Source organism: Hemitrygon akajei, unplaced genomic scaffold, assembly GCF_048418815.1.
Source record: "Hemitrygon akajei unplaced genomic scaffold, sHemAka1.3 Scf000062, whole genome shotgun sequence".
In the NCBI taxonomy this organism is placed as follows: domain Eukaryota; kingdom Metazoa; phylum Chordata; class Chondrichthyes; order Myliobatiformes; family Dasyatidae; genus Hemitrygon; species Hemitrygon akajei.
The window spans coordinates 2,784,693-2,928,871 of NW_027331948.1; the positions used below are offsets into that span (position 1 = coordinate 2,784,693).

General features: G+C 45.5%; 1 protein-coding gene and 1 non-coding gene across 6 annotated transcripts; one reads left to right on the forward strand and one right to left on the reverse strand.

The window, feature by feature from the left end:
* Positions 1-25,354: 25,354 nt before the first annotated feature.
* Positions 25,355-69,170, forward strand: LOC140721817 (uncharacterized). Of its 5 annotated transcripts, none has more exons than XM_073036626.1 (9): positions 25,355-25,583; positions 49,438-49,598; positions 53,030-53,095; positions 53,597-53,642; positions 57,686-57,797; positions 61,848-61,969; positions 62,574-62,722; positions 64,909-64,941; positions 68,355-69,170. In XM_073036626.1, exons 2-9 carry the CDS (start codon positions 49,486-49,488, stop codon positions 68,404-68,406), a joined length of 693 nt encoding a protein of 230 aa, XP_072892727.1. In that variant the 5' UTR covers positions 25,355-25,583; positions 49,438-49,485; the 3' UTR covers positions 68,407-69,170. The 5 variants fall into 5 exon arrangements, with proteins under 5 accessions (XP_072892727.1, XP_072892728.1, XP_072892729.1 ...); XM_073036627.1 differs by having other exon boundaries at positions 62,574-62,646; XM_073036629.1 differs by having other exon boundaries at positions 25,359-25,583; positions 49,524-49,598.
* Positions 69,171-73,147: 3,977 nt separating this feature from the next.
* On the reverse strand, positions 73,148-73,236 carry trnar-ucg (transfer RNA arginine (anticodon UCG)). The gene is given in 2 exon segments: positions 73,148-73,183; positions 73,200-73,236. It is a non-coding gene; the product is annotated as a tRNA-Arg (tRNA).
* Between the last annotated feature and the right edge of the window lie 70,943 nt (positions 73,237-144,179).

The window sequence follows — 144,179 nt, forward strand, 5'->3', positions numbered from 1 at the left end:
ACCAATGCAGCAACTCCAGACAAATGTGCCCTGAACCTGTACACTCCATAACCTCCCTGACTCACTGGAACGTACCAATGCAGAACTCCACACAAATATGCCCTGAACCGGTACCCTCCATAACCTCCCTGTCTCACTGGAACGCACCAATGCCGAACCCCACTCAAATATGCCCTGATCCTGTACCGTGCATAACCTCCCTGTCTCACTGGAACGTACCATTGCAGAACAACACACAAATATGCCCTGAACCTGTACCCCTCCATAACCTCCCTGTCTCACTGGAACGTACCAATGCAGAATTCCACACAAATATGCCCTTAACATGTACCCGCCCATAACCTCCTTGTCTCACTGGAACGCAACAATGCAGAACTCCACACAAATTTGCCCTGAACCCTCACCCCTCCATAACCTCCCTGTCTCACTGGAACGTACCAATGCAGAACTACGCACAAATATGCCCTGAACCTGTACCCGACCATAATCTCCCTGTCTCACTGGAATGTACCACTGCAGAACTCCACACAAATATGCCCTGAACCTGTACCCTCCATAACCTCCCTGTCTCACTGGAACGTACCAATGCAGAACTACACACAAATATGCCCTGAACCTGTACCCCTCCATAACCTCCCTATCTCACAGGAACGTACCAATGCAGAACTCCAGACAAATGTGCCCTAAACCTGTACACTCCATAACCTCCCTGACTCACTGGAACGTACAAATGCAGAACTACACTCAAATATGCCCTGAACCTGTACCCCTCCATAACCTCCCAGTCTCACTGGAACGTACCATTGCAGAACACCACACAAATATGCCCTGAATGTGTACCCGCCCATAAGCTCCTTGTCTCACTGGAACGTACCAACGCAGAACTCCACACAAATATGCCCTGAAACTGTACCCTCCATAACCTCCCTGTCTCACTGGAACGTACCAATGCAGAACTCCACACAAATATGCCCTGAACCGGTACCCTCCATAACCTCCCTGTCTCACTGGAACGCACCAATGCCGAACTCCACTCAAATATGCCCTGATCCTGTACCGTGCATAACCTCCCTGTCTCACTGGAACGTACCATTGCAGAACAACACACAAATATGCCCTGAACCTGTACCCCTCCATAACCTCACTGTCTCACTGGAACGTACCAATGCAGAACTCCACACAAATATGCCCTGAACCTGTAACCCTCCATAAACACCCTGTCTCACTGGAACGTACCAATGCAGAACTCCACACAAATATGCCCTGAACCGGTACCCTCCATAACCTACCTGTCTCACAGGAACGTAGCAATGCAGAATTCCACACAAATATGCCCTGAACGTGTACCCGCTCATAACCACCATGTCTCACTGGAACGCACCAATGCAGAACTCCACACAAATTTGCCCTGAACTTTACCCCTCCATAACCCTGTCTCACTGGAACGTACCAATGCAGAACTCCACACAAGTATGCCCTGAACCTGTACCCCTCCATAACCTCCCTGTCTCACTGGAACGCACCAATGCCGAACTCCACTCAAATACGCCCTGATCCTGTACCGTGCATAATCTCCCTGTATCACTGGAACGTACCATTGCAGAACACCACACAAATATGCTCTGAACCTATACCCCTCCATAACCTCCCAGTCTGACTGGAACGTACCAATGCAGAATTCCACACAAATATGCCCTGAACCTGTACCCTCCATAACCTCCCTGTCTCACTGGAACGTACCAATGCAGAACTACACACAAATATGCCCTGAACCTGTACCCCTCCATAACCTCCCTGTCTCACTGGAACGTACCAATGCAGAACTCCACACAAATATGCTCTGAACCTGTACCCCTCCATAACTTCCCTGTCTCACAGGAAAGTACTACCGCAGAACTCCACACAAATATGCCCTGAACCTGTACCTTCCATAACCACCCAGTCTCACTGGAACGTACCATTGCAGAACACCATATAAATATGCCCTGAACGTTTACCCGCCCATAAGATCCTTGTCTCACTGGAACGTACCAACGCAGAACTCCACACAAATATGCCCTGAACCTGTACCCAACATAACCTCCCTGTCTCACTGGAACGTACCAATGCAGAACTACACACAAATATGCCCTGAACCTGTACCCAACATAACCTCCCTGTCTCACTGGAACGTACCAATGCAGAACTACACACAAATATGCCCTGAACCTGTACCCCTCCATAACCTCCCTGTCTCACTGGAATGTACCAATGCAGAACACCACACAAATATGCCCTGAACCTGTACCCCTCCATAACTTCCCTGTCTCACTGGAAAGTACCAATGCAGAACTCCAGACAAATATGCCCTGAACCTGTACCCGACCATAACCTCCCTTTCTCACTGGAACGTACCACTGCAGAACTCCACACAAATGTGCCCTGAACCTGTACACCACCATAACCTCCCTGTCTTACTGGAACGTACCAATGCAGAACTCCGCACAAATATGCTCTGAACCTGTACCCTCTATAACCTCCCTGTCTCACTGGAACGTACCAATGCAGAACTCCAGACAAATGTGCCCTGAATCTGTACACCTCCATAACCTCCCTGTCTCACTGGAACGTACCAATGCAGAAATCCACACAAATATGCCCTGAACCTGTAACCCTCCATAACCTCCCTGTCTCACTGGAACGTACCAATGCAGAACTCCACACAAATATGCCCTGAACCGATACCCTCCATAACCTCCCTGTCTCACTGGAACGTACCAATGCAGAATTCCACACAAATATGCCCTTAACATGTACCCGCCCATAACCTCCTTGTCTCACTGGAACGCACCAATGCAGAACTCCACACAAATTTGCCCTGAACCTGTACCCCTCCATAACCTCCCTGTCTCACTGGAACGTACCAATGCAGAACTACGCACAAATATGCCCTGAACCTGTACCCGACCATAATCTCCCTGTCTCACTGGAATGTACCACTGCAGAACTCCACACAAATATGCCCTGAACCTGTACCCTCCATAACCTCCCTGTCTCACTGGAACGTACCAATGCAGAACTACACACAAATATGCCCTGAACCTGTACCCCTCCATAACCTCCCTATCTCACAGGAACGTACCAATGCAGAACTCCACACAAATATGCCCTGAACCTGTACCCCTCCATAACTTCCCTGTCTCACTGGAAAGTACCAATGCAGCAACTCCAGACAAATGTGCCCTGAACCTGTACACTCCATAACCTCCCTGACTCACTGGAACGTACAAATGCAGAACTACACTCAAATATGCCCTGAACCTGTACCCCTCCATAACCTCCCAGTCTCACTGGAACGTACCATTGCAGAACACCACACAAATATGCCCTGAATGTGTACCCGCCCATAAGCTCCTTGTCTCACTGGAACGTACCAACGCAGAACTCCACACAAATATGCCCTGAAACTGTACCCTCCATAACCTCCCTGTCTCACTGGAACGTACCAATGCAGAACTCCACACAAATATGCCCTGAACCGGTACCCTCCATAACCTCCCTGTCTCACTGGAACGCACCAATGCCGAACCCCACTCAAATATGCCCTGATCCTGTACCGTGCATAACCTCCCTGTCTCACTGGAACGTACCATTGCAGAACAACACACAAATATGCCCTGAACCTGTACCCCTCCATAACCTCACTGTCTCACTGGAACGTACCAATGCAGAACTCCACACAAATATGCCCTGAACCTGTAACCCTCCATAAACACCCTGTCTCACTGGAACGTACCAATGCAGAACTCCACACAAATATGCCCTGAACCGGTACCCTCCATAACCTACCTGTCTCACTGGAACGAGGCAATGAGAATTCCACACAAATATGCCCTGAACGTGTACACGCCCATAACCTCCTTGTCTCACTGGAACGCACCAATGCAGAACTCCACACAAATTTGCCCTGAACTTTACCCCTCCATAAGCCTGTCTCACTGGAACGTACCAATGCAGAACTCCACACAAGTATGCCCTGAACCTGTACCCCTCCATAACCTCCCTGTCTCACTGGAACGCACCAATGCCGAACTCCACTCAAATATGCCCTGATCCTGTACCGTGCATAATCTCCCTGTATCACTGGAACGTACCATTGCAGAACACCACACAAATATGCTCTGAACCTATACCCCTCCATAACCTCCCAGTCTCACTGGAACGTACCAATGCAGAATTCCACACAAATATGCCCTGAAACTGTACCGGTCCATAACCTCCCTGTCTCATTGGATCGTCCCACTGCAGAACTCCACACAAATATGCCATGAACCGGTACCCTCCATAAACTCCCTGTCTCACTGGAAAGTACCAATGCAGAACTCCACACAAATATGCCCTGAACCTGTACCCGACCATAACCTCCCTGTCTCACTGGAACGTACCACTGCAGAACTCCACACAAATATGCCCTGAACCTGTATCCCTCCATAACCTCCCTGTATCACTGGAACGCACTAATGCCGAACTCAACTCAAATATGCCCTGATCCTGTACCCGACCATAACCTCCCTGTCTCACTGGAACGTACCACTGCAGAACTCCACACAAATATGCCCTGAACCTGTCCCCTCCATAACCTCCCCGTCTCACTGGAACGTACCAATGCAGAACTACACACAAATATGCCCTGAACCTGTACCCCTCCATAACCTCCCTGTCTCACTGGAACGTACCAATGCAGAACTCCACACAAATATGCCCTGAACCTGTACCCCTCCATAACTTCCCTGTCTCACTGGAACGCACCAATGCCGAACTCCACTCAAATATGCCCTGAAAGTGTACCCGCCCATAACCTCCTTGTCTCACTGGAAAGCACCAATGCAGAACTCCACACAAATTTGCCCTGAACCTGTACCCCTCCATAACCTCCCTGTCTCACTGGAACGTACCAATGCAGAACTCCACACAAATATGTCCTGGACATGTACCCTCCATAACCTCCCTGACTCACTGGAACGTACAAATGCAGAACTACACACAAATATGCCCTGAACCTGTACCCTCCATAACCTGCCTGACTCACTGGATCGTACAACTGCAGAACTACACTCAAATTTGCCCTGAACCTGTACCCCTCCATAACCTCCCAGTCTCACTGGAACGTACCATTGCAGAACACCACACAAATATGCCCTGAACGTTTACCCGCCCATAAGATCCTTGTCTCACTGGAACGTACCAACGCAGAACTCCATACAAATATGCCCTGAACCTGTACCCTCCATAAGCTCCCTGTCTCACTGGAACGTACCAAAGCAGAACTACGCACAAATATGCCCTGAACCTTAACCCGACCATGACCTCCCTGACTCACTGGAACGTACCACTGCAGAACTCCACACAAATATGCCCTGAACCTGTACCCTCCATAACCTCCCTGTCTCACTGGAACGTACCAATGCAGAACTACACACAAATATGCCCTGAACCTGTACCCCTCCATAACCTCCCTGTCTCACTGGAACGTACCAATGCAGAACTCCACACAAATATGCCCTGAACCTGTACCCCTCCATAACTTCCCTGTCTCACAGGAAAGTACTACTGCAGAACTCCACACAAATATGCCCTGAACCTGTACCCTCCATAACCACCCAGTCTCACTGGAACGTACCATTGCAGAACACCACAGAAATATGCCCTGAACGTTTACCCGCCCATAAGATCCTTGTCTCACTGGAACGTACCAACGCAGAACTCCACACAAATATGCCCTGAACCTGTACCCAACATAACCTCCCTGTCTCACTGGAACGTACCAATGCAGAACTACACACAAATATGCCCTGAACCTGTACCCCTCCATAACCTCCCTGTCTCACTGGAATGTACCAATGCAGAACTCCACACAAACATGCCCTGAACCTGTACCCGACCATAACCTCCCTGTCTCACTGGAACGTACCACTGCAGAACTCCACACAAATGTGCCCTGAACCTGTACACCACCATAACCTCCCTGTCTTACTGGAACGTACCAATGCAGAACTCCGCACAAATATGCTCTGAACCTGTACCCTCTATAACCTCCCTGTCTCACTGGAACGTACCAATGCAGAACTCCAGACAAATGTGCCCTGAATCTGTACACCTCCATAACCTCCCTGTCTCACTGGAACGTACCAATGCAGAAATCCACACAAATATGCCCTGAACCTGTACCCAACATAACCTCCCTGTCTCACTGGAACGTACCAATGCAGAACTACACACAAATATGCCCTGAACCTGTACCCCTCCATAACCTCCCTGTCTCACTGGAATGTACCAATGCAGAACTCCACACAAACATGCCCTGAACCTGTACCCGACCATAACCTCCCTGTCTCACTGGAACGTACCACTGCAGAACTCCACACAAATGTGCCCTGAACCTGTACACCACCATAACCTCCCTGTCTTACTGGAACGTACCAATGCAGAACTCCGCACAAATATGCTCTGAACCTGTACCCTCTATAACCTCCCTGTCTCACTGGAACGTACCAATGCAGAACTCCAGACAAATGTGCCCTGAATCTGTACACCTCCATAACCTCCCTGTCTCACTGGAACGTACCAATGCAGAAATCCACACAAATATGCCCTGAACCTATAACCCTCCATAACCTCCCTGTCTCACTGGAACGTAGCAATGCAGAACTCCACACAAATATGCCCTGAACCGATACCCCCCATAACCTCCCTGTCTCACTGGAACGTACCAATGCAGAATTCCACACAAATATGCCCTTAACATGTACCCGCCCATAACCTCCTTGTCTCACTGGAACGCACCAATGCAGAACTCCACACAAATTTGCCCTGAACCTGTACCCCTCAATAACCTCCCTGTCTCACTGGAACGTACCAATGCAGAACTCCAGTCAAATATTCCCTGATCCTGTACCGTGCATAACCTCCCTGTCTCACTGGAACGTACCAATGCAGAACTCCACACAAATATGCCCTGAACCTGTACCCCTCCATAACCTTCTGTCTCACTGGAACGTACCATTGCAGAACACCACACAAATATGCCCTGAAAGTGTACCCGCCCATAACCTCCTTGTCTCACTGGATCGCACCAATGCAGAACTCCACACAAATTTGCCCTGAACCTGTACCCTTCCATAACCTCCCTGTCTCACTGGAACGTACCAATGCAGAACTACGCACAAATATGCCCTGAACCTGTAGACGACCATAATCTCCCTGTCTCACTGGAATGTACAACTGCAGAACTACACTCAAATATGCCCTGAACCTGTACCCCTCCATAACCTCCCTGTCTCACTGGAACGTACCACTGCAGAACTCCACACAAATATGCCCTGAACCTGTACGCTCCATAACCTCCCTGTCTCACTGGAACGTACCAATGCAGAACTACACACAAATATGCCCTGAACCTGTACCCCTCCATAATCTCCCTGTCTCACTGGAACGTACCACTGCAGAACTCCACACAAATATGCCCTGAACCTGTACCCCTCCATAACTTCCCTGTCTCACAGGAAAGTACCAATGCAGAACTCCACACAAATATGCCCTGAACCTGTACCCTCCATAACCTCCCAGTCTCACTGGAACGTACCATTGCAGAACACCACAGAAATATGCCCTGAACGTTTACCCGCCCATCAGATCCATGTCTCACTGGAACGTACCAACGCAGAACTCCACACAAATATGACCTGAACCTGTACCCTCCATAACCTCCCTGTCTCACTGGAACGTACCAATGCAGAACTCCACACAAATATGCCCTGAACCTGTACTCTCCATAACCTCCCTGTCTCACTGGAACGTACCAATGCAGAACTACACACAAATATGCCCTGAACCTGTACCCCTCCATAACCTCCCTGTCTCACTGGAACGTACCAATGCAGAACTCCACACAAATATGCCCTGAACCTGTTACCGACCATAACCTCCCTATCTCACTGGAACGTACCACTGCAGAACTCCACACAAATGTGCCCTGAACCTGTACACCACCATAACCTCCCTGTCTCACTGGAACGTACCAATGCAGAACTCCACACAAATATGCTCTGAACCTGTACCCTCTATAATCTCCCTGTCTCACTGGAACTTACCAATGCAGAACTCCAGACAAATGTGCCCTGAACCTGTACACCTCCATAACCTCCCTGTCTCACTGGAACGTACCAATGCAGAACTCCACACAAATATGCCCTGAACATGTAACCCTCCATAACCTCCCTGTCTCACTGGAACGTACCAATGCAGAATTCCACACAAATATGCCCTGAACGTGTACCCGCCCATAACCTCCTTGTCTCACTGGAACGCACTAATGCAGAACTCCACACAAATTTGCACTGAACCTGTACCCCTCAATAACCTCCCTGTCTCACTGGAACGTACCAATGCAGAACTCCACTCAAATATTCCCTGATCCTGTACCGTGCATAACCTCCCTGTCTCACTGGAACGTACCAATGCAGAATTCCACACAAATACGACCTGAACGTGTACCCGCCCATAACCTCCTTGTCTCACTGGAACGCACCAATGCAGAACGCCACACAAATTTGCCCCGAACCTGTACCCCTCCATAACCTCCCTGTCTCACTGGAACGTACCAATGCAGAACTCCACACAAGTATGCCCTGAACCTGTACCCCTCCATAACCTCCCTGTCTCACTGGAACCTACCAATGCAGAACTCCACACAAATATGCCCTGAACCTGTACCCCTCCATAACTTCCCTGTCTCACTGGACCGCACCAATGTCGAACTCCACTCAAATATGCCCTGAACCTGTACCCCTCCATAACCTTCTGTCTCACTGGAACGTACCATTGCAGAACACCACAGAAATATGCCCTGAACGTGTACCCGCCCATAAGCTCCTTGTCTCACTGGAACGCACCAATGCAGAACTCCACACAAATTTGCCCTGAACCTGTACCCCTCCATAACCTCCCTGTCTAACTGGAACGCACCAATGCCTAACTCCACTCAAATATGCCCTGATCCTGTACCGTGCATAATCTCCCTGTCTCACTGGAACGTACCATTGCAGAACACCACACAAATATGCCCTGAACCTGTACACCACCATAACCCTGCTGTCTCACTGGAACGTACCACTGCAGAACTCCACACAAATGTGCCCTGAACCTGTACACCACCATAACCTCCCTGTCTCACTGGAACGTACCAATGCAGAACTCCACACAAATATGCTCTGAACCTGTACCCTCTATAACCTCCCTGTCTCACTGGAACGTACCAATGCAGAACTCCAGACAAATGTGCCCTGAACCTGTACACCTCCATAACCTCCCTGTCTCACTGGAACGTACCAATGCAGAACTCCACACAAATATGCCCTGAACATGTAACCCTCCATAACCTCCCGGTCTCACTGGAACGTACCACTGCAGAACTCCACACAAATATGCCCTGAACCTGTACCCCTCCATAACTTCCCTGTCTCACAGGAAAGTACCAATGCAGAACTCCACACAAATATGCCCTGAACCTGTACCCTCCATAACCTCCCAGTCTCACTGGAACGTACCATTGCAGAACACCACAGAAATATGCCCTGAACGTTTACCCGCCCATCAGATCCATGTCTCACTGGAACGTACCAACGCTGAACTCCACACAAATATGACCTGATCCTGTACCCTCCATAACCTCCCTGTCTCACTGGAACGTACCAATGCAGAACTCCACACAAATATGCCCTGAACCTGTACTCTCCATAACCTCCCTGTCTCACTGGAACGTACCAATGCAGAACTACACACAAATATGCCCTGAACCTGTACCCCTCCATAACCTCCCTGTCTCACTGGAACGTACCAATGCAGAACTCCACACAAATATGCCCTGAACCTGTTACCGACCATAACCTCCCTGTCTCACTGGAACGTACCACTGCAGAACTCCACACAAATGTGCCCTGAACCTGTACGCCACCATAACCTCCCTGTCTCACTGGAACGTACCAATGCAGAACTCCACACAAATATGCTCTGAACCTGTACCCTCTATAATCTCCCTGTCTCACTGGAACTTACCAATGCAGAACTCCAGTCAAATGTGCCCTGAACCTGTACACCTCCATAACCTCCCTGTCTCACTGGAACGTACCAATGCAGAACTCCACACAAATATGCCCTGAACATGTAACCCTCCATAACCTCCCTGTCTCACTGGAACGTACCAATGCAGAATTCCACACAAATATGCCCTGAACGTGTAACCGCCCATAACCTCCTTGTCTCACTGGAACGCACTAATGCAGAACTCCACACAAATTTGCCCTGAACCTGTACCCCTCAATAACCTCCCTGTCTCACTGGAACGTACCAATGCAGAACTCCACTCAAATATTCCCTGATCCTGTACCGTGCATAACCTCCCTGTCTCACTGGAACGTACCAATGCAGAATTCCACACAAATACGACCTGAACGTGTACCCGCCCATAACCTCCTTGTCTCACTGGAACGCACCAATGCAGAACGCCACACAAATTTGCCCCGAACCTGTACCCCTCCATAACCTCCCTGTCTCACTGGAACGTACCAATGCAGAACTCCACACAAGTATGCCCTGAACCTGTACCCCTCCATAACCTCCCTGTCTCACTGGAACGTACCAATGCAGAACTCCACACAAATATGCCCTGAACCTGTACCCCTCCATAACTTCCCTGTCTCACTGGACCGCACCAATGTCGAACTCCACTCAAATATGCCCTGAACCTGTACCCCTCCATAACCTTCTGTCTCACTGGAACGTACCATTGCAGAACACCACAGAAATATGCCCTGAACGTGTACCCTCCCATAAGCTCCTTGTCTCACTGGAACGCACCAATGCAGAACTCCACACAAATTTGCCCTGAACCTGTACCCCTCCATAACCTCCCTGTCTCACTGGAACGCACCAATGCCGAACTCCACTCAAATATGCCCTGATCCTGTACCGTGCATAATCTCCCTGTCTCACTGGAACGTACCATTGCAGAACACCACACAAATATGCCCTGAACCTGTACACCACCATAAACCTACTGTCTCACTGGAACGTACCACTGCAGAACTCCACACAAATGTGCCCTGAACCTGTACACCACCATAACCTCCCTGTCTCACTGGAACGTACCAATGCAGAACTCCACACAAATATGCTCTGAACCTGTACCCTCTATAACCTCCCTGTCTCACTGGAACGTACCAATGCAGAACTCCAGACAAATGTGCCCTGAACCTGTACACCTCCATAACCTCCCTGTCTCACTGGAACGTACCAATGCAGAACTCCACACAAATATGCCCTGAACATGTAACCCTCCATAACCTCCCGGTCTCACTGGAACGTACCAATGCAGAACTCCACACAAATATGCCCTGAACCGGTACCCTCCATAACCTCCCTGTCTCACTGGAACGTACCAATGCAGAATTCCACACAAATATGCCCAGAACGTGTACCCGCCCATAACCTCCTTGTCTCACTGGAACGCACTAATGCAGAACTCCACACAAATTTGCCCTGAACCTGTACCCCTCAATAACCTCCCTGTCTCACTGGAACGTACCAATGCAGAATTCCACTCAAATATTCCCTGATCCTGTACCGTGCATAACCTCCCTGTCTCACTGGAACGTACCAATGCAGAATTCCACACAAATACGACCTGAACGTGTACCCGCCCATAACCTCCTTGTCTCACTGGAACGCACCAATGCAGAACGCCACACAAATTTGCCCCGAACCTGTACCCCTCCATAACCTCCCTGTCTCACTGGAACGTACCAATGCAGAACTCCACACAAGTATGCCCTGAACCTGTACCCCTCCATAACCTCCCTGTCTCACTGGAACGTACCAATGCAGAACTCCACACAAATATGCCCTGAACCTGTACCCCTCCATAACTTCCCTGTCTCACTGGAACGCACCAATGTCGAACTCCACTCAAATATGCCCTGAACCTGTACCCCTCCATAACCTCCCAGTCTCACTGGAACGTACCAATGCAGAACTCCACCCAAATATGCCCTGAACCTGTACCCCTCCATAACTTCCCTGTCTCACTGGAACGTACCATTGCAGAACTCCACACAAATTTGCCCTGAACCTGTACCCCTCCATAACCTCCCTGTCTCACTGGAACGCACCAATGCCGAACTCCACTCAAATATGCCCTGATCTTGTACCGTGCATAATCTCCCTGTCTCACTGGAACGTACCATTGCAGAACACCACACAAATATGCCCTGAACCTGTACCCCTCCATAACCTTCCTGTCTCACTGGAACGGACCAATGCAGAACTCCACACAAATATGCCCTGAAACTGTACCGGTCCATAACCTCCCTGTCTCACTGGAACGTACCAATGCAGAACTCCACACAAATATGCTCTGAACCTGTACCCTCTATAACCTCCCTGTCTCACTGGAACGTACCAATGCAGAACTCCAGACAAATCTGCCCTGAACCTGTACACCTCCATAACCTCCCTGTCTCACTGGAACGTACCAATGCAGAACTCCACACAAATATGCCCTGAACATGTAACCCTCCATAACCTCCCTGTCTCACTGGAACGCACCAATGCAGAACTCCACACAAATTTGCCATGAACCTGTACCCCTCAATAACCTCCCTGTCCATCTGGAACGTACCAATGCAGAACTCCACTCAAATATTCCCTGATCCTGTACCGTGCATAAACTCCCTGTCTCACTGGAACGTACCAATGCAGAATTCCACACAAATATGACCTGAACGTGTACCCGCCCATAACCTCCTTGTCTCCCTGGAACGCACCAATGCAGAACGCCACACAAATTTGCCCCGAACCTGTACCCCTCCATAACCTCCCTGTCTCACTGGAACGTACCAATGCAGAACTCCACACAAGTATGCCCTGAACCTGTACCCCTCCATAACCTCCCTGTCTCACTGGAACGCACCAATGTCGAACTCCACTCAGATATGCCCTGAACCTGTACCCCTCCATAACCTTCTGTCTCACTAGAACGTACCAATGCAGAACTACGCACAAATATGCCCTGAACCTGTAGCCGACCATAATCTCCCTGTCTCACTGGAATGTACAACTGCAGAACTACACTCAAATATGCCCTGAACCTGTACCCCTCCATAACCTCCCAGTCTCACTGGAACGTACCATTGCAGAACACCACACAAATATGCCCTGAACGTTTGCCCGCCCATAAGATCCTTGTCTCACTGGAACGTACCAACGCAGAACTCCATACAAATATGCCCTGAACCTGTACCCTCCATAACCTCCCTGTCTCACTGGAACGTAGCAAAGCAGAACTACGCACAAATATGCCCTGAACCTGTACCCGACCATAACCTCCCTGTCTCACTGGAACGTACCACTGCAGAACTCCACACAAATATGCCCTGAACCTGTACCCTCCATAACCTCCCTGTCTCACTGGAACGTACCAATGCAGAACTCCACACAAATATGCCCTGAACCTGTACCCCTCCATAATCTCCCTGTCTCACTGGAACGTACCACTGCAGAACTCCACACAAATATGCCCTGAACCTGTACCCCTCCATAACTTCCCTGTCTCACAGGAAAGTACCAATGCAGAACTCCACACAAATATGCCCTGAACCTGTACCCTCCATAACCTCCCAGTCTCCCTGGAACGTACCATTGCAGAACACCACAGAAATATGCCCTGAACGTTTACCCGCCCATCAGATCCATGTCTCACTGGAACGTACTAACGCAGAACTCCACACAAATATGACCTGAACCTGTACCCTCCATAACCTCCCTGTCTCACTGGAACGTACCAATGCAGAACTCCACACAAATATGCCCTGAACCTGTACTCTCCATAACCTCCCTGTCTCACTGGAACGTACCAATGCAGAACTACACACAAATATGCCCTGAACCTGTACCCCTCCATAACCTCCCTGTCTCACTGGAACGTACCAATGCAGAACTCCACACAAATATGCCCTGAACCTGTTACCGACCATAACCTCCCTGTCTCACTGGAACGTACCACTGCAGAACTCCACACAAATGTGCCCTGAACCTGTACACCACCATAACCTCCCTGTCTCACTGGAACGTACCAATGCAGAACTCCACACAAATATGCTCTGAACCTGTACCCTCTATAATCTCCCTGTCTCACTGGAACTTACCAATGCAGAACTCCAGACAAATGTGCCCTGAACCTGTACACCTCCATAACCTCACTGTCTCACTGGAACGTACCAATGCAGAACTCCACACAAATATGCCCTGAACATGTAACCCTCCATAACCTCCCTGTCTCACTGGAACGTATCAATGCAGAATTCCACACAAATATGCCCTGAACGTGTACCCGCCCATAACCTCCTTGTCTCACTGGAACGCACTAATGCAGAACTCCACACAAATTTGCCCTGAACCTGTACCCCTCAATAACCTCCCTGTCTCACTGGAACGTACCAATGCAGAACTCCACACAAGTATGCCCTGAACCTGTACCCCTCCATAACCTCCCTGTCTCACTGGAACGTACCAATGCAGAACTCCACACAAATATGCCCTGAACCTGTACCCCTCCATAACTTCCCTGTCTCACTGGACCGCACCAATGTCGAACTCCACTCAAATATGCCCTGAACCTGTACCCCTCCATAACCTTCTGTCTCACTGGAACGTACCATTGCAGAACACCACAGAAATATGCCCTGAACGTGTACCCGCCCATAAGCTCCTTGTCTCACTGGAACGCACCAATGCCGAACTCCACTCAAATATGCCCTGATCCTGTACCGTGCATAATCTCCCTGTCTCACTGGAACGTACCATTGCAGAACACCACACAAATATGCCCTGAACCTGTACACCACCATAACCCTGCTGTCTCACTGGAACGTACCACTGCAGAACTCCACACAAATGTGCCCTGAACCTGTACACCACCATAACCTCCCTGTCTCACTGGAACGTACCAATGCAGAACTCCACACAAATATGCTCTGAACCTGTACCCTCTATAACCTCCCTGTCTCACTGGAACGTACCAATGCAGAACTCCAGACAAATGTGCCCTGAACCTGTACACCTCCATAACCTCCCTGTCTCACTGGAACGTACCAATGCAGAACTCCACACAAATATGCCCTAAACCTGTACCCCTCCATAACTTCCCTGTCTCACTGGAACGCACCAATGTCGAACTCCACTCAAATATGCCCTGAACCTGTACCCCTCCATAACCTTCTGTCTCACTGGAACGTACCATTGCAGAACACCACAGAAATATGCCCTGAACGTGTACCCGCCCATAACCTCCCTGTCTCACTGGAACGCACCAATGCCGAGCTCCACTCAAATATGCCCTGATCCTGTACCGTGCATAATCTCCCTGTCTCACTGGAACGTACCATTGCAGAACACCACACAAATATGCTCTGAACCTGTACCCCTCCATAACCTTCCTGTCTCACTGGAACGTACCAATGCAGAACTCCACACAAATATGCCCTGAAACTGTACCGGTCCATAACCTCCCTGTCTCACTGGAACGTACCAATGCAGAACTCCACACAAATATGCTCTGAACCTGTACCCTCTATAACCTCCCTGTCTCACTGGATCGTACCAATGCAGAACTCCAGACAAATCTGCCCTGAACCTGTACACCTCCATAACCTCCCTGTCTCACTGGAACGTACCAATGCAGAACTCCACACAAATATGCCCTGAACATGTAACCCTCCATAACCTCCCTGTCTCACTGGAACGTATCAATGCAGACCTCCACACAAATATGCCCTGAACCGGTACCCTCCATAACCTCCCTGTCTCACTGGAACGTACCAATGCAGAATTCCACACAAATATGCCCTGAACGTGTACCCGCCCATAACCTCCTTGTCTCACTGGAACGCACCAATGCAGAACTCCACACAAATTTGCCCTGAACCTGTACCCCTCAATAACCTCCCTGTCCAACTGGAACGTACCAATGCAGAACTCCACTCAAATATTCCCTGATCCTGTACCGTGCATAAACTCCCTGTCTCACTGGAACGTACCAATGCAGAATTCCACACAAATATGACCTGAACGTGTACCCGCCCATAACCTCCTTGTCTCCCTGGAACGCACCAATGCAGAACGCCACACAAATTTGCCCCGAACCTGTACCCCTCCATAACCTCCCTGTCTCACTGGAACGTACCAATGCAGAACTCCACACAAGTATGCCCTGAACCTGTACCCCTCCATAACCTCCCTGTCTCACTGGAACGTACCAATGCAGAACTCCACACAAATATGCCCTGAACCTGTACCCCTCCATAACTTCCCTGTCTCACTGGAACGCACCAATGTCGAACTCCACTCAAATATGCCCAGAACCTGTACCCCTCCATAACCTTCTGTCTCACTGGAACGTACCATTGCAGAACACCACAGAAATATGCCCTGAACGTGTACCCGCCCATAAGCTCCTTGTCTCACTGGAACGCACCAATGCAGAACTCCACACAAATTTTCCCTGAACCTGTACCCCTCCATAACCTCCCTGTCTCACTGGAACGCTCCAATGCCGAACTCCACTCAAATATGCCCTGATCCTGTACCGTGCATAATCTCCCTGTCTCACTGGAACGTACCATTGCAGAACACCACACAAATATGCCCTGAAACTGTACCCCTCCATAACCTTCCTGTCTCACTGGAACGTACCAATGCAGAACTCCACACAAATATGCCCTGAAACTGTACCGGTCCATAACCTCCCTGTCTCATTGGATCGTCCCACTGCAGAACTCCACACAAATATGCCATGAACCGGTACCCTCCATAACCTCCCTGTCTCACTGGAACGCACCAATGCCGAACTCCACTCAAATATGCCCTGAACCTGTACCCCTCCATAACCTTCTGTCTCACTGGAACGTACCATTGCCGTACACCACACAAATATGCCCTGAAAGTGTACCCGCCCATAACCTCCTTGTCTCACTGGAACGCATCAATGCAGAACTCCACACAAATATGCCCTGAACATGTAACCCTCCATAACCTCCCTGTCTCACTGGAACGTATCAATGCAGACCTCCACACAAATATGCCCTGAACCGGTACGCTCCATAACCTCCCTGTCTCACTGGAACGTACCAATGCAGAATTCCACACAAATATGCCCTGAACGTGTACCCGCCCATAACCTCCTTGTCTCACTGGAACGCACCAATGCAGAACTCCACACAAATTTGCCCTGAACCTGTACCCCTCAATAACCTCCCTGTCCAACTGGAACGTACCAATGCAGAACTCCACTCAAATATTCCCTGATCCTGTACCGTGCATAAACTCCCTGTCTCACTGGAACGTACCAATGCAGAATTCCACACAAATATGACCTGAACGTGTACCCGCCCATAACCTCCTTGTCTCCCTGGAACGCACCAATGCAGAACGCCACACAAATTTGCCCCGAACCTGTACCCCTCCATAACCTCCCTGTCTCACTGGAACGTACCAATGCAGAACTCCACACAAGTATGCCCTGAACCTGTACCCCTCCATAACCTCCCTGTCTCACTGGAACGTACCAATGCAGAACTCCACACAAATATGCCCTGAACCTGTACCCCTCCATAACTTCCCTGTCTCACTGGAACGCACCAATGTCGAACTCCACTCAAATATGCCCTGAACCTGTACCGCTCCATAACCTTCTGTCTCACTGGAACGTACCATTGCAGAACACCACAGAAATATGCCCTGAACGTGTACCCGCCCATAAGCTCCTTGTCTCACTGGAACGCACCAATGCAGAACTCCACACAAATTTTCCCTGAACCTGTACCCCTCCATAACCTCCCTGTCTCACTGGAACGCACCAATGCCGAACTCCACTCAAATATGCCCTGATCCTGTACCGTGCATAATCTCCCTGTCTCACTGGAACGTACCATTGCAGAACACCACACAAATATGCCCTGAAACTGTACCCCTCCATAACCTTCCTGTCTCACTGGAACGTACCAATGCAGAACTCCACACAAATATGCCCTGAAACTGTACCGGTCCATAACCTCCCTGTCTCATTGGATCGTCCCACTGCAGAACTCCACACAAATATGCCATGAACCGGTACCCTCCATAACCTCCCTGTCTCACTGGAACGCACCAATGCCGAACTCCACTCAAATATGCCCTGAACCTGTACCCCTCCATAACCTTCTGTCTCACTGGAACGTACCATTGCCGTACACCACACAAATATGCCCTGAAAGTGTACCCGCCCATAACCTCCTTGTCTCACTGGAACGCACCAATGCCGAACTCCACACAAATTTGCCCTGAACCTGTACCCCTCCATAACCTCCCTGTCTCACTGGAACGTACCAATGCAGAACTCCACGCAAATGTGCCCTGAACCTGTACCCTCCATAACCTCCCTGTCTCACTGGAACGTACCAATGCAGAACTCCAAACAAATATGCCCTGAACCTGTACCCCTCCATAACCTCCCTGTCTCACTGGAAGGTACCAATGCAGAACTACACACAAATATGCCCTGAACCTGTAACCCTCCATAACCTCCCTGTCTCACTGGAACGTACCAATGCAGAACTCCACACAAGTATGCCCTGAACCTGTACCCCTCCATAACCTCCCTGTCTCACTGGAACGTACCAATGCAGAACTCCACACAAATATGCCCTGAACCTGTACCCCTCCATAACTTCCCTGTCTCACTGGAACGCACCAATGTCGAACTCCACTCAAATATGCCCTGAACCTGTACCCCTCCATAACCTTCTGTCTCACTGGAACGTACCATTGCAGAACACCACAGAAATATGCCCTGAACGTGTACCCGCCCATAAGCTCCTTGTCTCACTGGAACGCACCAATGCAGAACTCCACACAAATTTTCCCTGAACCTGTACCCCTCCATAACCTCCCTGTCTCACTGGAACGCTCCAATGCCGAACTCCACTCAAATATGCCCTGATCCTGTACCGTGCATAATCTCCCTGTCTCACTGGAACGTACCATTGCAGAACACCACACAAATATGCCCTGAAACTGTACCCCTCCATAACCTTCCTGTCTCACTGGAACGTACCAATGCAGAACTCCACACAAATATGCCCTGAAACTGTACCGGTCCATAACCTCCCTGTCTCATTGGATCGTCCCACTGCAGAACTCCACACAAATATGCCATGAACCGGTACCCTCCATAACCTCCCTGTCTCACTGGAACGCACCAATGCCGAACTCCACTCAAATATGCCCTGAACCTGTACCCCTCCATAACCTTCTGTCTCACTGGAACGTACCATTGCCGTACACCACACAAATATGCCCTGAAAGTGTACCCGCCCATAACCTCCTTGTCTCACTGGAACGCATCAATGCAGAACTCCACACAAATATGCCCTGAACATGTAACCCTCCATAACCTCCCTGTCTCACTGGAACGTATCAATGCAGACCTCCACACAAATATGCCCTGAACCGGTACGCTCCATAACCTCCCTGTCTCACTGGAACGTACCAATGCAGAATTCCACACAAATATGCCCTGAACGTGTACCCGCCCATAACCTCCTTGTCTCACTGGAACGCACCAATGCAGAACTCCACACAAATTTGCCCTGAACCTGTACCCCTCAATAACCTCCCTGTCCAACTGGAACGTACCAATGCAGAACTCCACTCAAATATTCCCTGATCCTGTACCGTGCATAAACTCCCTGTCTCACTGGAACGTACCAATGCAGAATTCCACACAAATATGACCTGAACGTGTACCCGCCCATAACCTCCTTGTCTCCCTGGAACGCACCAATGCAGAACGCCACACAAATTTGCCCCGAACCTGTACCCCTCCATAACCTCCCTGTCTCACTGGAACGTACCAATGCAGAACTCCACACAAGTATGCCCTGAACCTGTACCCCTCCATAACCTCCCTGTCTCACTGGAACGTACCAATGCAGAACTCCACACAAATATGCCCTGAACCTGTACCCCTCCATAACTTCCCTGTCTCACTGGAACGCACCAATGTCGAACTCCACTCAAATATGCCCTGAACCTGTACCGCTCCATAACCTTCTGTCTCACTGGAACGTACCATTGCAGAACACCACAGAAATATGCCCTGAACGTGTACCCGCCCATAAGCTCCTTGTCTCACTGGAACGCACCAATGCAGAACTCCACACAAATTTTCCCTGAACCTGTACCCCTCCATAACCTCCCTGTCTCACTGGAACGCACCAATGCCGAACTCCACTCAAATATGCCCTGATCCTGTACCGTGCATAATCTCCCTGTCTCACTGGAACGTACCATTGCAGAACACCACACAAATATGCCCTGAAACTGTACCCCTCCATAACCTTCCTGTCTCACTGGAACGTACCAATGCAGAACTCCACACAAATATGCCCTGAAACTGTACCGGTCCATAACCTCCCTGTCTCATTGGATCGTCCCACTGCAGAACTCCACACAAATATGCCATGAACCGGTACCCTCCATAACCTCCCTGTCTCACTGGAACGCACCAATGCCGAACTCCACTCAAATATGCCCTGAACCTGTACCCCTCCATAACCTTCTGTCTCACTGGAACGTACCATTGCCGTACACCACACAAATATGCCCTGAAAGTGTACCCGCCCATAACCTCCTTGTCTCACTGGAACGCACCAATGCCGAACTCCACACAAATTTGCCCTGAACCTGTACCCCTCCATAACCTCCCTGTCTCACTGGAACGTACCAATGCAGAACTCCACACAAATATGCCCTGAACCGGTACGCTCCATAACCTCCCTGTCTCACTGGAACGTACCAATGCAGAATTCCACACAAATATGCCCTGAACGTGTACCCGCCCATAACCTCCTTGTCTCACTGGAACGCACCAATGCAGAACTCCACACAAATTTGCCCTGAACCTGTACCCCTCAATAACCTCCCTGTCCAACTGGAACGTACCAATGCAGAACTCCACTCAAATATTCCCTGATCCTGTACCGTGCATAAACTCCCTGTCTCACTGGAACGTACCAATGCAGAATTCCACACAAATATGACCTGAACGTGTACCCGCCCATAACCTCCTTGTCTCCCTGGAACGCACCAATGCAGAACGCCACACAAATTTGCCCCGAACCTGTACCCCTCCATAACCTCCCTTTCTCACTGGAACGTACCAATGCAGAACTCCACACAAGTATGCCCTGAACCTGTACCCCTCCATAACCTCCCTGTCTCACTGGAACGTACCAATGCAGAACTCCACACAAATATGCCCTGAACCTGTACCCCTCCATAACTTCCCTGTCTCACTGGAACGCACCAATGTCGAACTCCACTCAAATATGCCCTGAACCTGTACCCCTCCATAACCTTCTGTCTCACTGGAACGTACCATTGCAGAACACCACAGAAATATGCCCTGAACGTGTACCCGCCCATAAGCTCCTTGTCTCACTGGAACGCACCAATGCCGAACTCCACTCAAATATGCCCTGATCCTGTACCGTGCATAATCTCCCTGTCTCACTGGAACGTACCATTGCAGAACACCACACAAATATGCCCTGAAACTGTACCCCTCCATAACCTTCCTGTCTCACTGGAACGTACCAATGCAGAACTCCACACAAATATGCCCTGAAACTGTACCGGTCCATAACCTCCCTGTCTCATTGGATCGTCCCACTGCAGAACTCCACACAAATATGCCATGAACCGGTACCCTCCATAACCTCCCTGTCTCACTGGAACGCACCAATGCCGAACTCCACTCAAATATGCCCTGAACCTGTACCCCTCCATAACCTTCTGTCTCACTGGAACGTACCATTGCCGTACACCACACAAATATGCCCTGAAAGTGTACCCGCCCATAACCTCCTTGTCTCACTGGAACGCACCAATGCCGAACTCCACACAAATTTGCCCTGAACCTGTACCCCTCCATAACCTCCCTGTCTCACTGGAACGTACCAATGCAGAACTCCACGCAAATGTGCCCTGAACCTGTACCCTCCATAACCTCCCTGTCTCACTGGAACGTACCAATGCAGAACTCCAAACAAATATGCCCTGAACCTGTACCCCTCCATAACCTCCCTGTCTCACTGGAAGGTACCAATGCAGAACACCACACAAATGTGCCCTGAACCTGTACCCTCCATAACCTCCCTGTCTCACTGGAACGTACCATTGCAGAACACCACACAAATATGCCCTGAACGTGTACCCGCCCATAAGCTCCTTGACTCACTGGAAGCTCATCCGCTTTATTCATAACACTCCTTGCGTTAAAATGGACACATCTCAAACCTTCGGTCTGAGAGCGTCCCTTCTCTGTCACCTATTATCCTCACTCTTGCACTATCTGCAAGCTCTCTCTATTTGTGAACCAACCTCCTCTTCTCCAGTCTCTTCAGTTCGGTTCCCAACCCCCAACAATTCTATTTTAATCTCTCCCCAATAGCCTTAGCAAACATTCCTGCCAGGATATTGGTCCCCCTGGGATTCAGAGCAGCCCCTTTTTTTTGTGCACGTCATACCTGCCCTTAAAGAGGTCCCAATGATCCAGAAATCAGAATCCCTGCCTATCCCTGGCTCTCGGCAGCGAGGGGGGAGGGTGTCGTTGGAGGGCTGAGGACCGAGTCTGAGTGAATCTGGTTCACAGCCCAGTAAATGACAGTACTCGGACGCTGCAAGCATGGCCGCCGCAAACAGCAGCCACGGGGTTAGCGCGAAGCTATTACAGGTCAGAGGTGTTCCGGAGTTCAAAGTTCAATTGCGGTGTTGTTCTGCCGGGAAGTCCTCGGCGTGGAATGTTAGGGCTTTCCGGTTTCCTACCACAGTCCAAAGAACTGCCGGGAAGGTTAACTGGAGACCTGGGATGGGAGAAGGGTATTTCCAGCCCGCTCTCACGTTCTGGCAGGATCTGCGATACCGTGGAGCAGTTCCGACAGCAAAGTGGGACGGGGGAAGGACTGAATGGAGATCAAACAGAGAAGCGAATGTTATGGCCTCATGGAACCTGACTTAGACAGAGGGGCATTTCCGTTTTTACTTCTGTCGTCTATATTGTCGTATCTGCTCCGTGTCAAGGCAACCTCTCAGTCTTTTCCCTGTTTAGCACTCCCAGGTTCCGAGCTGACAAGCCGATCCTCCCCGTTTGCCTGGGAGGCGCTGAGCTCCCTGCGTGAATGAGCGGTGCCGTCAGGTGCAGGGCGAGTCTCAGCGCAAACAGTCGTCAGTAGCCCAGGGGAAAAGGAGCTGTCTCTCCTGTGAAAACAAGTCAGAGCGGCTTCATAGTTGCATATGAATATATAAGACAATACGGTATGGGAGCAGAAGTAGGCCATTTGGCCCATCGAGTCTGCTCCGTCAATTCACCATGGCGGATCCAATTTTCCTTCTCAGCCCCAATCTCTTGATTTGTTTGGTTGAGTGAACTTTTGCCTTTTCTCCATCGAGGATGAAAGGTGACCTGATAAAGGCGTATAAGGTGATCAGGGGCATTAAACGTGTGCATAGACAGAGGCTTTCCCCCCGCCCCCCGCCCCCAGTGTTGAAATAGCTAACAGAAGGGGGAGGCGATGGTGGGAGGTGTTCCATAGTTATAATGTGCTTGGAGGTAGGTACGGAAGGGATGTCTTTCACACAGAAACTGGTGAGTGAGTGGACTGAACTGCCAGCGACGGTGGAAAAGACGGATAAAATAGGGTCTTCTAAGAGAATCTTAGACAGGAATATGGAGCTTAGAAAAACATAGAAGGCTATTTCGTAGGGAAATTCCAGTATTTTTCCAGAGGCGGTTACATGGTCGGCTCAGCATTGTGGGCCGAAGGGCCTGTAATGTGCTGTAGATTTCCATGTTCTCTATTCTCCGGTATCACTTCATGTCCTAGCCCATATATGTCAAACTCAAGGCCCGCGGGCCAAATCCGGCCCGCAGTGGAATTATCTTTGGCCCGCGAGATAATATCTAATTATTATTAAAGCTGGCCCCAGTAATCGAAGCGCCTATGGCGTATGATATGGCTAATGCTGAGTTTATTCAGGTACCAGGTTTTCAGGGTTTTTAGTGTTTATTCGGCAGTCTTCTTCATAAGAAACGGAATTTGTAAAGGGAAACACTTTGTAGTTATCGCAGAGACTGAGACACATGAGAGCAGGCTGAAAAAACGGAGGCAACGAAAGCTGCGTTCGCACGCGTCCGACTGATCCGGCCCGCATGAAGCTGCATTTTGCTCAATCCGGCCCGTGACCTAAAATGAGTTTGACACACCTGTTCAAGAATCTACCAAACTCTGCCTTAAATATACATAAAGCCTTGGTCTCCACAGCCACCAGTGGCAAAGAATTCCACAGATTCACCACTCTCTGGCGAAAGAAATTCCTTCTCATCTCCATTCAGCACAGCTGCCTGAGGCAAAGAATTCCATTGCCCCCGCTAATGACCACTGGATTTAAATACAAGTGAAATAGGACATTGTCTATCCGCTGGGAAGTCGAACGGAAATTTACCTGAGCTACATCAGTCAGCATCCCCGATCTTGCAGGACGTTTCCCGCCAGGAACGATTCTGCAAGCGGGATCCCTGGAAAGCGAGCGTTATTCAAAAAAAATCCTACCATGAAAGCATTTTGAATAAGCCTTGAGGAGCCTGGCAGTGGATGGGCTACAGCAGCAGAAGACCACGAGCACATACACTCAGTGGCCACTTTATTAGTTGCAGGAGTTACCCAATATTGAATACCCATGGAGGCCGGCGAATATTTCAGAGACTCATGCCGCTGAGCAGTTAGAGAGCCAACATCAGGCTTCCGAAACCCGACTGGAAATGATCCGGCAAGAGGAGCAAATACCCAGCGAGCCAGAAAAGCAACCATCCCGGTACGTTGTATTGGACAGTTCCTCTTTCGTATGACTTATCTTACACGGGGGTGACTTAAGGGGCGGGGGTTCCGCGACCACCTTTACAACAAAAAAAAACATGCAAAATAACATGAATTTTATAGCCAAACTTCTGTAATTAAACACAAAAAGAAACAAGGAAATTGATTTACAGATTAGTTTTTGCTGAATTCCCTGCAATTGTATAGCAAAGGGCTTGACATATCTTGTTCACAGTTGAAGTGGGAGGGAGCTGGGGAAGGGCTTTGATTTGATTCTGAATGAGCAGGTGACTCTGTGCTGGGACGTTTAAGGTGAAACTCGTCTTGCCCCGGGCAGGACGGGACCTGCTGGGCGGAGCTTCGAATCTCGCAGAGCGTGGGCGGCTCGAATTCACAGCCTGGGACTTGCAGACTTTAACGAGAGGACGTCCGTCCCACGTTTGGGGTCGAGCAAGCTTTCCCGACCGATTAGATGCGATGGACCCTTGGGCGCCAGGTTGGGGACAGCTGGAATTGAATAATAAGGAGAGAACTTGTGAGATCGGCCCAGAAATCAACTGAGAAGATAAATGCGGACGTGAGGTAAGGTTAACGCAGCTTTTTATAGTTCTGCATGTGTTTCACCTTGTTCCCCTCAGGGATTCCCCTGTTCGCTGTACTCCTCCTCCTCAGCCCACGGTCCGACCCGCTCCGGTCGAAGATAAGAAGTAAGAACACAGGTAATAGGAGCAGAAGTCAGCCATCTGCCCCGTCGAGCCGGCTCTGCCATTCAGTAAGGTCATGGCTGATCTGACCATGAACTCATCTCCACCTGCCTGCCTTTTCCCCATCACCCTGAATTCCCCTAGTATGCAAAAATCTATCAAAACCTTGTCTTAAATATATTTACTGAGGTATCCTCAACTGCTTTATCGGGCGGAGAATTCTCCACTCTCTGGGAAAGAAGTTCTCCATCCTAAATCTACTCCCCGACTCTTGAGACTATGCATCCTCGTTCTAGTCTTTCCTACCACTGGGGAAAAAAAACTTTCCTGTCTCTATTTTTCCATCCCTGTTATATTTTTATATGTACCTATCAGATCTCTTCTCAATCTTCTGAATTCCAGCGAGTACAGTCCCAGGTGAATCAATAGTTCCCCGTAGTCTAATCACCCCCCCCCCCATCTCAGGAATCAACCCGGTGAACCTCCTCTGTACCGCCACCAAAGCCAGACCCGACAGCTGTGTCAGGTGGGTGGAACCGTGGCTGCGGTGTCCACCTCTTCCCCAGGCCGAGGATGTCGGTAGCAGGCTGCCCCGCTCCACGCGCATAATGAACAGCAAGGATCGGCAGAGATCGATACAGTTTGGCACCGGCAGCGTCGCAGGAGTTGCCAGTCAGTGTAAAATCAACTTAGGAACTGCAGCTCCGGAGTTTTCCCTCTGTGTTTACGATCGAATCCTTTCTCATGAGTAGATTCAGCCATAAGGTAGCGGAGGTTTGAGAGCAGAGAATTCCTTCCAGACGAACTGTCAACCGCGGCTGACGAGCCATATCTGCCCGAAACGGCAATTATTATGACTCTTGCCCCGACTCCTGTCAGTAGAAACTGTTCCGTCGGGGTCAGTAGCTAAGCGACACGTGCAGGCCAGGAGCCGGACTTGGTTGTCAGAGACTATTTGAGGTGAACGCCATTGGGAGCATTTAATAGACAGAGGGACCTTGTTCCCATTAACACCCTTGGCTGTAACAACCAGAAGGAATCAGGGCAGTGCAGCGAACACGAAAATAAAGAGAAAATGAAAAGATGATAAACCTTCAGCATTTCGGGCACCAACTCTAACGGGTACGACTTCACTCTGAGATTCAAAATCACATAAATATTATTTTTGTTCGATTTTGCTGCCATACCGTGGAGAAGGAATGGTTAAATAATATATTAAACCAAGTTCCTTCAGTATTGATTGACAGCAAGCTCCCGAGCCGGCTGCTCCGATTTCAGCAGAGGCCGCTCCCTCTCCTGAGGAATGTGTGTGTTGGAATTCGCCCTGCGGGCAGGCAGCTGCTTGCACAGAGATTCTGAGGTCTGAGCCCCACAGGATAACAGCCTGCACCGCCCAATTCAGCCAAAGGCCCCTCAGCTGTTTGGCTGCATGAATCGATTAGGAAAATATATCAAAGAAGTGATAGAATTTTTAAGCGGGATCTCGGGGAGAAGAATTCCGCTTCTTATGTTTATTTCACAGTATTCATTCAAGCAACATTTTTGTTAAGGTGTCTTTGTTTTGGAGTCAGGGATCCAGGAGTCACCGGCTCTCTTATGACGACGATATGATGTGTTCGGCTGCTGTTTTTTTTTGTTTGAAATCATTGCCACGGTTAGGATTTCCCATTGGTTTATTCAAGATCAAAGATGCATTGCGGTGTGTCAGGGAGGTTTTAAAATGATCCCGGTGAGCGAGTAGAAGCACAAGTTGTTTGTTGTCTTTGAAGGACCGCGTGCAAACTATGAAAAGCTTTAAAAACAGTTAAACTTACAAACAAGAGAAAATCTGCTCCTCCCCCTTTTTCCCGTGGCCTTCTGTCTCTTTCAACAATCAACCTCCCAGCATCTGTACTTCATCCCTCCCCCTTCAGGATCCACCTATCATATGGAGCTTCCCTCCTTCCCTCACTCCCCCTCCAACTTATAAATCTACTCCTCAGTTCTGTTTTCTCCGAAGAGTCTCGTCCGATCTATCGACTGTATTTTTCCCACAGTTGCTGGCTGGCCTGCTGAGTTCCTCCATCATTTTGTATGTGAAACAATATACCCGTCAATTTAGTGCTTTGGTGAACCCCTTTGGTCGCATCCACTAAAGGAAAGATTCATTTCTTATCAGAAATGCGAGAAAATCTGCAGATGCTGGAAATCTGCATGCAGCACGCACAAATTGCAGTAGGAACTCTGGAGGCCAGGCATCACCTATGGAAATTCGTAAACAGTTAGCGATTCGACCTGAAAACTTTCATCAGACTCATTTTCTTATGTCTGTTCGCCTTCGTAACTTTTTGCTCAAATTTAAAACATGTATTCCTTTTGAAAACAGGAGGATAGATAGATAGATAGATAGACCTCAGTATGTGCGGTTGGGAGACTGTAGGTCTGACATGGTGGTCAGCAGCACAGGAGCGCCGCAGGGAACCGTACTCTCTCCGGTCCTGTTCACCCTGTACACATCAGACTTCCAATATAACTCGGAGTCCTGCCATGTGCAGAAGTTCGCTGATGACACGGCCATAGTGGGGTGTGTCAGGAATGGACAGGAGGAGGAGTATAGGAAACTGATACAGGACTTTGTGATATGGTGCAACTCAAACTACCTGCGTCTCAATATCACCAAGACCAAGGAGATGGTGGTGGACTTTAGGAGATCTAGGCCTCATATGGAGCCAGTGATCATTAATGGAGAATGTGTGGAGCAGGTTAAGACCTACAAGTATCTGGGAGTACAGTTAGACGAGAAGCTATACTGGACTGCCAACACAGATGCCTTGTGCAGGAAGGCACAGAGTCGACTGTACTTCCTTAGAAGGTTGGCGTCATTCAATGTCTGTAGTGAGATGCTGAAGATGTTCTATAGGTCAGTTGTGGAGAGCGCCCTCTTCTTTGTGGTGGCGTGTTGGGGAGGAAGCATTAAGAAGAGGGACGCCTCACGTCTTAATAAGCTGGTAAGGAAGGCGGGCTCTGTCGTGGGCAAAGTACTAGAGAGTTTAACATCGGTAGCTGAGCAGGCTACGGTCAATTATGGAAAACTCTGAACATCCTCTACATAGCACCATCCAGAGACAGAGAAGCAGTTTCAGCGACAGGTTACTATCGATGCAATGCTCCTCAGACAGGATGAAGAGGTCAATACTCCCCAATGCCATTAGGCTTTACAATTCAACCGCCAGGACTTAAGAACTTTTTAAAAGCTATTATTAATGCTTTTTGAGATAGTGATTTAGATGCATATCATATTTTTTACTGAGTTAAGTATTGTATGTAATTAGTTTTGCTACAACAAGTGTATGGGACATTGGAAAAAAAAGTCGAATTTCCCCATGGGGATGAATAAAGTATCTATCTATCTATCTATCTATCTATCTATCTATCTATCTATCTATCTATCTATCTATCTATCTATCTATCATTAGCCCGTTGATAATCCATACCATGAATGACACAACAGGTGTCATAAGGAAATAAATTCCAAAAGCATTAGAAAACTAAATAAGCGAGAAAGAAATGATAATATTTACAACTGTGAGATCAAAACTCGACTCCTGAGAGCTGATAAACCCCAGGGACCTAATGGTCATCAGTCCACCTATGTCGTGGACATTTATTTTATTCGAAAAATCACTCGATCACGTGCCTAGGTTCCGGCTGCTTTCCTGGGCTGCGTAAGTCCAGGAAAGACACACTCTGGTCCCGCCAAACCCGCGAGACTGATGCGGCGCACCCACCCCAAACCCAGTTTGTGTGAATGCTGTGTAATTTGCTACCCTGTTAAAGCTGAATGCCCAGAAATAACAGACAGCACACTGAATACGATTAAAGAAATTATATTTGTGAGTCTTAACTGAAAGATTAGTAAAGATAAGAAAGATTAAAATATACTAAGGGCCGCTTATAATTAAACAGTCAATGTGCACAAGTTGGAGCTCAGTTCATCGATCCTCCATCGATCTCGGCGCCTGTCTCCATGTAATTACAATTTCTCCAATGCGTCCAGTCCTACCACCGCTTCTCTCTAGTGTCTTCCCTCTTCACCTCCCTCCAAACAAAGAAGCCAGCTCTCATTCCAGAGCATCTGTTATTTTTCCCCATAACTCAAACACTGCTTCTACAGAGAGAACATTACGTTGGCGGTGAAACATTTCCCGGGGTGTTACACTGTGGAGAGAGAATCTGGACCATAGCCCTTCACAGTCTCAGATCCACACACCTATCGATAAGCCCATAAGACACAGCAGCAGAATTTGGCCATCTGGCCCCATCAACTCTGCTCCGGAATTCATTCCTGGCTGATCTTTCCCTCCTCTGCCTTCCCCCCATAACCTGTGAACAAGGAGAAGGAGATAAGTCCGTGGCCCAAGGTAGAAGGAGATCAGTTATACGGCTCTCGTTACATGCACATGCAGAACAACTCTTTAAGTGGTAGTGTAGAAATTTTGAAGTTAATAACTCATTTCTTTCTACTGTCACGTACCCCGTGACCAGGTTAAAGAAGCAACAGAAATGCAAAACACACTGGAATCTGGTATTGCTATAAATTAGTAATGCTTTTTAGTAAACTATGCAATACGGTAATATAAATGCAAATATATCAAACAGGTTAGCAGTGATACAGATATAGATATCTGTGGGACAAAACTAGGCTCTTGCAAACCCAGGGTTTATTGGATACAAGCTTACGATGATGAAGACAGTTTAGTTCAGTTCGTGGTATTTTGTTGAGTAACGTTGGAGAGAGAGGGAGAGAGAGAGAGAGAGAGAGAGAGAGAGTGGGGGTCTGAGAGGTGATCCCGTCGATCTTCCCGTTGTCTTCCGATGTCCTGTTGTGGTCACGGACTACGACCATGATACTTACGAACTTTCTTCATTGGTCGCAACTCTTCACATTGTCAGCCACTGATCGATTTCCCTGAATCGATCCTCCAAAACCCGACCTTCACATGGGTGCACAAAGTTCGTTCAATGTCCCACACAGTGTGTGTCTCGTGGTGTGTCTGTGTGTGTAACAGTGGATCTGCTTTTTATCTCCACATGCTGGACATCAGCTGTCCATCAAACTGATCCTCCCATCACTTTCTGCAGAAACCGTACAAGCAGGCAAGTAACCTTGTGAAAGTTGAACAATCAGATGAGGAACCATAACATCAATCTTTCGAGCACTTTCAGTCTCTCTCTCTCTCTCTCTCTCTCTCTCTCTCTCTCACTCTCTCTCCCTCTCTGTCTCTCTCCCTCTCTCTCTCTCTCTCTATTGCTCTGGACGACTCACCCCCTCTCTCTTAAAAGCACCACCGTTCATAGAGTCTCTTCTGGACCCCTTTCCATACTAGGGTGACCCACAACACCCCCTCATTTTAATAAATTCTTACGGAAATCTCAACCCTGGGTCCAGACCTATCCTTCTCCATAATTATATTGAAACTAATGGCATTGTGATACATTGGTTATATCGGAAGTCTTCATTGCACGTTTTTTAAGTTTATTAAAGAGCTTTATCTGGCAGATTTTCTTAAGCCTGAATTAAATTATTTGGAAATTTTGCCTTTCTAGTAGTCTGATCTGTCTTTGCTTTGACACCTAAATACCTATATAGTTCATAGTCATCTATCTGTTGTATCTCATCATGCTAATCGGTTTTAAACTCGACAAATTCTATAAAATCTTTCTCTCTGTACTTATTCGTCTAGATTATATGTTCCTAATTTTCAAAAAGAGTACAACTATTATTTTAATTGCTTTAGCTTTACTGGTGAAGTAGCATTTAATTTCATATCATCGGGAAAATGCATTGGTTTCATTTCAAATGCATGGGGAAACTGCACCATCGTCTCTTGTGGGGTCGAACGTGCCGGGGTAATTCTTTACCGTGAGTCTACATGAGCACACAGTTTTGCAGTAGTCATTGCTCTATGGTGGGTTGTAACCTGAGGTCGGTTCCTCACCTCTTACCACTGGATCCGACCTGTGGATGGACAGTTCTACCCTGGACTCTACTCCATTAACACTCACTCAGCATCTTTACCGGAACAACAGATCAGGTGCAGCTCCGTGTAACAGCGGAAAAGCAATGACGACCAACCTCGGACACTAACGATGCTGAAGCCTTCTCTTATTTGCTTAAATGATTCAGGTTAATTTGGAAGCTTTGTGGAGAACAGCGACGTGTCTCACATCCTGTCCTCACAGTAGGCAAAGTAGGTGGCAGTTTCAGCTCCTGTCTGGATCCACTCATGTTTGTGATATTGATGTTGTGTCCTAGTTAAATAATGAGCTTTGGTTTGCACAGGTAGCTCCATTCGATGATGCGACACTTGCGGCAGATGTATTTAGAATCATGAGTTGTCTTTGTCTCCCTGCACTGGGAGTTCGGCATAGCTGTAGCCTCTGTCATTTCTCCGTATATAGTGGCTGTGGATAAGCGCAGACCCAGTACAGCAAGTCAACACTTAGGTAAACCGTCACACTTAGCGTCTCTGCAGTGGAGCTGTAGTCACAGAATTTCAGAAAGACGTGATTCCTTATTCACTGCACTGGTCTGCCCCACCCCACAACCGGCCCTGTCTCCATCGCCTCCCTTTTCCCGTCCCGTCTTTTTGGACCAGTCTCCTTACCCAAACATGCTTTGTTGCACAAAGTCCCCCTCTCCAATCCATACTTATTATTTCCGGTTTCTCCCTGATAAATATGCCTGGCCAAAACCGCAAAGGGAACAGTCCAATTAAACATTTATACTGAGCCACGTTTGCAGAGGGTCATCGGGCTGGTATTTAGTCCCGATGGGTAGCGATGCAGAACACAATGATGGAAGCAAGGCCTGTAAGAAACACGGGACATTGTACATAGAGCAATCGTGAGGAGAGTGTCCTGGAGAGAGAAACGCGGAAGGAGGGCTAGGAGATAAGATTGGTGAGTAGGAATGGAAGGCGTGCTGGATGGTCTCGAGAGTAGGTATGAAAGGGGATGTTCACTGGGTGTAGAAAGTTGGTAAGATGGGCTGAGTATCAGCACAGAAATGAGTATGAAGCCAAGAAGGAAATGGGCTGGTAAGTGGTTGGACTGGATAGAGTACTACATCATATTGATTGTGATGATGTGGTGAGTGCCCATGCGGGTGAAACCAATGCTTTGACGTGCAGGAGTTACACATGTTTTGACTTGGTTTTCGAGAGAGAATATATTTTGTGAAAGGAGCTCGCTTCGTAGCTCTTATATTGGCTGTAGCCGAGTGTCGACCGTTACTGACGTGGCTGAATACATTTGTGTAAACCGACTATTCCATTGTCGTCCTTGCCCCGGTCTACGTAGCAGGGAGAATCAGGGTTTAAGCGTTGTGTATTGGAGATGCGAGTTGGTGCATGGAAGCAGGGTAGAGGAGGCAGGCTGGTGCAGGAAGACGGAATGGAAAGAGGGAGGCGAGGCAGGCAGGGTTCATGTCGGAGGCGGTACAGGGCAGGGAGGCCGGGCTCGGCAGGGATCGGGACTGAGCGGCAGATGTGGGACTGCAGAAGGAAAGCGATTTCGCTCACAGCTCACCTTTCACTCAAGCCAGCTTCGAAGACCAGTAAGCAGAAACACGGGCAGCATGGTCACCCTGTGTAAACAGAAGCAGTCACTACCCAGTATTTGCCATCAGCATAGGGTCATTGAAAGGGTCATACAGCAGGCAGCCCTTCGGCCCGTTGGTTCAATTCTGGTGCCCAACAGCTTCGTATTGATTACGTATGGTGGCAAAAAAGCCACAATTCTCATGTTTCATCTCGATACTAGGGATTGCAGGCAAGAGTATATCCATCCTCCCCCACCAGGGCACCGCAATCCAGCTCCAGAAACCCCAGCACCACCACAGCTAGCCCTACGGCTTGTGAACCTGTGAACCTCTCACCCCGCCTCTTAAATCTGTATGGTGTACCTTAGAAACACATCTGCAACATGGGATAACATTCCCAATGTGTGGACTATCCATGCCCTCCAACGGTTAGAACACCCCAGCCGGCCTCTTCCATTCCAGAAAAAGACATAAAACCTGCTGGGAACTCTCTTAGAGATAAAGGGAAGGAGAGTTCCTAGAGATTAGGCGGGAGAGGAAGAGTGACTGGGTGAAATCTGCCGAGGCGGATTTGCAAGGTTTAAGGGCGGATAGAGGGGTGGGGTGGTCGGACAGATGTATGTCTCCCAATGTATGTCGAGTCTCGTTGATATACAACAGGCCGCACCGGGACCACCGAATGTCAGTGCGGGGGTGGGGGGGGGGGGATGTGTAGGTGCAGGTGTAGCAACTGCTCCGTTTGCCAGGAGGAAGATCGGTGCGCAGAGACGAATATACGATCCGAATGGAAAGGGGCGGAGGGCGAGAGTAACTATTACTTGTTCAACCCTGCTGCATGTTAAAACGCCATCCCCTGCTCTCAAGTCCTCGGTCGCCGCCGCATATGCTCTCAGGGTGAGGCTTTTCATTCTAGTGGTCTTCCACTTCCATTCCCATTGAGGTATGTCCATCCCTGATCTCCACTCTGTCGTGAGGAAGCCACACTTAGGATGGAGAAAGCCTGATGTTCTGATTGGCTCGCCTCCAACTCGATGGCATGAACAGTGATCTTTGAAACTTCCAGTAATGCTCTCCAACACACGCAAACCTTTATATTTCCCATCTAGGAAACATCTATGGAAACAAATACACTGGCGTTTTCCGACTGAAACCCTTCGGCAGGACTGGAAAACAGAAACCTGAGGAGTAGAATATAACGTTGGGTGGAGGGAGATAGAAACGCCGTGTGATAGGTGAATCCTGGAAGGGGAGTGATGAAGTAAATAGATGGGAAGTTGATTGGTGAAAGAGGATGGAGGCCATGATAGAAAGAAGAATAAAAGGTGGGGGGAACACCAGAGGGAGGCGACGGGCGGACAAGCAAATGAAGTGAGAGAGGGGAAAGGCGATAGGAATTGGAGGAAAGGGGAAAGGGCCTGGGCGCATTGCAGGAAGTTTTAGACATCGATGTTCATGCCATCTGGTTGCTGGATATCCAAATGGAATAAAAGGTGTTGTTCCTTGTCACCACTTTGGAGGAAGCCATGGATGGACAAATCTGAATGGGAATGGGAATTGGAATTAAAGTCGGTGGCCACTGCAAGATCCCGCTGGTTCTGGCGGATGGATAGTAGATGCATGGTGAAGCGGTCTCCCAATCTACATCGAGTCTCATCGATATACAGCAGGCCACACCGGGAGCAACGGGCACAATAAGTGACCGTAACAGACTCAAGGGGAAGTGTTGGCTCACATGAAAGGACTGTTTAGGTAAGGATCTGTGGCACTTCTTCTACTTGCAAAGATAAGAAAGTCGAACACTGGGAGATCCGTGTGGAGAGCAGAATGTGGATAAGGAGATAAGGAGAGGTGTGCTTGGTTGTGGAAGACGGAGGAACTGAGAGAAGGGGATGGCGTTCTACGCTCGTACTTGTTCTATACCTCGTCGGGCACTGCTACTTGTAAAACACCATCCCATTCTCTCAATTCCTCCAGACCACGTTTTATGTCGATGCCTCAGCTTTTTCTTTCTCTCCAGTCTTAGAGTAGTGTTTCGTCCCGAAACTACAACTGTACTTTTTTTTTAATCATATTTACTGCCTGGCCTGCTGAGTTCCTCAAGCATTTTGTGTGATTCTGATTCTATTTGTTAATATCTACTCCAGAGGACAGACCAGTACCCCTCCCTAGGTAATCTTCACTGCCCTCTCCGAGACTAACACTGTCCACAATACACTCGGTACAGCTGCAAAAATGTCACGCACAATTCGAACGAACTTTTCCCTCTTCACTGAGCAAGCTCTTTGGGGAGAAAGCCCAGCGCCATCAGTGCAGTGAGTTAGCGACTGTTCTCCCAGGCTGGTTTTCAGTCTCTGGTGTGGTGGCCCTGCTCCACAAACTGGGCATCAGCACCCACAGATCACTTTCTATTTAATAAAGACATTGTCTTCAGCACCACGGTAGATGCCCTTACAGCCATCCACACGATATTCCATTGCCACCTTCCCACACACTTACCCGGCCGCTGCATATTCCATTTCATCATCCCAAGCCCTGCTCTGCGCTCACACCTACACATGGTGAATGTCGTCAGAAACTTTGGTCCTTGGATCTGTGACACTCCTCAGTTCATGGGTGACGTCACTGTGTCCTGAACACCATTGACCGTGCTTTCCCACTCTTACAAACTGCCAACATGCTGGAGGTGCATTTAGACCCAGTGTTTCCTGTGTTTTCAATAACCCAGACCCAGGCTTAGCATCAACAACATCTCCGGCACGGTGCTTTCTCTGATACTGAGTCTCTGCGGGTGGATTGAAGATGATATGGCAGGGTAGAGTGCGAGGTGGATGCACATATTCCAAACGGAGACAGAGGGATGGGGACGGAACATGGCGAAATGTGGACAGGGGCGGAGGGACGGATGGGAGAGAGAGATGAAATTGCTCAATAGAGATGCAGGAGTTGTGAGAGAGAGCAGCTGGAACAGAGATGGAGATGTAAGAGTGTGTGAATTAGAGAGAGAAAGCATAGTTGAAGAGGCAGCGAGGCAAGGGGAAGGAGAGAGAGTGACAGAGAGTTAGAGAGCGAGAGAGAGAAGGAGAAAGAGAGAGAGATGGAATTGAGAGAGAGGAGAGAGAGAGAGGGGGGAGAGAGAGAGAGAGAGAGAGAGAGAGAGAGAGAGAGAGAGAGAGAGAGAGAGAGAGAGAGAGAGTGAGGTGGAAAGGTGGAAATTGGGGGCGATAAGTACAGAATAACCCCTTGTTTCTAACATCCACTGACTACTGTTCCAAAGCTGAGACACTAAGTACTACTGCATAGCTCAGTGCTGTCTTGCTGTTATGGTTGTGTGTTTGTCCAGATCCTCTATATACGGCGAGATAACACAGGCTGTTGCTGTGCAGAACAGCCAGTGCAGGAGACCGAAAAAAAAAGAAACTCGTGATTTTAAGTACTTCGCCCGCAAATATTGCATCGGGATGAAGGGGTTCACCTATGAGGAGAGATTGAGTAGCCTGGGATTATGTTCTCTGCAGTTCAGAAGAATGAGGGTGCATCTTATAGAAACATGCAACATTTTGAAATGGATAGATAAGATAGAAGTAGGAAAGTTGTATCCATTGGTAGGTGAGACTAAAGCTCGGGGACATTGCCTCAAGATTCAGGGGAGAAGATTTAGCACGGACATGAGGAGAATCTGTGGAATTCTCTGCCCAGGAAAGCAGTTGAGGCATCTTCACTAACTATATTTAAGAAAGAGTTAGATAGGTTTTTTTTACATTGTAAGACAATTAAGGGTTATGGGGAAGAGGCAGGTCGATGGAGCTGAGTTTACAGACAGATCGTCCATAAACTTATTGAATAGCGAGACAGGTTGGATGGGACGGATGGCCTACTCCTGCTCCTATTTCTTATTTTTTTAATGTTCTTATGATCATATGGAGCTACTTTGTGCAAACAGATGTTCATTGATTAACCAGGACACCGCCGCAATGTCACAAACATAAGTGGATCCAGACAGCAGCTGACCTACTTTGCCTACGAGGAGGACAGTATGTGAGACACCCCACCGTTCTCCACAATGCTTCCAAATGAACCTCAGCCACTTATGCAAATAGATGAAGACATCTGTGTAGTTAGAATCCTAGTTTGATCGTCATCACATTTCGGACGTTACACAGAACTGCACCTATTCTGTTGTCGAGTTACTGACGGTCATTGTCTATAATCCGAGCAGGGTGAGTCTGGAATACAACAGTAAAATCACGGGTCAAATCCAGTGGCAGCAGTTCTGGGCACCGACCTCAGGTTAAATCACTTCGTATAGCAACCCATATTGCAGAACTGTGTGCTCATGTAGAGTGACTGTAAGAGATGGTCCCAGCACCTTATTCCGTCCCCTAAGACGGCAGTGCAGGTTACCCATGCAATTCCCAGCGACACTCTCAGACTACTGGGGTTTTGACTGTCTTCAAACCCGCTCTCTAATTCAACTGAAACAGAGGAATATAGGGATTCAGTTCAGAAGCAACCAAACCAATTACATCTTAAAACACCTTCCTGATGATTTGAAAATAAATGCTCGTCCACCTTTAAAGCTAAAGCAATGAATGCAAATAGTAGAATTTTTTCCAAAAAAAATCTGACATCTAGATTGGTCTAGATAACCACAGAACATTAAGCAGAGGGGAAGATGTGGTAGAGCTAGTTGAATTCAAAAATGAGTACCATGAGATGATACAACAGATGGATGAACATGAAATATATACAATAGGTATTTAGGTGCCTACAACAAGCAAAATGGATCATATTCCGACAAATGAAAAAAGCGTTCCGTATAATTTACTTCAGGCTTTCGAAAATCTGCCAAACAAAGTTCAATAGTAAACTTACAACAAATGCAAAGAACGCTTCCGTGATATTCGTGTTAACGTCTTTGTTTTAGCAACATATTTCGGCCGAATTCATTCTCGAAAATTTACAAAGAACAGTAAGAACTGTAAAGGATCACATTCCAAAACACCCGTTATCTCTAACCATATTCCATACCCAGCTTCTACAGAATGGCCATTACATTAGCAGTGGAACCTTCATTTCAGAAGGAATAGAATATAAAAGCAAGGCGTAATTTTGAATGAAGCTTTATCGAGCGCTGGGGATGCCGCTCATGCAGTACAGTGAGCCGTTTTGGTCCCAAGATGAACAGATGTGCTATCATCAGACAAGGGCTGTACAGCATCAATCGCAGAGGAAGGGAAAACATATCTTTGAATGATTAAAATACTGGAAGAACTTAAAAGGCAATATTTCCAAGAGCAGAAGAGTATCTTATAAAACCTCAGCAACATCTTGTTGTTTTTATATTATATTCCACTTTGAAATGAATAACAACATTGCACTTTCCTTCTTCATGACAAGCTCAATCTGTAAATCAACCTTCACGGAGTCTAGCAAGTCGTCTCTTCAGGCCCTCTGCTCCTCTCATGTTTGAATTGTCTTAGATAACATTCTGTACATTTGTTCCTTTTGCCAAAATGCATTTTCATTCCTTTCTGAAAACTGTATTCCATCTGCTATTTTGTTCGACCATTCTGCCAATTTGTATAAGTCCTTAGATCATGAAGCCATTAGACAAAGGAATAGAATTAATCCATTCAAACCAATGATCCTGTCTATCATTTTGTAATGGCTGATCCCGGATTGATTCAACCCCATACACCTGCCCTCTCACCATATACCCTGATGCTCAAATTTCCTTCCTCAATCGTATTGCTTCCTCTGCACTACCGACCCATCCAACTGTTTGCAGAACATCTCTGAACGTTGCAAGTAAGCTATCAATTCCATTATCTGAATCATTGACAAGCACTATGAGAGGTAGCATTCTAAATACAGGCCCCTGAGGAAGATTGCCAGTTACTGGCAGCCAACCAGATAATGCCTCCTTTATTCCACTTGCTGATTCCTGCTATTCTACTATCCGTCCAACCACGTCATTATCTTTTCTGTAATGCCATGTGATGTTATCTTGTTATGAAGCATCATGAGTAGCACCATATCAACTGCTTTTCGAAAATCCAAGTAAAGGACATCCACTGCTTTTCCTTTTATCCTGTTTTTGACAGCTTTATCATTAATCTCCGATTATCAGAAACATCACTGTTATTACTGGACACCAAAATGTTCAGAGCTGCTGAGGTTAGTCTATCAGTCTTAAAATGTTTTATTTCTTTATTTGCCTTCCTCCCTTCTTAACGTGTGCAGTGACATTTGAAATTTTACTGTCCTCCGAACCCATACCAGAATCGAGTGATTCTTGAAAGATCATAACAAATGCATCTGCTATCTCTTCGGCAATATCTTTAAGAGCTTCGTGTTGTACAATGTATGCCTTTTTGTTTCCCTGGCACTTTTTCGTTTGTAATAGCAAAGGCTCTCACTCGTTCTCCCTGGCACGCACGGTCCTTAGCCACAGTGGTAATGTCTTCCACAGTAAGGTGTAATGCAAAGTTCTCATTCGGCTCATATGCCATTTCTTTTCCCCCTATTACTACTTCACCAGCATCACTTCCAGAGGTCTATTTTCAGCTCTCACCTCCCTTTTCCTCTTTACGTAACTGAAAAACAGACTTTTAGCATCCTACTTCATGTCATTGGCTAGTTTGCCCACATATTTAATTTTTTCGATTATTTTGAATTTCCTGGCCACTTTTTTGGATTAAAAAAAACACAATAACTTATTAAACATGATGCGACCCTTCCTACAGTCAACACCTCGGTCTGAGAACCAAGTGGCTCTGCTATAAAAGTTGACTGTGCAATATTGCTAGTTTCTAAATTAAAATCTTCCCGTGGAATGCTGCAAACAAACTTTGTTTTTTGTATTTATTTGATTGTGCAATTTGAGTCTGAGAAGGGAGAGTTATACTTTTTTTAACACACAACGTCCATATTGTCTAAGTCAGTGTTAACAGTAATAAATACAAGGTGTTGCAATTTCTAGCTGACGCACAGATTTCTACTTCTCCCTTCTGCAAAACTCCTTCCACATATCGCATTGGTTCGCTGCCCTGCTTTGGATCTTTTAATCCCTAATTCCCGACGAGACATCAGTCAGGTACACTACCACGCCTCATTCCTCCTCATGTCTTACCCACTCTAAACTCCGCTCTCTCTGCATCTATCCCAAACTTACCAACAAACCCCCAGACAAAGATTGTGCTGTTGTAATGTTTCGGACTGAATTTGTAGAGTCCAACACCTTCTTATCCCCACCTCATGAAGAAAGCCCAGCTCCGCAGTGTCGCAAAACTGTCTCCGACACTGTTACTGACCTCATCAGTTCTGCAGAACTCCCATCCACTGTCACCAAATTCACAGATCCTTCGCCCAGATCTGTTTATTTTGACCCAATACCCAAGATCCACAATCCCGACTGTTCCGGATAGGCCCATTTGCTGCCTGTTCCTGACCCACTGTACTCCAATGCTCGTACCTCAAACCGATTCTGTCTTCCCAGATTCAGTCTCTTCCCAGCTACATCGGCGAAGCTTATCATGCTCGTGATCTCCTCTCTAATGATCAATTTCCTGACCACGATTGCCTCATTTTCAGTGTGAATGGCCACTCTCAATACGCCTCTACCCTGATCCGCCATCACTTTCCTCTGTCTTGCGGAATTCATCCTCACCCTCAATATTTTTCTTTCGGCTCCTTCTACTTTATCCAGGCACGAAGGCTGTCTATGGGCTTATTAGAGACATACCAGCTGCAACAGTTATCTGGTCCATATCTCTTCCCTCGCAGTTTCCTGTAAAAATACCATTCCCTTTTCTCCTTTCCTTCATCTCATCTGCATCTGCTCCAAGAATGGGGCCTCCATTCCAGATCAGAGCTACCTTCTCTCTGCGGCCATAAATACAGATTGCAGTCATTTCCACAGTTGCTGCCTGATCTTCTGAGCTCTTCCTGCATTTTAATCCTTCAAAATTAATTAATTAAATATAATTCCCCTCCTGTACAAATGATACCGCACTCACCTTCTAGCACATCCCTTCTTAGTGAGACCAAAACGGGTCACAGTACGCCAAAAGCAGCCAGCCCAGAGTTTTCTGAAGTTTCATTCATTCTTGCTTTTATATTCTATTCCTCTTGAAATGAATGGTAATATCGCATTGGCATTTCGCAGCAGCGACTCAACCGGCCAATAAACGTTTAAGGAATTCTAAAATATTCCGTGCTTTTATTTAATCATACAGGAGAAGACACTGCATTCAATTCTCTACCTCTTTGCCCATTCTCCCAATCTGTCTAAATCATTGTGGAGCCTGTCTGCTTTTTCAAAACTATCTTTCCCTCTACCTATCTTCGCATCATCTGAAGGTTTTGCCACAAAGCTACCTATTCCACTTCCGCAGAATGCTAGAACTTAGAATATAGAACGTAGAACAACACAGCACAGTACAGGTCATTCGGCCCACAATGCTGAGCCAACCCTTAAACCCTGCCTCCAATGTAACCCTGCACCTTAAATTCCTCCATATATCTGTCTAGTAGTCTGTTAACGTTCACTAGTGTATCTGACTCCACCCCTGACTCAGGCTGTGCATTCGACGCAACAACCACTCTCTGAGTGAAACATCTTCCTCTAATATCCCCCTTGAACTTTCCTCCTCTTACCTTAAATGCCATGTCCTCTTGTATTTTGCAGTGGTACCCTGGGGAAGAGGCGCTGGCTGTCCACTCTATCTATTCCTCTTAATATCCTGTATACCTCTATCATGTCTCCTCTCATCCTCCTTCTCTCAAGAGAGTGAAGCCCTAGCTCCCTTAATCTCTGATCATAATGCATACTCTCTAAACCAGGCAGCATCCTGGTAAATCTCCTCTGTACCCTTTCCAATGCTTCCACATCCTTCCTACAGTGAGGCGATCAGAAATGGACACAGTACAGCAAGTGTGGCGTAACCAGAATTTTATAGAGTGCATCATTCCCCAGCGACTCTTAAACTCTATCCCTCGATTTATGAAAGCTAACACTTCATAAGCTTTTGTAACTACACTACCTGTGAGGCAACTTTCAGGTATCTGAGGACTTGTACCCCCATATCCCTCTGCTCATCCACACTCCCAAGTACCCTGCCATTTACTTTGTACTCTGTCTTGGAGTTTGTCCTTCCAAAGTGTACCACCTCATACTTCACCGGTCTGAACTCCATCTGCCACTTTGCAGCCCAATTCTGCATCCTATCAATGTCTCTCTGCAATCTTCGACAATTCACAACGTGATCTACAACACCAGCAACCTTTGTGTCGTCTGCAAACTTGCCAACCCACCCTTCTACACCCACTTCCAGGTCATTAATAAAAATCCCAGAACCGATCCTTGTGGGTCACCACTAGTCACAACCCTCCAATCAGAATGTACTCCCTCCACCATGACCCTCTGCCTTCTGCAGGCAAGCCAATTCTGAATCCATCTGGCCAAACTTCCCTGGATCCCATGCCTTCAGACTTTCTGAATAAGCCTACCGTGTGGTACCTTGTCAAATGCCTTACAAAAATCCCTGTAGATCAAATCCACTGCACTTCCCTTATCTCTATGCCTGGTCACCTTGTCAAAGAACTCTATCAGGCTTGTTAGGCACGATCTGCCCTGCACAAAGCCATGCTGACTGTCCCTGATCAGTCCATGATTCTCTAAATGCCCATAAATTCTATTTCTACGAATTTTTCTAACAGCTTTCCCACCACAGGCGTAAGGCTCAATGGTCTATAATTACCCGGACTATCCCTACCATCTTTTTTTGAACAAGGGGACAACATTCGCCTCCCTCCACTCCTCCGGAACCATTCCCATGGACAACGAGCACATAAAGATTCTAGCCAGAGGCTCAGCATTCTCTTCCCTCGCCTCGTGGAGCAGCATGCGGAATATTCCATCAGGCCTCGGGGACTGATCCGTCCTAATGTATTTTAACAACTCCAAACCATCTTCTGCCATAATATCAACATGCTTCAGAACATCAACTTCACTCATATTGTCCTCACCGTCATCAAGTTCCCTCTCATTGGTGAATACCGAAGAGAAGTATTCATTGAGGACCTCCCTCACTTCCACAGCCTCCAGGCACATCTTCCCACCTTTATCCATAACCGGTCTTATCTTCACTCCTGTCAACGTTTCTTCTTCACATAATTGAAGTATACCTTGTGGTTTTTCTTTATGAAACTCGCTAAGCCCTTCTGATGCCCCTTTCTTGCTCTCCTCAGCTCCTTCTTATGCTCATTTCTTGCTACCCTATTTCCTGAATAAACCCATCTGATCCTTGCTTCTTAAACATGTATGCTGCCTTCTTCTATCTGACTAGATTCTCCACCTCACTTGTCACCCATGGTTCCTTCACACTAAAATTCTTTATCTTCCTCACCAGGACAAATTTATCCCTAACATCCTGCAAGAGATCCTTAAACATCGACCACATGTCCATAGTACATTTCCCTGCAAAACTATCATCACAATTCACACCCGCAATTTCTAGACTTATAGCCTCATAATTTGCCTTTCCCAAATTAAAAATCTTCCTGTCCTCTCTGATTCTATCCTTTTCCATGATAATGCTAAAGGCCAGGGAGCGGTGGTCACTGTCTCCCAGATGTTCACACACAGAGATTTGTGACCTGACCTGTTTCATTACCTAATACTAGATCTACTATGGCATTACCCCTAGTAGGAATGTCAACATACTGTGACAGAAATCCGTCCTGGACGCACTTAACAATCTCTGCCCCATCTAAACCACTGGAACTAATCAGTTGCCAATCAATATTAGGTAAGTTACAGTCACACATGGTAGCAACCCTGTTATTTTTGCACTTTTCAAAAATCTGGCTCACAATCTGCTCCTCTGTATCTCTGCTGCTACCTGGGGATCTATAGAATACTCCCAATAGAGTAACTGCTACCTTCCTGTTCCTGACTTCTACCGATGCTGACAGAGAAGATGATCCTGCTACATTACCCACCCTTTCTGTAGCTGTAATAGTATCCCTGACCAGTAATGCCCACCCCTCCTTTCCATTTCACCTTCTCTATCCCTTTTAAAGCATTGAAATCCAAGAATATTGAGAATCCATTCCTGCCCTGGTGCCAGTCAAGTCTCTGTAATGGCCACCACATTATAATTCCATGTATGTATCCAAGCTCTCTGTTGATCACCTTTGTTCCTGATGCTTCTTGCATTGAAGCACACACACTGTAGCCCTTCTACCTTACTACCTTTACACCCTTTATTCTGTTTCCCTTTCCTCAAAGCCTCTTCATAAGCTAGATCTGGCTTTACTCCAAGCACTGTACTTGCAGCTCTCGCATGACATTTATCCTCCTCCACCTCACTATCTGCTCTAACACTCTGTATCCCTTCTCCCTGCAAATCTATTTTAAATCCCACGGAGCAGCAGTAGCAAAACTTCCCGCAAGATGGTAGTCCCCTTCCAGTTCAGTTCAGGGTAGGTAAGAAAGCTTATGAAGTATTAGGTTTCATAAGTCGAGGGATAGAGTTTAAGAGTCACGATGTAATGATGCAGCTGTATAAAGCTATGGTTAGGCCACACTTGGAGTACTGTGTCCAGTTTTGGTCGCCTCACTATAGGAAGGATGTGAATGCATTGGAAAGGGTACAGAGGAGATTTACCAGGATGCTTCCTGGTTTAGAGTGTATGCATTATGATCAGAGATTAGGGGAGACTGAGCTTTACTCTCCGGAGTGATGGAGGATGAAAGGAGACATGATAGAGGTATACAAGATATTAAGAGGAATAGATATAGTGGACAACCAGCGCCTCTTCCCCAGGGTACCACTGCTCGGTACAAGAGAAAATGGCTTTAAGGTAAAAGGAGGGAAGTTCAAAGAGGATATTAGAGCATGGCTTTTTACTCAGAGAGTGGTTGGTGCGTGGAATGCACTGCCTGAGTCAGTGGTGGAGGCAGATACAGTAGTGAAATTTAGGAGACTACTAGACAGGTATATGGAGGAATTTAAGGTGGGGGGGGGGGGTAATATGGGAGGCAGGGTTTAAGGGTCGGCACAACATTGTAGGCCGAATTTCCTGTACTGTGTTGTATTGTTCTATGTTTTATGAACTATTGGAACTAATCAGTTGCCAATCAATATTAGGGAAGTTAAAGTCACCCATGATAACAACCCTGCTATTTTTGCACATTTCCAAAATCCCAATCTGCTCGTCCGTATCTTTGCTGCTCCCAGGGGGCCCAATGGATACTCCCAGTAGAGTAACTGCTCCCTTCCTGTTCCTGACTTCTACCGATACTGACAGAGAAGATGATCCTGCTGCATTACCCACCCTCTCTGTAGCTGTAATAGTATCCCTGACCTGTAGTGCCACCCTTCATCCCTCCCCCCCCCCCATCCCTTTTAAAGCACTGAAATCCAGGAATATTGAGAATCCCTTCCTGCCCTGGTGCCAGCCAAGTCTCTGTAATGGCCACTACATCATAATTCCATGTATGTATCCAAGCGCTCAGTTCATCACCTTTGTTCCTGATGCTTCCTTCATTGAAGTTCAGGTACTTTTTCCCCTTCTACCTTACTAAATTTACACGTTTTATTCTGCTTCACTTTCTTCAAAGCCTCTTTATATGTCAGATCTGGCTTTACTCCATGCACTATACTTGCAGATCTCGCATGACCTTTATCCTGCTCCACCTCACTATCTGCTCTAATATTCTGGTTCCCCTCCCCCTGCATACCTAGATTAAACCCCCCGGGGATTCACTAGCAATCCTTCCCACAAGGATGTTAGTCCCCATCCAGTTCAGCTGCAACCCGTCCGTCGGAACAGGTCTCACATTCCCTGGAACAAAGCCCAAATGTCCAGAAACATGAAGCCCTCCCTCCTGCACCAACTCCTTAGCCACGTATTTAGCTGCATTATCTTCCTATTTCTGGCCTTACTAGCATGTAGCTGGTCCTGTCCTTCAACTTTGCACCTGACTCTCTAAATCTACTTTGTACGAACTCCTCCTTCTTCCTATCCACATCATTGGTCCCTACATAGACCACGACATCCGGCTGCTCACCCTCCCTCTTGACAATACTGAGAACTCGATCCGAGTTATCGTGGGCCCTGGCACCTGGGAGGCAACAGACCATCCGAGATTCTCGATCTCTTCCACAGAACCTCTCATCTGTCCCCCTAACTGTCGAATCCCCAATCACTACTGCTCTCCTCTCTACCCTCCTTCCCTTCTGAGCCGAGGGTCCGGTCTCAACCACTCCAACTTGTCCCTGGTAGGTCGTCCCGACCAACAGTATCCAAAACATTCTTACGTATAACGTAAGCGATCCCAACATAGAACGCTGTGGAATACCACTAGTCACCGACAGCCTACCGGAAAAGGCTCTCTTTATTCTCACTCTTTCCTACCTGCTAAACAGTCATTGCTTTTTCAATGCTAGCATCTATCATGTAATACCGTGGATCTTGACGTTTTTAGCAGCCTCATGTCTGATGCCTTATCAGAGGTCTTCTAAGAATCCAAGAACAGAACAGCTAACGATTCTACATTACCTATTCTGCTTGATAATCTCTGAAGGAGTTCCAAAAGCTTTGTCAAGCAATACATTCCCCTGAGGAAAACTTGCTGACATTTGTCAGAAAATATGTTGACTGTATTACTCGATTTAAACATCTTCCTAGACACTGAAATCAGCCTAATTGTCCTGTCCTTTCTTCTGTCTCTCTCCCTTCCTGACAGTTTGAGTGACGTTTGCAAATTTCCATTTTTCCGGATCCATACCAGATTCAATTGACACTTGAAAGATCACTATTGTTGCTTCTACAATCACGTGCTGCACGTATTAGGACCCTGGTGGGGTATAATATCTTGTTCAGGCGACTTTTAAAACTTCAGGCTTCAATATCCAAAGAACCTTCTCTCTTCCAATGGCAACTTCACACGCATTGTCCTTGACACTCTCGAATTTCTGACATATTTCTTGTTCGTTTATTCTGTATTTTTGATATTTTTGTATTCACCAGGTGGCCCTGTAATGCCACAAGGGGCCCCTCTGTTTCTGGGATGAGGTCTCCCGATGTGAGCCAGGCTTTGGAAGCTTCGTTGTAGACATCTAGTCTGCTCAGATGACGGACTAGTGTTACAGGGAGGGTCATGTTCCCCCATTTGTTAACTTCTTCTCCTGTAGTGACTATGTCATAAGCTTTCTGAGTTGTTCTTTCCTTTAGGTATAATGGCGTGTACTTCTTGTCAGAATGTATATGTTCACATGAGGTATGAATTCCAGTTTTTTTTTGATGAAATGTTTTTATTAGAAGTGTTATCTGACTGTTTAGTATTTAACACCCTGGAAGAGGTTCCACTGCTAATGTAATGGTTTTTCTGTAGCAGGTGAATTTGGATTATGGTTAGCGATAACGGGTGTTTTCGAAAGTGAACTGGACCTTTTGTTAGGGTAATCGTGATTAGATGGAGCAAGGGTTCACAGTTGGTCAATATGTCACTTGGAAGAGTTAAGTTTAATTATAATTGGCCCTTTTGTTTTTTTTTCTATCCTTATTTTCTTTTCTAAACCTTTAGTTAAGATTCATAAATATAATTCCTTTTATCTTATTTCTTTGCAGTGACTTTATAACAGGGCAGCAAAGTACACAGCATCCACACTGAACGGGGTTTGCGGTGGGAGAGCCCTCTGAGTATCACGGGTTCGGCAAGACCGGAGTGTATATTAATCTAGACTTACGCAGCCAGGGAAACCAGTGGGGTTTCATGTTATTGTTTAATGTCTGTTATTATTCTTCCCCATCTGTCCTCGGTAATGTTAATCTAAGTGTGCTGGAGTGTACATTTTTCTTTCAAAAAGTTTCCCCTTTGAGGTCTTATTTTTCTTTGTAAGTTTTCCAGATTGATATCGAGCTGAAATTTGTTGCCAAGCGAAGACGTTATTTAGAATATACCGGAAGTGTTTATTGCACTTGTTTTATGTTTACTATTGAGCGTTGTTTGCCAGATTTTCTTGAGCCTGAAGTAAATTCTGTGGAAAGTTTTGACTCTGTAGCAGTCGGATTTTTTTTTTTGCTTTGACAACTAGATACCTATATATTTCATTGTCATCTATCTGTTGTATGGTATCATGCTAATCGGTTTTAAATTCGACTAACTCTATTACTTCTTTCTCACTGTTTAATGTTCTGTACTTACCTTGTCCAGAGTAACACAGAAACATAGAAAACCTACAGCACAATACAGGCCCTGCGGCCAACAAAGTTGTGCCGAATATGTCTCTATCTGAGAAATTAATAGGTTTACCTATAGCCCTCTATTTTCCTAAGATCCATGAAACTACCTAAATATCTTAATAGACCCTACCGTATCCGCCTCCACCACCATTGCTGGCCGCGCATTGCACGCACTCACGCATATGTTCCAAATTTTCGAAAAGGGATCTGCTATTGTATTAATTGCTTTAGCTTTATTGGTGATGTAGCATTTAATTTCAAATCGTCCCGGAAGGTGTGTTAAGGTAAAATCGCTTGGTTGTTTCTAATCTGAAACCCTGTGCTTCTCCGATTCAGTCAATTGCAGAGCGTGTTCGCAGACAGTCCAAACCCTAATCCGCATTGAGTGTCGCCTGGAAAAATGCTTTGGTTTAATTTGAAACGCATGGGGACCCTGCACTACCGTCTCTTGTGCGGTCGAACGTGCCGGGGTCATTTTTCACCGTGAGAGTACATGAGCGCACAGTTTCGCAGTCGGCATTGCTGCACGGAGGGTTTTTATCTGAGGTCATTTCCTCAACTCCTGCCACTGGATCCGACCTGTGGGTGGACAGTTCTACCCTGGACTCTACTCCAATAACAGACACTGAGCGTCATTACCTGGACAACAGAACAGGTGCAGCGGAAAAGCAATGACGACCAACCTGGGACTCTAACGATGTTGATGCCTTCTCTCATTTGCTTAAGTGATTCAGGTTAATTTGGAAGCTTTGTGGAAAACTGTGAGGGGTCTCACATACTGTCCTCACAGTAGGCAAAGTAGGTGGCGGGTTCAGCTGCTGTCTGGATCCGCTCATGTTTGTGATATTGATGTGGTGTCCTAGTTAATTAATGAGCTTCGGTTTGCACAATGTAGCTCCATTCGATGATGCAATATTGTGGTTGGAAAACTTAAAATCACGAGATGTTTTTTTCTTCTCCTGCATTGGCTGTTCTGGATAGCAACAGCACGTCACATTCCTCCATATATAGAGGCTTTGGACAAGCGCACACCCAGTACAGCAAGTCGACACTGAGGTAAGCCGTAGCACTTAGCGTCTGGCAGTAGACAAGTGATTATGCTGTACGTATCGTGTTTTCTCTCTCTCTCTCTCTCTCTCTCTCTCTCTCTCTCTCTCTCTCTCTCTCTCTCTCTCTCTCTCTCTCTCACCTACTCTCCCGCTCCCTCCCTCTCTCGCTCTATGTCTCTCTGTCCTCTCTTTCTCTCTCTTACTCACACCGTCTCCTACCTCTCTATCTCTGTTCCGGCTCCTTTCTCTCCTACTTCCTCCAGCATCCGTCTTACAATTTCATCTCTCTTTCTTTCTGTCTCTCTCCGCCATTCGTCCCTCCATCTCTGTCCCCATTATGCAATATTCCGCACCCCAGCCGCCCGTTTCTACTAGAATATATGTATCCACCTAGAAATTTACCCTCCAATATTGTCTTCATCCCATCCAAAGAGACTCTGTATCAGACAAATCAGCATGCCGGAGATGTTTGTGAGGTTGAACCTGCGGCTCGGTTAATAATTACACCAGGATCACTGGGTCTACATGCATCTCTGTCATGTGCGCAGTCTATGGGAAGAGGGAAATCACGGTCAGTGGTGCTCAGGTCACAGCGACGTCAGCCCATGAACTGAGGGGTGTCACAGCTTCTATTACCAAGGTTTCTGACCACACTCACCAGAGTGAGGGTATGAGCGAAGGGCAGGGCGTGGGATGATGAAAGGGGATACGGAGCGGCTGACTGAGTGTGTGGGAAGGTGGCAATGGAAAATCCTGTGGATTATTATAAGGGTATCTACTTTCGTACAAAAGACAGAGTCATTATTAAATGAAAAGAGATTTGTTGGTGGTGATGCCCAGTTTGAGGAACTGTTGCACCATACGCAGAGATGAAACATAATCCTAGGGGAACAGATGCTGGCCCAGTCTATGGCAGGTACTTTCCTCCAGCAGGTTGACAACACAAGCGTCCAATTTTGCGCGTTTTTTTTTTTGCTAATGTATCCGCTGTATTCTGGACAGCTTTGGTGAAGATTCCAGAGGGAGGAAAACGGGTCTCTCTTTTGTTGGTAATCAGAATCAAAATCACAAAAAAATGCTTGAGGATCTCAGCAGGCCAAACAGCATCTATGAAAAAAGAAGTACAGTCTGAGTTTCGGGCAGAAACACTTCAGCAGGACTGGAGAAAAATAACAGCTGAGGAGTAGATTTAAAAGGCGCCGGGTGGGAGAGGGAAACAGGTGTCAGGTGAAACCTGTAGGGGGTGGGGATGAAGTAAATAGCTTGGAAGGTGAAAGAGAAAGAGGACCATATCAGACAGAAAAAATAGAGAGGAGCACCAGACGAAGGTGATGGGGGGTCAGGGAGATATGTTGAGAGAGGAAAAAGGAGATTGGTCATAGAAAGGAGATCGTGGGGTCGGCGGATTGGAAGGCAATACTGGAAGTTTGAAAAATCGATGTTGAGTTCATCAGTTTGGAGGCCACCCAAAAAGAATATAAGATGCTGTTCCTACATCCTAAATGTGCCCTCATCATGACAGAGGTGGAGGCTATGAATGGACTCCGCAATGGGAATGTGAAGTGCAATTAAAATGGATGACCACTCGAATTAAAAGGCTCATTCTGAGAGTATATGCGGCAGTGAGGGAGATATCCAGAGAAGGGGATGGCGTTTTTGCATCCAGAAGGGTTGAACGAGGTATAGCTCCTCTCTCCCTCCCCACCCCCGCTCCTATCCATACGGATCAGGCAGATAGACCAACAGATTGGTAAAACAATGAATCGATAGGTCAGTGGATAGGCAGATAGACACGCACCAATGGGCAAAGTCTCAGCAGCATGGAGTCAGCGAGGATGTTTTCCCTGTCTCAGATGTTTTGAATCAGGGACCTGCTCCATCATCCGGGGATGACATTGGCAATCAATCTCAGAATGAAGTGTATCATCGTTGACATATTCGGTGCAATTCCTTGTTCTGTTCCAACTGCACAGCCTGAGACTGAAAAATTGTAAATTGTAGTGAATGAATACTTAGGGCAGACATGAGCTGTCGGGGAAGGAAGGGGAGCGACATTAGATGAAGTACATTTCATTAGAACTGAGGAAGGAGAGAAACGCAAGTTGGTCTGGGCTGCTGAGAAGGTGGGAAGGCGCTTTAGAAATGAAATATCTCTGCTCGGTTGAGATTTGACTGAATTGGTTTATCTCATGTACGAGGTACAGTGCAAAGCTTATGTTTACGCTCAGCACCAAACTCTCTCCTTGTGTCCGACCAGCCCGGCCCTCAACCCGCTCTTACACCTTTCTTACCGCGTTCGTCCACATCCACTTAATCACTTTTCCTCTCCCGCTTATTCTATCGCATCTCCTCCTTCAACATCTCTCTAACAGAAACTCTGCAGGCTTTCTGTATTTTCCTGGCGCGGAGGAATCTACCTGATGTGTTCCAAGCAATGGAGGGTATGGATAGTTCACACAGTGGGAACGTTATCCCATGTTTCAATTTGAACTAATATAGATTTAAGAGGCGGGTTGAGAGGCTCACCAGGATAGTAAAGTGACCGGAAACAACTAGGGCTCGCTCTGCTGGTGGCAAGGATGCAAACTAGACTGCGCTGCGGCGGAGTGGGAGGGATAGTGGTTGGATAGAGATACTCTGGCACTGCATCCTCAGTCGAGGTGAACCAACTAAAACTGTGGCATTATAGCCAATTTACGAAATCTTTATCAATACAATACAATACAATACAGGGTGAGAAGGCACTTCAAACAAAACATCTCTGCTCGTTTGAGGTTTGACTGAATTGGTTTATATCATGTATGATATACTTTTACACTCCGCACGAAACACTCTACTTCTCTCTGACCAGCCCGACCCTCAACCTGCTATTACACCTTTCTTACCGTGTTCGTCCACTTCCAGCCAATCACTCTTTCTCTCCCGCCTATTCTCTCACACTCCCTCCTTCCACACCTCTCTAACAGAAACATGGCAGGCTTTCTGTCTTTCCCCGGCATGGAGGAGGCTGCCTGAGGTGTTCAAACGGATGGAGGACAAGGATGGTTCACACAGTGGGAACGATATCCCATGTAGCAGAGGTATCAATAGCACATGATATAAATTTAAGAGGCGCGGAGAGAGGCTCACCAGGATTGTAAAGTGACCGGAATCAACTAGGGCTCGCTCTGCTGGTGGCGAGGATGCAAACTAGACTGCGCTGCAGCGGAGTGGGAGGGATAGTGGTTGGATAGAGATACTCTGGCACTCCATCCCCAGTATTGAGGTGAACCAATTAAAATTGTGGCATTGTAGCCAATGTACGAATTATTCCTCAATACAATGATGTTGAGTACTAGAACTGGCTCGGCGGGCCGTTGGGCTGTTTGCAGTATAACCCTGTGAATGGCCTTATGTCTGTGGCAAATACTGGATAGTGACTGTTTCTGTTTCTCATAGGGTAACCATGCTGCCTGTGTTTCTGCTTGTCGCCCCGCTGACCAGCGTGGAAGGCTTGAGCAAAGGGTAAGACATGAGCAAAATTCCTTTCCTTCTGCAGTCGCACATCTGCCGCTGTGTCTCAATTCCTTGTATCCCTGCCCAGTGCTGCCTCCGTGCCCTGCCCCGCCTCCGACCAGGAGCTGCCTGCCTTGCCTCCCTCCTTCTTCAGTTTTTCTGGACGAACCTCCCTGAGTAGTTGGATTAAACATGTGTACCAATCAGTAACGGTAGACACTCGGCAATATACAATATGAGAGCTACGAACCGAGCTCCTTTCAAAAAATACATTACGCTCCTCTCCAACATGGCGTCCTTCTGCAAACCAGCTTCCCACCAGATAGCATCCCACATGTTTAGCACACGGCTCACTTAACGTCATACCTTGTTACACTGTCGGGTTGGATCTGAGAGCCCTTCTCTTCTGATGGCACACATCAGAGAATCCACAGTTTTGTGGAATGTGTGGGATGCTTGTTTGCATTGTCTATTGTGTTTCTGATTCTCTCATTATGTTTTTGCTTCCAGTCGTTGCTTGGGATATGATGTCCTCTGCACCACTGCGGATTATGAGGTAATGTGATCACTGACTATTACCTTTCGCTTCCTCCTTCCCCCGGACGTCCCTTCTCTCCTTCAACCACATCCTTTCCACCACGTGCAGATCCCCGTCCACGTCATCCTTCCTCAGGCCGTAGGGACGAATTGTCTCCGCTCCTCCGTCATTGGTTCTGAACTATGGAGCTGATTATCCCTCAGCACCGGGGAGTCAGATGTAGCTGGAGAATGGCAGCCAGCTGACTTCCCACCCTGGCCCCTCCGCCCCCTGGGAGGGAAGGCTGAAGGGTAAATTAAAGACGATATGTACGATGTGCCATTTGGAGAGATTACAAAGGAGCTTTACAAGGATGTTTACTGAATTAGTGGGCCCGTGCTCTGGTAAGAACCTGCGCACACTCGGAATGTTTTCTTTGCAGCGGCGGTAGCTGGGGCGATGTCAGTAAAGGTTTAAAGTTTTGAGAAGGAACACTGGCATGTGTTTTACTTGAGAGGCGGTAATAGCAAAGAAGTATGTAGGAGGCCGTCAATTGCGATGTTTTTTGTTTGTACGTGGAAGGACTTCAAAAACAACATGTTAAGAATACAAAACTTCAGCACAATAAGGAAGGGCAACAAGTGTAGGGAAACTTCATTTTCAAAAGTTATTGATGCCTTGATTAGGAAAAAGAGAAGAATGTACGTCACAGGTATGGCCAGGTAGGAACCAATGAGGTGATTATGGAGCATAGGAATTGTAAGAAAACATTTGAGAAATGATTCAGGAGGGCTAAACTTAGGCAGAACGAGCAGACAAGGTGAATCCTAAGCGATTATACAGAAATGTTAAGAACAAAGAGATTGCCAAGGGCCAAAATTTTACTCTGGGAGATTAGAATCCATGTGTGGACCCAAGACAGATGGGGGAGATCTTAAGTACCTTTTTATGCATTTATTTTTTCCTAAAGCTGTGTACACGGATTATATGGAAGTGAGGTAAAGCTGCAGAAACATCATGAATTCTGCACAGATTACATATGAAGAGGTATTTTCTAACCTGAGGCATACCAGTGTGGATAAATACCCAGGACCTAACAATGTGTTCCCTTGGACGCCACAGGCAGATAGCTCAGATATTGCTTGGGCCTGAGCAGAAACATTTAAAACATCCTTTGCAAATGGAGAGATATCAGAGGATGGGAGGATAGCCAATGTTATTCCGCTGTTTTTAAGGCTTTTAACATAAACCACGAAATTATAGGCCGGAATTTCTGACATTACTTGATGAAACGTTACTGGAAATTATTCCAAGGGACCTGATGTAGAAGTAGTTGGATAGACGTTGACTAATTAAGTACCGTCGTCATGGCCTTGTGCCTGGTACATTATTTCTAACGAGGTTATAGAGTTTTTCGAGGAAGTTACCAGGGAAATGGATGAATGCAAGGCATTATAGGAGAAGCTCTGTGGGAGAAACCAGTAGTGGCAGTAGATGGTTGTCTCTCAGACTGGGGCCGTGGAGTATCGATGTGTTATAGACTGTGCTGTGTTCTTTGTTGTTTTCATCCATATATATCAACGCGACTGATGATAATGTGGTTAACTGGATCAGCAAAATACCGATGACACCATGTCGGGGGATATAGTGGACAGCGAGGAAGACTGTCTTGGCTTCCAGTGGGATATACACCTGCTGGCAAAATGGTCTAAATATGTCAGGAAGAACTTAATGCAGAGAAGTGCGAGGCTTTACACTTTGACAGGACTAAACACAATACGTCTTAAACGGCGAACGTCAGAACACTGAAGAGTGTGGTAGAATAAAGTGATCTGGAATACGGTGAATAATTCGTTGAAAGTGTCGCCATGTGTAGATGGGGTCGTGGTGGAACCGATCAGCACATTGACCTTCATTAATTAACGTATTGAGTACAGGAGATGAGATGTTGTGTCAAATAGACTGGGAAACAGCTTCTACCAGAGCTGTGGCCTCCATCACACCACTCCCACAGAACAATGATTGAAACTGTGAGCACACACATGCATACACAAGGACTCAAATACTTGCACATTGTGCATTACTATGATACTCTGGTGCTGCTGTGACTTATTTTTTGCTACTTACCTATTTAATACTTTTTTATTACTGTCTTGTTTTTACCTACCACTTTATTTAATTGCCTCAGAGGAAGCTAAACAGAGTTTCTTTGTACCTCTGTATAATGATAATAAAGATCATTCAGAGATGTTTCAGACGTTTGTAAATCCCAACTTAGAGTATAGGCTGTAATTGCGTTCACCTACATACAGGAAAGGTGTAAATACGATTGAAAGAGTACAGTGAAAATTTACAAAGATATTGCACTATAAGGAAATATTGAAAAGGTTTGGTCAGTACTTCTTAGAAGAGAGAAGATTGAGAGTGGTGTTGAAAGATGTTTACAACATTACGAGTGATGTACATTGGAGCAATACAACCAGGATTTTCCCACTGGGGTTGTGTGGGACTACAACCAGTATCCTGGGTCGAGTGTGAAAGTTGAAAAGTTTAAAAGGAACATGAGGGGAAACCTCTTCACTCAGAGGATCGTGAGAGTGCGGAATGAGCGACCAGCACAAGTGAGGCATGAAAACTCAATCTGAACGTTTAAAAGAAGTTTGGATTGTTACATGGATGATCGGGGTATGGAAGTCATTAGTCTCGGTGCAGGTCGCAGTTTAAATGGTCATTGCATGGATTAGATGTGCTGAAGTGCTTGTGATGTATTTCTCTAGGTCTTCATGAGATTGTAGGACAAGGTTTTTCACCCCGAGTGCGCTGAATGCTTGGAGTGTGCGACCTGTGTTGTTAGACCATAAGGCCATAAAATATAGAAGCAGAAGTAAGCCATTCCATCGAAACTGCTCTGCCATTCAAACATGGGCTGATCCAATTCTTCCAGTCATCCCCACTCCCGTACTTTCACCCTATACTCTTCGATGCGCTGGCTAATCAAGAACCTATCTATCTGTGCCCTAAATAGACCCAATAACTTTGCCTCCACAGCTGCTTCTGGCAACAAATTCCACAGATTTACCACCATTGGCGCAAGTAGTTTCCCCACATTATAATTCAAAATCTACTTCCTACAATTCTGAAGTCGTGCCAAACTTTTCAAGAATCCTCTATCGAGGGAAATAACTTTGCCATATCTACTCTGTTCTGGCCTTTTAACATTCTAAATATTTCTACGAGATCCCCCTTCATACTCTTGAACTCCAGGGAATACAGCCCAAGAGCTGTCGGACCTGTCTCACATGTTAACACTTTCATCCCTTTCATGTTGGTGGAGACAGATACATTAGAGATTTTTCTGAGGCGTTCAGATAGGCACATGAAGGAAAATGGTAGGGGCTGGACAATGTGAAGAGAGAGGGACTTACTTTGGTTTGCCAGTCGATTACCAATTTAATTGACCCTGCACAGTACTGTAGGCCGAAATGCCTGTTCCTCTACTTCTCTATGTTCTCCGTTCTATGTTCGATTTGACACAGGTACATGGTTACATACAGTAAACCCATCATTTTCATTTGCGCCCAAAACATTCTGAGGATGTGCTACGGTAGTTCGCAAGAATCGGCACGTTTCGAGTGCCAACATATCTTGCCCACAAATGACTATCCATGACAATGTGTCCTTGTATGACGGGAGGGCACGAGAGTACCCGGAGGAAACCCACAAGATCACAGGGAGAACGGAGAATTCTTTACAACTGAGAATGATGATGTGGATGGCGGGGAATTGAACCCATTTGCGAGTGTTATAAAACTCAACGTTGGATGTAACAGCAGGCTGCCGCCTTGCCAGTGTACCTTCCGTCGACGAAGGGACTATTGATGCATGTGCAGAGGACCGAGTGTAACTGTTCAGAGGTACTGGTGCCACTTTAAGCCCTGACTTGTGCCATGATATTCTATCTGTTGCTATACTCACATTGTTCTGCCTCGTCGCATGCTATCCTTGCTCCTCAATCCCGAAACGTACATCACTGAACTCTTCATACAACTCCTTAGAGTAAGAACTCCATCCTCTGTCAACAGTTCCGCCGTTACAAAGAATCGGTCTGGGTTGGAATACACGCCAGAGAGTTCCCTGTTGCTGTAGCGGGTGTGGTACCCCTGCACCTCTATTTCCGCCTGGAGAATTCGGAAGGTAGGAGAATGCACAATTTAAACCATATAAACATATAGCAATTACAGCACAGAAACAGGCCATCTCGGCCCTTCTAGTCCGTGCCGAACGTTTATTATCACCTAGTACCACTGCCCCGCACTCAGCCCGTAATCCTCCATTCCTTTCCTGTCCATATACACATCCAATTTTACTTTAAATGACAATACCCAACCTGCCTCTACCACTTCTACTGGAAACCGTTCCACATAGCTAACACTCTCTGAGTAAAGAAATTCCCCCTCGTGTTACTCTTAAATGTTAGCCCCCTAACTCTCAACTCTTGTCCTTTTGTTTGAACCTCCCCTACTCGAAATGTAAAAAGTTTATCCACGTCAACTCTATCTATCCCCCTCATAATTTTAATTACCTCTCTCAAGTACCCCCTCAACCTGCTACGCTCCAAAGAATAAAGACCTAACTTGTTCAAACTTTCCCTGTAACTTAGGTGCTGAAACCCAGGCAACATTCTAGTAAATCCTCTCTGTACTCTCTCTATTTTGTTGATATGTTTCCTATAATTCAGTGACCAGAACTGTACACAAAACTACAAATTCGGCCTTACCAATGCCTTGTACAATTTTAACATTACATCCCAACTCCTGTACTCAATGCTCTGATTTATAAAGGCCAGCATACAATAAGCTTTCTTCACCACCCTATCCACATGAGATTCCACCTTCAGGGAACTATGCACCATTATTCCTAGATCATTCTGTTCTACTGCATTCTTCAATGCCCTACCATTTACCATGTCTGTCCTATTTTGATTATTCGTACCAAAATGTAGAACCTCACACTTCTCAGCATTAAACTCCATCTGCCATCTTTCAGCCCATTCTTCTAACTGGCCTAAATTCTGCAAGCTTTGAAAACCTACTTCATTATCCACAATGCCACCTACTTTAGTATCATCTGCATACTTACTAATCCAATTTACCACCCCATCATCCAGACCATTAACATATATGACAAACAACTTTTGATCCAGTACAGATCCCTGAGGCACACCACTAGTCACCGGCCTCCAACCTGACAAACAGTTATCCAGCACTATTCTCTGACATCTCCCATCCAGCTACTGTTGAATCCATTTTACTACTTCAATATTAATACCTAACGATCAAACCTTCCTAACTCACCTTCCGTGCGGATCTTTGTCAAAGGGCTTACTGAAGTCCATATAGACAACATCCACTGGTTTACCTTCGTCAACCTTCCTCGTAACCTCTTCAAAAAAATCAATAAGATTTGTCAAACATGACCTTTCACGCACAAATCCATGCTGACTGTTCCTAATTAGACCCTGTCTATCCAGGTAATTATATATACCATCTCTAAGAATAATTTCAATTAATTTACCCACCACTGACGTCAAACTGACAGGACTATAATTGCTAGGTTTACTCTTAGAACCCTTTTTAAAAAATGGAACCACATGAGAAACACGCCAATCCTTCGGCACCATCCCCGTTTCTAATGACATTTCCAATATTTCTGTTAGAGCCCCAGCTATTTCTGCACGAACTTCCCTCCTGGTCCTAGATAATATCCTGCCAGGAACTGGAGATTTATCCACTTTTATATTCCTTAAATGCGCCAGTAGTCCTCTTTAATCGTCATAATTTTGATGGAATCAGCAAGAATATGCCGACTGTTAACTGGGACAGGCTGTTTCAGACACATATGTATTTGATAAGTTGGACGCTTTGAAAACTGTCATTATGAGAGTTCAATACTTGTAAGTAAAAGGTAAAGATGGCAAGTGTAGAAAATGGTGGCTATCTAGAGATGTGGAGTCACTGGGTAAGAACAACTGGAGATGTATATCATATATAAGCAAGTAGGAAAAACATATGTATTTATGGAGTGACCTTAATGCAATGGAACACATAAAAAGGAATCAGGAGCGCCAATGGAAGGCATGAGTTTTCCCCAAAAGACAAGTAAAGGGGAATGGTCGGGGACACTATATATATGTTAAGGGTAAAAGCATTGCAAAGGACGAAGCTAAGTCCTCTGGAAAAAAATCTTATTGTTATTCCATGTGTGGAGTCAAAAGAAGTGGGGAGATCATAAATGAATTCTCTTTTTCATCTGTATTTAGTCAGCAGACGGCTGCAGAGTCAAGAGCACAGAGGCAAAGCGGCAACATCTTCACAGAGGAGGACGTGTGCGTTGCCGTGTCGCAACTTAGGGATGCAAGTGGAAACATTACCGGCGTGTTAGAAGAGATAGTCAGCAGTAGCAGATGATACGTATGACTGGAGTATAGGTTATGTTGTTGCTGTCATCATAAAGCAGGAAACTATCAGTATTAATAGTGGTAAGATTAGTTGAAGGTATTTAAATGATAATGGATACTGGATGCTTAAGTATTTGTTTTGACATCGAGGCCGTTACCACTAAAACTGATGAAAGCAAGGCTATGTACATTGTATACATGGATTTCAGTATTCCAGTTGAGAAGGGCCCGCGTGGGCGTTTGGCCAAGAAGTTTCGATGCATTCAATATTAGGTAGTAATTTGAATTAGACACTGGCTTTGCGGAGAAGCGAAGTACATTGTCGCGTCTCTGGCTGGAGACCTGTGACTAGTAGAGAGCCGTAGGGATTGATGTCTTATCCGTTGTTGTTTGCCATCTATCTAAGGGATCTGAATGATAATGTGGTTAACTCGAGTAGTAAAATTCAGGGACCACACTAAGATCGGGAATGTAGTAGACAGTGAGTAATACTGTCATGGCCTGCAGCGGGATTTGAGCGAGCTGGAAAATTGTGTTTAAAACGGCAGATGGAATTTAATTCAGTCAAGTGCGAGGTTTTTCACTTCGGCCAGACCAACCACGGTAGATCTTGAACAGTGAAAGACAGGGTACTGAGGAGTGCTGCAAAATAAAGGGATCTGGGAGTGCAGGTCCATAATTGATTGAAAGTAGCGTCACAGGTTGATTTGGTAGTAATGAAAGATATTTGTACGTTGGTCTTAATAAATGGAAGTATTGAGTAAATGAGATGGGGAGTTATGTTTGAGTTGCCGAAACTGAGACATAAACAAGTTTCAAAGAGGACAGAAGAAATTTTAAGGGAATTCCTGGGTCTTGAGGACCGTAGCTATAAGGGAATATTAAATTACTTAGGGCTTTAAACCCTAGAATAGAGAATATTTAGAGGAAATTTCATAAAAGTATAAAAATTATGATGGGTGTAGATAAGTTGAACCATTCAGGCGTTTTCCACTGAGGCTAGGTGGGAATACAAGCAGAGGTTAAGGGTGAAAGGTGAAAAGTTTGATGGGATCGGTCTTCACTCAAAGGTTATCGCAATGTTTATTGACCTGACAGCAGAAGTGGTGCATGCGAGCTAGTCTTCAAAGTTTAAGCGAAGTTTGGATACTTACATAGAATGGAGAGGTATAAAGGGTTAAGGTCACGTTGCTACTCGATGATAGCAGGCAATTGAACACGTTCAGCACTGAGCAGATAGGCCAAATGGCCACTTCTGCGCTGTTCTCTTTCTATGACTCGATGACTCCATGACTAAGAATGAACTGGATGAGGCAGTGCAAGTTGCGATATTAAGCTTGCAGATGACAAGAAGCTTTGCTGACTTGGAGATAATGTAGAGGATTGCTGTAGGCTGCAGTAGAACAATGACAGGATATGACGGTGGGCTGTCAAATGACAGGTGTTGTTCAAGCCCGACAACAGTGAAGTTAGCTTGCAGAAGGAAATTTGGGATCCACACCATAGATACATTAAACCTGCAGCAGAAATTGACATGGTTATTGAGAAGGCGTGTGGTGTATTTCCCGGGGTGCTGTCAGAGGCAGACACAATGGATCACTTAGGAAACTCCTCGATAAGCATATGGAGGTCTGTGTGGGAGTGAGGATTCAGATTGATCTTAAAATAGGTTCTAATGCCGTCTCAACATCGCAGAACGTAGTGTTTTAAATTGAAACTAACGCTTAAGTATATTAGTGTTTCCAAGGAAATGTATGAAGTAATATAATATTCTACAACACTCTTAGGGATGAAGATCCAATTGACTGGACAAGCTCTCGTTTCACTGTCCGGGTTTAGAGTGCTTGCAATCTACCTGATGCTTCCCGAAGAGCTGTGGGACGATCCTCCAACACCAACCAACCCACGAGTGAGTACCAGATGAAAGCTGACAATACGTTGTATTGTGGCCAACCACTCCCCCCCCCCCCCCCCCAATCTTTAGATGGGCAGGTGTTCAGGAATGAGTCCTGTAGAACCGTCTGATGGTTGTTTTCCAGGAGGGTATGGATTCAGCACTTCAAGACGCTGTTGGTGTCGATTATGAAGGAACAGTTTTGGGGGTAATTAAATGCACACGGTACAAAAGGACTAGCAGAGCATGCTGAATTTAACGGGAAATCATGCCTAACAAATGTGTAGGTATTCTTTGAGGAAACGACAGGCTGGTCTGAAAGAAGGCGAGGAAGTTTATGATACATCAATGTATGTGAATCTGAACAGTTAGCCATGGTGGGTGTGTTTCCAACCAATTGTTTATGTCGCTGGATATGAAAGGGACAGGAGGTGTAGAGACTGCAGGGGAAAGCATTGCGGGTCCGGAAGCTGGGCGGCGAGTGGAACTGCAAAATGATCTCAGATATGAACTGACACCTGATTGAATGGAAGAACAGGGTCGAGAGAGGGGGGGTGGGGGGGGGGGCTGGTGAATCGGAAATTCCCTGTTCCCATTTTACGGTGTTTGCATCTTTCAGCTGTTCGTCACTCGTTTCCCAATGATGGATGTGTTCGCCAGGTATATCCATGGGTTTCTCTTTACCAACGCAGGTGATTTCAACCGCTCGCTCACTGAGCAGAATGCCCATGTCAACAATTCCAACTTCTTTGTGTATTCCTGCTTGGGGTAGGTCATAAAGCGACAGGTTTATTTGCTCTTTTGTGTGATCAGTGACCAAATGGCTGAGGATCTTCTCCCACAAGTGTTTTCTAGAAGGAAGATTACCCGGCAGCCTATTCGACACTTTTCGAGAATGTGCTGGGGACAGCCCGCAGGTGTCACCATGTTTCCGGAGCCAACATATCATGCGCAGAGCTTCCTCATCCGAACCCACAGTTTCCCGAAATCCAATGACAGCAGAATGTCTCCATAGACGACAACAACACTCCCGTGGTGTAAGGAACACTTACTCCGAGGGTGAATCCATCACTCCCACCACGTCACCAATAGCAAACGTCTTAAACCCCATGTAGATACAGCACCGGAAAATGAAACACAAAATTTCACCCAGGTTAGCCACCAGCCTCTCTTCCCGAGAAAAAAATCTGAATGTAATTGCTGGTCTTCCGAGTCAACGGAATGTGTAAAGCAAAGCCACCATGCAGTGTCCCGTTTTGTACGCCCAGACACAGGTAGCCCGCATCGTTGTCCCGCCTTCCTGCAAAATTACATTATGTAATGTTAGATTCAGACCATTATCACAGTCCCATCTAAAGACAGCACCTCGCATGAAGGCACCATGAATCTCCGTGTTGTGCGAGGTGGCATTGTGTACGTCCTGCTGAGTGAGCAGTGAACCACGTCTCTGGGTTCACCTCGCTGCACACGACTGAGGCTTCTTCAGATTCTGGCGCCAAAAAAACAATTAACGGACAAAGGTTCGGAATTGGCGAGTAAATGCATGTGGAACATTGTCTCAGTGAACGAGGCGAAAAACAAATCAGAGGGAATTTATCATTAGGGCGCTCAGGCCGACAGAGGGGTGGAAACTCTCCGGGGGTGATGTCCCTCTCCTCACGCTGCTCTTCCATAGGGAAGAGACCGTTTGAACAGCGGTGGTCGAATCTAAAAGTGAATGCCCGAACGCGGTTTGATTACAGAACCCTGCAATAAATTCTTAAGCTTTTTAAATTTTCCGGACAGATTTCTCAGTCAAGATCTCCCCTGTACAAAACACTGCTGGCCTGAGACTGTTTTATCACAAGATACTCCAAAGTTTCACCCTCAATAATGATTCAAAAATCTCATCAGTAGGTAGCGGTACACGGATGATTTATAATTAGTTTTCGATAAGATCATGAGATGTGGGAGAAGTATTGAACCATTCGGCCCATCGAGACTCTCCAACATGTTATCTTCCCTAATTTGTTATCCCGCTCGCCTCATTTCTCCTGTTTTAATCTCTGTACTTTGTTACCTTTACGAATCAAAAGCCCATCAAACTCCACCTTAAATAAAATCACAAACATGGCCTCCACATCCATGGCAATGAATTCTTCAAATTCAGCATCTTCTGATCCTCATGTGCTGTGCTGTACTACAGCATGTTCTATTAAGCTGGGGGGTTATATGGGAGGCAGGGTTTAAGAGTCGACAACAACATTGCGGCCGAAGGGCCTGCACTGTTCTGTACTATTCTATCTTCTGTGTTCTAGCGAAAGGAATTCTTCATCCTCTCTTAGGCTACGCACTCTGCTCCAATCCCCAATCCCCCATAGGAAACGTCCTCTCTCCAGCTACACTGACCAGGCTGTTCAATGTTCCATGATTTTCCAGCTCATTCTTCAAAACTACATCTACCGTCTCTCACTAATTTTATACCTTCATCTTATCCTTGAAACAGTCTGTAGCTTTAGGTAAAAGAGTATAAATGGATGTGGAATGTTCTGAGTGCGAGCGGGGCGGTAAATGAACCAGAGCCGCTGCAGTATCGGATGGGTGTACGTCCCTATGGAATGGTGGGAACGCTCTGGCGCTGTCAGATAGAAGGCTCGCTTATCACACTGCTCCTCCGAGGGGTGAAACGGTGTGAAAGGAGATTTCACAGAGATGCTCGGTCAGTGTTCCAGAGAACTCTCCGGTTCCGGCATCAATAGAGGGATGGAAATTGGTGGGGTTGTTGAACTTGATGTTGACTCCTCAGGGGTCAGTGTGCCCAGAGGGAAGGTTGGCTGGTATCCCAGCGCTGCCGCTGAGCATCTTTGGAAGGGTTCGGGCATCGGGTGGCAGTGATAAGGGAAGAGTTGGTCACAGTTAAATGGTTGATGTGCGGTCTCTAATTCTTTATTTGTTTTTTCCACATCCACGATTAGGGAGCGAGTGGCGTTCAGTAGTTTGCTGCATGGGTAAGTAGAGGGGAATGTTGTGACTGTGATTGGGTCAGTTAATGAATCAGAGACGCTGCGGTATCAGGTGTGTTCACCCGCTGACGGTCCGTCAGGAACAGAAAATATAGAACACTAGACCTCTATGCTCGCCCTTTATCCTTGATTGTTGCCGACTCAAGACCTTCATTCCTACAGAGCCGTCTTTTTTTTTTCTATTATCCATGTGTCTAAGAGTTTCTTAAATGTACCTGATAGATATGTCTCTTACCGGACTCCAGACACCGCGTTCCACACACCCACCTGTATGTGTAAATACACACGCCAGGCAGCCCCTATACCTCCGTCTAAATACTTTAAAATTATATCTCTTGGTAGTTATTTCCACACTGGGAAAAATGTCTTTGGCCATCCACATGACCTATGCCGCTTATCTTGTACAACCCTATGCAGTCGCCTTTCACCCACTTAGCTCTAAAAGGAAAAGCCATAGCTCGCTAAACCTATCCTCATGTGATATATCCCTATAGTCTAGGCAGCATACTGGTAAATCTCCGTTTTTCAGCTTCGAAAGTTGTTACATACTTCCTGTAATGAGGCAACCAGAATTGAGCACAATATCCCAAGTTTAAATGAGTGGCAACATTACTCGTGGCTTTGAACTCAACCCCTTGACGACTGAGGCCAACATCTCATACAGTTTCATAACAACCTATTCAACTTGCGTGTCAACTTTGATGAGTCTATGAGCGTGAAACTAAAGATGACTCTATTCTTGCACACTGATAATGAACCTGTCATGAACCCTGCATTTTGCATTCAAATTCGACTTTGCAAAGTGTATCACTTCACACTTTTCCACATTGAGCTCAGAGTTTGCCAATTCTCAGCCCAACTTTGCATTCCTCATTGCCCTGTTGTAACCTACATCACAACCCACACTATCCCGAAATGTCATCTGGAAATGGAACAGCTAATCACCCGCTTCCCGAACAGATTTCTCAGGAACACCACTGGTCACCGACCTCCAAGAGAAATACACTCCACCTGTTACCACACTCTGTTTTCTGTGGGTAAGCTAGTTCTATCTATAGTAGCCACATTTGTCTGCCACCCATAGCTGAGAAAGTTTTCCTAAAATCTTCATCAGTGTGCTTTGTCTAATAATTAAGAATTTGATTCCATTCTTGAGACATGCCCTGCCCCTCTCACAGCCATGATCAGACTGTCGTTCTTCAACTGTCCAGAGATACTGTCGAAATATATCCTCCAATAGTTTGACCGTACGTACATTGGGCCTACTGGTCTGTAATTCCCAGCGTTTTCCCTGTTTCTTTCCTTGGTCAAAGGAATAAAAGCTGGCAACGTCCAATCCTCTGATACTATTGCAATAGCCAGATGACACAGAAAGGTCATTACCAAAGACGCAGCAGAAACTTCCGTCCCTTCCTGTAGAAAACTGGGATACATCCCCTCCGGCAATAGGAATCCCCTCAGCCTCTTCTACATCATGCTCACATTTGAAAAATTTCCTCTCAATTGTGAACACTGAAAGAAAATATACATTATGGACCTTCACTATCTGGGCCGACCTCAGGCGCATATTTCCTCTGTTATTCCTGATCGGACCTATGCAGTCATCCGTCTGATCTTCACATAGGTGTAAATGGCCTTTGGGTTTCTAAGCTCCTGCCTGGCTAACTTGTAGTTCATTTGAAACCTCTCTGATCCCTGCTTCCTACATCTTAAGTCTGCTTCTTCCTCTCTCTGGACTCTCTCTAGTCAACCATGACTCCTTTACTCTACCATCGCCGACCCTGCCTCAATGGGACAAACCTATCCAGGAGAACATGCTAGCTCTTCCTTAAAAAAAAATCCACAGTTCAGTTGTGCATTACCCTGTGTATATCTCTTCCCAATTTACGTTTCCAACTTCCTGACTAATAGCATCGTAATTCGCTCTCCCACCAATCAACTGATTTATAATACCGTCTCTTCCTATCCTCATTCAATGCCAGGGTAAAGAATAGGAGTTGTGGTCACTGTCTGTGATAGGAGGTCTGGCAGTATCGCATCGGGAAATATGGCAGGTGACCTGGTTCATTGGTCTAATATGGTGTTTCCTTCAGATGTACTGCCACTAATGAGTCGAAACACACTTATGTGTTCCTCGAACAGATTCTGCCAATCTAAACCTTTTTCTCTAAGGAGGTTCCAGTCAATATAAGGGAAGTTAATGTCACAATAATAAATGTCTTTATGCTTACATATTTCCAAAATCAATCTCCTGAATTGTTCCTCGGTCATTATTTGGCTATTTAACTGGTCCGTCTACTTCATGCTTCTAATAGCATATCTACTCTTCCGGATTCTGCCTCCATTCACATTGACTCACTGAATGATCCGATCACGACTCCTACATTTGTGCTGCTGTGAGATTATCCGACTCCTGCACTTTTCCCCCAGTCCCGTTTGAAACAGAGAAGCAATGAAACATCCAGAAGCGATTCCTGCCCTTGTAACAACAAAACCTCAGTTATTGTCATAACTCCATAGTTCCATGTACTGAGCTGCTCTCGAAATACAGCTCCCTTGTTCCCACACTTCTCGCATTAAAATAGGCACAGTACAATCCAACCTACTGTTTGTAGGTTCACCACCTCTCCTTCCTCACAATGTCCCAATACACCACTGTTTTTTTCCTCTGACATATCCCATTCCCCTCCCGAATTATGTTTCCGTTCCCCGCAACCTCTATCAAACCTGTCTGCAAGATTTCCCTCCAGTTCATGAGGCGAAGTAGTTACCGAAGCGGGTTTTGGGATACAGGATCCACCTCTATTTGGAAAGGTTGGAGTGATTAGGCATAGCCAGGGTGTCTTTGTAGAAGGAAAATCACGTTCCATAAATTTGATCAGGTGTTTTGAACAGGTAAACAAGAGGTCTGACACGGTCCCAAATTGTAAGATAGCTGAAAGGTGACATACAATGGATCCCTCTGGATAAATATAGGTGGATCGGTGGGATTGGAAACACAGACAGAGAGATGGTGAAGATGTCTGACCTGTTGCCCTACAGCTGTAAAATCATTGGCACCCAGAGTTGGGAGGTCACCTTACCACTGTTCATCATGTTGTTTACACTTCACCTGCAGTATTGTGTACACCTGTGGTCACTACAATATTGAAGGGATGTGATTTTGCTTGGGAGGGCGGAAACAAAGAATCCATTGGGCGTAGGAAGTCAGACTGCAGACACGGGAGTTTCTAGATTAGAAAATTCTAGCAATAAGTCACCCGTTGCTTCTGTGACGCCGCTGTTTTATATTCTTTGGAGGGGACCGGTTTTATGATGAAGAGAACAATACTTTCAGTAAAGGGACTGCTCTTACACACTCAGGAACATTCCCCTCAACTCTCTGTTATATCTTTCAGTCAGGAGATATGGTTCGTTTCCACTGGCGGATTCGATTGCCCGGCTCCGTGAGGCCAACGAGGACGCTTTGGATCCTTCGCTTGCTTCCTGTTAAATGCTACTTTCCACACGTTCTCCACTGTTAATTCACTCCCAACACCGCCACTCAGTAATCTCAGCACTGGCCTGTTCACCCGTGGGGTAATGCCAGACATCGAATACCCTTGACCAACCCGTGTGGGATCATCACCTACTCTCACAGGGGCCGCAGAGTGGCTGTATTGGGAGCCCAGTTCTGGGACTTTGGCAACTGTGGTCCTTCTGCTGACACAGGACTATCTGACCTTTGTAATGCGATGTGGCCCAGCAATGATATTACCTTGTCGGCCTGGTTTGATTTGTCACGATTACCAGACAGATTGGACGTTTCCTAGGATCTCTTTCATTCCCGGCGTAACAGTACGATAGTGAACAAGTCCAAAACCGCGAGGAATCCCAGACTGACGTTTGAGGTTGAGTGGATGTCTGTGTCTCTTATGCGAGTGCACGGCGGAAAGTCAAGAGACACGGGCCACTTTTGTCGGACAGCGCGGGTTTTCGGCACCAGAGCTGAGTAAATACTGGGCAGAACAGCCGGCGGATGTTTGATATGATCCACTTCCTGTGTTGATGTAACTGTAAACACTCTCGTGTACTCTGATGGTAGCAGGGGCTCTAATATTTCTTTTTCCACGGCATGTGGCAGCTCCTTCTCGGAGCTCACTACTGACCACACTGCCTTTCTGACATCTGTCCCGCGGTGGTATAACCATTTCCCAAATTAACTGCATGAATCAATAAAGTCAACGCTGTTTGCATTAACTTGGTCTGCATCTCTTGTCAAACGCTCGCTGCTGTCAAATCCGACAGTTCATTGGGAAGGTACATTCAGCCCCACCGGGAATAACCGGCTCCTAGGGCAGTGAAAACAGCATGCTGACACACCCACACTAACAGCTCACCCCTCTTCCCTTCCAACACTGAGCCACTCTGTGGAAAACTGTCAGCTGATAGTGACGCCGCCTGGGGTGCGGGGAGGGTCGTGTGGAACCGGAGCGGTACACCGTCAGGGAAAATGCGAGCAGTCACATTACTAACGTGGGCCTACAGCCCAACTGGTCTCTCCCACCATATTGGTATCACATGCCGTGAGATTAGATAGGTCTGAGTTGGTGGCTCGGACAGTCAGAGCGCAGGAGGATAACCTGTCCGTGGGGTAATGCTGGGCAGACGCCATACCCACAACATTCCCCCTCTTAACCACCTCCATCCTTTCGCACGGCTGTCAATCTACTCGGGGCGAAGCACCAAGCCCATAACGGTATCTTGCAGAGAGACAGTGACATCTGGAATGGGAGGTGTGAGGATCAGAGAACAGTGATATTAAGAATCAGCGTGTGGAGAGGGGACATTCGATGAGGGGCGTGGTGTGGATACCGTTGGAGGTGATGTTGCTGTCGGAGGGGGTGATAATTGTTTAGAGAGAAAGGATTGGGGTGGACGAGGGGCTCGGAGACGTAATCAGTAACAGATCTGAGAAGGGAGCTGTGGCTGGGCGTGACTGTGGAAGTGATGGGGGGGCGGGGTATGTGGATGAATTCGGAGAGTATAATGACCGAGGGTCCAGGGAGGGAGCGCCGTGTGTTTTGACGGTGGGGATGTCAGAATCAGGTTTAATATCACTGGCGCATATCTAGACATTTGTTGTCTTATGGCACTAAGACAGAAAATACAAAGTTATAAAAGAATAAATTACATTGAGATATATATATATATTAATTACGTATTTTTCAAGGTATACATAGTTCATAAAGGGAGGTAAATTATGTCGGCGTACATATGGACTCATTTTCTATTCAGAAATTTGATGGCGGAGGGTAAGAATCTGTATCTGAAATGTTGAATGTGGGTGCTCAGGCACCATTAACTCCCTCTTGACGGTAGCAATGAGAAGAGGGAGTGTCCTGGGTGATGGGGATACTTAGTGATCGATGCCCTATCTCTGATCGTCGCCTGTCGAAGATGCCTTTGGAGCTGGAGAGGACAATGTCCGACATCAATATAGCTGAGACTGCAACTTTCTGTAGCCTTTCCGATCCTGCGCAGTGGCCCCCTGAGGAATGGGTGGAGCGTCGGAGGGTTGATCACTGAGAGTTCAGGAAGGAGTAGCAGTTCTGGGAGATTGACTGTCCACCCATCTCGTTAACATAGTGAGGGACGCGGAGCACACAGGCTGCCTGCGAACTGCAATGGAACGACCCTGTGGTTGTTCCGGTACTCGCAGCAGAGCAAAGCACAGGAGGCCGAACGGCCCCTAAAATTAGCGCTGGCAATCTGCATGACCATGGTTAATTCTCCCATGTCTCAGCTCCTCTCCTATGCCGGACCCCATCGTCCACAGCTCCTCCATCATTTAAGTATGCACCCGTCTCCACTTTAACTAGAGGATGCAGCTACATGAGAGAACAAATGAGCCCGTGCCGCGCTCAAGCCTGAAACTTGTTCCGCTCTAAACCAATGTGAAGTGCCACCCTCGCTATCCATGCCCCTTGTCCAATTTCTGCTGCGTTCTGCAATCATCTCTCAACTCCCTCCCCGGCAAATACCTTTCGCCGAATCCCTCCGGTTTCCATCCTCTGCTCACACTCTGCGATCAGACGCGTCCTGTCGGGTTGTCTCCCAACTGACCCTTCCGGTCTAGCTCTGTTTTAGACAATAAGACCGTAACATATACGAAAAAAGCTCTAAGCCAGTTGGATCATCGAGTCTGCTCCGATCTCTCTCAGCCCAATCTTGTCTCCTCGTAACCCTTCATGCCCCGATTAATCAAGTATCTATCAATTTCTGCCTTTTGTATATCAAATAACCCGGCCTCCACAGATGTCTCCCTAAAAATAAAGATCCCGATAATGCATCCCTCCCTCCTACACCAGTTCTTCAGCCACACATGCACCTGTCAGATCATCCTATCCTTACCTTCACTGGAGAGTGCACAGGCAGTGGTCTAGATATATCTACCTTGAATGTCCTGTCTGTCTGCTTTCTGTCTAGCTCCATAAAATCTCTCTACAGTGTCTGCTTATTTCCCCGTGTATGTTATCGGTGGTCAGATGTATCTCGGCTTCTGGTTGCTCACACTCCCCCGTGAGAATGCCGTGGAGCGATCAGAGACTTCCCCGACCCTGACGCCTCGGAGAAACATGCCGTCCAGGTGTCACTGTCGAGTCGACAGAATCTAGCCTCTGTTCCTCTGACTATTTCATCTTCCATCACCACCGCAGTCCTCTTCATCTCTCTGTTCTTCCATGCCACCAGAGTGCCAGTCACCAGATCACTGCGACCACCTGCTCCCCACCCCGGAGCAGATGTGTATATCAGGAACGCTGGAGATATCCCGGGATTCCCACATCTAACGCACAGAACAACTCCGGAGAGATGTTGCTGACATTAAGTTGCTGCACAAACACTTTTATTTACGGGGTAACGAAGACCAAGTTCAAGCATCAGTTCATCCATCAGTGTAAAGAAATGTCCGTTTCTGTAAATTATTCCATTAATTGATAAACATAATATCTAAGTTCTTCCCGGAGGCAGTCGCAGTGTTTTCCATCTTGACACTATAGAATTGGCGCTCATCAGAGAACATGGCAGCAGGTAGAATAAAACTAGTTTAGAATCCGGGAGTGACAGAGCACGGCAACAGAACCTTCGGCGAACGCAGCTCCCGACCTTCACTTCCTACCGATTACTAAACTCTTCCTCCCTTTTGTTTTTCTTTTTTCATTATATCTCCGGTATCGTCAGAACCACAGCACGTTCGATAATGACTCCTATACCCCAGTGTAAATTTCCATCGGTCAAGTGACCGACAAAACCGTAGCTTCCTGTGACATGGAGGAAAAGGAGAAGCTAGCGGAAATACTGCCCTCTCGAGGCAAACTGGCGGATTTCGCGCTGAGCACTCCTGAGAACAGATCGGGCCTGGTTCCTGCTCGGATTGAGTGGGCAGCACAGCAAAGAGATTTAGCTGATTGCACTCTATGATTCAACACGCTATGAGCAGACAACATCCACGTGCACAGAGGTCCTAACTTCAACGTTCGGGTTTACTCGTCTCCAGTGAGTTGGTATCAACTTTCTAATGTGTTTACCTGGACAGGTAATGACTCAACTAGGTCCTATTACCATCTATTACCACCTGCCCTCACCAACGCAGAGGTCAGACCGCCAATCTACAACAGCAACCATTTTGACAGTGGGATCGATTGTAACTTTGACACTGATGTTGGCAGATTGGAGGGAAAGTGCATTCACACTGGGTAAGGTTCGATTTGAAGTGAGTATTCCTGATGTTGAGGCGGAGATAACCCGCCGGCAATTAGTGATAAAGATATCCAGAGCAGGCAGAGAAACAGTGCGCTGAGTCCAAGAATAGGTGGAGGGTTGGAGACAGGAGAATGTACCGTCGGTACTGGGTGGGGAATTCTCGCCGAAAAGGTGTGCTCGGAGACAGAGCTGAATGTGAAATAAACTTACCGTCCCAGCAGCAGCTCCACCCAAACATCTGAGAAGCTCCAGTGAATTGTTTATAAAAGTGTTTGCAGAAATACCTCACAGACTAGACGTATAATATTATGTGATGCGTATAACAATGAGGTGGCATTACATTTTCCACTGAGGTGTGATACTTCGATTAATCCCCACGCGGAACTGAGACAACCATGTTGCAGAGAGTGAGAGACAGAATGGAATCAAAATCACCAATCTGGCAAAACGACCGTGACAGGACTCGAACCTGCAATCTTCTGATGACTTCGATTCAAGTACCGAAGTCAGACGCCTTATCCATTAGGCCACACGGCCGCATTCTGTGGGAAATTCCAATGGAAAAAATGGGGGAACATGCTGACTGCTGCAAGGAGTTTACACGTGTAGAATGGTTTCCTGACCGAACTAAAAGTACTGGTATGCAGTGTTGTTATCCCAGGTGAACATTCGATCATTGTTCTTAATATCACTCCATTCATTCCTGCTTTAGACTGTACATTTAAATTCAATATTCTCTTTCTGTCACACAGAAAGGAATTGTAAAATGCCCACACCACTGACTTTTAGGGCCGCGTTATATTCTGTGATGGAATAATTGAATATGGTCCACCACATTTAATATATTATTGATAGAGTGAACTCGCTTTCTTTTTAGATAATTCAGCCGTTGGTTTGGTAATCCAGAACCGAACACTGTTTAAGTCGTGTAAGCATTGGGTGTTCGGATCTGCGGCTGCGCACAGCCGGGGGTGCCCTTCAGCGTGTCTGTAATACAGTAGCTATTGGGTTATTGCATTTGCCCAATACACGGAAAGTCGTCATTCTAGAGCCAGGTGGCAAATTCCTATAATATCTGTTTACTTGAAAACGAGCAATATGACAACAAAGCTACTGAAATTTGATTTAATTCAACATAAATTTATCTCATTGTACAACAGAAAACAGTCACGGGTTCTCCGAGTGGCGGAGCACGGAATGGAGCCTTTTGCCACAGCATGTCCATAGCGCCGAAGGTACCTGCATTAGGTATTTCCAAGTTTCCTGTGTTTGGCACAAATCTCTCTACACTTTCCTTATCCATGTCCATGAATTCTGGTCATCACAGAGAGCAAAGGAAATCGACATAGAATCTGAAAACAAATGTGTGAATCAGAAGCAGAGTCTGTAATTGCTCTGAAGAGATTCAGAAGCTCCAATCACAAGAGCAAGAAGTGGCCGAGCGGTTAAGGCAATTGACTGCTAATCCATTGTGCACGGCACGCGTGGGTTCGACTCCGATCTTCGTCGCGCCATGTTTATCTGGGAGACCATCTTTGAAGCAATCACTTCCGAACCTCCGCCTTTTGTCCCAGAGACGCCAGACAGGTTGGTATGTGAGTCATTAAAAGCAATATTCACCATTAGTTCGTCACCGAACTTGGCCACAATGCCACAAGACATAGAAACAGATTATACTATTCGGCTCATCGATGTTTCTCCGCCATTCCATCATGACAGATACATTATCACTCTCAACGCAATTCTACTAGCGTTTTCTCGTCACTTTTGACAACCTTACTAATCAAGAACCTGTCACCCTCCGCTTTAAATAAACCCAATAAGATGGGCTCCACAACGAGCCATGACAATGAATTCCACAGATGCTTTATACCCGCTGCAGAATGTCCTCCTCATCCCTGTTCTAAAGGGACGTTCTTATCTGTGTCTGTGCCCTTAGCACTGAAACTGAACGGATTGTCACATGAAGAGAGTCTGTTGGCACTGGGTATCTATTCACCGGACCTCAACAGAATTAGGGGTGACCTCGTTGAAATCAATCTAAGGCAAGGGAATGGGAGGCCTGGAAGAGTACGATCAGCCCATGATTTAATTTATTTCTCCCGTTCTTCTGTCTTCGACGCCTCCTCAACTTCCGTTTGCCTATTTCGTCCAGGAGCTTCGCTTGGCTCCCTTGTTTTAAATTCTGCAACTGCGCTTGGCCGCTGTTCCTTCACACTTTGTTAAGGTAACCGATCAGAAATTTTTAAATTTCGCTTTTTAAGATTTTGCCTGACCCGCCGAATGTTCCGGGTATTCTGGACTTTAGTGCTCAAAACATCCGATTTCCAAGGGAGAATAATATAGGTCCTTCCAAACACTTGTTGTTGTTGTTGTTCCCCCCCCCCCCCCCGGGATTACTGTAAGCCACTGCATCATTATTCTAAATACATTGATGCTCATTGTTTCAGAGCGGAGTATGGCATGAAACTTATCTGGTCTGATCCCCATCGTGCGTCTCTGTGTTTTCTCAACCCCGTCTTCAATCAGGGAATGGATGCAAACCCTGGTTCACGAAACTGCACACAGCCCATTATATCAATTTTCAAAACTCCCGATGGTTTGGATACTAACTCACAAGTGCTGTCTGCCGCTCTCGTCTGAATCTCACCGGCGATCCGCTTCCAGCATCGCCTGTAAACCTGCAGCAATTTCGTGAATTTAAGATATGTTACACTGTTGAAATGGAATTACACCAAGAGCCCCGAAACGGCTCCGAGCCCGCTGCAGTATCCGAGTTTACTCTGAGAACGGCTTTGCATTGAAAAGTCAAAACTGCCTGCCATGATTTCTCAACATGAATCCATCTCCCCCATCTTCACTCTACATCCGTTTTAATTGCGAGCTTAGTTTCAGCCTAGGCAACTGATTAAACTGCAAGGGCACTTCTGACCGAGCGTAGAGTTTTCTCAGCAGTCTGCACCGCACTGACTGATACACCGGCATCACAATGCTGTCGGTAACAGAACGAGTCCAAAGACCACTCACACAGACCTGCAAATGCAGTTCACCTGTATTCTTACCAGGAACACCAATAACGGCAATGAGCATGCAATATATCTTTCTCACACGGTAAAATGTTTCACGTATTCTGTGTGAGATTCAGCCTGTCTTCCAGCTAACATGATCTCGCTGAAGAAACACTGTGCTGATGAATCTCCACGGTCATTCGTTTATACTCGCTCCAGCACACTGAATATTCAATACTACACAAGACTGACGTGTCTTCCGACAGCTGGGATAACAATAAACATGATGTAATTCAAGTAAAATTCCAGTTGTAATCATGTATGGATAGCTTGACACGAAATTGCAAAATCTCAAAGGCGAAGGAATGACGATGCGAGAATTCAGTGAATGTTGTTGCGAAACACTCTCAGTCTCACCTCTCGGTTTCATGATTACTATCTTTGATCTTGTCCATTCCTAAGCTCCACGGAATTTTCCATCATAGATCAATGATCTCCTGCTATTGGGAAGCTCAGTTTCACGCTGAAAATTATCTCAGTTATAGATCCTGCAATGGAAATATCTTAAAAATAATATGATGTTTGAAAGTTAATATAGTGAAGAGTTTTAAACTAATAGAGAATCCAGACTTACAAAGGCACTGAACGTATTGAACCCGTTAATTAAATTAATAGCAGCCTACACAGAATGCTGGAAGGCCTCAACAGGTCAGCAACTGGGCATGAATAAGCAGTCGATACTTCTGGTCGCGTCTCTTCTTCAGAAGAATTGAGGGTTCGTCGATCACCTGAGCTCCAGCCACAAAATAAAGCACAATTTCCCAGTGACTAACTTCTTCAATTCCTTTCTCTATTCCCGGTCCGATATGTCGGCCCATGACCGCCTTTTCTGCAGTGGAAGCTCTCTGGCAAGACGAGTAACGATAAGACCACACAATGTAGGGGCAGAATTAGGCTACTTGGCCCATCAATCCTGCTCCGCCATTCCATCATGACTAATCCTTTTTACCCCTCCGCAACCCCAATTCCCTGGCCTTCTCCCGGTAATCATTGAAGCCGGTTTCGATCAGTAAATTATCAATCTTGATGTAGTTGTGCATTAAATTGTCTGAACTGGATTGCACGTAAGTAAAACCGTTCACTGTGTCTAGAGAGACTTGATACCACATTCAGATATCGCCCAAGTGCGGAGTGAGAGACACTGAAGCAGGTCGATATTCCATAGACTTTAATATGAACAGCGTTAAAGGGAAAATATTTTCATTTTAGAATATTTTTATTCATACATAATCTTCCACAACTATAGAATAATACAAAATATGAACAAATTAATATGTATACAATTAATAGAGCTGAAGAAAAAACTAATCATAATTTATAAAAATGAAATTTATATATATATATATATATTGAAAAAAGAAGGGAAAAAATCTCATCTAACTGAGAAAAAAACTACAAAAAAACCCATTAGGAATCAGTATGCAACCTACGGGAGCAGTACGTTTAACCACCATCTAAAAATATAGAAAAATATGTGAATTGGTGTTGAACGGGAAAATAAACAATAAACGCTGGGCCAAAGAGGGCCGTTAACTGAAGCTCTCAAAAGGAGTTGATTTGTAAGTCCAATAGCTCAGGGAAGGCCAATGAAAAACGGCAGCGAAACGTTGCTAGTCTCTGTCCAAGTCTGGACAGGTACTACGATGGCAAGTATGATGTTAAATACAATGACGAATAAGTAATATTGAGCTGACACGTGCAAATTCGCAATCGCAATTGTCCTAACTGCACTGCCGAATCCGTGGGTTTGACAGGACTATGTAGTAGGAAGTGATTCCGTCGTCAGTTCTAGAAAGAAATTGATCATTTTGCCAGACGACCATTGAAGGGAAGACGAGGGTCAGTTTTGAGGTATGTGGCGATTACCTTCCACGGATGAGTAGGGCTGGGATATTCATAATGAGTGATCAGGCTCTCTGGAGGGCTGATGTAGACAAAGAACAAGGAAATTGAAGTTCGAACATCATTGGAGGCAGTCAGGCAGATTGCTAACGTAGTGTTCAATACATTCCGAATACCTGCCTTCGCTGACTGGAAAAATCATGATGCAATAGTATATAATATTGGTCTGACTAGAGTACCATAGCGAAATGTGTTGAATTTCTCCGGTTTAATCTGATAGAAGAGACTGGCACAGCAATTGAGTTGCATACCTGCCGACCTCGGCTGCTGCACTTTCAGTGTTCACAATGATGTCTCCAGTGCATTGGAGAACAAACATAGCCACAGGGTTCAGGTACTCGGAGTGTGGAATACTTGTGCGCGGCTAACGTTATTTCACCACACATGAATGTTTCATCCACTGATATTCCAACTACTTTTCTATGTTTCTGGCCTTCTCTAACGCCATCGTGAGGAGGAAAATAAACTAGGAGACGGCGTTATTTCGTCGAGCACCATCGCTCCAGCAGGTCTATGGATTATTCCTGTGCCATCGGTGAGGATAAACTCAAGACGTAGGAGCAACAATCTGATGTCATGAATGTCGGTTAAAAACATCCCTCCTCCTCCTCTCTACTTCTATTCACCGCTCTGGCCTCATGTTTATTCTCACCTGCCTATCACTTCACACGTCGTCCCCGTCCTGCTCCGTTTTCCCTGTGCTCCACTGTCCTCCCTTACCAGAGTGCTTCCGCTCCAGTGATTTATCTTTAATACGCATTTCGCTTCTTCTTTTCCCTCCCCACGCCATTTATTCTGGCGTCTCCCCGCTTACTTGCCAGACGCAAAGAAAGGTCTCGGGTCGATGATGGAATAATCGTCAACTGTTTATTCATGTCCACAGATGCCGCCTGACCGACTGAGTTTCTCCAGCGTTCAGTGTGTTTCTTTGGATTACATCATGTGCGGAATTTCACATGTTTAAAATATTAAAATATATGTATTTAGAAACGGTGAAATGGATGGAGACGCACGAATTAGAGAATCATTCACAAATGCTTCACACTACATGTGATTTCGGAGAATGACTTGTCGGGGAAAATGTGAAAGGAAGAAAATGTGGCAGGAATAAATTTCAGCGCAAAAATTACCAAAATACTGTGGCATGCAAAAATTGGGGCACCCCTAGTCAAAATGTCTGTCACTGTAAACAGCTAAGCGAGTAAAAGATGACCTGATATCCAAAAGTCAAAAATTTAAAGATGACACGTTTCTTTAATATTTTAAGCAAGGTTACTTTTTATTTTTTTATTTCCATCTTTTAGAGCTTCAAAATGACAAATTGTAGCTGCGTGCCACACACAGCGCTGGATTAACGACACGCAGTCGGTGAGTTGCAGTTGCAAAAGAAATTTATTCAAACTTCTCGGCCTTGCTTTAAAGCCTTCATGTTCTCTCCCTGCCCGTGCGCATATTCAGGGACCTGTCCCGCGCACGGGCTTTTCCCCTTGCTGGTGAAGAAGGCCTGGCGCCCTTTTTGGGACCAGCCTCAATGCCGGCGCGCCACTTTCTGAGCCGGTTCGAGTGCGCTGGTAAGTGGGTCGCCACATAACCCACCACCCCCAGAACTGGCGATACACCCCCCAATGTCCTCCGTCTGGGAGGTCTGCCTCTGCGCCGCGGTGCCTGAATCTCGACTGGCTGCGCCAAGTACACTTGAGCCGGTTTGAGTCGGTCCACTGTGAAAACCGCCTCTCTCCCCCCAATGCCCAGCACGAACGTAGACCCGTTGTTTCTGATCACGGTAAACGGCCCCTCGCAGGGCCGTTGTAGCGGTGTCCGGTGTCCGCCCCGTCGTACAAAAACAAACTTACAGTTCTGCATGTCATTGGGTCCGCAGGTCGGGTTCTGCCCATGCTGTGAAGTGCGTATGGGGGCCAGGTTACCGAGCCTCTCACGTAGCCTGTCCAGGACTGCTGCGGGTTCTTCCTCTTGCACCCTTGGGGCCGGTATGAACTCTCCTGGGACGACCAGGGGTGGGCCATACACCAAGTCGGCCGATGAGGTGTGCAGATCCTCTTTGGGCGCTGTGCGGATTCCGAGCAGGACCCAGGGAAGCTCGTCCACCCAGTTCGGCCCTTTGAGGCGGGCCATGAGAGCGGACTGCAGGTGAAGGTGGAAACGCTCCACCAGTCCGTTCGACTGTGAGTGGTAGGCAGTTGTGTGGTGCAGCTATGTGCCCAAACGGCTGGCTATAGCTGACCACAGGCTGGAGGTGAACTGGGCGCCTCTGTCGGAGGTAATGTGGGCCGGTACACCAAAGCGAGACACCCAGGTTGCAACCGGTGCTCGGGCGCAGGATAAGTGTTGTCCACAAAAGGGAGAGGTTTTACAGCGATAAGGAGGGGTGTAGGGGGCTGGAAGCCAACTGCAAGTGAATGAAATGCCAGACCTGCCCCAAACCACTCTCCTCACTAGTCAGGGTCGCGAACAGTCCTTCCATATGAGGCAACTTTTCAACATCGTGCCTGTTGGGGTCATCTGCTGTTTCCAGTTTTCCAGGTGTGGCCTCCTCGACATTAATGACACCCGATGTAGCCTCTGCATTCTGCACTCTGTCCCGATGAGATTCTGCAGATGTTGGAGATGCAGAGTAACATACACAAAATGTTGGAGGAAGTCAGAAGGTCAGGTAGCTTCTATAGAGGGGATAAAGCAAAACAGAGATTTCCTGCCGAGACCCTTCATCGGGTCTGGAAGTGGGGAGAAGCCGGAATAAGATGGTGCGGGGTGTGGAAAGAGTCCAAGCTGGTAGATGATCGGTGAAGCCAGATAAGAGTGAAAGTGTGTGTTGTTGTTTGAATTTCCAGTATCTGCAGATTTCCTTGTGTTTGCTCTGAAAAGAAGGAATCTGATAGGATAGGAGAGCGGGCAATGGGAAAAAATTGAAGTAAAAGAGGAACCAGAGGGAGACGATCAGCAGTGGAGAAGACAGAAGTGGGAGACAGAATGGAGGAAACGGGCGTGTGGGTTGAAGAAAAGAAAAGGTGAAGATAAGGTTAAAGATATCGATGTTCATGCCATCGGGTTGTAAACCACCCGAATGTAATATGAGGTGTTGCTCCTCCAATCTGAGAGTGCACTCACCGTGTTAGTTAAACAATGAACCGGAAGGGGGAGTGGATTAATAATTTTTCCCTGGGATCCCTATTAACTCAATCCTCTCTGACCTTAAACCAGTGCCGTCTGGTTGTTGTTTTCACAAAAGTGTGGAAAAGGATAGCAAACATTCCGCATTTCTCCAGGACTCAGTCTTTCCAGTAACGGCACTAATCTCGTAAATCTCTGCACTCATTCCAGCTTGACGGCCTCACTCCGAAAGCAGAACGACCAAAACTGAATACAATAACCCAGGCGTGGATACCCTAACAATAATCTAACCCTAATGCAACCTCAATAGCCTCTTCTTCAGACCATAGACCATGAGATATGAGACTGAGGCTGCTCACACATTCGAGTCTGCTCTGCCATTCCCTTGTATCCAATTGATTATCCCTCTCTACCCCATTCTCCTGCCTTCTCCACATAACCTTTGAACATCCATTTAAAATACACTCAATGACTTGGCCTCTACTCCGTCCGTGGTAATGAATTCCAAAGATTTCCCACTCCCTGACTACAGAAATTCCTCCTCATCTCTGCACTCAGTGGATGACCTGTGTATTGAGCCGGTGGCCTCTGGTCCCAGGCTCACAGTGTGTGGGGTGAATCTTCTTCACAGCCACTCTGTCGAGGCCTTTCAATATTTAATAGGTTTCAATGAGATCCCTCTCTTTGTTCCAGACTAACGAGTACAGGGTCAAAGCCATCTAACGCCTCTCATACGTTAACCCTTTCATTCCTGGAATCACTCTCATGAGCCTTCTCCGGAACCGCTCCAGTACAAGCACATCTTTTTCTCAGATAGGAGGTTGGAAACTGCTCACAATACACCAAGAGAGATCTGATCAGCGCGTTATAAAGCGACAGTATCACATCCTTGCTCTTATCTGCTAATATTACAGTTGTCATCCTTAATCAACTCAATCTGCAAGCAAACCTATAGGGACTTCTACTTAAGGACTCCCAAATACCTACGCACCTCTGTTTTTTTTAAAAAAAATTCTCCCATTTACTTTTTTTCTACACCCTTATTCCTTCTACCATTTGTACATGACCGTACACTTGAATACACTGTGATTCATCTGCTACTTCGTTGCCTGTTCTCCAAACCTATCAAAGTCCGTCTGCAGACTTCTGCTTTGCTCTAAAGTACCTTTCCCATACCTATCTTTGTATCAACTGCAAAGCTCTTCACCAAGGTATCAATTCCTTCATCCATATCATTCAGATTTAAAATGAAAAGATGCGGTATCAATACCCACCGCTATGGAACACCATTAGTTACCGACAGCAAAACAGAATTGCGCACATTATTCTGACTCTTTCTCCCTTGTCAGTCAGACAATCGTCGATCCGTACAAGTATCTTTCCTGTAATTCCATGGACTGGGATCTTGTTAAGCAGCCTCACCTGCAGCACCTTAGAAACATAGAAAACCTGCAACACAATACAGGCCCTTCGGCCCACAAAGTTGTATCGAACATGTCCTTACCCTTGAGCTACCTAGGCTTACCCATAGCCCTCGATTTTTCTAAGGTCCATGTACCTATCCCGGAGACTCTTAGAAGACCCTATCGTTTCCGCTTCAACCACCGACGCTGGCAGCCCATTCCACGCACTCACTACTCTCTGCCTAAAAAAAAACTTACTCCTGATATCTCCTCGGATCAATGCCTCTCATCATCCTGTACACCTCCATCAGGTGTCCTCTCATCCTCCGTCACTCCAAGGAGAAAAGTCCGAATTCACTCAACGTATTCTCATAAGGCATGCTCCCAAATACAGGGAACATCCTTGCTTATACTCTCTGCACACTTTCTGTGGTTTTCATATCCTTCCTCCAGAGAGGTGATCAGAATTTAGCAAACTACTCCAAGTGGAGACTGATCAGGGTCCATAATAGCTGCAGCATTACCTCTCGGCTCCGAAACTCATTCTTACGGAAGTCCAAAGCACCGTACGTCTCCTTAACCACAGAGTCAACCTGCGTAGCAGCTTTGAGTGTCCAATGGACTCGGACCCCAAGACCCCTCTGATCCTTCACACTGCCAAGAGTCTTACCATTAATCCTTCATTCTGCCATCATATTTGACCTAACAAAATGAACCACCTCATACTTATTTTGGTTGAACGCCATCTGCCAGCTATCAGCCCAGTTTTCTTCCTATCAATATATCGCTGTAACCTCTGACAACTCTCCACATTATCGACAACAGCCCCCAATCTTTGTGCCATCAGCAAATTTACTAACCCATTCCTCCCGTTCCTCATTCACGTCATTTATAAATATCACGAAAAGCAGGGGTCCCAGAACAGATCCCAAAGGCACACCACTGGTCAACGAACTCCATGCAGAATATGACCTGTCTATAACCACGCTTTTTCTTCTGTGGGCAAGCCAGTTCTGGATGCACAAAGCAAAGTCCCCTTGGATTCCAGGCCTCTTTACTATCTCAATGAGCCTTGCATGGGGTACCTTGTTAAAGGTCATCTGAAAATCGAAACAAACAACATCCTCTGCCCCTGCTTTATCTGTCCCGACTGTTATTTCCTGAAGAATTTCCAAGAGATTTGTCAGACAAGATTTCCTCGAAAGGATTCCTGTTGGCTTTGGCCTACTTCATCATGTGTTCCCAATTACAGTACCCAAAAAACTCACCGTTATTACACTCGAATATCTTCCTGGCCACTGAGATCAGACTAGCTGTCATAAAAGTTTATTTCTTCTGCCTCCTTCACTTCTTAAAGTGTGCAGTGACATTTGCAACTTTCTAGTCGGCCAGAACAATTGCAAAATCCATTGATAGATCATTACTCATTACATTATGAGGAAACTAAGGAGAACCTTCTTCATTCTGAGGGAGGGAGGATGTGCAACGAGCTGCCAGAGCAACTGGCAGGGACGATTTCAATGTTTAAAAGACGTTTACTTAGGTCCACGGATGAGAAAGTCATAGAGGGTTATTTCGGTACCCTGGGGCGGGGTTCACCTTCTGGTCCAGGAGTCTTATCTACCTTCAGGCCTTCTAGATTCCAAAACACCTTCTTTCCTTGGTAAAAACATTCATCCTCACTTCTGCCCCAGATACTCCTGAATTTTTGGCATTTATGTAATTCATGCAATGACATAATTATAGTGGGTGACTCAATCTGCAGGAGAATTTGAAGAGTCAGAAAGTGTCAGATTGCAAGAGAGCGGATGCTTTCAATATGGTGTTTTAGAGCAGTTGATGGTTGAGCCTAATCGGGAACTGCTATCTTACATTGGGTGTTGTGTAACGACCTAGATCTTATTAGGGACCATTAAAAGGCAGTGATCGTAATATAATTGAATTCCTGCTCCGCCTCACGTTTATGGACATGTAAGACAAAGTCGCTTCTTGACCACCCTTTTCCGTTTTAAACTTTGAAATTTCAACTTCAACTTTATTCAGTCGGATCTGTAGAGGAACAGTTATAATTATGGATGCTCGCAGAAGCGCCAAAAGAAATCCGGATCTAGGCAATGGGAAGCACAAAAAAGCTGAAGAATTCTCGGAGCAACACCCCTGGGTAAAGAGACTAGAATCTCAAATCAGCAATATCGGTATTGAGAAAACTCAATTAACAGAGGAATTCGAAGGAAAAGTTGACTCTCTGAGCCTTGATCTTAAAGAAGTTAGTCGAAATGCTGCTGACCTTTCTTCTCGTTAGGTAAAAAGTTCAACAATGGATCGTCGATTTCGAAGCTCGATCACGTCGGTATAATATCGGAATTGTTGGATTAAAAGAGAAATCAGAATCGGCCGACACACTGTATTATTTTGCAAAAATGTTTGTTTTTATTTCCGGAGGTTTGTTTACAGCCTTCAGATATCGAAATGGCTCACAGAATCGGCACTTAGATACATGTTATGGAAGTGATTCTTTGATGAACTTCAATAACAAAAAATAAATTGCAAAAAAAAAATGAAATTTTTGGATCAAGGTAAAAACAGACATATTGTTGTGTGTTTTCTCCGTTTCAGAGACAAAGACCGTATTATTAAGCTTGCGAGGAAAAAAAAAGACTATTTCAGTATCAGGATTCAGGTATTCGCATATTTGAAGATTTTCCATGCGAAATGGTTAAGAGGCGTACTGGATTTGCATCGGTTATGAAATTAGCTTATGAGAAAAAAGCTCTTTCCACTGCTTCAGTATTCAGCGAAATTAAGGGTTTTTTTGTCAAAATGTCTGGCTTTCATATTTTTGATGATCCAGTCGAAGCATTGAGTTTTATTAATTCTTTATCCGACGCATCCGATGACGAGTCTGAAGCCTGAAGCTTGAATGATTTATACTGGCTTGATTGTCTCGGGTGTAAGGAGTGATGAGATTGGAAGATCTGATGGTTACAGAAGTTGTTACCCCAAAATGCATTTTTATCTCTGAAACAGACTGGTTTGGATGGCTTCAATTTCAGAAGGCATAGAGGGAGAACTGTTGATAGACTGTAATAAGTTTGAACCATTTAGAATTTATTTTTCTGCAGATTTAAATTAATTAATTGTTTTTTTTTTGTTTCCTATGCTTCTGTAAAGATCTTTTCAGTAATTATTTGGATTCCCTTATGTTCTAAAGATAGATCGGACAATTTAAAGTTGGCGATTGATTTTCTTTTGTGCAAATATTTAAAGAATTGTTTTAGATGTGTTTTTCATCCCTTATCTAATGTTGTGAAGGTTACTTTCAAATTGAAGGTCCTTTGTTTCACAAGAAAAACACTTTCCTTGCAAGTTAATTCGATTGAGATATATGTCGACTGTAATGAGTTTTATGTTCGGTAGAGGGAGACAGAGATGTTTTCTTTTGTTCTTTTTTACTTAGGTAGGCGGAGCTTAGATTTGCATCTATGCTTTTCTTGGTGTTAGCGTCGATTGATATTGACTTGTTTCTGGACTTTGTAGTTTGGGTGGGATTTCCCCCCCCCCCCCCCGTTATGGAATACCGGAGCATACGCCAATTATTTTTATCGTTGTTCATCTCCGCCATTTTCGACTTCCCTATCCTGACATGCGTCTAACTATTGTTTTTATATACAAAGTTCCATGATGATATCTAAAAAGTTAAATGTTTTAAGTTGGAATGTTCGCGGTTGGAATCATCCTATTAAGCGTAAGAAAACGTTTAAAGTTATTAACCGATTCCAGCCTGACATAATCTTTGCTCAAGAGACGCTTATCAGGTTAAGTGACAAAAAGCGATTTTTTAAATATTGGAGGGTCCTCAGTTTCAGGCAAAATCCTAGAGTAAAACTAGAGGTGTTTCTATTTTTATTGATTCCAATATTCCTTTTAATCAAGAGGATATTATAGCTGATATTAATGTTAAACTTTTGATTGTTAAAGGAATAATTTGTAATAGGAATATTATTTTGTTAATATTTATGGACCAAATGTTGATGATCCCTCATTTTCTAAAACATTTTTTGCTCTATTACCTGGTTTAAATCAATATATGTTATTAATGGGCGTTGATTGTAATACTTGTCTAAATCCTTTAGTGGATAACTCATCATCCAAATATCAACTCCCTAATCGTTCTGCGTCATATATTCCTTTTTAATTGATTACGGTTTAATTGAGATCTGGCGGAATATGCACCCTAGTGATAGAGAATACTCTTTTCCCTCACATTTTTATAATAAATATTCGAGAATCGACTATTTTATAGTTGACCCTCGACTTTTATTCAATGTTCAGAAATGTGAGTATGATGCGATTGCTATTTCTGATCATGCTCCTTTAAACTTAATATTTGAACTGAAAGATGTTGTTTCTACCAGACCATTTTGTCGTTTTCCAGAACATTTATTACAAAGTTCAGAATTTGTTGAGTTTATCGAAGCTCAGATAAAAGAGCTTTTTCTCATTAATAATATAAGAAAAGTCTCTAAGTTAGTAATTTGGGATACATTAGAAGCTTATCTACACGGTCAAATTATTTCGAATATAGCTAAACTGAAGAAACAAGCAAGAATGGAATTAGATAAAATTTCTAAACAAATTATAGAATTAGATAACATCAAAGCAATCTCTCCAAATGTTGTTTCATTTTTTCAAAAAAAGAGTAGAATTACAATCACAGTATAATGTATTACTAATATATCCTATTGAAGGATATTTGCTTAAATTGAAAAGTCAATTTTATATTTTTGGAGATAAAAATAATAAGCTCTGAGCTTCTCAATTAAGAACAGCTAGAGCTGAAAGACAAATCTTAAAGATTCGTAAAAATAATAGAGATATAGTAAGTAATCATGAGGACATTAAGATTTCAAGATTTTTTCTCTGATCTTTATAGATCTCAATTTCCTGCAGATTCCTCCAAAATGAAGGCTTTTTTTAACATAAGATTAAATTTCTGAAAAAAATTCTCCTGAAGGTCAACAGAAGCTTGATGCTCCAATTACCGAGCATGCAATTCGGAAAGCTATTTTCTCAATGCAATCTGGTAAAGCTCCTGGACTTGGTGGTTATTCAGTGTGATTTGACAAAAAAATTGAAAGATTACATTCTCCGTATGGAAATATTTCATGAATCCTTTGAGAATGGTAATTTACCTTCTTCTTTTTATGAAGCATCTATTTTCTTAATTCTTAACAAAGAGAAAGATCCTGTTGAAAGTTCATCATATAGACCTATTTCGCCATTAAATGTGGATGCAAAAAATCTCTCTAAAATAATGGCTAATCGCTTGGAAAGTTTTTGACTAATAATGTCTATGGATCAAACGGGCTTTATTAAAGGCCGTTATTCTTTCTCTAACATTCGGAGATCGATGATCATTATATATTTATCGTTATCGAAGCAACCTCAATGCGTTATCTCTCTCGATGCTGAAAATGGATTTGATAGAGTTCAGTGGCCATTTTCAAAGTATTAGAAAAATTTGGTTTTGGTAATAATTTCAATAGATCGATTCAAATGATTTATAAAAATCCTATTGCCAAGGTCATTAATAATAAATGCAGGTCTTCTCTTTTCTCCCTTTCTCGTGGCATTAGACAGGGATGTCCATTAAATCCTTCATTATTTAATCTTGTATCGGAGCCTTTAGCTATAACATTACGAGAAGCTAAAATATTCGTGGTATCTCTATGAATGGAATCATGCATAAGATTTCTCTTTATACAGATGATCTTTCGTTATTTTTTTTTTCTTTTCAATTCTTGAGGAATCAATTCCTAATCTTTTGGAAACACTTAAAGATTTTGGGAAATATTCAGGATATAAACTTAACTTGAATAAAAGTGAATTGTTCCCGTTAAATGTTCATGTTAGTACATATAATGATATTCCTTTTAGACTTGTTAATACATTTAGATATTTAGGTATTATAACTACTAAAAATATAAAGATCTCTATAAAGCGATTATAGTTCCTTTAATGGACTCCATGAAACAAATATATTGTTTATTGAAAAATAAAGGACTATTATTTTTGGTTCGTATCAATCCAATATAACAAAAACCATAATTGTCTGATAGTCACAGCACAATAATACAGTCTTAAATTAGGAAGTGCAAGTCTACCATCTTTATTTTTTTTGTAAATGATACATATTAATTCTTATTCTATTATTGTTCCAAATCAAAGACGAAATAATAGAGTCAATTTGATCGATTTTTCTCAGTTAAAAAGATAGATATATTTTGGAAAATATATATTTTGAAAAATATATATTCCAAATCTAGGCAAAATCATCATTTTCACAACATGAATACGACCTATTCATTCTATTGCCCATTCTTTTACAGATTTATTTTGTGATGGTCGATTGATGACTTTTGACGAGTTAATTAATAAATTCTCTCTCGCTCATACACATTTTTTGCAAAATTTTCAGGTTAGACATTTATTACAGCAATATTTACATAAGTTTCCATATTTACAAGAATTTGATTTGTTGGATATCATTTTGAAATTGCATCCCTTAGTGAAAGGTTCCATTGGCAGAATTTATAATTTATTTTGGTTACAAAAAGAGAACCTATCACTAAAGGTTAAACAAGATTAGGGGTGACAACTTGATATGACCTTTGTTGATGAAGATTGGCTTCGAGTTTTGAAACACGTAGATTTTTCTTCTGTATGTGCCAACCATTGTTTAATTCATTTCAAAATTGTTCACCGTTATTATTTAACACATAACACAGGAGAGACTAAAATATTTCCTAATATAGACAGCTATTGCGATAGATGTAAAACTGAAGTAGTTACTTTGTCACTGATCATGTTTTTCGTTAAAATCGTTTTAGAAGTCTTTATTTTCCACAATTTCTAAAGCTTTGAAATTCATTTACAACCTATTAGATTGACTGTTCTATTAGGAATTGTTCTGCATCATATTCAGGGTATCTCATCCGCAGATCAACATTTAATTGCATTTATTACACTACTGGCAAGAAGGGATATTTTATTAAAATGGAACGATATTTCTACCCCTACATTAATTGAATGGTTTTCTCAAGTAATGTTATGTCTTACATTGGAAAAAAAAATAGAAGTAGAACTTTTGATCCTCGATTTGATTTTGAGGGAAGATGGGGTTCATTTGCGAATTATTATCATTTAATTTGAATTAAGTTATATATTTCCTTCCAATTTTTTTTATGTAAATAGGAACTGGCGGTTGATGACTTTTTTAAAAAGAATATTTAGATGATGGTCAAACGTATTGATCCAGGGGGGTTGATTCCTAATGTTTTTTTTTTCTCTTTTTGTGTTTGTGTATATGTATATATATATATATATATATATATATATATATTATCTATATATATATATATATCAATTTTTATATTTTACAGACAGTTTTTTCTTCAGCTTTATTAATTCTATACATATTAATCTGCTGAAGTTTTGTATCACTTTATAGCTACGCAACAATGAACAAATTCTAAAAATGAAAATGAAGACTGTCCTGATGTTGCGATTAGATGAATATCGATTTCAGTGAATTTTGTGTAAATACCGCTAATATACGATTATCGGTGGCCAGGAAATGACAGATCGTACAATAGCATAAAGTTACAAAGTAAGAATATTTAAAAATCTTCAACTTTTTCAAACAGTTAACATGAAAGAAAAGAACAGGAAAAAAGTGTCAATTAGAGTTAAACTACTTCTGCAGAAGAGACAGAAACGCTGACTGCGTTTAGGATGTTAAGGACTGAGGTGCAGTGAGTCGGGAGGGAGGTCAATGGTATATTTTATTTACAAGAATATTTAGTGGGTATAACAGTGAGAATAACCTCACACGCTTATTTGAACTTTATTGTGACTATCCCTGCAATACTGAGTGCAATTATATTCCCTTTACACACGTAGGTTATTTGTGCAAGAAATAAAAATCTGGAGCACTTCAAGCAACAGACAGAATCGATGGAGGATCTCAGCACGCCAGACAGCTTCTGTGGAAAAGAGGAAATCGTCGATGGTTCATGCCAAATCTCTTCATCAGAATTGATAAAAGGAGAATAAGTCAGAGCATGAAGATGTGGGTGGGGGCGGCGGGGGTGTGGAGGGGACGAACCAGTGCAAAGTGGTCAGCAGGCCGGTAGGTGGAGCCGTTTGGCAAATGTAGTCTATAGACCTCGTCTCCTTGCTCACTGCCTGCCTCAGAACATTTCCTCAGATCCCAGACACACCGTGCGAGAAAAGGGAAGATGAGTCCGGCTAGGACCAACAACAGCAACTCGTTGAGCTCCGACATGCAGTTGGAGCGGCACCAACAGAAGAGGAGAGGCTGACCATGGGATACCTTTCCAACAACCTGTGCGCCCTGCTCTTACCGGCTGAGGCGCCTGTCGGTCAATTTAGAATTGACATGATAATTAGTTAATATGAATGTCAGCCATGGAGAAGGGCCTTGGACACGGAATTCCGAATATTGATAATGTGCTACCAGTCATAGTACAGACTGTGAAGCCAGTGGATATATGTCGGAAACAGAGATCTCTAACTGAAGATGCTTTACAAACTTGTAATCTTTATAACCGATGTCGTCAATTGTACTGCCCAGTCATCTAGACCTACTGTGGAAATTTACATCAAAGTGGAAGCGCAGAGGAGTATTTTGTTATAACTCGTGTTACGTTGGAAGCTATGAACGAAGCTGTGATGTGTGGAGTATCTGTATCCCAGTCTACTTGTGAAGGCACTTAGTGGAATTCAAATATGGCAGTGAAATGTGAAAAGCCTGTTTTCTGATGGTCAACATTTTAAGAAGTTTATTTCAGATTTGTTCTTCTATTCCCGATATTGTATGTATTCAGGAAACCTGTTTGTCACCACGAGATGTAATGTTCATTATCGTTCTGGAACTGCTGTAGATTTAACTTTGGTTTCAAATAATTTGTTTGGGGTGAGAATGTTGTTGAGTGAGCATTACCCCATCGTTATGAGTTTGGATATGCATTTGTACCGAAGACTGTAAGCCGTTTTTCCAGGTGGATTTTTGATAAAGCAAATTGAGAGAAGATTCAGCTTTTACTTGATGAACGTCTGTTAGGGCTCAAGTTTGAGGTTTATGTGAGGTTATGTCACACTATTTATCAAACTGCATTTTAAGTGATTCAGGTAAATTGGGATTAATAGGGGAAGGCCTGCATCAGGCTGGACTGAGAAGTGTGCAGAGGCTATTAGGGAGATCACTAGGGCGTTTGGGAAAGTTAAGAATATCAGTTCCAGAGTGACCTTATAAGTAGTAAAGGGAACAGTCCGCGCTGAGGGACGTCGTAAACGTTGCAAATACGGATTACTGAAGATTATATTGTGCTAATATTAGAACAGAAAGTCAACTTAGATATTTTTGGGGAATGATTAAGACAAAGAGGGTGGGGAATGTGTTTGCAGGGATAATAACGTTCCAGTATCGATTCATGAGGGTAACAATATTGTTACTGAAATAGGGTAGATTGACATAGTAGAAGGGTCACTTTCTGCGATTCATTTTCAAGATAACTTAAGCGAAAAAGATTAAACTGTGTGGGGATAAGGGGTTGGAAGTCACATGTAGCAATGAATATATCTCTAATGTAGAATTTGCTTTGTGTGACTTTAAGAAGGCTATCAATAGTACAAGTCAGGCGTGCCCAGGAATGGATTATAAATGATATTTTTATTGTTAGATAACACTTTTGAGATGCTATTAAATTGTATAAATCGTAATTGCAGGTTAGACCTCCTTCCATGCTCATAGAAAATAGCAGTACTACTGCCTGTTCTAAAGCTGGGACGTCCCCGTCTGATTCTTCTACTGATATGCCTGTTTCGCTAAAGTCCCATTTATATAAGTTTATAGAACGTACGATAATCGAGTGTTTGTATTATATTTCGGAAGGGAGAAGTGATATACCGTATTATCAAAATGGATTTCGGAATGGTAGACTGACGATAGATTCTGTATCAGTGGTACTATATCCAGGATAGATAATCAGCTGATCTGGAAGCACGTGATACGTTTTGGAAAGAAGGACTTTTGATTAAATTACGGACATTAGGACTGAGGCAGAGATTGTGTTAATTTTTCTGTGTTTTTTTTTTAGTTTGGACGGTCTATGCAGGTAACGGTGGACAGGTGGTACTCCTATTTCTGTGAGATTTCTGTCAGCATTTAATACCGTCAACCCCAGCAAGCTCATCTCCAAACTCCGGCAGCTCATCACTCTGCAACTGAGTCCTGAATTTCTTGTCAGAGCGTTCGCAGGCAGTGAGACGGGACGCTCTCCTGTTCTCCACTAATATCCTGAACACTGGTACACCAGAAGGTTGTGTATTGAGTTCCATACACTACTCCCTCTTCACTTACGACTGTGTACCTGCATTTAACACCAATACCATCGTCGAATTCGCAAACGACACAACAGTGATCGGGTTGATCTCCAACACAGACGAATCAGCGTACAGAGCGGATCTCGCACTTCCAGAATGAAAAATATCTTTTTCTGCAGAGCTATAATTGCTCTGAACCAATTGATCAAGCATCATCCATAAATTAGTTATGTTCCTACTTTTAATACTCGTTTTATGGCTGTCATGCATCTGTGTTGCGCTTTTGTACTGCTGGACATTGCTTGCCCTGGCTGTTTACTTGATTTTATTTATTGTTTATTTATTTTATTTGTTTTTTATAGCTTTTGAGTACGAGTGTTGCAAACTCATTTTCTTAATACAGCAAAGACTAAGGAGCTAATTATCAGCTTTGGAAAGTCACGGGATGAGAAGAACGCTCCAGTCTATGTTAACGGAGACACAGTGGAGGAAGTGTCCAGTTTCCGGTTTCTGGGAATACACATCTCAGAGGACCTTACATGGTCCACTAACACCACAACAATAGTTACGAAAGCACGGCAGCGCTTGTCTTTTCCCTCAGGACGCTGAAGAAAGCTGGTCTACCTGAACAGATGCTGGTGACCTTTTACCGCTGCACCGTAGAGAGCACCTGAACGTACTGCATCTCTGTGTGGTATCTCAGTTCTACAGCAGCTGATAGGAAAGCACTTCAGCGGGTCGTCTCGAGCGCACACAAGATCATCCGGACACAGCTGCCAGCCCTGGAGGACACCTACAGCTTACGCTGCCTACGGAAAGGTACAAGCATTTGTAAGGACAATACACACTCATGTAATCATCTGTTTGAACTTCTTCAATCTTGCAGACGTTATAATAGTTTCTATGCTCGGACTTCCAGAATGAAAAATATATTTTTTTCCGCAGAGCTATAATTGCACTGAGCCAATTAATCAAGCATCATCCATAAATTAGTTATATTGCTACTTTTAATACTGGTTTTATGGCTGTTATGCATCTGAGTTGCGTTTTTGTACTGCTGGACATTGCTTGCACTGGCTGTTTACATGATTTTATTTATTGTTTATTTATTTTATTTGTTGTTTTATAGCATTGAGTACGAGGGTTGCAAACTCATTTTCGCTGTATTGGTGCATGACAAATTGTACTATGCAATGACAATAAAGATATTTCATTTCACCAGGAGACCTTAAAGACAACGCAGAGATAGGGAGCCGAGTTTTCGAGATGAATCCTATTATTGTCCGCGAAAAGAATATGGAGCAGATGAAATCCCTGTGTACAGTTCACTGGGTTAATTCCGTGGCGGAAAGGGATTCTCTCCCCAATAAAAGTGAGCCTTTTATTTGCTCATCTTTGTTCTTCTGATTTAGATGATCATAACTGTTATCGCCTTGGTAACCTTGACTTTTGCTCATCCAATCAACGTCGACTTACACTGCCGACTGTCGGAAACTGGAGGAATGTCGTGCGGAGCAGCACCCGTTCCTGTCCTTTGTCCTTCACGCCCTTGGTCTAACTTTTCTGAAGATTTTATTACCAGTCTGACTCTGTCACTTTCCTTTCCACTATTTCAGTTGCGGTCCATAGGTTTTCCAAGGCTTGCTTATTCCTTCCACTAAACAATCTGCCATCATCCGGGCAAACCACAGAGCATCTTATGCAGCGGGTTTTCCCTATCCACTTTGCTGGTGTCCAATTCAGTATCCTTAGAATTTTGACTCTTACCACAGTGGTTACCTGTAGTCTTGCCACAAGTTGGGGATTTTAATTAGCTGGACACAGATTCCCTAGTACCCTGGGGTGTATTTAAAGTGGCAGTGCTGTCCCCTTGGGTCTCAGTCGACCTGGTCCTGTCTAATGTCATTATGGCCGAGTTATTTCGAATTATACAAGAATGTATAATTTCTATGTTTGTTGTTTTATTTCTGATAGGTTACTAAAATTTAAAGTATAAAAAAAAATATTTCGGTGTTCAGCGTGTCAATGTCATGCATAAATTCCAAAGCTCTAGCAGTTCGCATCTAAGCCTCCTCTGTTGTGATATAAGACCATTAGAGCATAAGATATAGGAGCAGAAGTAAGCCATTCCTCCCAACAAGTCTGCTCCGCCATTCAATCATGGGCAGATACACTTCATCCAGTTATCCCACTCCCCTGCTTTTAGCCCATACCCTTTGATACCCTGGCTAATCGAAAAACTGCATATCCGAACTTAAATACACCCAATGATCAGACTTCCACAGCCGTTCGTGGCAACACATCCCATAGATTGAACACCCTCTGTCTAAAGTAATTTCTCCGCATCTCAGTTCTAAAAGGACGTCCTTCAATCCTGAAGTCGTGCCCTCTTGTCCTAGAATCCCCTTCCATGGGAATTAACTTTGCCAAGTCTAATCTGTGCAGGCCTTTTAACATTTGGAATGTTTCTATGAGATCCTCCCTCATTCATCTGAACTCCAGAGAATGCAGCCCAAGAGCTGCCAGACGTTCCTCAAACGGTAACCCTCTCATTACTGGAATCATTCTCGTGAATCTTCTCTGAACCCTCTCCAATGTCAGTATATCGTTTCTAAATTTAGGAGCCCAAAACGGCACACAATACTCCGTGTGGTCTCACGGGTGTCTTATAGATCCTCAACATCATATCACTGCACATATATTCGATATATCTCGAAATGAATGCCAACATTCGATTCGCCTTCTCACAACCAATTCATCCTAGAGGTTAAATTTCAGGGTGTTTTATACAAGGACTCCCAAGTCTCTTTGCATCTCTGCGTTGTGAATTCACTCCCCATCTAATAGATTTCTCGTCTATTTCTTCCACCAAAGTGCATAAACATACACTTTCCAACAATTTATTTCATTTGCCAATTTTTTGCCCATTCTTCAAAACTATTTGTGTCTCTGCAGGCTCTCTGTTTCATCAGCACTATCCGCTCCTCCACCTATCGTTGTATCATCGGCAAGTTTAGCTACAAATCCATTAATACCGCAGTCCAAATCATTGACATACATAATAAAAAGTAACTATTCCAACACCGACCGTTGTGGAACTCCACTGGTAACCTACAGCTCGCTAGCATAGAATCGCGTTATTCCTACTCTCTATTTTCTGCCGACCAGCCATCACTCCATCCACGCTAATAACTTCCCTGTAAGTCCTTGGGCTCTTATCTTCCTATACAGCTTCATGTGCGGCACCTTGACAAAGGCTTCCTGAAAATCCAAATACACCACGTTTACCGCATCTCGTTTTTCTACCCTATATAAAATTTCCTCAAAGAATTACAGTTGGTTTTCCAGGCAGAATTTTCCTTTCGCAAAACCATGCAGGCTTCGGCCAATCTTGTCATGTGCCCCCAGGCTTTCCGTAATCTCATCCTCATCAATCAAATCCAACAACTTCCCAACTACTATTGTCAGGCTAACATGTCTATAGTTTCCTTTATAGTTGCCTCCTTAAAGAGCAGAGTAAGGCTTGCAATTTTCCAGTCATCCAATACATTGCCAGAAACTATCGATTCTGTCGATAGGAAGCAGTGTCGTACGTTTAGGCCGCCAGAAAATTCAAAGTCTCTATTTCAGATTTTGATTTAATGCCCTGGAACCATTTGCAAGTCATGCTTCCGTGGTGTTGATGTTGGTACCTATAATTCAGAACCTGTATAGCGATTTATCAAAGGGCCAACATCGATCGTTTCGGCTTATCACGGGTCACCGGCCTGCAATCCTAAATAAAGGCATTCCCCAGCCCCGTTGCACATTGTGTCAATTATCACAATATCAATTTCTGGACACTGTGCATTGTAACACCCTGGAGCAGGCCATCTCGCGGGAGCTTGCCAACGTTCAGGGATCCAATGCATGGCATCGTGCATTCCTCCAACTTCTTATTGACCACCTCAAAAATTCAGATTAATTCGAGAGACATGATCGCCCAAATGCCAAGTCACCGGGTATATTTAAAACAGAAATTGATAGGTTCCGGAGAAGTAAGGATATCAAATGTATCAGGAGAGAAAACTGGTGACAGGGGTTAAGAGAGCTGATGACTCATCCATGGTGGGATTGCGGAGCGGACTCGATGTGGCCTGACTGGACTTCATTGTCTTATGGTCTTATGGTATGTAACAATTAGAATAAACTCAGCTAATTTTACTGCAAAGTGATCACGTTGGTCAGGATGCACCTGAACCGCAGTAATTACATGTTTGGGAGTCGAATGTTAAAGTGAAGTAATTGTTCTTGAGCCCGCTGGTGTGGGACTTCAGTTTGCTGTTGCCGGTACTGATGAATGGCCTCGACTTGAAACATCCACTATTCACACTTTTCCATAGATGCTGCCTGTCCTGCTAAGTTACGACAGAATTTTGCGTGTGCTGCTTGGGTTTCCAGCATCTGCATATTTTCTCGTCATTGCAAATAATGTTGATTCAGGGAGAAGAAATACAATCAGAAGCTTCTGACGGTGCAAAGTAATTGAGAAAAAAAAATGTTACTTGTCCCTCGCTCAATGATTAAAGGAGTAATGAAATGGAATCCTAATTTATGGAAAGCGAGCATGGTGTGATGGGGGATGAAATTGAATATAGATCCGAGTGTACAAGATAAAGTATAACCGGAGAATGCAATGTTCTTGGTGGAGCATCACTATCCGCCATACGCTCTATCATGTTTCGACACCGAAATTTCACAGGCACCTTGTTGTTTCCATGCTTTCTTGTTTTATAAGATGTGGCTTTTTATTGTGCGTTTGGAAAGTTGAGGTTTTAATCCTGTCCTTGAGCATTAGAAAGTTTATCACCGATCGCTTATACAAGTGAACAACAGACAGTGTACGTAAAAAAACAACATCTAATGCGCCAGCCGTCTGGAGAAAATGTTCGGTAATAGTTTCCCTACCGCATGCTCATGACAAATAAGTTTAATCCCCGCTCCTTACACGTTGTTCCCTCCACTCTATCATTGCCGCTTTATTTCACTGTCAATGCAGGGGTTAACAGCACCTGTTCATCCACTGGGTTTAATTAAGCGAACACCCATGAGGTCTGATTAAGTCATTGGAGCGTGCTTCTGTATTACAAATAGGGTTTGCCTACAATGATTGTCAGTACGAGCATCGACTCCGGTAATGACATTGCTCAACAGACCTGGGAATCGGAGTTCCGACGCACAAGCTCTGGAGAGTAGAGTGGGACAGTTCAGGATTCGGTCTGAATCTGGGATCAGTTCAGTGGAAAGTTACACCAATGGATCAGAACGTTTCAATGGGGCTGTTCATTTCAAAACTCATTCAGATGAACTAACATTATCACAGCGGATTCAAATCGCGCTCTGGAACTTTGCTCCGATTTATTACCCAATTCTTGCTGTTGTTGCCATCTCTGGTAAGTCAAAGTCTTATGCTGAAACTATTTCAAGCGGTAGCTATACCATAGTCTTATTGTCGCACACAACACGCATGTCACGTCCACTGCTCCCCATGTTACCCAGAAATACACTCTGTCCTTTTTGATTGCTTGATATATATTCTTAACTCCACGTTTATATTCGGTAAATGTTGAAAACGCCCGGTTAGACTGATGACTTACTCTCTTTTCCGACAGTTAGGGATGCTGTCAAATCCTTACATTCAATATCTGTTTTACTTGCTCAAGAGCCGTGAAAATCTCAAGCTGACCCAGCATTGTATTGTCCATCCCTGCCTGTCTTTGCGAACGGATGTGTCAGTTGTCTTGTGGAACAGCTGATGTACTTGAGGACTGGGTATCCCACATGGCTGTTGGGGGGACAGTACCAGGGTCTTGACTCAGAGACTGTAATGGAATTGCGATGCTCCTTTCTGCGTTACAATGGCGTATTTTAGAGGGAAATGTCCAGGCAGCGGAATCGCCATGCTTTGCTGCTCCTGAACCTCTAGATGGTTGCAGTCGTAGTTTAGGAAGTTGTCCACGAGCCTTGTTCAGTTGCTCCAGTGTATTGTGTAGACGGCACCAATCACCGCGGATTTTCAAAGATACGCGCCGATCTCTTTTCTTGTGTTGCTTTTTCACCTATTGGGAATTTAAACTTAAATTTGCGCCGATTCCAAAATCTGTCCCTGCCCGCTGCACCAACCTTCCATAAATATCACACGGCAGCTGCAATTGACGTCTTCATCCGCCTGTTTGTTTTTGACTGTGAGCACAGAGCAAGCCTCTGTCCTCTCCATTAATCAACATTCAAAGTAAACACCACAGATCAGCGCCTCCTCTGTAGAATCAAAGTTCTTTGATAAAGACTTTGTTTCTCTCTGTTACCGGGCATGATGAACCCATAATTACCTATTCAATACTGGCTTAGTAGAGGGAGAGCAGTCTCATTTACACTCCGTCCCCCTTCCGAATTTCTAATCAATATCTGTGCTGCACCTGAGACTCTGCTCCTCACAAAGACTTGGGCCATGTCTGACTTTCTCGCTAAAGGCCGGTCTGGCACGCCATGTATTCAAATAGTGATTCATGAAGAAAAACAAAATAGTACCTTCTGCACTTCTATGGTTGTTTAGTCCAAAACGCAGGTTGCAAACTCTGATAGGGTTAACCAACACACAGTACATGGCATCTGCACCTCTGACAGACAGTCGAACATTTTCTATCAGTAGAAAGAGTAACTGTGCAACAAATCAGGAAAACTAGTATACATAGATTAATGACCTTAACGAAAGAAGTAACATGACAGAGAAATAACAGCTCTATCAGTCCCGAGGTGGGTGGGGTGGGGGTTTAGAGAATTTGGGATATTACGGGCGGTTCTGCAACTGAATGCAAGACGACAATGGGTGAGACAGAAAATCAGTGGCTTTAGAATTAATAAAAACTTGAAGACCATCTATTCAGTGTGTGAAGTTTCTACGTAGTCTGTATCCCGCCCCATTAATATTCGTGCTTGTTGGTTCACTAATGTTGTCAAGACAGCTTCTTGCCTTGACCCGGTGACTTTGAGGAAATTGAAATTGACCACCCCAGCCATTCACAATGCGTTCACTGCACGTTGAATCTAACTGTACCTGACTTACTATTGGTCACATTTCTCTCCTCTCTCCACTGTACCTCCACCTGATTATTTTATTTTACACTTCGGGCTGACCTAACTACTCTTGCTTTTGTTTATGCCGCCAGTTTCGATTCCATGCAGCCTTCTCACTGCACCCGTGTGTTCATTGGGTATTAATGCTTTCCACCAATCTCCAAATATACTCCACCTCTGGTCTAATGGCGGATGCGCTCAATGAGCGTCCGACAGTTTCCACAGCATCTGTATCAGTGTGCTTCTCAGCATTACTCCCACCTAAAACATCAGACCGCAGTACTCTTCTGTTCTCACCTTTTCCATGCACCCGAAACACTGCCTTTTCAAAGGGACCGATGTATGGTCAATTATAATATACTGATCAGATCCGTGCCTTTTTGTGAAATGTCTGATTTGATAACGCAGGAGCAAAAGCAGTGGAGGATTTTAAGGCTACGGCATTTCCCCGAACCGCGTCCAGCCGAAATGTTATGAATTTTATTGAACTCAGCTCCATATTGAATGCAGCCACGGTATTCGATCAAAACGGACATACTCTGCTTTACTGATTTTGGCTCTTTGTTACCAATGATGTACAGAGATCGGTGATACTACACTGAACCGGGGCAAATATCACCTCGATTTGTTCGACTGAATTTGGCTCATTGTTGAACTTAATATTTGCTATTTCTCTCAGATTGTATATTTTTTTGGGGGGAGTGAAATGATGCAAACGACATTCGCTCATTTTGTCCTCACTCGGATACAGGATTTCAAAGCGTCTTCTGTCCAGTTGGTGACGTCAGTTTCACTAATTAGCATTCTTATTCAATATTAATCCCTGACTGACCCAAAATCCGTCGCCAATCAGCGAATCATTCGTCTACCTCTGAATCGTGCAAGTATTTGATTTTGTTCTTCGTAAATTTTACAATGATGTTCTCAATTTGATGTATAATTTCCGTACCTCTGCTTTTCACAGTGAACGTGCTGACGATTGTCATACTATCACGGGGAAAGTGCGGACTCACTAAAACAGTCACCCGCTATCTGATGGCCATGTCAGCGGCTGACCTAGCGGTCGTTTTCCTGGACGTTATATTGATGAAAATTCCGATGGCTTTTCCGGGTGTCTTTTCCTTCCTGTTTTACGTCCGCGTGTGTAGAACCCACGTCTTCTTATTACAGGCCGCCACAGATTGCTCTGTTTGGTTCACCGTCGCCTTCACCTTTGATCGATTTGTGGCCATTTGCTTCCAGGATCTAAACGCTAAGTATTGCACTGGGAGAACGGCGACTGTGGTTCTGAGCACAGTGACTGCACTGAGTTGTTTAAAGAACGTTTTCTGGTTCTTCATGGTACAAGATATATATACTTCCTCTAACATAGCGTGGCCTTGCATGCAGAGATGGGAATTACTGGGGTCACTATTCTGGACAGTAATCGATGTCGCTCGTATTGCCTTTTCGACTGTGATCCCGTTCCTCGTTGTTATCCTGCTCAATGCTTTCACCATCACGAACGTTTTACTGGCCAGTAGAGCCCGCGGCAGACTCCGGGCTTCCAGCCGTGGTCAGAGTTCCGGAGACCCGGAGATGCAGAGCCGCAGAAAGTCCCTCGTTTTACTGCTGGTCGTCTCGGGAAATTTCATCCTGTTATGGGCGTTGTACGGGCTGATGGCGATATGGAACAGAATGCTTTATGCAGTGTACGTCCCATATTGGTTGAGGATACCTTCATTTTCCAACGAACTGTGCTACATGCTGCAACTCCTGAGCTGCTGCACGAACACCGCTCTTTACGCCGTCAGCCAGACTAAGTTCAGACAGCAGCTGAAGCAGGTGCTGACTTCCCCTCTCACTCTCATTTGGAAACGGATTCGAAACTGAGGGTCCATGTGACCGGCGTCCTTCTCTCTACTTTCAGGAAGGAGGTCGGAATGTTGTCCATTGATTATCCGTGTCGCTCCAGATTCTTCCCAGATTGTCGGACACAATTTTCTGGTTTCAACACTTTCTGACACTCACGCTGCCCTGATACAGTCTCATCTGTTGTCATCTGCAACTTTGTTCATTTGGTTTCAATACCTTAAACAGTCCAATTGTTTCAAGCAAGTACAGCCTTTCCTTTCCGTTTCACATCTGGGAGCCGTATGTAACGCGCTGTAAGGGTGCATTGTAAATGTAATGTTTTTTTTTTGTAATATTCACTGTTTCTCTGTAGCAGCAATGTTTGGGTTTTGGCTGGAGATAACATATGAACCAATCAGGATTTTGTTGTCCTGCCTTGTGATTCTGGAATCATTTGATTTCGCGGGCTTTTGCCAGAGGGAGAGACAGAGATGAAGAGAGATGACGCCAATGGAGAGATTCAGTAGACCGCCGGACGGGGTGGACTCCGAGCGGTGGCCCGAAGGTTGGCGACGCTCGATGGGGACCGATGGTGGAAGAAAGACCATCCTACTGAGTGAGCTCCAACCTTTATACGCAGACTGTTTAATAAGATTGGCGCCCTTTTACTTTAATATTTTGTTTCCCTACTAACCATAGAGCCAAAGTAGGAGTTACAAAGCTTTATCGTTTAAGCACGTATTGTGTACTGTTTGTTATTTCGGGGTACTAATTTGCAACAGGGGACACATTCCACAGCATACACCCAAAAGAGATTCCTTCAGGTTGGCCGGGCAGGGTGTTACAATTGTGGGGGTACGTTCGTGTTTGATTCCGTTGGATACCGTGTAATTACCCTGAGCAATGAACCAGTGGGCCAGATATTTGTATTCTGGATGAATTTATAATTCCACTGTTGGGTACTGATAAAGTTGCGATGGTGAGCGGAGGTTTGATAAAATGGCGGGCGCAGCTCCCGGTTTAATGCAGACCAGGCTGACGTAGCTGGATGCGGAGATTTCAAAGGCAGGGTTCTATCATTTCTGAGGAGTGAGGGAAAGGAATGGTCGGTTTTGGTATGTGTAAATAGTCCACGTCCCCCGGTGAAGAGTGAGAATTCTGAGTTAGTAACCGCCCTTACATCTCTGGCGAATAAATGGAAAAATCAGATTCAAAGTCCCAGCTATGGCAGGCTCCGCCTATTCTCTGGAATAACGTCCATCCCTAAAGGGGAGGAGGAGTATGAGACGTGGGCGGAACGGACCTCTCTGCTGTTAGATGTGTGGCAGTGCTCGGATGATGAAAAGTGACAGAGATTGGTTGAAAGTTTGATTGGGCGGGCCGCTGACGTCAGAACTGTCAGGTTAAGTTATCCCTCAGTGACAGCTGTAAATTATCCGAATGCGCCGGACAATGCTTTTGGTCCGACTGGAAGCCAAATGAAGATCCTGATGGGGTTTCAAAACGTACATCAGGAGAAGCGGGATACGCATTCTGCTTTCATTTTTCGGCTAGAGAGGCAGCTAAATTGCTTGCGGCGCAGAGGGGACATGCTGGCATCTGAGGTGGATCAGTTAAGAGTCGACCAGATAGCCAGCGGTGCCCAGTCCCATGACGGTTTGCGTGGGGTCTCCGACAGTCTCGTAAGACGCCTCCCCCTCTCCATCTTTTGTTGAGCTGATCATAGAGGTACGGGAAGAGGAGTACTAGGCGGAGGCGTGGGAGGATTCAGTCGGCAGTGCACAGTCCTCGTCGGTAGTCCCCTGCGATGAAGTGACCACAGATAGCCTACCCCGGGGAGCGAGAAAGGAGTTTGTGACAGAGTTGGGAACGGAGATACGTCGGCTGTTTTCAGCGGGTGTGACCCTCGCCCGCCCATTTGATGGAGCTGATGTTGGTTCCGATTCCCCAAGGGGACGAATAATGCGGAGGGCTGCTGGCAGCAGGTGTCACGCCAGAAGGAGAGTTAGCTGCCTGGTACCTCGGCAAGGAGAGTAGTTGGGGACCCAGTGAGGGAACGACCTGATGTCTCTGGAGACACGTTACCAGCAATGTACCAAGGAAATCCCGAAAGTCAAAGACCCTATTCCAGAAGGCTTAGTGGAACCACACTCCAGAGTGTCGCTACTCGACACTGGGTCGCAGGTCACGCTACTGTACCGTTCGTTTTACAACTGGTGTCCGAAGCACTTACTCTTGACAACATTCAATTCACTGGAGATTTGTGGTCTCGGTGCTGGTGATTATCCATACGATGGTTATTTGTCAGTGAAACTGGAGTTCTCGAAGGTCGATGTGGGAGTGTCTGAGGTTCTTGATACATTGATGCTGGTCTGTCCGGACCTTGTTGAGACGGGCGGAGTTTCAATTCTGGTAGGTACCAACACCCCCCTTGTGAGGAGGCTCACAGGTATAGGCGGGTGAGAGCTCTTTGGGGATATGGTCTGTGCACCCAGTGTTTCGAGCTGCTTTTGAGGAAGTGCGTGACGGCAGTGGGCCGGATACCGAATTCAAACGAGGGACTGTGTGGTTAACCCAGTCGAAGCCAATGGTGATAAGGCCCGGGGAAATAACGAGAGTGATGGGGACCCCCAAATTTCACGGACTGCCTGAGGGGGAAGCCCTCTTAGTGTACAGAACGGAGGACCAAGATTTCCTACTGGGCTACTGGTGAGGCCCGATTTGCAGAAGCCCTCGGTTGTCCAGGCGAGCAGGTTGGCAGTGATCTTGAGGAACACTACGAAGAGGGAGCTCCCCTTCAAGCGGGGCATGCCCCTGAGCCATTTGTTCCCTGTGATGGTAATGGGTAGCGCCCCCGTGAGGAAGACCGGGGAGAAACTATTGGAAAAGTGGGGAAAGTTGGCGGCTGAGTTATTCAACTTCGGGGACTCCCCGGTGCCACCGGGTTGGGAAAGGAGGCTGGTAGAGAAGGTGTTGAAGCTGGAAGATGTCTTTTCCATTGGCGAATTTGATGTGGGTTGCTCCAAGAGCACTTGTCACGCTATGCGGGTGACCGAGGACACACCGTTTAGAGAGAAGTCGCGGCGACTGGTTCCTGCAGACGTGGAAGACGTGCGGCAGCATTTGTTTAAGTTAAAGGAAGCTGGGATCATCACTGTGTCCCGAAGCCCCTATGCGTCCCTAGTAGTAGTGGCCGAGAAGAAGAACGGGATGGTAAGCATGTCTGTGGACTATAGGACTCTGAACAGGCGCATCGTCCCTGACCGGGATACAGTCCCGAGGGACGTAGAGCGCTGACCTATCTGGGTGCTGCGAAGTGGTTTAGTGTCCTGGCTTTGAGGAGTAGATATTACCAGATCCCGATGAGTGAGCCCAACAAAGAGAAGACGGCATTTATATGTCCCCGAGGATTCTTCCAATTCGAAAGTTGGAAAGCGGTTCATGGAGAAGACGGTGGGGGACATTAACTCGCTTGAGGTGTTGGTGTACTTGGATAACCTCATAGTATTTGGAACCGCCTTGGAAGGACATGAAGCGAGGCGACTGAAGGTGCTCGGCCGCCTGAAAGCTGAAGGCTTTTATTTGTCATGTTACAAATCAGGAAGATTAGTAGAAACAGGTTAATTATCTTAACGAAAGAAGTAACATGACAGAGAAATAACAGCTCTATCAGTCCCGTGGTGGGTGGGGTGGGGGTTTAGAGAGTTTGGGATATTACGGGCGGTTCTGCAACTGAATGCAAGACGACAATGGGTGAGACGGAAAATCAGTGGCTTTAGAATTAATAAAAACTTGAAGACCATCTATTCAGTGTGTGAAGTTTCTACGTAATCTGTATCCCGCCCTATTAAAATTCGTGCTTGTTGGTTCACTAATGTTGTCAAGACAGCTTCTTGCCTTGACCCGGTGGCTTTGAGGAAATTGAAATTGACCACCCCAGCCATTCACAATGCGTTCACTGCACGTTGAATCTAACTGTACCTAACTTACTATTGGTCACATTGCTCTCCTCTCTCCACTGTACCTCCACCTGATTATTTTATTTTACACTTCGGGCTGACCTAACTACTCTTGCTTTTGTTTATGCCGCCAGTTTCGATTCCATGCAGCCTTCTCACTGCACCCGTGTGTTCATTGGGTATTAATGCTTTCCACCAATCTCCAAATATACTCCACCTCTGGTCTAATGGCGGATGCGCTCAATGAGCGTCCGACAGTTTCCACAGCATCTGTATCAGTGTGCTTCTCAGCATTACTCCCACCTAAAACATCAGACCGCAGTACTCTTCTGTTCTCACCTTTTCCATGCACCCGAAACACTGCCTTTTCAAAGGGACCGATGTATGGTCAATTATAATATACTGATCAGATCCGTGCCTTTTTGTGAAATGTCTGATTTGATAACGCAGGAGCAAAAGCAGTGGAGGATTTTAAGGCTACGGCATTTCCCCGAACCGCGTCCAGCCGAAATGTTATGAATTTTATCGAACTCAGCTCCATATTGCATGCAGCCACGGTATTCGATCAAAACGGACATACTCTGTTTTACTGATTTTGGCTCTTTGTTACCAATGATGTACAGAGATCGGTGATACTACACTGAACCGGGGCAAATATCACCTCGATTTGTTCGACTGAATTTGGCTCATTGTTGAACTTAATATTTGCTATTTCTCTCAGATTGTATATTTTTTTGGGGGGAGTGAAATGATGCAAACGACATTCGCTCATTTTGTCCTCACTCGGATACAGGATTTCAAAGCGTCTTCTGTCCAGTTGGTGACGTCAGTTTCACTAATTAGCATTCTTATTCAATATTAATCCCTGACTGACCCAAAATCCGTCGCCAATCAGCGAATCATTCGTCTACCTCTGAATCGTGCAAGTATTTGATTTTGTTCTTCGTAAATTTTACAATGATGTTCTCAATTTGATGTATAATTTCCGTACCTCTGCTTTTCACAGTGAACGTGCTGACGATTGTCATACTATCACGGGGAAAGTGCGGACTCACTAAAACAGTCACCCGCTATCTGATGGCCATGTCAGCGGCTGACCTAGCGGTCGTTTTCCTGGACGTTATATTGATGAAAATTCCGATGGCTTTTCCGGGTGTCTTTTCCTTCCTGTTTTACGTCCGCGAGTGTAGAACCCACGTCTTCTTATTACAGGCCGCCACAGATTGCTCTGTTTGGTTCACCGTCGCCTTCACCTTTGATCGATTTGTGGCCATTTGCTTCCAGGATCTAAACGCTAAGTATTGCACTGGGAGAACGGCGACTGTGGTTCTGAGCACAGTGACTGCACTGAGTTGTTTAAAGAACGTTTTCTGGTTCTTCATGGTACAAGATATATATACTTCCTCTAACATAGCGTGGCCTTGCATGCAGAGATGGGAATTACTGGGGTCGCTATTCTGGACAGTAATCGATGTCGCTCGTGCTGTCTTTTCGACTGTAATCCCGTTCCTCAATGTTATCCTGCTCAATGCTTTCACCATCACGAACGTTTTACTGGCCAGTAGAGCCCGCGGCAGACTCCGGGCTTCCAGCCGTGGTCAGAGTTCCGGAGACCCGGAGATGCAGAGCCGCAGAAAGTCCCTCGTTTTACTGCTGGTCGTCTCGGGAAATTTCATCCTGTTATGGGCGTTGTACGGGCTGATGGCGATTTGGAACAGAATGCTTTATGCAGTGTACGTCCCATATTGGTTGAGGATACCTTCATTTTCCAACGAACTGTGCTACATGCTGCAACTCCTGAGCTGCTGCACGAACACCGCTCTTTACGCCGTCAGCCAGACTAAGTTCAGACAGCAGCTGAAGCAGGTGCTGACTTCCCCTCTCACTCTCATTTGGAAACGGATTCGAAACTGAGGGTCCATGTGACCGGCGTCCTTCTCTCTACTTTCAGGAAGGAGGTCGGAATGTTGTCCATTGATTATCCGTGTCGCTCCAGATTCTTCCCAGATTGTCGGACACAATTTTCTGGTTTCAACACTTTCTGACACTCACGCTGCCCTGATACAGTCTCATCTGTTGTCATCTGCAACTTTGTTCATTTGGTTTCAATACCTTAAACAGTCCAATTGTTTCAAGCAAGTACAGCCTTTCCTTTCCGTTTCACATCTCGGAGCCGTATGTAACGCGCTGTAAGGGTGCATTGTAAATGTAATGTTTTTTTTTTGTAATATTCACTGTTTCTCTGTAGCAGCAATGTTTGGGTTTTGGCTGGAGATAACATATGAACCAATCAGGATTTTGTTGTCCTGCCTTGTGATTCTGGAATCATTTGATTTCGCGGGCTTTTGCCAGAGGGAGAGACAGAGATGAAGAGAGAAGACGCCAATGGAGAGATTCAGTAGACCGCCGGACGAGGTGGACTCCGAGCGGTGGCCCGAAGGTTGGCGACGCTCGGTGGGGACCGATGGTGGAAGAAAGACCATCCTACTGAGTGAGCTCCAACCTTTATACGCAGACTGTTTAATAAGATTGGCGCCCTTTTACTTTAATATTTTGTTTCCCTACTAACCATAGAGCCAAAGTAAGAGTTACAAAGCATTATCGTTTAAGCACGTATTGTGTACTGTTTGTTATTTCGGGGTACTAATTTGCAACAGGGGACACATTCCACAGCATACACCCAAAAGAGATTCCTTCAGGTTGGCCGGGCAGGGTGTTACAATTGTGGGGGTACGTTCGTGTTTGATTCCGTTGGATACCGTGTGATTACCCTGAGCAATGAACCAGTGGGCCAGATATTTATATTCTGGATGAATTTATAATTCCACTGTTGGGTACTGATAAAGTTGCGATGGTGAGCGGAGGTTTGATAAAATGGCGGGCGCAGCTCCCGGTTTAATGCAGACCAGGCTGACGTAGCTGGATGCGGAGATTTCAAAGGCAGGGTTCTATCATTTCTGAGGAGTGAGGGAAAGGAATGGTCGGTTTTGGTATGTGTAAATAGTCCACGTCCCCCGGTGAAGAGTGAGAATTCTGAGTTAGTAACCGCCCTTACATCTCTGGCGAATAAATGGAAAAATCAGATTCAAAGTCCCAGCTATGGCAGGCTCCGCCTATTCTCTGGAATAACGGCCATCCCTAAAGGGGAGGAGGAGTATGAGACGTGGGCGGAACGGACCTCTCTGCTGTTAGATGTGTGGCAGTGCTCGGATGATGAAAAGTGACAGAGATTGGTTGAAAGTTTGATTGGGCGGGCCGCTGACGTCAGAACTGTCAGGTTAAGTTATCCCTCAGTGACAGCTGTAAATTATCCGAATGCGCCGGACAATGCTTTTGGTCCGACTGGAAGCCAAATGAAGATCCTGATGGGGTTTCAAAACGTACATCAGGAGAAGCGGGATACGCATTCTGCTTTCATTTTTCGGCTAGAGAGGCAGCTAAATTGCTTGCGGCGCAGAGGGGACATGCTGGCATCTGAGGTGGATAAGTTAAGAGTCGACCAGATAGCCAGCGGTGCCCAGTCCCATGACGGTTTGCGTGGGGTCTCCGACAGTCTCGTAAGACGCCTCCCCCTCTCCATCTTTTGTTGAGCTGATCATAGAGGTACGGGAAGAGGAGTACTAGGCGGAGGCGTGGGAGGATTCAGTCGGCAGTGTACAGTCCTCGTCGGTAGTCCCCTGCGATGAAGTGACCACAGATAGCCTACCCCGGGGAGCGGGAAAGGAGTTTGTGACAGAGTTGGGAACGGAGATACGTCGGCTGTTTTCAGCGGGTGTGACCCTCGCCCGCCCATTTGATGGAGCTGATGTTGGTTCCGATTCCCCAAGGGGACGAATAATGCGGAGGGCTGCTGGCAGCAGGTGTCACGCCAGAAGGAGAGTTAGCTGCCTGGTACCTCGGCAAGGAGAGTAGTTGGGGACCCAGTGAGGGAACGACCTGATGTCTCTGGAGACACGTTACCAGCAATGTACCAAGGAAATCCCGAAAGTCAAAGACCCTATTCCAGAAGGCTTAGTGGAACCACACTCCAGAGTGTCGCTACTCGACACTGGGTCGCAGGTCACGCTACTGTACCGTTCGTTTTACAACTGGTGTCCGAAGCACTTACTCTTGACAACATTCAATTCACTGGAGATTTGTGGTCTCGGTGCTGGTGATTATCCATACGATGGTTATTTGTCAGTGAAACTGGAGTTCTCGAAGGTCGATGTGGGAGTGTCTGAGGTTCTTGATACATTGATGCTGGTCTGTCCGGACCTTGTTGAGACGGGCGGAGTTTCAATTCTGGTAGGTACCAACACCCCCCTTGTGAGGAGGCTCACAGGTATAGGCGGGTGAGAGCTCTTTGGGGATATGGTCTGTGCACCCAGTGTTTCGAGCTGCTTTTGAGGAAGTGCGTGACGGCAGTGGGCCGGATACCGAATTCAAACGAGGGACTGTGTGGTTAACCCAGTCGAAGCCAATGGTGATAAGGCCCGGGGAAATAACGAGAGTGATGGGGACCCCCAAATTTCACGGACTGCCTGAGGGGGAAGCCCTCTTAGTGTACAGAACGGAGGACCAAGATTTCCTACTGGGCTACTGGTGAGGCCCGATTTGCAGAAGCCCTCGGTTGTCCAGGCGAGCAGGTTGGCAGTGATCTTGAGGAACACTACGAAGAGGGAGCTCCCCTTCAAGCGGGGCATGCCCCTGAGCCATTTGTTCCCTGTGATGGTAATGGGTAGCGCCCCCGTGAGGAAGACCGGGGAGAAACTATTGGAAAAGTGGGGAAAGTTGGCGGCTGAGTTATTCAACTTCGGGGACTCCCCGGTGCCACCGGGTTGGGAAAGGAGGCTGGTAGAGAAGGTGTTGAAGCTGGAAGATGTCTTTTCCATTGGCGAATTTGATGTGGGTTGCTCCAAGAGCACTTGTCACGCTATGCGGGTGACCGAGGACACACCGTTTAGAGAGAAGTCGCGGCGACTGGTTCCTGCAGACGTGGAAGACGTGCGGCAGCATTTGTTTAAGTTAAAGGAAGCTGGGATCATCACTATGTCCCGAAGCCCCTATGCGTCCCTAGTAGTAGTGGCCGAGAAGAAGAACGGGATGGTAAGCATGTCTGTGGACTATAGGACTCTGAACAGGCGCATCGTCCCTGACCGGGATACAGTCCCGAGGGACGTAGAGCGCTGACCTATCTGGGTGCTGCGAAGTGGTTTAGTGTCCTGGCTTTGAGGAGTAGATATTACCAGATCCCGATGAGTGAGCCCAACAAAGAGAAGACGGCATTTATATGTCCCCGAGGATTCTTCCAATTCGAAAGTTGGAAAGCGGTTCATGGAGAAGACGGTGGGGGACATTAACTCGCTTGAGGTGTTGGTGTACTTGGATAACCTCATAGTATTTGGAACCGCCTTGGAAGGACATGAAGCGAGGCGACTGAAGGTGCTCGGCCGCCTGAAACCTGAAGGCTTTTATTTGTCATGTTACAAATCAGGAAGATTAGTAGAAACAGGTTAATTATCTTAACGAAAGAAGTAACATGACAGAGAAATAACAGCTCTATCAGTCCCGTGGTGGGTGGGGTGGGGGTTTAGAGAGTTTGGGATATTACGGGCGGTTCTGCAACTGAATGCAAGACGACAATGGGTGAGACGGAAAATCAGTGGCTTTAGAATTAATAAAAACTTGAAGACCATCTATTCAGTGTGTGAAGTTTCTACGTAATCTGTATCCCGCCCTATTAAAATTCGTGCTTGTTGGTTCACTAATGTTGTCAAGACAGCTTCTTGCCTTGACCCGGTGGCTTTGAGGAAATTGAAATTGACCACCCCAGCCATTCACAATGCGTTCACTGCACGTTGAATCTAACTGTACCTAACTTACTATTGGTCACATTGCTCTCCTCTCTCCACTGTACCTCCACCTGATTATTTTATTTTACACTTCGGGCTGACCTAACTACTCTTGCTTTTGTTTATGCCGCCAGTTTCGATTCCATGCAGCCTTCTCACTGCACCCGTGTGTTCATTGGGTATTAATGCTTTCCACCAATCTCCAAATATACTCCACCTCTGGTCTAATGGCGGATGCGCTCAATGAGCGTCCGACAGTTTCCACAGCATCTGTATCAGTGTGCTTCTCAGCATTACTCCCACCTAAAACATCAGACCGCAGTACTCTTCTGTTCTCACCTTTTCCATGCACCCGAAACACTGCCTTTTCAAAGGGACCGATGTATGGTCAATTATAATATACTGATCAGATCCGTGCCTTTTTGTGAAATGTCTGATTTGATAACGCAGGAGCAAAAGCAGTGGAGGATTTTAAGGCTACGGCATTTCCCCGAACCGCGTCCAGCCGAAATGTTATGAATTTTATCGAACTCAGCTCCATATTGCATGCAGCCACGGTATTCGATCAAAACGGACATACTCTGTTTTACTGATTTTGGCTCTTTGTTACCAATGATGTACAGAGATCGGTGATACTACACTGAACCGGGGCAAATATCACCTCGATTTGTTCGACTGAATTTGGCTCATTGTTGAACTTAATATTTGCTATTTCTCTCAGATTGTATATTTTTTTGGGGGGAGTGAAATGATGCAAACGACATTCGCTCATTTTGTCCTCACTCGGATACAGGATTTCAAAGCGTCTTCTGTCCAGTTGGTGACGTCAGTTTCACTAATTAGCATTCTTATTCAATATTAATCCCTGACTGACCCAAAATCCGTCGCCAATCAGCGAATCATTCGTCTACCTCTGAATCGTGCAAGTATTTGATTTTGTTCTTCGTAAATTTTACAATGATGTTCTCAATTTGATGTATAATTTCCGTACCTCTGCTTTTCACAGTGAACGTGCTGACGATTGTCATACTATCACGGGGAAAGTGCGGACTCACTAAAACAGTCACCCGCTATCTGATGGCCATGTCAGCGGCTGACCTAGCGGTCGTTTTCCTGGACGTTATATTGATGAAAATTCCGATGGCTTTTCCGGGTGTCTTTTCCTTCCTGTTTTACGTCCGCGAGTGTAGAACCCACGTCTTCTTATTACAGGCCGCCACAGATTGCTCTGTTTGGTTCACCGTCGCCTTCACCTTTGATCGATTTGTGGCCATTTGCTTCCAGGATCTAAACGCTAAGTATTGCACTGGGAGAACGGCGACTGTGGTTCTGAGCACAGTGACTGCACTGAGTTGTTTAAAGAACGTTTTCTGGTTCTTCATGGTACAAGATATATATACTTCCTCTAACATAGCGTGGCCTTGCATGCAGAGATGGGAATTACTGGGGTCGCTATTCTGGACAGTAATCGATGTCGCTCGTGCTGTCTTTTCGACTGTAATCCCGTTCCTCAATGTTATCCTGCTCAATGCTTTCACCATCACGAACGTTTTACTGGCCAGTAGAGCCCGCGGCAGACTCCGGGCTTCCAGCCGTGGTCAGAGTTCCGGAGACCCGGAGATGCAGAGCCGCAGAAAGTCCCTCGTTTTACTGCTGGTCGTCTCGGGAAATTTCATCCTGTTATGGGCGTTGTACGGGCTGATGGCGATTTGGAACAGAATGCTTTATGCAGTGTACGTCCCATATTGGTTGAGGATACCTTCATTTTCCAACGAACTGTGCTACATGCTGCAACTCCTGAGCTGCTGCACGAAACCGCTCTTTACGCCGTCAGCCAGACTAAGTTCAGACAGCAGCTGAAGCAGGTGCTGACTTCCCCTCTCACTCTCATTTGGAAACGGATTCGAAACTGAGGGTCCATGTGACCGGCGTCCTTCTCTCTACTTTCAGGAAGGAGGTCGGAATGTTGTCCATTGATTATCCGTGTCGCTCCAGATTCTTCCCAGATTGTCGGACACAATTTTCTGGTTTCAACACTTTCTGACACTCACGCTGCCCTGATACAGTCTCATCTGTTGTCATCTGCAACTTTGTTCATTTGGTTTCAATACCTTAAACAGTCCAATTGTTTCAAGCAAGTACAGCCTTTCCTTTCCGTTTCACATCTCGGAGCCGTATGTAACGCGCTGTAAGGGTGCATTGTAAATGTAATGTTTTTTTTTGTAATATTCACTGTTTCTCTGTAGCAGCAATGTTTGGGTTTTGGCTGGAGATAACATATGAACCAATCAGGATTTTGTTGTCCTGCCTTGTGATTCTGGAATCATTTGATTTCGCGGGCTTTTGCCAGAGGGAGAGACAGAGATGAAGAGAGAAGACGCCAATGGAGAGATTCAGTAGACCGCCGGACGGGGTGGACTCCGAGCGGTGGCCCGAAGGTTGGCGACGCTCGGTGGGGACCGATGGTGGAAGAAAGACCATCCTACTGAGTGAGCTCCAACCTTTATACGCAGACTGTTTAATAAGATTGGCGCCCTTTTACTTTAATATTTTGTTTCCCTACTAACCATAGAGCCAAAGTAAGAGTTACAAAGCTTTATCGTTTAAGCACGTATTGTGTACTGTTTGTTATTTCGGGGTACTAATTTGCAACAGGGGACACATTCCACAGCATACACCCAAAAGAGATTCCTTCAGGTTGGCCGGGCAGGGTGTTACAATTGTGGGGGTACGTTCGTGTTTGATTCCGTTGGATACCGTGTGATTACCCTGAGCAATGAACCAGTGGGCCAGATATTTATATTCTGGATGAATTTATAATTCCACTGTTGGGTACTGATAAAGTTGCGATGGTGAGCGGAGGTTTGATAAAATGGCGGGCGCAGCTCCCGGTTTAATGCAGACCAGGCTGACGTAGCTGGATGCGGAGATTTCAAAGGCAGGGTTCTATCATTTCTGAGGAGTGAGGGAAAGGAATGGTCGGTTTTGGTATGTGTAAATAGTCCACGTCCCCCGGTGAAGAGTGAGAATTCTGAGTTAGTAACCGCCCTTACATCTCTGGCGAATAAATGGAAAAATCAGATTCAAAGTCCCAGCTATGGCAGGCTCCGCCTATTCTCTGGAATAACGTCCATCCCTAAAGGGGAGGAGGAGTATGAGACGTGGGCGGAACGGACCTCTCTGCTGTTAGATGTGTGGCAGTGCTCGGATGATGAAAAGTGACAGAGATTGGTTGAAAGTTTGATTGGGCGGGCCGCTGACGTCAGAACTGTCAGGTTAAGTTATCCCTCAGTGACAGCTGTAAATTATCCGAATGCGCCGGACAATGCTTTTGGTCCGACTGGAAGCCAAATGAAGATCCTGATGGGGTTTCAAAACGTACATCAGGAGAAGCGGGATACGCATTCTGCTTTCATTTTTCGGCTAGAGAGGCAGCTAAATTGCTTGCGGCGCAGAGGGGACATGCTGGCATCTGAGGTGGATCAGTTAAGAGTCGACCAGATAGCCAGCGGTGCCCAGTCCCATGACGGTTTGCGTGGGGTCTCCGACAGTCTCGTAAGACGCCTCCCCCTCTCCATCTTTTGTTGAGCTGATCATAGAGGTACGGGAAGAGGAGTACTAGGCGGAGGCGTGGGAGGATTCAGTCGGCAGTGCACAGTCCTCGTCGGTAGTCCCCTGCGATGAAGTGACCACAGATAGCCTACCCCGGGGAGCGAGAAAGGAGTTTGTGACAGAGTTGGGAACGGAGATACGTCGGCTGTTTTCAGCGGGTGTGACCCTCGCCCGCCCATTTGATGGAGCTGATGTTGGTTCCGATTCCCCAAGGGGACGAATAATGCGGAGGGCTGCTGGCAGCAGGTGTCACGCCAGAAGGAGAGTTAGCTGCCTGGTACCTCGGCAAGGAGAGTAGTTGGGGACCCAGTGAGGGAACGACCTGATGTCTCTGGAGACACGTTACCAGCAATGTACCAAGGAAATCCCGAAAGTCAAAGACCCTATTCCAGAAGGCTTAGTGGAACCACACTCCAGAGTGTCGCTACTCGACACTGGGTCGCAGGTCACGCTACTGTACCGTTCGTTTTACAACTGGTGTCCGAAGCACTTACTCTTGACAACATTCAATTCACTGGAGATTTGTGGTCTCGGTGCTGGTGATTATCCATACGATGGTTATTTGTCAGTGAAACTGGAGTTCTCGAAGGTCGATGTGGGAGTGTCTGAGGTTCTTGATACATTGATGCTGGTCTGTCCGGACCTTGTTGAGACGGGCGGAGTTTCAATTCTGGTAGGTACCAACACCCCCCTTGTGAGGAGGCTCACAGGTATAGGCGGGTGAGAGCTCTTTGGGGATATGGTCTGTGCACCCAGTGTTTCGAGCTGCTTTTGAGGAAGTGCGTGACGGCAGTGGGCCGGATACCGAATTCAAACGAGGGACTGTGTGGTTAACCCAGTCGAAGCCAATGGTGATAAGGCCCGGGGAAATAACGAGAGTGATGGGGACCCCCAAATTTCACGGACTGCCTGAGGGGGAAGCCCTCTTAGTGTACAGAACGGAGGACCAAGATTTCCTACTGGGCTACTGGTGAGGCCCGATTTGCAGAAGCCCTCGGTTGTCCAGGCGAGCAGGTTGGCAGTGATCTTGAGGAACACTACGAAGAGGGAGCTCCCCTTCAAGCGGGGCATGCCCCTGAGCCATTTGTTCCCTGTGATGGTAATGGGTAGCGCCCCCGTGAGGAAGACCGGGGAGAAACTATTGGAAAAGTGGGGAAAGTTGGCGGCTGAGTTATTCAACTTCGGGGACTCCCCGGTGCCACCGGGTTGGGAAAGGAGGCTGGTAGAGAAGGTGTTGAAGCTGGAAGATGTCTTTTCCATTGGCGAATTTGATGTGGGTTGCTCCAAGAGCACTTGTCACGCTATGCGGGTGACCGAGGACACACCGTTTAGAGAGAAGTCGCGGCGACTGGTTCCTGCAGACGTGGAAGACGTGCGGCAGCATTTGTTTAAGTTAAAGGAAGCTGGGATCATCACTGTGTCCCGAAGCCCCTATGCATCCCTAGTAGTAGTGGCCGAGAAGAAGAACGGGAAGGTAAGCATGTCTGTGGACTATAGGACTCTGAACAGGCGCATCGTCCCTGACCGGGATACAGTCCCGAGGGACGTAGAGCGCTGACCTATCTGAGTGCTGCGAAGTGGTTTAGTGTCCTGGCTTTGAGGAGTAGATATTACCAGATCCCGATGAGTGAGCCCAACAAAGAGAAGACGGCATTTATATGTCCCCGAGGATTCTTCCAATTCGAAAGTTGGAAAGCGGTTCATGGAGAAGACGGTGGGGGACATTAACTCGCTTGAGGTGTTGGTGTACTTGGATAACCTCATAGTATTTGGAACCGCCTTGGAAGGACATGAAGCGAGGCGACTGAAGGTGCTCGGCCGCCTGAAAGCTGAAGGGTTAAAACTCCCCCTGGACAAGTGCCGACTCTGATAAACCTCTGTTAGCTATGTGGACACATAATCTCACGGAATGCAGTGGCTACAACCCGGATACGATTGAAGCAGTGACTACTTGGCAAAGGCCGCAAACTGTGAGAGCTCTGCGCTCGTTCTTGGGATTCTGTGGGCATTATCAGAGATTCGTGAAGGGCTATGCCAAAGTGAGTCACCCCTTGAATCTGCTTCTGTGCGGTTACCCTCCCTTGGGGAGGAAAGGAAAGGGCAGAAAATGACAGGAGGGTGGAGAATATCTAAAGCCATCGGAACCCTATGGGCAGAGGTGGGACGTAAAATGTGAGGAGGCTTTTCAGTCGCCGAAGTGTTGCTGACCCAAGCGCCAGTTCTGGCTTTTGCGGACCCCCGATTCCCGTATGTACTGCACACAGATGCTAGTCAAGAGGATTTAGGGGGCGCCCTGTATCAGGATCAGGGCATCGGGTTGAGGCCTGTGGCGTTTGTCAGCCGGAGTTAGTCGCCCTTGGAGAGAAATTGGAATTTTGTTGGAATTCCAGGCGTTGGAATGGGCGGTGGTGGATAAGCTGAGTGACGATCTCTACAGGGGCCAAGTTTGAGGTGCAGACGGACAACAACCCCCTAACTTACATCCTGATCTCGGCGAAACTGGATGCCACAGGGCATCGGTGGTTGGCAGCGTTTTCCGCCTATGATTTCAGCCTCCCCGGCCGGGGAGTCAGAACATTGATGTAGATGTTTTGCCCCGACGGGTGCATGAGGGGATGGCATTGGACGAGGAGTGGGAGAGCGTTCCTGCCCCTGGGGTGAAGGCCATGTTTCAGTTTGCCATCACAGTGAAGGCAGAGAAAAAGGAGAGGTAGGGTCGAGCAGTTGAACAATTGTGAGCTTCTGATGACGCAATCCCCCAAGTGTACTTTATCCTGACTGCCCTGAAGACAAATCAGCTGCCAGAATTGGGTTCTGGGGAAGTGGGAGCAGTTCAGCGAGATCATCCGTGCATTGGTACCATTTGGTACGCGTTTGGAAAGGGAGACATGGCTCAGGCGCAGAAGACTAAACACGCTTCGGTGCCTTCATTAATGAAAGAATGGTCTCAGTCGGAACTGAAGAACTAGATCTTGTACCGGACCGACCTCGGCGTTGCCAGCTGGTTCGTCCAGAGAAATATCGGAGGATTGCGTTGAAGTCACTTCATGATGATTCTGGACATTTGGGCGTAGAAAAGACCTATGGATTGCTCCAAGGCCGGTTTTACTGGCCCCGAATGAAGTCGGAGGTTGAAGAATACTGCAAGTCCTGCAGCCGCTGCATACAGCGGAAGACACTGCCTACGCGTGCAGCTCCTTCGTCCCACTTGCAGAGTGTTAGGCCCCTGGACTTCGTGTGTATGGTTTTCCTGTCCATAGAACCCGATGCCAACAACACGGCGAATGTCTTGGTCAGCACGGACCTCTACACCAGATATGCTCAGGCTTTTCCTACCGAGGATCAGAGGGCGACTACGGTGGCAAAAATGTTAATGGAGAAGTATTTCGTTCATCATGACCTTCCCAGGCGGATACATACTGAACAGGGACGGGACTTCGAGAGCAAACTCACCTATGAATTACTGGGAATTCCTCAACTACGAGTTGAGAAATCGAGGACCACGCCCTATCACAGGCAGGGCGATGACCAGCCTGAGAGGTTTAATTGGACCTTGTTAGACATGCTCGGGATCCTGGAGATCATCAAGAAGAGCAAGTGGATTCAACATATTGGGCATCTAGTTTTACTATTACAAATGTACACACAATGATGCTACTGGGTACTCGCCCTATTATCTGACGTTTGGGCGCAAGGCGAGGTTGCCCATTGACCTTTATTTGGGACCAACGAGGGTGACTTACCACCGAAGCCTTATCTGGAATATGTGTCTGATTTGAGGAGAGAGCTGATAAGGACTTATGAATTGGCTGGGGTGGCGGCCGCCAAGCATAATCGGGGAAATAAGAGGAGGTATGATCAGAACATGAAGCTCGCCCAACTACAATCGGGAGACCCAGTCCTCATAAGGAATTCGGGACTACCTGGAAAGCACAAGTTGGCTGTCCGCTGGGCGGCCACATCCTATGTGGTGGAGAGTCAGATGCCAAAGATACCAGTTTTCCTGGTGAGACCAGAGGAGTGGAATGGGCCTTTCAGGATTCGGCATCGGAGCCACATGTTTCCCATGGGACAAGAGGTGCAGGTAGACCCAGATTCCGAGTTCGGCCTACACCTAGTCAGAGGACTCTGCGAGAAAGCGGGGCGACTGCAGTGCCCCAAAAGGCCTGAACAGATGCTAGGACAACAGGGCACGTCTTCAGGACTGAAGGACGTCCTTTTAGAACTGAGATGCGGAGAAACTACTTTAGTCAGAGGGTGGTAAATCTGTGGAATTGCTGTGGTGCCAAGTCATTGGGTGTATTTAAGGCAGATATAGATAGGTTCCGGGTCAGTCAGGGCATCAAAGTGTATAGTGAAAACAGGGCAGTGGGGATGACTGGTTGAAGTGGATCATCCCATGATTGAATGACGGAGAATACTCAATGGGCTGAATGGCCTACGTCAGCTCTTATTTTTTATGGTCGCAAGGTCTTATAAACCAACTGCAGAAGACACTTGTTCTAAAAATTCTCATGGAATGCAGAATATATGTAAGAATATTTAATAGATTTGAGAAACAGCGGGAAATTGAGGTCAAGATACATCGGCTCACACGGAATCAGGGGTTCACAGGTATAGGACTGAGACAACCAACTTAACGCTCGAGTAGAGATTGACAGATACAGAATGAAGCCCGCACTGCCGCACTGTAGCAGAGACTGACTGATACAGAATGAAGCCCACACTGCCACGGTGTAGCAGATGCAGGTATTTACAGAATGAAATGCATTCACTCCAAATGAACCAGAGAGTGACCCCAACCGAACCCCACACTCTTAGGTTGCACCAGGGACTGATATCCACAGAATGAGCCCCACACTCTCACAGCCCACTGAGACCGGTGGGTACCAAATGAACCACCTCTCGGCACACTATATAGTTAAGAAGGCATTCAGTGCGTGGGCCTGCATCAACCGTGGGACTCAGTACAAGCGCCGAGAGGGGACGTTACAGTTATAGAGGAATATGGGCAGACCCCACTTGAAGCATGGTGCTCAGTTCTGGTCACCTCACCATAGAAAGAATGAGGAAACTATGGAAAGGGTGCAGAGGAGAATTACAAGGACGTTGCCTGGATTTGGGAGGATGCCTAATGACAGACAACCCCAATCGGCGGACCGCGGGCCAGGTTCGGACCGCGAGAACCAAATGTCTGGACCGCGCTAACCCATTGGCACTTACGTGAACGCACCTGTCATAACAATGCACGCGCTGTTCTAATTTATGTTAACCTCATCCAACACCGTACACTTGACCTACACCCCCCGTACAGCGCGCGACATTCATGGGAGAAAGTTGCACTTTCCATGTCTCTGGGAGTACTGCGAGAAGAACGAAATACGGGAGGATCCAGTGATGAAGGATTTCGTGACGAGTCTGGCAGAAAACGATTCAGGAAACTTTAGGGAACGATTTGAAAGCTCTCCTAAACTTTCAGGTGACATCCTCCTCTTCCAGAGACAGACGTTCTCTGTTTCGGCTGACGGCCAGTGGACTGCAGAGGCCAAAAGGCTGGTGCCTTCCATAGATGAGGCAACCCTTCAGATGGAAGTCTTGGAAATTGGAACATCTGATGTGCTCAAAGCAGAACACATGGAGGTTGGGGTGAGGGACTTTCGGATCAATGTGTTTCCCCAAGCTTAATTCAAAGACACGAGAGCTATTGAAATGCTGCTACTCACACTGTTCCCCTCCACGTGCATTTGTGAGTCATCGTTTTCTTCAAGGAACTCTATCAAGAACCAGGACAGAAACAGACTCCCCAATGCACATCTGAGCCAGTGCCTTAGGATTGCCACAACAGAATGCAGGCCCGACATCAGAAGGATTGCCTCATCCCGTCGCTGTCACTTCTCTCACTGATTGGTGAGTGAATCAATTTATTTTTGTCCATTTGTCAATGTTATTGTGGTATAATAATATTACAACAACAATAATACTGATAATTTGATTTATAACTAAACTTCATACTTGAAATGCTGCATAGCTTAATTAAAAGAACAAATAGATTAAACGAGAGAACAGAAACAGTGGAAAAGGCAGTCCTACTTTGGGAGGAAGAGAAGTGGAGAGAGAGAGAGAGAGAGAGAGAGAGAGAGAGAGAGAGAGAGAGAGAGAGAGAGAGAGAGAGAGAGAGAGAGAGAGAGAGAGAGAGAGAGAGAGAGAGAGAGAGAGAGAGAGAGAGAGAGAGAGAGAGAGAGAGAGAGAGAGAGAGTGTGTGTGTGTGTATTTGAATTCCCAGATGAGTTATCAATGTGACAGCTGACAGTTGTAATAGCACTGGTCATATTTCAATGGTTGGTTTTGGAGATGTTTTGTTTCAAGAGTGCATTTTCTTTCTTGTGTGACCCACAACACAGGTTTAGATAATCCCTAGCCTAAATTATTACTATTATCACTACTACTACTACTACTACTACTACTACTATTATTATTATTATTATTATTATTATTATTATTATTATTATTATTATTATTATTATTATTATTATTGTTATTAGCAGCAACAACAACATCTCGCAAAAAAACAACTTACTGGTACAATGAAAAAAATACCCTGGACGTTTGGCCCTAGGCTTGACATGCTTGACATAATTTGGCCCTTGTGGAAAACTAATTGTGGAACCCTGTCTTATGAGAGTATGTTGAATGAACTCGGCCTTTTCTCCTTGGAGCGACGGAGGAGGAGAGGTGACCGGATAGAGGTGTATAAGATGAGGAGAGGCATTGATTGTGTGGTTAGATAGAGGCTAGTTCCCAAGGCTGAATGGTTATCGGCAACACTGGGTAATACCTAAAGTAAGTACATGTTCAGCATTGTGGGCCGAAGGACCTGTATTGTGCTATGGATTTTCTATGTTTCTATGTGATGTGTTGCCCAGTTATAAATCCGTTCAACAATATATAGACAGTGCACCTTTATACAACTAAACGATTGAGCTTTATAATTCTCAATTTGACTCTAGGGTTAGTAAAGAAAAAAAAGAGGAAAGAAAAGGCTCATTTTAATGAAACATTCTTATGTACACGTTGGAAATCACGATTCTTCGTCCACTCATTCCCCATTGAACTCCTCCGAGCGTCGCCGACTGCTGGATCATCACTTCAAGACCACTCTGTCCTGCGGTCTACCAACACTCTCCATTCGCGACTACTCTCCCCATCTCTCGCCGACAAAAGACCCTGAAATCCGTTCTGCCGAGCACGTAAGAAAGAAACCACTTCCCTTCATTGGACAGCGAACATTAATCAGCACCCTTTATCTCTAGTCATAACCGAAACTCTGCTGCTATAGAGAAACCATTACATTAGCAGAGAACACTTTCCCAGGGAAAGTGCAAATTTGAGGTTTCTCTTGTCAGTTCTGATAGTGGGTTGGGATGTGAAATGATCGTTCCTGAGCCACCAAAACTTCACACTGAGTCGTCTATATGCGTATTAATATAGCTGGCGACACATAAGGAATATTCCTAGGCGTCTGTCTTCTCGGTTTATGCCAGACTATTGATCATCTGCCAGAGAGTCTTTTCGACATCGCCCTGAAGGATAGTGATTGCCGCATTCACCATTACAGATATCGCTATATTGACTGGATTCTGCATTTTCACACAGCGTTGTAACGGTAGAATTAACATTATGAAGATGTGGTCCGAAAGGCCAGGATCAAGGACTGGAATGGATTTGTAAGAAACATTTTCATTTTTTATGAACATGTTCAACTATATCTGTTCCTATTGTGTCCATGTGTCATGTTCATTTTCTCGGAATTTGAGTACAAAACTCAGGTAAAAGAAACGCAGAAATACATTTTCCAACAACTCTTTTGAAATGTTGAGCAAGCAATATGATGTTTTTGCAAGGAAATGTACTATGGACATGTGGTCAATGTTTAAGGATCTCTTGAAGGATATTAGGGATAAATTTGTCCCGGTGAGGGAGATAAAGAATGGTAAGGTGAAGGAGACATGGGTGACAAGTGAGGTGGAAAATCTAGTCAGGTGGAAGAAGGCAGCATACATGAGGTTTAGGAAGCAAGGATCAGATGGGTCTATTGAGGAATATAGGGTAGCAAGAAAGGAGCTTAAGAAGGGGCTGAGAAGAGCAAGAAGGGGGCATGAAAAGGCCTTGGCGAGTAGGGCGAATGACAACCCCAAGACAGTCTTCAATTATGTGAAGAACAAAATGATGACAGGAGTGAAGTAGGACCGATTAGAGGTAAAGGTGGGAAGACGGGCCTGGAGGCTGTGGAAGTGAGCGAGGTCATCAGTGAATACTTCGGTATTCACCAATGAGAGGGAACTTGATGACGGTGAGGACAATATGAGTGAGGTTGATGTTCTGGAGCATGTTGATATTAAGGGAGAAGAAGTGTTAGAGTTGTTAAAATACATTAGGACGGATAAGTCACAGAGGCCTGACGGAATATTCCCCAGGCTGCTCCACGAGGCGAAGGAAGAGATTGCTGAGCCTCTGGATAGGATCTTTAAGTCCTCGTTGTCCATGGGGAATGGTACCGGAGAACTGGAAAGAGGTGAATGTTGCCCCCCTGTTGAAAATAGGCAGTAGGGATAGTCCGGGTACTTATAGACCAGTGAGCCTTACGTCTATGGTGGGAAAGCTGTTGGAAAGATTCTTAGAGATAGGATCTATGGGCATTCAGAGAATCATGGTCTGATCAGGGACAGTCAGTATGGCTTTGTGAGGGGCAGATCATGTCTAACAAGCCTGATAGAGTTCCTTGACGAGGGGACCAGGCATATAGATGAGAGTAGTGCAGTGGATGTGATCTACATGGATTTTAGTAAGGCCTTTGATAACACGGTAGGCTTATTCAGAAAGTCAGAATGCATGGGATCCAGGGACGTTTGGCCAGGTGGATTCAGAGTTGACTAGCCTGCAGAAAACAGAGGGTCGTGGTGGAGGGAGTACATTCAGATTGGAGGGTTGTGACTAGTGGTGTCCCACAAGGATCTGTTCTGGGACCCCTACTTTTCGTGATTTTTATTAACGACTTGGATGTTGGGATAGAAGGGTGCATTGGCAAGTTTGCAGATGACACAAAGGCTGGTGGTGTTGTTGATAGTGTAGAGGATTGTCGACGATTGCAGAGAGATATTGATAAGATGCAGAAGTGGGCTGAGAAGTGGCAGATGGAGTTCAATCCGGAGAACTGTGAGGTGGTACACTTTGAAAGGACAAACTCCAAGGCAGAGTACAAAGTAAATGGCAGGATTCTTGGGAATGTGGAGGTGCAGAAAGCTCCTGGGGGTACATGTCCACAGATCCCTGAAAGTTGCCTCATAGGTAGATAGCATAGTTAAGAAAGCTTATGGGGTGTTAGCTTTCAGAAGTCGAGGGATAGAGTTTAAGAGTCGCGATGTAATGATGCAGCTCTATAAAACTCTGGTTAGGCCACACTTGGTGTACTGTGTCCAGTTCTGGTCGCCTCACGGTAGGAAGGATGTGGAAGCATTAGAAAGGGTACAGAGGAGATTTACCAGGATGCTGCCTGATTTAGAGAGTATGGATTATGATCAGAGATTAAGGGAGTTAGGGCTTTACTCTTTGGAGAGGAGGAGGACGAGAGGAGACATGATAGAGGTGTACAATATATTAAGAGGAATGGATAGAGTGGATAGCCAGCGCCTCTTCCCCAGGGCACCACTGCTCAGTACAAGAGGACATGGCTTTAAGGTAAGGGGAGGGAAGTTCAAAGGGGATATTAGAGGAAGGTTTTTTTACTCCGAGAGTGGTTGGTGAGTGGAATGCACTGCCTGAGTCAGTGGTGGAGGCAGATACACTAGTAAAGTTTAAGGGATTACTACACAGGTATATGGAAGAATTTAAGTTGGGTGGTTAAATAGGAGGCAGGGTTTGTTGGTTGGCACAACATTGTACTACAATGTACCTTCTATGAACTTTCTATACTATTATACTATGCTGTACAATTCTATGTTTTATGTTCTATAACCATAAATGTTTGCAATATACCTGAATGGCCGAATGTTATTGCACAATGACACTATGAGCAAATATAGACGTGGGTTCATTCACCTGTAGCTGATGTTGTTGATGACGCGTTCACACTAATGAGCTCAGGAACCTTTTCTTTTCTGCATAAAAGCTCATTGAACGATTCAACAGGGCAAAGTTTTACTTGGCAAATTCTGCAGCACTGATCGCTACTTCACATGGAAAATGGGATACCCAGCGATTTACTACATTGTGAGCATTTACTATCACGTACCTGCAGCTGTCGGCGTTCCTGGTAGGTTACGAGAGCTGGCCTCTATGTATACTTTGACAGCTTATTTCTGTACCTGCCGAACTGTTGAACTGTAGCTATAATCCCTAACATATTTCCTGCATGCACTAATGGGTGTTCACAGATTTTCGGGATTCAGGCATTTACTTTTGCTTATCAAAGTCGTGAAAAGCGGATCTACTGTCGTCCAGCGGGGGATCTCCGAAAAACTGGGTTTCCACCGTTTGAGTCCAAACTGACCTGGTCCAGCATAGCAGCAGCAGAACTTGAAATATTCAGCAATTTAGCACGGAATTTAGAGCAATTAATAAATAATTTTCCGCTAAGAGATGACATTGTTTTCTTCTTCTTCTTACAGTTAACGTGATAGCAATTGTGATCTTTTCTCGAGGAAAGTGTGGACTCTCGAAATGCATCACACGTTACTTGGTTGGAATGTCAGCAGCGGATCTGATGTGGGTTATCGTTACTGATATCATGCTACACTGTAATATAATTTATAAATACGCTGATTTCTTCTTTATTCATCCGATTTGCGCTCTGATACTTGTACTCAGTATCGTCATCACGGACTGTTCCGTTTGGTTCACAGTCGGATTCACCTTCGATCGTTTTATTGCAATTTGTTGTCAAAAGTTGCGTGAACGATACTGCACGGAGAGAACAGCGGCTGCGGTTTTAGCGACTGTTGTTGCAGTGAGCTGTGCGAGGTCTGTCCCGTTTTACTTTACAGTGGAGCCAGAGGTCATAATAAACAGCGTTCCATGGCGCTGCGTCTTCACGTCTGAATATTTAACGTCACCAGCGTGGAAAGACTACGAGTTATTTGACAGTATCTTCACACCGTTATTGCCGATTAGTTTAATTCTATTGTTTAACGTTTTAACAGTCAGGCAGATTATTTTGGCAAATAGAGTCCGACGAGGTCTCCAGAACAATAAGGGGGACCCAGAATTGAAGAACCGACGGAAATCCATGATTCTGTTGTTTGCTTTATCAGCCAATTTCATATTACTGTGGTTTCCCTATGTCGTGCACTCCATGAACTGGCAAATGCAGAATTATTCGTACACGAACAAATATTTGAATACCCCAGTATATATCCTGCAGCGAGTTGGATTAATGATGAAATTCCTCAGCACCTGCACCAACACGTGTATCTACACAATTACTCAGAGAAAATTCAGAGAGGAGCTCAGAAATGGAGCGAACTATCTGTTCACACGAAATGGACGCTGCTAAAGGAAACTTGCACCTAAAGTTTGAAACTTGGCTGCAGATTTTTTTTATGACTGGTGCATTCATTCATTTAGTCAGATATTTAACAGTCAGGTGCCTGATATTTCCACCGAAATTAGTAAAGCCAAGTTGTTCAAATAGGGAAGTCTGCTAATGCAACGAAGTGCTGGTAGTGACATATTTGTGTTTTTCTCCCCAAGGTACTGCAGAACTCTGTTGTTAAATGCAATATGAATCTACATGAATTGTTCATATGAACATAGTAATTATCACAGGAAAAGCGAAGTCACTGGGAGAACGCCGGAAAGCTTATAATTTCCATGGTAGTCTTGACAAAAATCCTTCTGTTCAAGGTGGTGGCTCAGGGTTAGCGGGCGTGGGTGTGTTGCGGGGTCACCACCCTTAATAGAAGGGAATTATGAAGCAAAACATTGAATAACGAAATTCCAGATCTAACCGAGAACTAGGCATACTTTTTAGTATTGTGAAAACAATTGGGAGGGAGGTCCAAGCTTCAGTAAAGCCAACATACCTTGAGAAGCAAAGTCGCTCGAACAAAAAGGCGTCGCCACTCAGGTTTACACTTGGAGGAAGGGGCGACGGTTTCAAGCGTCCCGGTTTATTCTGAGAATTGCCTACAGTCAGAAATCTGGTATTTGTCTCAGATTTTCATCTGAAGGAACCGTCCGATTCGCTTCACAACTGTTCATTCATGCATTCAACTTCCCTTTGTCATCTTTTGTACATCAGATGTTTTAAGTAAAATTAAACAAATATAAACATTCCCCTTCAATTATCACTCACATATATCTCAAATTATGACCTACACAGGGAAAATGTTGAATCTTGAATTTTATTCTGACGTAGCCACAGAGTTTGGATAAATTTGTTATAGTTGATTAACCATCAGACAATGTCCTTCAGTTAAAATATTACATACAGTTGTGTCTTAGTTGTCTTAACCTGCATTGTATGTTCACGTTCAAGTTTTCCATCATCTGCAGTTTTATGTTCTCCATTCCCATGTCGCTTCTAACACCAACGCGACAATCAGTGGCCTCCCCCAATGAGATTAAACAAAACATGTGTCGTAATTTAGCGCGAAATGTAAATTGGGCTGAAGATCTCCCTTCCAAATTTGGAAAGTCATTGTGTGAAGATAGAAATCAAAGTAATAATCCACTCTTTGTCCTCCAAGCGGTTATTTCAAATCCATTTTCTACAATATCGATGACTCGTTTCAGTACACTCACACTTTTTCAGCTACACCGCAACCACAAAGTTACAGCATTTTTATTCCACAGTATTACTGCCGGATCGACGCCTTACTGAAGGCTCGTAAAACGCTTTCACCGTACAGGTGGATGACATTAACAGCAATACATAACGGAGATGGGAGTAAACTCTCACATGGTGGATTGGATAGTGGACTACTTGACAGATAGACCTCAGTATGTGCGGCTGGGAGACTGTAGGTCTGACACGGTGGTCAGCAGCACAGGAGCGCCGCAGGGAACCGTACTCTCTCCGGTCCTGTTCACCCTGTACACATCAGACTTCCAATATAACTCGGAGTCCTGCCATGTGCAGATGTTCGCTGATGACACGGCCATAGTGGGGTGTGTCAGGAATGGACAGGAGGAGGAGTATAGGAAACTGATACAGGACTTTGTGATATGGTGCAACTCAAACTACCTGCGTCTCAATATCACCAAGACCAAGGAGATGGTGGTGGACTTTAGGAGATCTAGGCCTCATATGGAGCCAGTGATCATTAATGGAGAATGTGTGGAGCAGGTTAAGACCTACAAGTATCTGGGAGTACAGTTAGACGAGAAGCTAGACTGGACTGCCAACACAGATGCCTTGTGCAGGAAGGCACAGAGTCGACTGTACTTCCTTAGAAGGTTGGCGTCATTCAATGTCTGCAGTGAGATGCTGAAGATGTTCTATAGGTCAGTTGTGGAGAGCGCCCTCTTCTTTGTGGTGGCATGTTGGGGAGGAAGCATTAAGAAGAGGGACGCCTCACGTCTTAATAAGCTGGTAAGGAAGGCGGGCTCTGTCGTGGGCAAAGTACTGGAGAGTTTAACATCGGTGGCTGAGCGAAGGGCGCTGAGTAGGCTACGGTCAATTATGGAAAACCCTGAACATCCTCTACATAGCACCATCCAGAGACAGAGAAGCAGTTTCAGCGACAGGTTACTATCGATGCAATGCTCCTCAGACAGGATGAAGAGGTCAATACTCCCCAATGCCATTAGCTTTTGCAATTCAACTGCCAGGACTTAAGAACTTTTTTAAAAGCTATTATTAATGCTTTTTGAGTTAGTGATTTAGATGCATATCATATTCTTACTGAGTTAAGTATTGTATGTAATTAGTTTTTGCTACAACAAGTGTATGGGTCATTGGAAAAAAAGGTTGAATTTCCCCATGGGGATGAATAAAGTATCTATCTATCTATCTATCTATCTATCTATCTATCTATCTATCTATCTATCTATCTATCTATCTATCTATCTATCTATCTATCTATCTATCTATCTATCTATCTATGTACAAACTAATACATTTTATGACACTGGCTGGCGATTTGATATGAAGGGTAAGGATGATAGTTACTTAGTCCAATGTACAAACTCGCCTCTTTTTTACACTTAATGTAACTGAACAAGCTTTTGATATTCATGTTAATATTATTAGCTAGATTACTTTTGTATTCTAACTTTACCTTCATAAAGACTTTGTTAATTGTTTCTTGTTAGATTTTAAAAGCTTACCATCCTTCCAAATTCCCAGAAATTTTGATCAATAATACGCCCACCCTTTTGTTTTTTTTATCTTGGTTTTGACATCTCTTGTTAGCCATGGTTGTGTCATCTATTCTTTGGAATTCTTATTCCTCTTTGGGTTGTATATATCCCATGCATCCGAATTGCTTTCAGATATTCCAGTCATTGCAGTTCAACTGTAAACCATGCCAGTGTTCTTTTCCAGTTATTTCTTACCACCTCCTCACTCATGCCTCTGTAATTCCCGTTACTCCACTGTAATACTGAAACACCTGGCTTTAGCTTCTTCCCAGATCTCAGGGCGAGTTTGATCATACTATGATCATATTTCCCTCAGGTTTCTTATATATGTAGCTCTCCTATCAGTTCTGGCGCATTATGTATCACCCAGTCCAGAAAAGCAGATCTTCCCGTGCGCTGATCTATCACCCCATAGCTTCCTGAATTATTCGGATTTCATCCAGTACCATCTCCAACTCCTCACTGCGGTTTGTTAGAAGCTGCAGCTGAATGCATTTCTCGCAATTGTCGCGGTCAGCGGTACAGGAGGTTTTTCTGTTCTCCCACATGAGGAGCTTTGCACTATCTTGACTACCATCTCTACCTACCTGAGCAGATACACAGAAGAAAAGGAAACATAAAAAAAACCTTTTCTTTGTTTAGCTTTCTCTGAGTCAAGCTTCTCTCGATGAAAGCTCGAAGAGCTGAAGCCTTAAGCCCACAACTCTGACAGTCTCAGCTCCGCTGCGCTCCTTTAACTTGTTCTTATTAATTAATCCCAATCACCTATTGGTCGCTGGTCAAAACGCTATGACCCTGACGTGAACCTCTCCTGCTTTTTATCCTCTTGCGGTGGATCTGATTGAAATCCCCTCTGCTCCAAACTTCCAATGTCCGGACTGGCGTTGGTCAAAGTTTACCATGCTGCCACGACCCAGTTTTGCATTTTCTTCTTGTATTTCATTTTCAACTTTGAACATTGTTCTTGCTGTTGTTTAATGTGGAGACAGCTATTATACAGTGGCAAGCAAAAGTGTGGGCACCCTTGGTCAGAATTTCTGATACAGTGAATAGCTAAGCGAGGAAAAGACGACTTGATTTCCAAAAGGCATAAAGTTAAAGACGACACATTTCTTTAATATTTTTGGTAAGATTACTTTTTTTAAATTCCATCTTCAACATTTTCAAAATAATAAAAAAGGAAAAGGGCCTGAAGCAAAAGTTTGGGCACTCTGAGCAGTACTTAGTAACACTCTCTTTGGCAAGTATCACAACTCGTAAACGCTTTCAGGAGCCAGCTAAGAGTCTTTCAATTCCTGTTTGGGGACTTCCGCCCATTCTTCCTTGCAGAAGGCTTCTATTTCTGTGAGGTTCTTGGGCCGTCCTGCATGCACTTTCTTTTGTGGTCTATCCACAGACTTTCGATGATGGTTAGGTCGAGTGACTGTGATGGTCTTGGCAAAACCTTCAACTGGAGCTTCCTGAGGTAGTCCTTTGTGTATTTTGAGGTGTGTTTAGGATCATTATCCTTTTGTAGAAGCCATCCTGTTCTCATCTTCAGCTTTTTTACAGACGGTGTGACGTTTGCTTCCAGAATTTGCTAGTATATAATTGCATTCATCCTTCCTTCTACCAGCGAAATGTTCCCCGTTCCACTGGTTGTAACACAAGCCCAAAACATGATCGAACCACTCCCATGCTTAACAGTTGGAGAGGTCTGCTTTGCATGAAATTCTGCAGCCTTTTTTCTCCAAGCAAAGCTTTGCTAGTTGCCTCCAAAATGCTCTAGTTTAACTTCATCAGTCCACAGGACGTGTTTCCAAAAATGCATCAGCCATGTTTAGATGTTCCTTCGGAAACTTCAGACGCTGAATTTTGTGGTGAGGACGCACTGAAGACTTCTTCTGAAGACTCTTCCATGAAGGTAATATTTGTGCATGTGTCTCTGCACAGTAGAACAGTGCACCACCACTCCAGAGTCTGCTAAATCATCCTGAAGGTCTTTTGCAGTCAAACGGAGATTTTGATTTGCCTTTCTAGCAATCCTACGAACTCTTCTCTCGGAAAGTTTACTTGGTGTTCCAGACCTCAACTTGACCTCCACCGTTGCTGTTAACTGCCATTTCTTAACTACATTACGAACTGAGAAAACGGCACCTGAAAGCGCATTTCTATCTTCTTATAGCCTCCTCCGGCTTTGTGGGCATCATTTATTTTAATATTCAGAGTGCTAGGCAACAGCTTAGAGGAGCCCATGGCTGCTGATTGTTGGGGCAAGTTGTGAGGAGTCAGCGTATTTATAAAGCTTTGCAGTTTGCATCACGTGACCTTTCCTAACGATGACTGTAAACAAGCCATAGCCCTGACAAGCTAATTGAGGTCTCAGAACTTGGTAAAAGTTATCTGAGAGTTCAAATCTCTTGGAGTGCCCAAACGTTTGCATGGTGCTCCTTTACTTTTTTCATTCTAAAATTGTACAAAAGAAAAAAAAATAATACACCAATCTTGCTTAAAATATTGAAAAGAATGTTTCATCTTTAACTTTATAACTTTTGTAGGTCAGTTCAACTTCCACTCACTTAACTATTCACAGTAACTGATATTTTGACCAGGGGTGCCCGAATGTTTGCAGGCCACTGTATATACTTACTGCCATCAATTTTTTCTATATTTATCATGCAGATTTGATTGTTAGTGCTACCACAATGGAAACAGATTTCACAATCTATGCCGGTGATATTAAACCTGATTGAGATGTGATGGAATGGAAAGGGCAGGAATCCAATGGGGACTCCAATTGGAATTGAAGTGCTGGTTCTCATTAGGGTTGGATGGGAAGTGATCAAATACTCTGGGATGGGCCGGAAAGTCGCTGTGCAGTGCAGCCGTAGACAAACGGATCCAGGCTACAATTGGAGCCATGGGGAGGACGGTCATCTAATCGTCTGCGATGGTCAGCAACTGGACGGGAATTATGGGGTGGGGGTTGTCATTCGGTAGGTGAAATTAGAATTGGTTGGGGTTGGCCCTTTTCCAGTGGACTCTGCCACATAACCGTTGACCTCTGCAACATTCCCATTGCCTCCGTCGTAATTCCATTGGCATCTGCACCATTCATGATAGATACTTCCCTTTTCGGATGAGCTCTGCCCCATATATAGTTGCCTCCATTACACTTCCCAATAACAGCCCGATTGCTAATGATCATTTCCCATTCCCAATGTTATCTAGCCCAATCATTGAGTGTATGCAATATTCCCAAATACCTCATTACGCTTCCCAATGACCTCTGATCCCGTTTCTAATTTTCCATGCCCACTCAATAAGGACTTCTCGCATTCCCAAATGTCACTTCCCATTCCCAATGAACACTGTCACATAATCCCGTGCCTTCAGTCCTAAACCAAAGATTGATTCTTGACGGCCGCTGTCACATTCCCAATGATCCTCCAATTCCCAATGAAGTTTCTCCCAATTTCGATGGGAATTTCCCATGAAAAAAGGACAATTTCCTATTCTCGAATATCGGCTTCATTCCCAGTGTTGGTCCTATTATTCACAACGAATATCCTCACAACCAATGGGCACTTCCCGTACCAAATAGACATTCCCACCCCAGCTCCCTGTTCCACTGACCCCTGAGTCCTTCCATTCTGCAATGTGCCCCTCCCCCTTCTCCCCATCCCTTTTTCGGAGTGTTTCCGGAATGGCGTTGCTCACCTGGGTGACAACGCTCATTCACCTGTTACGTACCCCTGGGTATTTTGTACTTGTCACGTGACACTGGTGTTGAAGCTATACTGGACTTAAGGTAGTGGTCTTGTGATGGTGGAGTGACGTCATTTTCCCGCCAGTAGAGGTCATGTGACAGGTTTTTTTTACAGTGTATAAAAGGATGACCCCTCCCTGTGAGGAGGGTCAGTTCGTGGCTGCATTTGCCGTTTTGACTCCATGACACTGCGTGGTCCAATATTATGTCTCAGTTTGGTTGAAAGGTGGAGTTTTATTTAATGCCTAAAGTTTAAAAGATCATTGCCGGCAGTTTCTTTATAATACTGCCAGTTAATATCAGTGGAGGGTGAAGATCGGACTTCGGGAGCTGAAAGACCGAGGAAAGTCGATTTCGACGGTGAAAAAAGTTCGACCTTGTTTGATCCTCATTCGGAAGGATTTCGTTGGCTATCCCCAGATAACCCCTGTGAATAATAGCAGAAAGGATTGGGTACAGTTTTGTAAAGGAAAGGTCAGTGCCTTTAAGCCATTTCATTTTCATCTTCGTAAATTCTCCGGGAAAAGTATAGTTCGACTAGGAACCGTAACAACACGACGTGAAAGAGAATTTAAATCGTCTAAAAAGTCTCTCCTTTAATGGACTGTAAGCATTTTGAACTTTTGCAGTACTACTTTGAAGAACTTTTTGCAACATCACTTTAAGAACTGTTTTCGCTTTATTCCTTTAAGAACTGTTTAAGCTGCCGCACAGCAGTTGATTTCCGGTTACGTTAGTGGTTTGTATACTTTTGGAGGTTTGTTTTTCGGTGTTTAATAAATGTTTTATTTGTTATAAAAAAAACCCTGCCTCACTTATATATTTATTGTTGTTGAATTCGTAACACATCACAGGTCAGAGTTCAAGGTGGTGAAGGCAAATACCTTCGTTTTGTCAACAAATACACTCAAAAACGTCTACAGATGTACTGTGGAGAGCATTCTGACAGGCTGCATCACTGTCTGGTATGGAGGACCGAAATAAGCTGCAGTGTGATGTAAATCTAGTCAGCTCCACCTTGGGTACGAGCCTACAATGTATCCAGGACATCTTCAGGGAGCGGTGTCTCAGAAAGGCAGCGTCCATTATTGTAGACTCCCAGCACCCAGGACATGTACTTTTCTCTCTGTTACCATCAGCTAGGAGGTACAGAAGCCTGAAGGCACACATTCAGCAATTCAGGAATAGCTTCTTCCCCTCTGCTATCTGATTCCTCAATGAACATTGAACCCCAATTCACTTTTGTAACATGCAATACTTCTGCTTTTTTTTGCACGTGTTTTAATCTATTCAATATATGTATACTGTAATTGGTGTACTTATTTATTTATGATTATTTTAAATTTATTTTTCTATATTCTATATTATGTATTGCATTGAAGTGCTGCTGCTAATTTAACAACTTTCTTGTCACATGCCAGTGATAATAAATCTGATTCTGATATCAGCAGGTGCACCTTGACCTCTGTGGTGCCCCTGAAACCTTATTTGCAGTCAACTTTGATCCTCTAAACTTGACCAATAATCTCCACAATAAGGAGGTCGCCCTTGACCTGTGGAATGAACTGTCACGACCTCCAGCTGTTATTTGAAACCTCTGCCCTGTGACTCCAATCTTCTATCCACAACCACTGACCCCAACCCCCTATCAAGATCAAGGGAAGGTAGCGGAACATTGTACCCTTCACCCTAATGACATCAGCGAGCTGATTGACAAGGGGTGGAAGTTGCTGAACCACAGGAGTATGTGAGGGCGCAATGTAGAGGGAGCTTTACTCTGTCTGACCACGGGGATGTGAGATGGCAGAGTTTGGAGGGAGCTTCAATATATATCTATTTGTGGGAGTGTGGGATGGCATCGTGTAGAGGCAGCTTCACTGTGTCTGACCCCAGGAGTGTGTGATGGAATAGTATGCAGGGAGCCTTGCTCTAGGTCGAATCCCTTGGAGTGTCTGATTGGAGATTGCTGAGAGAGCGTCACCGTGTGTCTGCTTTCGGGCGTGTGTGATGGGACCGTGTAGATGTAGGAGTACCCAACCTGTGTCCAGGGTCCCCTCAGTTAATGGGAGAGTTCCAAGGCAGAGAAAAACTGGGAACCCCTGGTAAAGGGAGCTTCACTATCTGACTGCAGGGGTGTGATGGGAGGCAACTTTACTGTCACTGAAATGGAACCCAGCAGAAACAGGGAAGACATGGACGCCCACTCACCCAGAAAGGGACGGGGAGGCACGGAGGCTGAACATCAACATCAATTTCTCTAACTTCTAGTAACCCCGCCCCTTTGGTGAGCTTTGGGATCTCTCCAGCATTGATTGGGGAGCCCTGCCCACCGCGCGATCATCGAGTTCCGCCCTCACCATCAGTTAGGGAATCCCGCCGACCGCGCCAGCTCCAAGCTCTCTCTCCCTTTCTGATTGATCATGGAGCTCTGCGCACAGCGCGAGCTCCAATCACACTCCACCATTGGCCAGTGGCCCCGCCCACGGCGCGAACTCTAATCGTTCTCCACCATTGGTCAGGGAATCCTACTGGAAAACTCTGTTTCGCGTTTTTTTCAGTTTGACGGTGTTCGAGGAATTTCTGAGGTGAGGTCTGGTGTTTACTGAGGGTCTCGGAGGAGGAGAAAGTCTGAGATGAGACTCTCAGTGAGAGTCTCGGGGGGAGGAGGCAGAGAGACTGAGGTGAGGGAGCTTCCGGGGTTGAGTAAGGGTCTCGGCGGAGGGAGAGAGTCTGTAGTCAGGGAGTGTCTGGTGTTTAGTGAGGATCTGCGGGGGAGGAGAATGTCTGAGGTGAAGTGGCGTTCGGTGCTTAAATGAGGGACTCAGAGGGGTGGAGGAGTCAGACCGTCTGATGTGAGGGAGCATCCGGTGTTTAGTGGAGGTCCGGGGTGAAGAAGAATGTCTGAGGTGAGGGGACACCTTGGTCAGGCAGCTCCCTATAGGGTGGGCACGAACTGAGGGTCATCCCTGAGGTAGAGTGACGGTCTGAAATGCGGCTCTATGGGAAGAGAGTGAGCGGAACAGGGAGAGTGAGGGAGGAGTGCGCCACCAAATAGTGCTGGGAGACATCAACTGGAGAGAGGAGGGACAGAGGAACAAAGGAGAGAAAATGGAGGGTAGAGAGTGCGGAACAGCGAAGAGGGAGGAGATGAAAGCGAAGGGTGAGTGGTTGCTAGGGACGGAGGAAAGAGGAGTGGAGGAATATGGAGAGAAAGAGAAAGGCAGAGCTCGAGGGAGGGAGGAAGCTGGAGGAATTGTGTGGGGAGAGATGTTGGGAGGGTGATTGTGTGTGGAGAGAGGGACGCAGGAAGAAAGTGAAAAGGATGGACTCAGGGAAGGGTTATCATTGGGATATGATATGCAAGTGAGGGGGGAGAGAGATGAATGGATGGGGAAGAATGCCCTTAGTCATTGGACAGCTAACCTGCCAAGCTTGCAAATTGAGGGAGCATAAGGGATTATTTTAAATGTGATAGACTGAGGGAGCCGACCTCCACAACTCCTCTGGTAGCTGAGAATTTGCAGAGACACCTGGATTTTCATTGTAGCCAAAGCTCACTCCCCTCATGCTCTCCCTCACCTCCACACCTACTCCAAGCTCATCATCTTGGATGTTGGAGCTCCTCTAAGGCAGTGAGTGACATCAGCCGAGCGAGGGTTTGAGGGTGAGGGTCTAATTCAGGATTAGTGAAGAAGCTCATGGTAATCACAGGAGGTCCTCAGGTAGAGGCATGGTCTGAAAATGAGGGAGGTCCTGAGATAGAGGGAAGGTTTTAGAGAGATTTTCTTATGATGAGGGACAGAATAAGTGAGCTCTCTCATGGTGAGGGATGGACTTGAGGAATTGAGGTGGGCAGAGTTTCAATGGTCAGAGTTCACTGATGACGTGTCTGTTACAGGAAGGTATCAGACCGAAAGCGATGGACTCTCCTCAGAGGCAGGGGCAACATCTTGTGAGGAGCCACAGGGGAACACTGAACAACAGATGGAAACCAGGCTGAGGTGAGAGATGGAGCTGAGACTGGAAGGCGGAACATTTCCTCTGGTCTTACTCTCCACTGAAATATCACTGCAATCTCATCACTGTCACTACTATTGTGATTGAAATTCTACAACACTCTCCATCATGTCCCTCTGCTCTGGAATTACATCACGAGATATCTGCACCTCCGCACAGGAATACACAACAGATCCGGAGCTTAACTGGGCCACCGGGCCCCTCAACCCTGACCCACTTCTGAAATCGATCTGGGTGATTTGCCCCCGGCCTTCTCCTCTCCTGTGCCATCTCCACAAAGCTCTCAAATCTCCATTCCTTCACAGATTGATCCATTTCATTCAATAACCCCAGTGTTTACGATCCTGGATTTAACACAGTGAGAAGATATACCGATATACATCACTTTTAAATGACCACACAAATCATTACCACATTCTGCTTATTTGAGTTGTACCCACTCCTGGGAACTTCTCAACATCTACAGTGTCATCTCCCTCAGCACCTTTCAAATCGCAATAAGATCACCCATCATTACTCCAAATTCCAAACAGTACAGGTCTAAAGCTTTTAGCTCCTCAAGGAATGACAGCTTTCTCATACTATGAATCAGCTGAGTGAATCACTTCTCATCTACCTCGAATGCTGGTCTCTACCTTTGTTTAAGTAAGGGTACCAAAGCTGGACATAATTTTGCAGTTATCTTCTCACACCCTGCTTTGTGTGAAATCAGTCCTCAAAACTCTCACTCCTCATAATAATGACAAAATTTTCTTTACCTTCCTGATTGCTTGCTGCATCTTCACACTCACTTTATAGTGTTTCATTCAAAAAAACACCTCACTCCGTCTGTACTCTATTCCTCTCAAATTCAATCCAGGCAGATTTTTCTAAAATCTGACATGTAAACTTTATTCTCAAAATATATCCAGGAATTTACTACAGTGCATTGCATTCTTCAATTTTATAATGTTGTCCAAACAATGATCTCATAGTGTATTGTTTTCCACACACTCAGTGGCCACTATATTAGGTACACCTGTACATCTATTCATTAATGCAAATATCTAATCAGCAAATCATGTGGCAACAACTCGATACATAAAAACATGCAGACTAGGTTCATTTGTTCAGTCCAAACATCAGAATGGGGAAAAAAGTGATTGAAGTGACTGTGACAATGTAATGATTGATGGAGCTAGATGGGGTGGTTTGAGTATATTGGAAAACGCTCAGGTGCTGCGATTTTTATGCACAACAGTCACTCGAGTTTAGAGCAAATGGCCTGAAAATAAAGTACAAAGTACATTTAATATCTGTCACGTACCCCGTGATGGGTTAAAGAACCAGCAGAAATGGAAAACCCATTGGAGTCTGGTATTGCTAATAATTAAGTGTTTATTAGTACTACACAATACAGTACTATAAATGCAGATATATTACACAGGTTTGCAATGATATATATGTACATAAGTGTGGAAATGGGAACAAAACTGGGCTCTTTCAAACCTAGGGGTGGATGGATATAGTCTTACGATGATGGTGAGAGTTCAGTTCAGTTCGAGGTAGTTAGTTGAGTAACATTGGAGAGAGTGTGAGAGGTGAGCTGATACCGTCTATCTTCCCGTTGTCTTCCAAAATCCTGTTGAAGTCACCGACTGTGACCATAAAACGTCTGACCATTCTTCAGTGATGGAATTATCACCCAGGCCAGGGTGACACACAAATATTTCCCCACCGGTCACACCTTTTCACACTGCGAGAGCCACTGATTGATTTCCTCAAATCAATCCTCCAAAAACCCCACCCTCCTGTGGGTACAACAAAGCTCATCCATTGTTCAAAACCGTGTGTCTCCCTGTGTATCAGTGGACCTGGTATTTATCCCCACATGTGCCCATCAACCTGCTGTGCCCTCCTCTCACAAGCAGGCAGGTGTCCTTGTGGAAAGGTAAACAAGCTTGTAGAGAAACCATAACATCAATCAACCTCTCTCTCTCTCTCCCCCCCCCCCGTCTCTCCCTCCTCTTCACTCACTCTCTCTCTCTCTCTCTCACGCCTCACTCTCTCTCTTAATAGCAGCACAGTTTATAGGATCAATTCTGGACCCCGTCACAAACTAGGGTCATTTCTGGACCCCGTCACATATCAAAATATATATGTGTTGTACATCCTTGAGATTCGTCTCCTAACAGGCAGTCCAGAAACGAAGAACCCCAATAGAACCTATATATTAAAAAAATCTGAATGCCCAATGTTGAAAAAGCCACAAATCATAAATCATAACAATAAATGCAAGCAAATAGAGTTCTGACCTGTCGTTCATAAAGAGTCCATTCCCAGACCCTCAGTTCAGCACAGAGCTGAGTCAGTGTCGTGGAGCAGCAAGCTGAACAGGTCTGTTCCTCGCCTTACGCCCCTAACTTTTCAATCTGGCCTGGCACCTAAATCATCACACAAACCGTGCTGCCTTTATTCAGCCTGTACCCAACTTTTCCGATTCAGCATGGCACTTAAGTTATCATCCAAGCATCAGGTTAAGTCACCTCGGCCCATCATGGGGCCTACACCCGACATTTCCTTTTAGCCCAGTACGTAAATTGTCCTCTAAACTCTGGATTCTATCACCTTAAACTGGTCTTGTATCTGGAAGCTACTCTCTTCGAAACGAGCTGTACCCGACCTTTTCAATTCAACCCGATGCTTAATTCGATTGAATCTCAGGTCTACCTCACTCTCAATCCCTCTATCTCCACCACTTCTGTTCTCAGAATGAGGCTATTCATTCTAGAATGAAGGAGGTGTTCTCCTTTTTCAAAGCAAGGTGCTTCCCTTCCTTCCTCCACCATCAACTCTGCCTTCAACTGTGTCTCTTCCATTTCATGCATATCTGAACATGCCCCATTCTCCTGCCACGCTTCCACAGATAGGGTTCCAGTTCCGCACCTACCAGCCCACTATCCTCCACGCCCAGCACATAATTCTCTGAAACTTCTGCCACCTCCAACTGAATAACACCACCAAACACATCCTTCCCTCCACCTGCTTTCTGCAGGGATAACTCCCTTGTCCATTCATCTCTTCCCACTGCCTTCCTTCCTTGCACTTATCCTTGCAAGCAGAACAAGTGCTACACCTGTCCCTGCACCTTCTCCCTCACTACCATTCAAGGTACCAAACAGTTATTCCAGGTGAAGCAACACTGCACCTGTGAGTCTGTGTTCTGGAGTGGCCTCCTGTATGTTGATGAGACTCGACGTAGAATGGGAGACTGCTTTGCTGAGCATCTATGCTTAGCCTGCCAGAACAAATGGGATCTCCCAGTAGCCACCGATTTTAATTCCACTTCCCATTCCCAGTCCTATAGGTCCATCCGTGACCACCTCCACTGCCGTGATAAGGCCACAGTTTGGTTGGAGGAAGAACACATACTGTATTCTGATTGGGTACTCTCTGATCTGATGACATGACATCGATTTTTCAAATTTCCAGTAACCCCCCTTCTCCATTTCTCCTCCCCTTTTCCCTCTCTCATGTTATCTCCTTGCCCACCCATCACCTTCTTCTGGTGCTCCTCCCCACAACCCCCTTTCTTCCCTTTCTTCCATGTCTTCTGTCTCTTTCACCAATCAACTGCCCAGCTCTTTGCTTCATCCCTCCCCTTCCAAGTATCACCTGTTGCCTTGTGTTTCCTCCCGCCTACCCCCACCTTTCAAACCTACTGCTCAGCTACTTATCTTCAGTCCTGCCAAAGCATTTCAGCCGGAAATGTTGGCTCTGCGTTCTTCCCTAAATGCTGCCTGGCCTGCTGAGTTCCTCCAGCATTTTGTGTGTGTTGCTCAGATTTCCAGCATCTGCAGGTTTTCTCTTGTTTGTGGTGTCAGTGTAATGCATTCCATGTACAAAACACTAATGTCATTCAAGCACAAAGCAGTACAGCACAGGAACCATCCATTTGGCCCACAATATATGTAATCACCACGTTGCCAGTCTGATGTAATCCCACATACCTCTACAAAGTGCATATCTGACACTGTGCTGGTCTGGAAGGATCAATCCTGCAGTCTGTCTCTCACTCTCTGTCCATTACAATCCTGTGTACGGTGTGACAGCATGGACACAGACACAGTTTGGGTCTGGATATATTCTGAGGAGGTAATTGATCATAGATTAAGTAAAGGTCTCAACCCAAAACATTAACTCCTCATTTATCTCTGCAGATGCTGCCTGACCTGCTGAATGCCTTCACCATCTTGTATGTTGCTCCAGATTCCAGCCGTCTCTAGTGCCACATACTGATGTTGAGTTTATAAAGGAAACTGACAGAGAATGAACGATGGACTCTCCGTGTCAGACACAAAAACAACATCTGGTGAAAAACCACAGGACGACATTGAGCAACAGCTGGAAACAAGGTTGAGGTGAGAAATGGAGCTGGGAAACAGAATCAGGTTTATTATCACTGACATATGTTGTGAAAATTTCTTTGTGCTGACAGGAAAGTGCAAGACATAAACATTACTGTAATTTGCAAAATAAATAAATAATGCCAGAGACAAATCATCAGGTAGTGGTCTTGAGACTGGGAGAAGGTTTCATTTCCTCTGATCTTACTTAGATATTTTTGTTGTTTCCCCCCCCCACCCACCCGCTCTGTGCTGAATTGAAATCCTCCCATGCTGTCCACCAAGACCCTCTGCTCCACAATGACTTCCCGAGGCCCCTCCACCTCTGCACATGAATAAAAATCAATAAACAGAAAAGATGAAACATGGAAGTTAATTTGCCAATAATATAAAAGAGGACTCCAAAGGTGCTTTTTTTTTTCAGATATACAAGGTAAAAGAGAAGCAAGAATGAAAAATGACATGGAAGAGGTAGTAATGAGGGACAAAAAGACAGAAAAACTATTTTGCATCAGTCTTCATTGTGAAAGACACCGTCAGTAGGGCAGAAATTGGTGTGCTGGGGCAGAAGTCAGTGTAGTTGCTATTTCTAAGGAGAAGGTGCTTGGGTAGCTGAAAGTAGATAAGTCACATGGACCAGTGGACTATGCCCCAGAGTTCTGAAAGAGGTAGCCGAAAAGTTTGTAGAGGCATTGGCAGTGATCTTTCAACAATCACTAGAATCTGGAATGGTTTCAGAGGAATGCAAAATTGCAAATGTCACTACACTCTTTAAGAAGGGGGGGGGGGGGAAATGACAGTAAATTATAAGCTTGTTAGCCTGACTTCAATAGTTGGTAAGATATCCAATATTAAAAAATAAAGTCTGGAGTACAGAACTAGGAGGCACATGATAAATTAGGCCTTATTCAACAAGGTTATATTACCTGCCAAGTGTTGGAATTCATGGAGGAAATGACAGGTAGAGAACACATAGGAGAGTCCATGGTTGTTGTTTACTTGCATTTTCAGAAGGCCCTTGACAAGGTGCTACACAAGCGGCTGCTTAACAAGATAAGCGCCCATGGTATTACAGGGAAGATACCAGCATGAATGGAAGAATGCCTGACTGACAGGAAGCTAAGAGTAGGAATAAAGGGGCCCTTTTCCGAATCCCAGCCAATGACTAGTTGTGTTTCACCCTGCTCGGTGTTGAAATCATTTTTGTTTCACACAGTACTGTATGTCAGTAGTCTGGATGACAGGATTGATGGTTTTATGGATGATACAAAGTAGAGGGAGGTTGCGTTGAGCAAGCAGGGTGCCTAAAGAAGGACTTACATAGGTCAGGAGGCTGCACAAAGTGTAGCAGATAGAATACAGTGTAGGGAAGTGTATGATCATGTACTTTGGTAGAAGGATTAAAGGTGTAGACTGTTTTCTAAAAGAGGAGAAAATTCAGAAGTCAGAGATTCAAAGGGATTTAGGAGTCCTCCTGCAGGATTCCCAAAGGTTAACCTGCAGGCTGTGGTATGGAAGGCAAATGCGATGTTAGAATTCATTTTGGGAGGACTAGAATATAAAAGCAAGGGTGGAATGCTGAGGCTTTTTAAGGCAATTATCAGACTCCATTTAGAGTATTGAGCAGTTTTGGGTCCCTTTTTGAAAAAAAGGTGTGCTGGCATTGGAGAATATCCAGAGAAGGTTCACGGGAATGATCCTGTGAATGAAAGGGTTACTGTATGTAGAACGGTTGATGGTTCTGTGTAGGTATTTGCTGGAGTTTACCAGAATGAGGAGGATTTAATTGTAACCTATCAGATACTGAAAGCCCTGGATAGAGTGGACATTGAGAGAATGTTTCCCATCGTGGTAAAGTCTAGGACTGCAGGTCATAGCCTCAGAATAGATGGCCGTCCAGTTAGAAAAGGAATTTGATTAGCTAGAGAGTGGTCTTTGGAATTTATTGCCACAGATGGTTGTGGAGGCAAAGTCCGGTATAGTTACAGAGGAACATTTTTTCTAAGTGACCTGTTTTTACAGATTCCTCCTAAATAATATAATGTATCTCTGCAGTTACTCTATTTCAAATAATAATACTGCATGTTTTAATCCTGTCTCTTTTTGACACCACATTTGCAACAGGAAACACACAGATTGAGAACAAAGGGCTGTTCATTTCACTCACGCAGGTATCACATGTTGAAAGCCACAAATGCAAATTCACCTACAGAGAGAGGTGACAGAGTTTCATGGAAAATAGGGTGGTGATGTGGGACAGAGAGAGAAAGGGTCAGAGAGATACCATGCAGTTTCTAGAGCTGAATATTCTATTTCCCTGCAAAATTTACAAATTATTTACTCTTGCTTCTGTGGCCAATCCTGATCTAATAGGAATATCCCTCTGGTTAATTCTGCCTGGTTCTGTTCTCCTGTTCACCACTGAATGCAAACAGATTGAGAACAGACGGATTTCAGATCATAGACATAGGTAACATTTGATGAAAGGTCACAGAGCCTTTTATTTTTCGCTATTGAGCCCAAATCCAGGGAGAATTAGAAAGCAAGAAAAAACTAAAAATTCAGAGGTCAACAGTATTCATTCCCATTTGCTCATTATTTAGTTGAATCTTTCACAGCTATTATGGAGATTAATGCTTTAAATTAGTGTACTAAATATGACCAAAGTGATGGAGCAAGATTTGCTCATTCCTCCTTGCAAAATTGCTCAAG

Coding starts and splice junctions, on each gene's coding strand:
- LOC140721817 (XM_073036626.1), top strand. CDS start 49,486: ATGTTTTTTTCTTCTCCTGCATTGGCTGTTCTGGATAGCAACAGCACG. Junction 61,970..62,573: donor CAACACCAACCAACCCACGA/GTGAGTACCAGA, acceptor TGCATCTTTCAG/CTGTTCGTCACTCGTTTCCC. Junction 62,723..64,908: donor TTTGTGTATTCCTGCTTGGG/GTAGGTCATAAA, acceptor ATCCACGATTAG/GGAGCGAGTGGCGTTCAGTA.